Consider the following 120,107-nt stretch of genomic DNA (forward strand, 5'->3'; position numbering starts at 1 on the left):
AAAAAATTACGGCAGAATATATAAAGAATAATATAAGGGCAAAAGAAAATGAAAGGTATGTTGGTAATTTTGTAACTCTTTTTTTCTACACGATGCCATTTTCATTATAAGGGAGTAGAGATTGCCTTCTTTTTTAATGTACAACTTTATAAACGTAATGTACAAGTAACAATACTAATAAAAGAAAACATAAATAAAGTTATTGATACACACAAATGTAAACTACTAAATCTTAACTAACCACCGTAGAAACTATAGGCGAAGACAATCACTCGGAACAACCACCGTTGACAATGTCAAAGGGTTAGAACAAAAAATGATGTGGGATGTATAGTGTGTACATATATCCAAACAAATTTTAGTCATTTTACATAAAATTCTATGACCGTAAACATGAATGAGACTGTTGATACCAAACATAAACTCACAGATTTGTTCATTCCATAACATTTAATTAACAAATCCAAACAAATTTGAGTGAATTTACAGAATATTCTATGACTGTAAAGTTGATACCAAACATAAACTCACAGATCCGTTCATTCCAAAGCATTCAATCAACAAATCTTTGATTCCAAAGCATTCAATTAACAAATCCAAACATAAACTCACAGATCTGTTAATTCCAGAGCATTCAATCAATAAATCCAAACATAAACTCACAGAACTGTTCATTCCAAAACATTCAATTAACAAATCCAAACAAATTTGAGTGAATTTACAAAATATTCTATGACCGTAAATTTTATACCAAACATAAACTCACAGGTCTGTTAATTCCAAAACATTCAATCAACAAATCCAAACATAAACTCACAGATCTGTTCATTCCAAAGCATTCAATCGACAATTCCAAACATAAACTCACAGATCTGTTCATTCCAAAGTTTTCAATTAACAAACCCAAACAAATTTGAGTGAATTTACAGAATATTTTATGATCGTAAAGTTGATACCAAACATAAACTCAAAGGTCTGTGCATTCCAAAGCATACAATCAACAAATCCAAACATAAACTCACATATCTGTTCATTCCAAAGCATTCAATCAACAAATCCAAACATAAACTCACATATATGTTCATTCCAAAGCATTCAATTAACAAATCCAAACAAATTTGAGTGAATTTACACAATACTCTATGACCGTAAAGTTGATACCAAACATAAACTCGCAGATCTGTTCATTCAAAAACATTCAATCAACAAATCCAAACAAATTTGAGTGAATTTACATAATATTCTATGACCGTAAAGTTGATACCAAACATAAACTCACATATCTTTATAATTCAAAGTATTCAATCAGCAAACCCAAACAAATTTAAGTGAGTTTACAAAATATTCTATGGCCGTAAACATGAATAAGACTTTTGATACCAAACATAAACTCACAGATCTGTTCATTCTAAAACTTTAATTAACAAACCCAAATAAATTTGAGTGAATTTACAGAATATTCTATGACCGTAAACTTGATACCAGACATAAACTCACGGGTCTGTTCATTACAAAGCATTCAATCAACAAATCCAAACATAAACTCACATATTTGTTCATTCCAAAGCATTCACTCAACAAATCTAAACATAAACTCACATATCTATTCATTCCAAAGCATTCAATTAACAAATCCAAACAAATTTGAGTGAATTTACAGAATATTCTATGACCGTAAAGTTGATACCAAACATAAACTCAAAGGTCTGTGCATTCCAAAGCATTCAATCAACAAATCCAAACATAAACTCACATATATGTTCATTTCAAAACATTCAATCAACAAATCCAAACAAATTTGAGTGAATTTACAGAATATTCTATGACCGTAAAGTTGATACCAAACATAAACTCACAGATCTGTTCATTCCAAAGCATTCAATCATCAAATCCAAACATAAACTCATAGATCTGTTCATTCCAAAGCATTCAATCAACAAATCTTTCATTCCGAAGCATTCAATCAACAAATCCAAACATAAACTCACAAATTTGTTCATTCCAAAGCATTCAATTAACAAATCCAAACAAACTTGAGTGAATTTACACAATACTCTATGACCGTAAAGTTGATACCAAACATAAACTCACATGTTTGTTCAGTCCAAAGCATTCAATCAACAAATCCAAACATAAACTCGTAGATCTGTTCATTCCAAAGCATTCAATCAACAAATCCAAACATAAACTCACATATCTGTTCATTCCAAAACATTCAATTAACAAATCCAAACAAATTTGAGTGAACTTACAGAGTATTTTATGATCGTAAAATTGATACCAAACATAAACTCACAGATCTGTTTATTCCAAAGCATTCAATCAACAAATCCAAACAAATTTTAGTGATTTTATAGAATATTCTATGACCGTAAACATAAATGAGACTGTTGATACCAAACATAAACTCACAGATCTGTTCATTCCAAGCATTCAATAAAGACAATCATCAAACTTCATATGTAAACTGTTGACACCAAATATAAATACACAGATATGTTCATTCCCAAATTAATTTAGTGAAATAATTTCATTTAGTTAAATAAACTGTTGACACCAAACACATATACACAGATCTGTTCATTCAAAAGCATTTTATAACAATCATCATCATTTATTCATAAAAAAAACGAAAAAAATGAAGAGTAACAATTTGAGAACTTGTGGTCTTATACCTATAAAATAGTGATGAGCGAATAAACCGAAAAAACGAAACCGAACCGGTACCTATAGGTACCGATAGAGATTCGGTATCAGTATCGGTTTTGATTTTGGAATGAAATCGGTTTCGGTACTAATCGGTTCGGTATGGGGAAATCGATTTAGATACCGAATATATATCAATGAATACAATTAACGAATAATATGGAATACAGATGATCATGATTCCATTTATTTTGATACTATGTTTTGAAATTAGAGATATAGACTTTGTAGTATAGAGTCAGAGGCAATATACTCTGAAAAAAATCTGTACATCTATTTACTATATACATCTAAATTCATATCATATATATACGCACACACTCTGATTCAACATCTTTTATATGTTTACGTAGGTAAGATTTATTATATGTAACTTATTACTCCATTCAAAAATTGATCTTAGTTGTCTTTTTTTTTTATATATAAATATTTATATATACTCGACTGAATAATGATGATTATATGATATTATGAAGTGATTATGATATGTATATGTTCCTCAGGTGATACATGAATGACTCATGTTCTATGTTGCATGGGAACTGGTACGGGAAAGGGAACGGGAACGGGAAACGGGTACGGGAACGGAAAACAACAAAACTCAAAAAATCAAGAAACGGGTACGGCACGGGTATGAAAATAAATACATATAAAAAAATAATTATATATTATAGATAATGTACCACAAACCCCAAAATATATTCATACGTTGATGTAAACTTCAAAATTCATACATCTTCCAAAGATAAACTTGATGTTTAGCGATAAGGTAAAAACAATTATTTTTTTACGATCTGAGTGTATTTATGTCATATTCTTTAACTTTGTAGGCTTAAAATATACATATTAGAATAGTTTGGTTAGATAAGATAAAAACTTCAAGTTTTAAGGGTGTTATTGTAAAGTGAATGACAAGGGCAGTCATTTTTTGTAACCCATCATCTTCTTCATTCATATACGAGTATTTAATTTCCTGGTCAAAAAATCAACTTCTCCATCCCCATCAACTTCTTTCCTCTTCCTTCATCTTCTCCGCTCTATGTTTGACTCAGTTTTTATCTGTATCTCTCTCATCGCTACAGCCAGGTACGTCTCCATCCCTATTCGATCTTAATTTTTCGCAAAGGCACATCACCTGCCGTCGCTATCTCTTTCATTTCCGACAGAAACTACTTATCGGCGCCGGAAATTGATGCTGGAATCGCTATACTCCGGCAAAAACGCCCTTTGACTTATCGAAACAGTCAAGGAACGTCCCCAAATTTTTGGAATCGGCCTGGGGACGTTTCGCAGCCGTACCGTAGGCGTTTCCGTCCCTGGCGAGTTTCCGGTACGGGGTACGGTGCCTCCATGGCGTTTCCGTGCATCATAGCTCATGTTACTCTTACATCAAGTAATAAACAAAACCAAATTGCCCCCAATTTGCAAAATACTAAATCGGTACTTATCGGTATAAAACCAAAAATCCCGTACCAATACTGATTTTGAAATTCGGTTTGGTATTCGGTTTTTGAATTTATGTATATTCAGTATCGATACGGTTCCGTACCTAATATCATCCCTATTATACCACCAACCTCTAAAATAAAATCCACAAGTAGTGGTCCATATTTCTTATGGGACCATACTACTTTATAAACCATAAGGCATAAGGGTGTATAAAGAGTACATGTTTTTTTAAAATCTTTTCATTTGACTACTTACTATACATACATTAAAAAAATCTACAATCTTTAATAAATGGAAAGTGTACATTACAAATTTTTGATAATAAATTATTAACAAAGTTTTATATGATTGTAGTGTACAACATAATAATGTAAAGATCAAACACATAGTTTTTCATTGGGTCAAGTATATGGAAGTGTAAGTAACTTTTACATTTTTTCTATTGTGTGAATGTAACTTTCATTTGGTTCATTGTATGTAACTAACCTGTTAAATTTGAACGATTAATGTAAAACTTGTACGTTGACTAATCAAAATCTTCAACGTGGCAACTCATATGGTGTGCCATGTATACACTTTTACATTAATCGTTCAATTTAGCGGGTTGGTTACATACCATAAACTAATTAAAAGTTACATTCACACAATAAGAAAAGTGTAAAAGTTACTTACACCCCGTATACTAAACACGATTTTCATTTACTTTTCCTTTTCCATATAGTTTTTATTTCTACCTTTTTCTTTAAAAAAACGAAAATTATTCCTCAAAAACCTTTACAGAATTACAGTACTAGTCAATGAATATTCTATCAAGGGCCAAATTTTCCCTCTAAAATAAAAACCCCAAAAATACATTTCAATTTGTCCCCAAAATTTCACTACTTTCCTCATATTTCCCTCCATTTCCCCCAAAAAGAAAAAAAAAAAACCCTAACACACACTCTCTCACACACACACACCATAGAAAAAAGCAAGTATTGTTCTAGCGGTTTCTCTAATTTCCATATTCTTACTCTCAATTTATTATTTGATAGTGAAATTAATTTGTAATTTTCTTCCTTTTTTTTAATTAATTGCAATTGAGATATAATAATAAATAAAATTAAAAAAATGGGGGATGACGATGACGATAATAATAATACTAATAATAGTAAAAAATCATATGAATCAGATAGTAGTAGTACTTGGGATTTCGCTGGTGACGAGACTCAAGTTTTTGATAGTCAGATCGTTGATTCTCCTATTTCTATATCTGGCAAGTTTCTTCCTTTTTTTCCAATTTATTTCTCCTTAAATTGAATAAAATATAAATTTATTTGTTTATATCATTTGCCTTTTGTGATCTAGTATATTTGTAGTTTTAGGAAAAGTATGTAAGATTCTGGCGTTGTTACGCCGATACGCGTAAAAACATATATGCAGCCCACTAGAACTTTTTCGACGCTTTTTCTCCGTAATGAGATTTAGGGATTTCTTAGGAAACCTCACCACAGTGTGATTCTAGTGGAGTATTGCGGTTAATGGTTTACTTTTAGTATATTGTAACTGCAAGTGTTAAAGAAAGTTAGTAACTTTTACTTGATTATGTTGAGTCCATTCTACGTAAGTTCGTTTTTCTTGACGAAAGAAGAAAAGCATGTGTGGCCTATAGAGTGGACGTGAGAAATGTGATCTAGATTCTTATGTCAAGATAGGGTACTATTGCTCGTTGATGGTTTGCAAGGATACTATTTACAAGCTAAACTACTTTAACGAGTCATCTACGTATATATTAATATATTATTCTAATTTTAGAGGCATGGCTATCAATTGCAATGGAAGCAGACAAAGAAATTGAAATGTAGAGTTTTGTATCATATCTCAATTTTTTTGACTAATATATTAATATATTATTCTAATTTTAGAGGCATGGCTATGAATTGCAATGGAAGCAGACAAAGAAATTGAAATGTAGAGTTTTTTATCAATTAAAATTTATTGACTAATAATTAAGTGATATATTCTAGCTTTTAGTAATAAAAATTTCATTGATTTTCTTTTCTTTACGAAATAGGTAATAAAGTCGATGATGATGAGACTGAGCAATTACATAATGTACCAAGTACCATTCCTTTTGATGACACTGTCATGTTCGAAGAAGATGACTTAGTGACCCAATTGATGGATCCTGATGGTGAAACCCAACTTTTTAGCCTTGGAGGTGAAACCCAAGTGGTGAACTTTGATGCTGAAGTTGAAGAGATGGACATTCCTGATTCTGCTGATAATAATAATGAGACTCAGTTATTCAATGATTGTGATACTGAAGAAGTCATACTTACTGATGATGAAGTAACTGAGAAGACTGAAGTGGTGGATGACTCTGATGATCTTTCTGATGAAGATTCTGGAAGGAAAGAATGTGATAATATAGCAGACATGGAGCATGCACTGAATATGCATCAATGCAAGGAAGAAATGAAGGATTCTAAGTCGAAATCAGATTGTGGAAGAAGCGGGCTACATACTTCAGGTAATCGCCAATCGGTGAGGTGGCAATATGGGTGGGCCGGGTAAAAAGGTACAACATGCATGGCTAAAACAATTTAGCTTTTAGTAGGTTGATGCGATTCGGGCAGTGGTGCTTGACTGGTCTGAAAGGGAACACTGGTTGTCTAGATCTCGTAAACTTCATTCGAACAGTTAGTTAAATAGTTTGTTAAAATATGATTACAGTAGTTATGTTATTACAATGTTAAATATAATTTATTGAATACATTGTCTTAGGAGATTTTATGTATTAAAAGACAGTTTGGGTGTCTTAAGGCATGTTTGACCCATTCAACATGTTTTACTCATCGCAGTTTACCCCTTTCTTCCTTTAGAAATAAAAAACATGGTTAAAATTGTCATGCTAGTTACAATATAACTAATCTTGCACTTATCATATAAATGTTTTTTTTAACATGATTTGTATGTCGTTTATATAGCAGGAGTTGGTTTCAAGACATTTACCTCGATTCGTACAGCGTCTATGAGGGCTTTTGGTCTGGCGGCACTCAGTAAAGCTTCTCGAAGAAGTAAGAGTCCAGCTTGTCCTTTAACTTCAGAACCTGATATAGAACATACAAGAATACTATCAGCAAAGAGTCAATCTCAAACACCTGAGAATCAAGACAAGCCAGTTGATGGATTGGAATTGGGAAATATATGTAGATTTGGTAGGTCAACTGCAAGGAAACTTTTTGCCGAGGATGCAATTGATGAAATCAAAGGGGTGAATGGCAGTATTGACCCTTGTGAAACAGCTGACTTGGCTGGGCTAAGCTATATTGATTCTCAAGAACCTGGAGATGCTTCACAAGCAAACGCCCTTAACTTTGTGGACAACTTTTTGAAAATTAATATCGAGTGTGATAATAGTTGTGGCATTAACAAGGCAACAGGTGGCAAATCAAAGCCGGTTTTAAGTGCTAAAGGAGCTCAAAGTTTTGCCAAAAGTGCTAGTCTTATCAATGCAGTTGATGAAAGAAGGGTATTTGAATGGGAATTTAATCATGAAGATGAAGAAGGTGAGTTTTTTATAAAAAATAAGGAAGTTTTCTTTGCTAGCGCAGGTCGGCAGATGAAATCTGCCATCTCTTCTGGAAAGGGCAGGAAATTGACAGAGTCTGACTCGAAATTGGTGTTGGCTAAAAATAAAGGAAATAGTAAATCAAAGAAAAGCTTAGGAACACACATTAAAGATGTGATGTCTAGAGAAAATCTTAATAATAAGTTGGATAGACAGTCAACATATCCGCCAAGTCGCGTAGATATTCAAGAAACCGTTCAAGAAACAACAGAGGTTCGCTTTGACACTCAAATGGCTGCTGATGCGATGGAAGACCTATGCCTGGGGTTGCAAGGGACTGCTCATGAATCTACTAAAGCTGACTCAGGTTGCAGCCGTGTGCAAATGGTTTCCCATAAAAGTCAAATCCCATCTGGGTGTAATGGAGTCATAACAACACGGTACAAGTCAATGAGCAGAGGTGATCAGTCAATGGAAGTGAAGCGAGCCAGTTCAGTTTCCAAAAAGAATGTTGTGGGAAATGATAGAGAAAAACATGACAAAGTATTGTCTAATGTGGCGAAAAGAAGAGGAAAGGTGTCCCTTAAAAGAAGAGAAGTCAACACAGTTGACCAAATGCCGATCAAGAAACAGCGTCTGCAAAATGTTTCATCTGCTGACCAAATGTTAGTCAAGAAACAATGTATGCAAAATGTTACACCTGTAGCTCGGCGAACTAGACAGTACATGAAAGATAACAAGGTCGGCAAGGTTCACGATGCTCCAAGTAATTCTCCTCTTACTGGATTCCCTAAAGGCAAAAGAACTAGCCATAAGTTGCCATCTGCAAGACAAGTTAGTACCCGATCTGTCTCCAGATTAAAATTAAAACCTGCTGTTTTGACGGAACAAGCAAAAGGATGTAATGATACCAATCATCAGTCTAGTCATGGAAATGGAATTAGACCACTCCCGGAAAGGAGTGAATCAAATCTTTCAGCATGTACAACTCCTTCAAGTCGTGGGACCCCTATAAAGGAATCATCTCCAATATGCAAGGGTGACGAGTATCTTAAGCAGTCATGCAGAAGGCTGTCTCTTATTCAAGAAGTTATGAGCTTATCTCCCACAGGAGCACCAATTACATCTCCAAATAAAGAGACAAGAAAGAGGAAAGATGTGTCTATGATCCGTGTTCTGTTCAGTCGCCACTTAGATGGAGATATCATTAAACAGCAAAAAAAGGTTCTTTGTTTTTGTTGTCTCTTATATTTGACATTAATCTTGAGGTGGCATTTTGATGCACTCCTTGGTCAATCCGGGTATCTTCAACCATTCAAACGCTACCATAAAAAAGATAGGTTAAAAAGGAAACCGGTCAAACAAACGGTTGAAGTTGCCAAAAGTGTGTATTTTTAAGGCTTAAAATCTAAAATCAGATTGTAATTGAGATAATTCAACTTTGGCAAGCATGTATAAGAACACCAATTATTAACAAAATGTGTGAAGATTTTTAGATTTAAATTGTTTTGATCAGTATTTCAGTCTGGTTGTTTATAACTGAACCATTACCCAACTCTCTTTTATGTCCACCCTTGGTAAATTGTATTCATGGTTGCTAAGCATTATAGGTAATAACTATGGCAGATTCTTACTCGATTGGGGGCATCGGAGTCATTATCAATGTCAGATGCAACACATTTCATAGCAGATGATTTTGTACGCACGAGAAATATGTTGGAGGCAATTGCTTTTGGCAAGCCAGTTGTTACTCATCTCTGGCTTGAGAGCTGTGGACAAGCTTGCTGTCACATTGATGAGAAAAACTTTATACTGAAAGATGCTAAGAAGGAGAAAGAATTTGGTTTTAGTCTTCCAGCTTCATTGGCACGTGCACGGCAAAATCCACTTTTGAAGGTAATACACTATTGTTATTCGATCTATTTCATATAGTTTTTTATGCTTCTTTACTAAATTTCAAATATTATGCAGGGGCACAAAGTCTTGATTACACCAAATACAAAGCCTGGTAAAGAGATATTATCAAGCTTGGTTAAAGCAGTTCATGGTGTGGTGCGTAATATCCACTTTCAGATTTGTTCTTATTCTTTTCTGGTCCAATCTCTGTCCTAATGTTTAACAAATGGTGTGACTTTATGCTCAGGCTGTTGAGCGAATGGGCAGAAGTGGACTGAAGGATAGTAAAATTCCTGTGGGATTACTGATTCTATCGTGTGAAGAAGACTATGCAGCCTGTGTTCCTTTCCTTGAGAAAGGTTCGTATTACTATTGTGGAACACTATTAGTTTGGTATATAAGTTCCATATTCATCAAACATTTGTTGAACCGTTGAATATCATACATCTATGCAGGAGCAGCAATATATAGTTCAGAGCTTCTACTCAATGGCATTGTTACCCAGAGATTGGAATATGAAAGGTTGGCTCTCTAGTCTCTAGTATACAAAAGTAAATAACAGTATCTCTTAGAGTCATATTTATATGGAAACCGGTTACTTGGGCTGTATTTAGTTAATAATGGATTAATTGTGTCAATTATAGAAAACTGGGGAAAAAATAAATGAAATGTGCCAAGCGGTTTAAATGGGTCAAAAGTTGCCTAATGTGTAATTGTGTATACAAACGCTTATAATCCCCAAAATTGTTTTATTTAAAAGAAATTATATGATTGTTTGTGTTATAACTTGAAGTTTATGATCTTTGAAAATTGTGCTTGCCAGTTTGTGAAAGTGTCAGCTTAACCCTGTCTGTGTTGACCCTCGCATGAGATGTACCCAGTTTGATCTGTTTCCCAACTTACTAAATACTAAACAATATGTTTTACCACCTCTATTGTCCATACATGAACACATACATATGGTGTGTAGTTGATATGTCGGCTGAGAGCAGATTCTTAGTGGCATGATTGATTTAATTAATACTGTCCTAACCGATCTGATTGCATCTCTGTTGACAGGCATCGCCTCTTTGTGGATCATGTGAAGAGAACCCGTTCTACAATTTGGCTGAAGAAAGATGACAACCAGTATAAGCCAGTTGGTAAAGTGAAATAAATGGCCACCCGCGTAATATTTCACTGACATGCTTCTGCACATACTTGCCAATCTGTATTTGATCTTGTTTTTTTAGCTTTACCATGTAAATATGAGAAAATAGTGTAGTTTTAGAAATGCAAGAGGTTATTTATTTCTTTCAACATTTTGATTGTATGATTTCTTGAACTCTTAAAGAGATTAGTAGATGTTTCTCAACCAAGTGGTCGTGGATTCTAGTCTCAACTATGCAGGCTAAATTAAATGTGGTTTCGCTCATATATCCATATAGACCGGTGGATTTTGTGAGTTACACTTGCATCCTCCGAAGTGTTTGTTTTTATGAGTTACTGTACATTACATCCTCCAAACTAAATCAGATTAGCTATTATAAATTGAAGTACTTCCTAATATAGCTCACTGGTTCAGCTTTACATGCTCGAAGTCTGGAGTTTGGGACATTGAAAGGACATTTGAGGGAGTTTCACAATAAAGTCCTCCAGTGAAGCAGGTTTGAGTCCTGCAGAGGGGATATAGTTTTATCCCAATTAAATGTCATGCCTTCAGGCAGTTTAGTTGGGAGTTTCTCTTCCTATTAGGTATTGAGGGGGCTCTTTAGCGTGGATCCAGTTAAGACAACGTAAACTAGATCTCAAATTGCGAGTAAATGATATAGACCTTTAAAAAAAAAAAAACTATTATAAATTTGCAAAATGCTCATTCAAAGAAAATGATGTCATGCTTCTGTATATATACCAACGAGTTAGTAATGTTTACTTAACAATACAATTATTATTGAGAATGTATATATACCGACGAGTGGATAGATGAATAAGAAAAAAACATGTCTAAAACTACGTTATTATTATTAGTTTATTACCATATATATTGGGAATTTTCTATATTAATCAAAAAAGGAGTTATATAAGAATATTGATATGTTAATACGCAGGAAACATGTATAATTAATTATATGTTAAATTTTGAATATATTATAAGTTGACAAATATTTAACCAAGTAAAATTAAATCACCAAAAAACATGAAGTTACATTAGTGGTCATTTAAACTCAGGTTAATAATGACCACAAAGTTGAAAAATGGATACATTATAAATTAAAGGTCTCGCTAAGTAAGATTTTCGTTTCTTTGGATGTCTTTCATTCATTCGGATATGTCTGCATTGTCATTATACTTGTACTTTAACGTTTTGCTCAAATAGTTAAGTTATACAGTAAAATTACTAAGCAAGTTAATTATCAATCTATATATCGCATGTTGTGTTAATCTAAGTTAAAATTATTAAAAATATCATTGCAGTTTTTATAAAATTATTTTTCTGAAATATATTATTGTGATAGCTTATTATAGATTTCATCATTGTTTATTTAATTCTTTATTACGAAGGCCGATTTGACATCCGGTCCCGTTTTTAAAACATTGATTTAGTAAAAACGTTATACGATAAAAATCTTATACAAAAATCCTTATAACCAAATTTTATTCATTATATGATAAAAATCCTGTACAAAAATATAATTTAATAAAAGCGTATTACATTAAAAGAAAATTTTGTTGTAAAAAAATTTAAAATTGTTTTAAAGATAAAAAATGATGTAAAATATGAAAATATATGTTTCCAAAGTTATACCATTAAAAACATTAATTATTATTGTCTACAAACTTAAATAAGGAAATAATAATAACTTAAATTTATTAAAATAAAATTAAATCTAAAAAAGTTAAATAAGATATATGACATCATTATGTGATCTAATGACTCTAATTAAAAGTTAAAATTAATATATAGATCCATACTTTTCTAATTATAAATTAAGGTTTCTCTTTTATATATATTTAGAGATATTGACTTTGTGAGAGAATCTACCTCTCTCAAAAGCAGGTAATATTGTACCAACATTACTTTTTCTTTTCATCTTAATTCAAAACAATAACTTTCTTTTTGAAATCACAATGAGCTTTTTCATCTTACTAAGACAAACTCATTTTATATACATGTCACTTACTGGTTTAATATTATTTTGGGGTCGTTATAACTTCAAGCTCTTAAAACCATTTGTAAGGCCTAGGTGAAACCTTTAAGTGAAATGACTAAGCATGAAGGTGAATGGTTGTGGAGGGTAGGTGAAAGCTTAAGGTGAAAAGGGAAGGATAAACTCTTCACCCTGTGAAAAGGAGAGTGTGGGTCCATTTTATTTGTTTGTATATTAGACATTTTATTTTGATTGGATATTGGAGTATTAATTGTAAAGGTGAATGGTTTATAGGGAAAAAAAGAAAGGGAAGGTGATAAGAAGTTGATACTGATGTAATGAAAAAAAGTGTAGGTGAATGGTTGAGAATGGTCTAATAGTCACTTTCCAAACATACTCCCAAGTCCAAAAGTCCCATGGTATGTTGTCTCAAACAAGTGTCTAGACAAGATTTTCAATGCTAACAATCCTAGTGTTTATTTATATAGTTTATTAAGAAAAATGGCTGATTTAACTTAGAATATAGACCAACATTTGAGCCAACCTATAAAATCAAGACAAAATACATTCACCTAGTAAACCACTAATCGGAGGAGAAACTGAAATAAAAGTGACAATCATACTGTAAAACAAACATTGCTATTCCCGGGTCGAACTTGAAATTGATCAATGTAACAAGATTGAATGGAATGTTATCTCTTTAACCATTGGCAACACAAAATGGGAACATGGTTGAATCTTTTTCACGATGAAAAAGTTTTACAACAAATACAAACACACCCTCCAAAAATAAAGAAATAAGCACATTTTCCGATTCAGGGTAGGTTTTTTCCTCTAGTTAACGAGCTAATTGTTGGAAATGGAGAGGGGGTTTTCCTAAATGTTTCAAGGGTTCGATTATGGCTTTATTCAAATATTCAAATGAATGCCATATAGATATATGAACACGGTGAACAGATGTTAGACCTTGTCATCGAACCATCAAGTGACTAAAAAGGAACTTGGGTCCTAATCAAAGGGCTCACATTCTCACAACAACAAAAGGGAAAGAAGATCAAATGGTTTTGCTCAGTTTGAGTAATGAGCATCACCACCATGGGTGCTACTACTGCTACCACTTGATTGAGATATGTGCATGTTCTTTGAAAAACTTGATCCAATGGAGCCACTTGGCATGGTGATCGGGAGATGGTCACTCGTGGAAGCAGAAGTGAACTCGGGCCTTAGTTCTGATGAAGAGGATGACGGGGCTAAAGTGCCTATGTATGATCCAACAGGGTAAGGTGCAACCGGCATATCAGCTAACGAAGATGCAGACGGGCTATAACTTAGGGTTCCCATTGGGTGATTGAATTTGCATGCTGGCCCAAATTTACAAACCCCGTTTTGAGCATAATGTGTACATAGAGCAGCACCCTGAAAGATGAGGAACGGGATTAAAAAGATTAAATAATAACAAAGTTTTGTTATGGAAAGTGCAAGTTACTTCCTCTTTTTCACAATGTAGATGGTATACGCATGAATTTGAAATCAAACTTTCAGATAATCACATATGTGGGTACATACCAAAAAAATGACTCTCTAAACCTTAATGCTAAACCTATGCAAGTAATACATGTGGTACATACAATTTCATACTGGCTTCTTTTCTGTAAAAACCATAGTAATTTGTGAGGGTTCCAACATGTCATAGTTAAAATGGCCGTTTTTATTTTTTGCCTTTAACATATTCGATACACGTGACACCATACAATAAAGCATTTGTTAGGATAAAATAGTGGCTCATATCTACTTGCACATCAACTTGTCATTGGAATATCTCATAAGATTTTCCCATGTGCATTATCTCATCCAAGTTGGAAACAAAGGGCTGCATATTCGTTAGTTTCATTCACTTGATGATGTAGGCATGGCAATTAGCAATACAAGGGGGATGGATATTTGCTCTATAAATAGAGCTCCTTTCTTTGAAGAAAAACACACCATCACAACACCATCTTTCACCAACAATCTCCTCTCTTCTATATTTCTTCTTTGTACTACTTTCAAGTTTCTTTTCATCTTTTAGTTTTTGGCTTAAGAGTTACTACATCTAGTTTGTATGTTCAACTTTACATGTAATCTTTTAGCCATTTTACATTTCATGTACTAGTCTCCATCTATCAATAAAATTTAGTTCAACCTTTTTAGACGTATATTTGTTCGTCATATCATCTCATTATTTCTAGTTTCTTTATGTTACCACTTTCCGCTTTGTGACTAGTAGTACTACTGGGGCTCCTTATTTCCTAACAGCATTTAAGATTATGGAATACTTACTGGACGAAGAGGAAGTCCCATGGGGCTAAGGCCAAAGTTTGTGTTAGGTACAGTCCATTCTGGTGGATGATGGTATCTACACGAGGAACCAAATTTACAATCCCCAGTCTTAATGTAAAATTGGCATTCAGCTTCACCGGGCCTTTGCGGATAGGCATGCTCCTTTTGAGTTTTAGTTAAAGGGTAAGAAGGAATCGAAGAAGATAATTGAGTCATTGCATAAGCAGGACCTCCAAGAATAGGCTGTGTATTAGGAGAGGCTGCAGGGTGTACTGATGCCTGCACAAAACGAGATGACAATGTAATGTTTGTTGGGATCCGTTATTTAGAAATAGAATATATTCTTCCAAACTCTGAAAACTGAACAGGTCATATTTATCAGGCTATTTGTTCCCAAAATGGTGACTGGAAAAATAAACTATTTTAAAATAACATACCTGGTAAGGATTCCAACCTGGAAAAGGAACCATTGCAGGAGGAACCAACATTGGACTGTAAGTCCCTGGAAGATACGATCCAGGTAGAAGAGGGGGCCTTACAACAGGCCAGTTGCTGGCTAACACCCCATATGATTGATTAGAGACATTAGAGGCAACAGGAGACTGTGCATTTGGGTAAATAGGAATGGGAGATAATGATCCAGCTGGCAATCCTGGTGGTGGTGAAGGTACCATGCCAGTAGGCTGAGCATGGTGAAATTTACAGGTGACGCCAAACTTACATTGCCCTGTTTTGAGATAGTACGAACACTCTTTTTCACCCTGTGTGAAAAACAAAATTTAATATCTTCAGGTTGCAAGTGAGGCTCTGGGTGTTTAGAAAGTAATAAAAGAACTGGAATCAAATATTCAGATGTAACTAGATAAGTTGCAGAAGATAGTGTATGCTCGGACATGCTTGTGCTATTTGAAGTTGCAATAACAAGAAAATCAGATGTTTTATTGTCTTACAAATCTGGTTATTCAAAAATCTTGCCGATATAACAACCCAAAAATGACAGATTTTTGTAAAAATTGGTAAAGGTTACACGAAATAGGGTTAATTGTCTAACAAAAGGGATCTACGTAACATCACTTCATTATAATAAAATCCGTTTGTTGTAACTGGTATATGTTTGATTACCCAAAATTGATTATCTGGCCCCTTATATAAATAAATAATCAAAAGCAGAAACCTTTAATCAAACACTAAAAGTCTATAAACGATAAAAACTAATTATCAAGATAACTCATTCAAATGAATCCGAAGAAGGAACTGACCGGACGAAGTGGATATCCAGATACATTTAGTGCGACTGTACTTGACAATCCAATTCCCTGCCTAGGATGATGATACTTGCAGGAAGTACCAAATTTGCACATTCCCGTTCGCATATAGTACTGTATGCATGTAGCACAGTTACCAATATACCATTTGCAAAAGAAGATAGCAGTTCATATTATTCACATAATATATAGAAAGCACAAGCAAAATGCAACATTTCAACAAATATGCATTTCCTGAAAGTTGCTTATTGGCCGGGCTAAGAGAAAGCTGGATGTCAACAAAAGTGTACAAATGCATTGTTCAAGACCCTTCAGCAATGTTGGAATCTAAGAAATTAGTACACAATAGATTTAAAATCCAAATTACCAAATTCATAGGTGACACATATTATGAGCAACGGAATTCAATCTAGATTTCTAGATCTCAATCTCTATAGCCTACAGCCCTACATGCCAACTTCCATAATAGTTAAACACATGTGAACAATAAACATGGTAATAAATGAAACAAAGATCAAGAGCTAAAATATAAGGATTTCACTCCTAGTCAAACTATAGTTTAGATAACATTAAATATTCTACATGAATCAATAGATAAAAAGTAACTATTTCCCAAAAGGTAAGCAAGCAGATAGAGTACGATTTCCAATTTGAAAATACAGAAAAAGACGAACTTGCTAGCAGCAGCAAACTTAAATCTTAAAGATCTTTACAATAAGAAGATAAAAACACACAACAATAAGATAGCTAATCATAGTGACATTCTTTGTTCTCCAACATATTAGGAATCGATAAAGCATGCATTTTTAACAATACCAGACTTCAAGATCGGTAGTATTGAAAAAGACGAACTTGTAAGCAGTATAAACTATATTATGATTTACATCCTATTTACTACTGTACATAAAACAAGAATCGTCTTAATTCTAAACTTAAGAACAAGTGTTTTAGATATTATACCTGACACACAGGCTGACCAATTCGCTCGGGATACTCCCCTCCACTACCCCGCAGTTCTCCAACAACCTGAAAGAATTTATTAAAAATTTGTAAAATGATCAATGTGCCTAAGACATGGACTTAAAAATCGACCTAGCAATATGATTCCGACACATGGCAAAATCAAAGGTCAATATCACGAAAGAGAAAATGTGTATGCTATGCGTTAAGCATAAAATGGATTACATCTATTTTACAGTCCACTTTTAGGTCTACGCATCATTACCGGAACACATTCTAAGCCTGCTCATTTCAACACAACAACTGATCAAGAACAAAATTTCCTGAACCCGAATCCACCAAATACCCAAATCATCAAATATTACACTACAACACAACATATAACCAAAATGCACATTCAAAACTTTACCGAGCCACGATCACGAGGATGGTTAAACCGACACCTCGAACCATAGCCACAAAACCCTGTCCTCAGATAATAAATACAGTCAGCCTCATCCGGTCTTTCAGGGTACGAATCAGGCTCATCTCCTAACCCTAATTGCCACATGGGTTCTGCATTTTCAATCAAAACAAACAATACCCACATTCCAAAATCACATTATGACCCACAAATCATATCAAAAACACAAACTAAAAATCATAAAAATATCGACTTTATTGTACCTTCTAACCCTGTTTTGTCACCAGATGAGTTCCATTCTGTAACCGGATCCGATTGCTGCATCTCCATTGTAAACACAAACACAATTTATATGTAAAAATAGCTATACAAATATATATATGTATGTATATATATATAATCTATCTACACTATACACACAAATTCAAGAAACCCTTGCCGACTTGGTTTACCCGATCGGGTTTTCTAGTGTGAAAAGATGAGATTTTTAACTACTTATATGTGCATATATATATATATATATGTATATATTTTGTTTCTTGTAATAGATCTTTATTTATATATATATTTGTTAAATAAATTAAATTGTTAGTATAACTTTCACACGCAGTCAGTCTGCATCTGGTTTTGGGTTTCTATTCTCTCTCTCTTGTTTTCTTTTTTGGATTTCTGATTTTTGGTTTTAGTAGTTGATATACGCGCCAAATACTAGAGAGTGGCTGCATTTCTATAAAAATAAAATTAATGTTTTTAAATATTTCTATATATGCCCTCGTAAAAGTGTAAAGTTTACATAGTTTTCTTTTTATTTAAGCATAAGTGATACTAATAGCATTGAGCAAAATGTTAGTACATTACATACACGGTTTTACATTGAAAATGCTCTGTATTGATGATTTGTTAACATGTCGATATGAAGCATTTATTCTAAGGTATACTTATTTTACGCTCAAAGACTAAAGGAGACCAAAATCAAACAAATTGATTGATGTCTAATTCTGTATAACCTTGAATATAAAATTGGTCTTTTAAATTAATATTTGAGCCAATCATCCACATACACATAGTTTAACCTTCATGTTAATTACTCGTAATATATGAAGCACAAATTCATGCTTAATTTTATCAAAAACACATAATGTTGTATCTATATTAAATTAGTGTAATTAATATATGGTGTTCTTATTCAATATTTTCAAGTAGACTATCATCTAAGTACAAGCTAAACTAATAATTGGGGTTTCTTGTGATGCTCTAGTGTTGTTGCATCTTTTCTTTTTCTATACTTTGGAAAAATATCATAATATTATTGTCTTCGATATAATCTGGAGGGTAATATGTTAACATTGATTGTTTTAGAAGGGTATCTACAAAATTGCATTTTCTTACTTTCTCTTTTCTTTTCTTGTCTTGAGCATAGGTATATGACAATTGTGCCCTTTGGATTTCTACACGTGCACTAACGCCACTTCACCATGTATCTCTTTTCACAAAAATTCTTATACCCTTTTATTAGTCAAAAATATATTGGTGAAGACCGAAGAAGTCATTGGCATCTTTTAATTGCTTTCTAGTTCACCCCAACCGTCACTTGTATTTTTATATTGCATACTTAAAAAAATTAATTTATGTTATTTTTGAATGAATGGTAATCTCATTCTCTTTTTTTAATCGACCTTTCACCACAAACTTTGACCTCTTCTTTCACTACTTTTAGATAATGTTTTTCCATCGTTTCTAGTCTATTACATCCGTCTATTTTAATACGAGTAGTAAGTCCACATAACTACGACAAGTGTTAAATACTTTTTTGATGATATCACTTTATTACTATTGCTTTTATATCTTTATATTATATATATATATATATATTAATATAGAATCGTAACATGGTTCTTGAACATCACTGAATTCATGAGATTGAATCTTTTATTACACATGTGTAACACTCAAAACAATCCCACATGGCTAGGTTCATTAACTCAAATGTTTTAAAATATGATTGTTGTTATATTGCAGCAAATATTACAACAAGACAGACTTTTCTGACTACAATTTGTTCAAGTTATAATTCTACTTGCTTCAATTTTATATATTTTGATTATCTTTGTCTTGAAACAATTTATATAACTTACCTTTATGCTAGCACTTTGAAAACGATTTTTGAAGTCTAATATCATCCTTGTATATGAAGAAATGCCTATTTTGTTACCACCACTCTAGCTTCAAATTCTTACCTCCGGCTAAGTTGTTTGGGGGAATAGAGATATGTTAGATCTCAATATACGCATCCTGTGGTAGCTTGACATTGTTCGACTGGAGTGTGGCATGGCAGGGTGCCAGGGTTGCGGTGTCGACACCTAGTAATTTCATGGAGAATGAATTTCAGATCTTCGGGTTTGAGACAACTATTTTGCTTTAGATCGAACTAATAAAAAAAAAGTATATCCAGATCATAAGATAAAAGGAAGTGATGTTAGTACCAAAAGTTTTAATGTATTTATTTACACACAAAATACAACAGTTTATGTCTACTAGACAACTGTCTAATGCACAACGATGGTAGACATTATACGAATATCATTACCGTAAGATAAATATTCTGTTTATGATGAGAGATCGATGGATTTTATTACTTTTACAATATTTCGCTAAATAGCTCTAAAAAATGTGACTATAAAAGTATACAAGCCTACTGGAAGGATTTTTGGAAGATAAAAAGGTCTTTGTTTCAATTGTATTAGAGCATTCACAGTGGGTTCGTCATCGCTCGTTCGTGGCTCGTTCTCAGTTGAGGGACGAGCGCACACGGTTAGGTGGGCTCGTCCCTGGGCTCGTTTTCGCTGGCTCGTTCCCACACAAACGAGTGAGGAGCGTATGTTTTTTTATTTATTTAAAGCAACGGTCCAAGTTTTTCAAAGTTTTCAAAAAATTGACACAATCAGTCCTTAAAACTGCTATTTCCGAATTTTATACACATTTTCACTTTTGGTCCCTTTTTATCACTTATATATATAACATCTTTACATTTATAGTTTTTATACACAAAAACACGCTTTTATAAACATAAAACACACATTCATATATCTAAAATTATCATGTCTTTTTCACTTCCGTCGAGTGCTAACACATACGCACGACCGGAGTTATTTGGGAACGACTCCGACGATGAAGAACTTATAGTAAAGTGATTTTATCGATTTGGTCAAAAATGAGGAATCTTCAACCCGTCTCACGCGTGTTTATATTCCAAGAGATCGACTTGGTGCAGGGAATCAGTTGTTGAATGATTACTTTTTTGAAAACGCAAAGTACCCGCCACACTTCTTTAGGCGGCGTTTTCGAATGCGAAATCCTAGCTGAGCCACCCCGTGTACCTGTTCGTACCTTCCGAGAGAGGATGGCGGTCCACGCACGGACCAATAAGGAGCTTCGAGACCGAGGGTTCACCATGGTCTTCGTCATGATCTTGTCGAGCATATTTGGAGTCTCCCGTGATCCATTGTTGTTTGTCTTAGTAATAATAAATTATGAAACTATGTTGTTGTTTTCAATTAATAATGTGTTGTTTTTTTTAGTATTGTATTGTATGCTTATTTAATTAATGAAATTTTAAGTGTGTTTTTTTTTTTAAATTTGAAGTTGTATAAGTTAGAGGGTTAAAAGTGTATAATTAAATAGATGGTAGAATATTGGGTTGAAAAGGTAAATTTAAATAAATAGTGGGTCCTAGACTAGTTCTCCCATTGTGTGCGTTTTAGTGAATTAGTCCTTAGGCTGATGTGGTGCTGACAGGGACCTAGTCCTTGGAGGATGAGTGCCCCCACTGTGAATGCTCTTAAGAAAGTTGGTCGAGCTATTCTTTAAGGGGGTGTTTGGTATGATGGAATGGAAAGAGGAGAAAGAGAATGAGAAAGATTTTCCTTATTTGTTAACATTGAAGAAAAAGAATGAGAAAGGAAAAGTGAGAATCAATTTCATTTTTCCCATTATCTATAAATTGTAGAGAATGAGTGAGAATGGAGAAAAAAAAATTTTTTTTTTCTTTTTAAGATGTTATATGTAATAAATGCATTATTATTTAAAATTTTATTTTTTTTATATATTCATTCTCTGTGGGTACCAAACAACGGAATCCATTTTCTTTCCAAAAACTCATTCTCTTTTTCACTATTTCCATTCTCTATTACATTTCTATTTTTTATGATTTCTTCCTACAAAATCCCAGTATTAGATAATAATCGATGCTCGGTATAGAAAAATGTCCTCTGGCCCTACACTTTTTGAGATTTTGAGTATATGTTTAATATGGATTTGATTCTCTTGGTGGTAGATGACCATTATCAAAAAAATTATTTTACTAGTCCAAATAAATGAATAATAACTCAAATGTCACAGGCTAGCGTTTCTTATGTATTTTTTAGGGTGTATATCCTCTCAAGTTACAAATAACTTGAGGGGTCAAGTTAGAGTATTACTGACCATTAATTTAAAATTGACGGTTAAGATTAAAACATCATCTTTTAATCTAGACTCTTTATTTTAAATCAATGGTCAAGATTTGCTCTACCTGACTAGTCAAGTTGAATAACTTGAGGGAATCCTCTCCCCATTTTTTACTTACAAATAGCGAATCTTATCAAATTTTATATAGAACATGAGGATATTCTATACCCACATTTTTTTACAATATAATTCTCATGTTTTCTTAAACAATCAAGTGGTTTTATACGACAATAGTGCCTTTCGAATTTTTATATTTTTTATAGTAAATGTTAAACTCGAGACTAAGCTCATTAACATCTTTTAAAATATTTTACACGTGCACAAACACTACATCACCATGCATCTCTTTTCACAAAATTCTTTAGGCCTGAGCCAACGGCTCGTCGATGGCCGGTTCATCACTTGTGTCGACGAGGACACCAATGGCAGCAGGCTGTTCGTGGGTCTCGTCGATGGAGGTTTTTCATTGGATGGAAGGGGGACGACGGAAGAAAGGCGTGAGTGTGGGTCCGAGGCCGAGAGAAAAACAAAAAAGAATGTTTTTGTTTTAAAAATAAAAATATTCAGGTTATCTATATATAGGGAAAAGTGGAACCTCTCATATACTAATTTTTTAATATTTGTTGAATTTTAATTAAATTACATGGCTCCTGATTTTTATGGATTAAAAAAACAATATGTGAGTGTTCCACACTTAAGCTTAGCTACCTAACAGTCTTATATTTCCATCCATATCTATACTCCATTAATAAGCAAACTACCACAACCCCTTTTAACACCTCTACCTTTAAAATGTCTTTTATGCCCTCCTAATTTACACTACCCTATTTTTTCTCCATCATGCTCATTACACACACATACGTTCATCCGATTTCCGATTTTCTCTCCCTCCCCCTTCTCTGATTTTCTCCCCCCATAAACACCATCCACCACCGCCCCAAATACCACCATCCACCGCCGCAATCCACCTTCTATGTACGCTATCCCCCATAAACACCATCCACCACCGCCCCAAAAACCACCATCAAACCACCGACGTTTTTTTCTTATTTTCCGCTGCATCGCGCGGGTACAACGCTAGTATATATATATATATATATATTTGGAGAGAAGAAGTCAAGTGGCCCACTTTTATAACTTTTTTTCTTCTATTATTATAAATGTAAGAATTGCATATTTTACCCTTTAGATACCAAATGTTTCTTTTGAATTTTTTTATTTTTTTTACACTTTTTACTTTAATATGTGAAAGTATATATATGGATAAAAATTAGATAAAACTGTATATATAGTTTTAGATTTTATTTATTTTAAGATAAATATAAAATATAAATAAAAGTTGAGAAAGAGTTGGGGTTGGTAGTGAGTGAGGAAAAAGTGATTTAGGAGAAAGAACAACTAATGTGGCAATAAGAAAGAAAAAGAATGATGTCGTGGGTTGGCTAGTGACCTTATACCCCTTTATCAGTCAATTGGCATCTTGCTTTTTTGCCGCAACCGTCATTGTAATTTTAGATCGTACTTAAAATCTCTAACCTCATTTTCTCTTTTTAAATTAACCATATCCTTTGAACCTTTCATTCACATATTCTACTTTTATATTTTCCTTTTTTATTACCATCATAGGATATTAGTAGTTTCAAAGTCTTCAAAACTATGACAAGTGTTGAGTATATGTTAATAACTAAACTTTATCACGAGTTTTTAATTAAATAATAACATGGTTCTTTAAACATCACCGATTCACCGAATATATAAGCTTCATTACTCACTGTCTTTAAACAATGCCACTTGTGACTATTTTGTTTGATATTGTATTCATCATATATTCTTACTTTTGTTTGCTCTGTTGCTCCAAAATATGATTGTTTCAAACAAAATTTTCTAAGAAGACTGACTTTCCAGTTATTCTGACTAGCTACAGTCTATTGCTTAAATTAACATTTAAATTATGGAGTGATCGACACAAATCATCCTTGTGGTTTGTCCAAACAGTCAGGTTTCATCCTTTAACTTTCGAAACCTCAGAGACAATCCTTTATAGGCGGATAATATTCACGTTTCATCCTTTTCGATAACATACATTATCTCGAGTCCGTTAAGCCCCTCACGTGTAAATCACGTGAGGGTATTAAGGTCATTTTCATTGTTAAAGGACCAAAGTTGATTGTTTTCTTTTTCCACCCCACCTACAAAACTAAATATATTTAAATAAGTATAGATACATAAATATCATCGATTTATATCACTTTCTTCATTTTTTGGTAAGAAGAAATCAAACACAAAATTTGTATTTACAAGTTTCTTAAAAAAACTATGACCAATCTATCAATTTGTATCTATATTCATAACCTGCCCTCCGTTTCTTACATCCCATTTTCTTTATAAAAATAACCAATTTAATAAAAGTATGGAGCTAATTTGTCCAACCCCTTGTATACTTATCTCAGACCTAAACCCTCTTGTATCTCCAACTCCCTTTCATACCTTTAATCATTTTGACATATATCAATATATATTCATATTTATAAAGCAAAGCATATATAGATCTGAATATATTTATACTAAAAAAATCGGAAGTTGACCACCAAGACCCGAAAACCCACCTCCGTCACTTTTCATCGCCGGAAAAAGCCGTCGCCACCACCGCAGTTTGTTGCATGACAGAAAAAGCCATCAGGCCGGAAAAAAACCACCACCACCACAACGATCTGTTACACCACCGAGATTCGTTGCCCCTCTTCAGAGATGATATTGTTTATCAAAAAAGCTAAAATAGCAACCATGGTTGATGTAAATGTTCTTATCTTTTTTTTTCTTCTCTTGCTTAGATTCGCCCACCACCGAAATCCGACTTTATATATAGATTAATATAAATCAAATCTTGGTTGAGTCTCTCTTCAAACCATTAATATAAATATATTATTGCCCAGGTGAAGAATGACTACATATGTATGGTTGTATAATTATTGGGTTTTGGTTAAAGATTTGTATTAAGTGTGAATGTGTGATGTATGTATGACTAGGTACATCTAGGTTTGCAGGTAACTAAAGAAGAAGCAGAAAACGTATCACGTTTGGTCCTTTTAAGGCTGACAAAATACAAGAATACCCTCACGTGATTTACACATGAGGGGCTTAACGGACTCGAGATAACGTCTGTTATCGAAAAGGATGAAACGTGAATGTTATCCACCTATAAAGGATTGTCTCTGAGGTTTCAAAAGTTAAAGGATAAAACCTGACTGTTTGGACAAACCACAAGGACGATTTGTGTCAATCACTCTAAATTATGACTTGTTCAAGTTTTTGAATTACGTACGATTATATGTATCTTGATGCAAAGTTTACAAGTAGAGATTTTGTGTTAATAAACATGAACAATTTTGACTTTTTAATGATTATTTTCTTTTTTAAAAAATAAATTAATTAACCACATAAATTTTATATTGTCCACATCTTAACAATGTTGACTTTAATTGCATCCAGTCAACTAATTATGTGATAACATATTGCATTATAGGGTGATATATCTACAATAAATTTTGTTAATCTAAAAAATGGGTAATGGGGAGAACCCTAGCCCTGTTACCATAATTGGATACCTATCGACCCACCTCGTATGAGTCATATGTCGCCGGTAAAATACCTCCATCCTAATCCCCACATGATCTGGACACCCCGAATGATCGAACTCGCGTATTTAAACTTCACATATGGGTCTAAGCTTCATTGGTAACGGACTAACGGGTACCTTAAAGGAATTATTTTTTTGTCTACAACGAGGATCGAACCTGAGACCTTAAAGTCACCAAGTGCTTGCCTTACCACTAGGCTAATTCCTTGTTGGTATAACAATGCATGTTTTACACAGTTGTACACGGTGTAATAAAATATGTATTTTTGTTATAGATGGCTAAAATAAGTAGTTTATATATCACTCCCCCAATTTTATAGGCTACATATACAAAAGTAATTAATTCTGTTAAAGTACTTCCCCTTATAGCTTAGTGGCTGAGTACCAGATTTACATACTGGAGGTCTCGAGTTCGAGACATATGAAAGACATTTGAAGAAATTTAACATTAAAGAGCAGGTTTGAGTCTTGCAGAGGAAACAAAGTTTTATCCCAATTAAATGTCGTAACACCTTTCAAAAGAAAAAAATTAATTCAGTTAAATGTATTTTTGAGGTATATACGGGTCACTGTATGGTTATGTTTGACAAGAGCTTTAATTTTTTATTTTAAACTAAAACTACTGAAAATTCTAAAAGCTTTGTTTGGTAAGAAAAACTAAAAGTTTTAAGCTTAATGAAAAGCTCTATTAGGGAAAGTTACTATTAGGCCTCTCCTTATAGGAGTCCCTTCTTCCTGCTTTCTCTCTCCTAGAATACCTTCCTCCTTATAGTCTTATACTACCCAATTCTTCACCACTTCTTCTACTATTCATCCATTATTTTATTTTTTCTTTTTTAAAAAATTGAACAAATACATAACATTACTTAAAAATAAAACATTACATATTATTTTTCTTATACAAAATTAAACTAACTTAAAAACAAATTAATTAACAAATATTTTATAATTTACTAAAAATCTATATATAAATTTGGGGGTTAGAAGTAAACTTTTAAAACTGAAACAGTTAGTTTACAAAATATAATAAAGTCCAGGGGTTAAAATGAAAATAAATATTAATTTAGTATTATATGTACATCATCTTCTTCAATGTGTATATCTATATGTATATATCGATCTTCTATTCTCCTGAACACATCTTCAATGGTTTGTTTATGTTTTTTTTTAACCGTTCATCGTCGACTTGGGCCCCACAAACCAACCAAAACGCGCGTTCAAAGTTAGAACAAATGACAAGGACACAGGGGTCGACGTCGGCCGTGCTAATACCATCGCGGCGTCGGTATGCGTCGGACGCCCCAAAACGTGCAAGGCCTTAGTAGCGTTTGAACAAAACCGCTTTTCATATAATAATTACTTAAATAACTTTACTATGACATGATAACAACTACATATATGGCAGAATGACAGGATAGCAAATTGTATATGCTCTCACTCATGTTTGTGTAGATTGTACGTAAAAGTAGATGTGATTATGCAATGTCGTTGTCATTCATATATATATATATATATATATATTAAAGTTTAGGCATGAAGATTTCTTTTTTTAATGTAGTTTAAGTTGAGTATTTTATTTTATTTATTTTATATATATACATATACTAATTTTTTTTTTCCATGCTTATCTTATATTTTTAAGCTACAGTTATAACTACCATGTCAAACACCATTAAAAATAAAAGATCCTGCTAACAGCTTTGATGAAAAGCTATAACTTACGGTTCTAACTAAAAGCTATAACTATTTTTATCAAACATACCCTATATGAGAGAGATTAGATAATAGATATGGCTTTCTGATTTGGTTTTAAATAAAAAAAGTTCGGACCTCTCAGGGTCACAATAATACAGTTGAAGAACAACTTAACGATTGATGATATATGTCGGTATGATTTAGATTAACTAGCATCCTAAAGTTTCGATAAAGCATTAATTATGACCATAAGATTTTTGGTTTGTATTAGGGATGGCAACAGGCGAGAAAAAAACCGTAAACCATAGATACCCATCCGTCATGGACGGATAATTTTAAAAAAATTTACCCATGGATACGTGACGGGTATTAATATGTACTCGTTTGCGAATCGCGAATGGGTAATGGGTATACCATATTCATCATGGATATATCCGTATGAGCCTGTGATATCCATATGAGAGATTTGTGGATATATCCATTAGATGATCCTTCAATTCCGCATTATAGTTTTTATTTTCCCCTAAGGACTGTCACTAACAACTTATTACATATTTAAAAACTTGTACATTATATATTAAAAACTGCCCCATGATTTTCCTAACAGCAAAGTATAAATTTTTATGTACCCAATTAATTGTTAATGACAACCTTAAGGGTTGTCATTAACAAAATCCTTTAAACTAATAGAAAGAGTTTAAAAGTTTGTTGTTATAATGCCATTCAGTTTTCAAATTTTAACATTCTGCCATTTGACTATTAATTTCACTTTGGAAATGATTATTCGGTTATTTAATTTTGATAGTTAACAAAAGTCTACTCATACACCATGACCATGTAAAGGTAATTATAAAAGAAAAAAAGAAACAGAATATTTATAAGGGAAGTGATAAATTTACAACAATTATTGATTATCTACAGCAAATGTACAAGTTTTATTGCATAGTGTACAACTGTATAAAACAGACATTGTTATAAATGGCTAAAACTTGTTGTAGTTTTATCACTTCCCCATTTCTAAGACAAAAACCATGATGATAATTACTAAATAATTTATTATGATAACCACGGATCTACCCGTAAGCTCGTATGCCCGCGGATGACGGACATGGAACAAATATTTAACGCGTTCGTGGATACCCGCGAACTGACGGATCAGGAAAAACCCGCGGGCATGGTAACGGGAAAGGGTTATTCGCACCTATTACCCGCGGGTGTCATCCCTAGTTAATTTGTATCTTATGAAGGAGTTTTCTTGAAAATTTAAGTTTATTTCTGAATTTAGTATTAAAATATGATTGGGTGAAAAGTGTGATGTTAAAGTACACGTAATTATTCTTGATTCAAAATGTAACAGATCGAAGATAAGATCAAAATACGTCAATGTTATATGTGGCATTACAAAGAAGATAAGATGGAACTTTTAGAACGTTAAAACTCAATTTCATAGGTAAAGTTGGCATCTGAATGATTAAAATTAAAAGTTAAAATTCAAAAACCATATTTGAATCTTTACCTTTGATTTTAATCCAAAGATTAAGATATTCTCAACTTCACCTCTGAAGTTGAAAAAAAACTATAGAGAAACTCTATCTTTTTGAATCAGTTGATTATAGTGAACTTGAGCTACAATTATACACCCAATAAACCCATATATATCAGTAGTAAAAGCTTAATTTCAGCTAAATTATAAAAGTTTCGAATACTTAAATTAACAAGATATAACAAAGGCAAAATTGCGGTTAACAAGCAATGCAAGATGAAGAGATATACCTAATATATATACACATGGATTGATATGATTAATTAAAAACACACATTAGACATACACAAAAAACATAGGATAAAACATAATTAGTAAGACGGAACAACGCCATATGACGAATCCATGGAGATTAAGGCCTCGTCGGCTTCTACGCCAACTTCACTTCGCTTGGCAAATCTTCCTTTGATTCTTGGTCTTGTTTCTGCATAAGCTTTCCTTGAAGCATACCGAATCGTCTTCTCAAACTTCCTGTTCTTTCTCTTTTCTTTGTATCTTAAGACCCTTGCTTCTCGATCGAACCCGACTAAAGGGGTTGGATAAACCTCCGTTGACGACGGTTGGTGGTGGTGGTTGTTTGATACGTCCATCATTGTTGCGTTGTGGTCCGGCACGACGCCTACTTCTAGTGAAGATGATGATACCTGATGCGTTGAATATCATTAGTTTTTAATTCAAACTTATGAGATTATTTTAATTAGATTATATAGCAAATACATATTAAACATTACTCATTCACATATATTTGTAAAACGGATTCACAACTTATGTGATGATCATGTTTTACAGAAATAGTGTTGTCAAATTTATATTTTTGTAAAGCCGGTTCATTAATAAACCAGATTTACAAATTATGTGAATCCGGTTTAGACGAATATATATATATTTTTTTCTTAGATATATTAGACTTACGCTTTGGCTCATGGATTGAGAGTTAAAATTGTACAGAAAGGGCTTAGATCCAGCATAATCAACATCATATGCAGGTAATCCTTCGACCACATCAGGTGACGCGTATTCAGCAACGCGTGCATGTGAGGGCATTTGATAGTGATGGTTACTCTTGATCTGCACCGGAACAACACCGTCGGTAGGCGAATCATATCCTTCACGAAGGATAACATTCGCCTTTTGTTCCGGTGTTTTCAGATCCATATCAGCAAATGGATCCATTTCATTGAACAAGTAATCTTGTTCAGGTTCCGCAACCTTAAGGTTGCGTTTGTCATCTTCAAATCCATTAGCCATCTTGTTTAGATTTGGATGCGGAAGCAGCCACGAGGCTACTTCCGCTTCCGCTTCTTCAGCTTCCGTTCCAGCGACATTAACATCAAAATCTAGTAAATAATGGTGATCATTATTTTGATCACCTCCACCAGACCCCCTTGCTGACGCCACAGCGGCGGTTTCATAAAACGGGGTTACTGGAAACCGCTCGTGGCGTCTGGCAAGGGGGTTGACCGAGTGAATATCGTGATCACATGTGACGCAAAGCATCGCAGCGTCAGCTTTACAGGTGACGCTGGCTGGTGCTTGCTCACAAACTTCACACAGCCACACACGCGCGTGGCGTGACGCAAGTTTGTTAGCCGCGTGGACCTTGCCGTCACACGTGATACATAGGAAAGCCGAGTCGGCTCGACAAAACAAGCTAGCTGAAGTGGTTTTACATGAATCACAAAGGGTGGCAGCCATTGTGAGTTATGTTTGGTTTTTGAGGTTGTGTTATTGATTTTGTGGTTTGGTTTGTTGCAAAGTGGGATTGCTTTGCACTCTCTTTCGAGAATCTAGTAATGCTATCCAAAGAGAGGAGACTGCCAATAAAAACATGACATGTGTTAGAGGCTTAGCCAGAATGGGTGAATGGTCCACTTGTTGTATAATTGAGGGATGGCCCAAAGTCTGGATTTGGACAAAAGTTGCGTTCCGATTTTAGAGATGTCACGTTCATATACTATAGATATAGATATATACATAGTTATAATAATTTTAATTATGTATACGAGTACTATGTGAGTTAGGTGAATAATTGGTTGACAGATTGAAATTAAAACAAGTAATTTCATTTTCACGTGTAGGTTCAGGTAAAAAAAATAAATTGCATTTATTTCCCTTTTATTTATAATTTTATATTCATTTGTAAATCGTTTATAATTTTGTATACTTGTTATATTGCTACCAAAAGAAAGTTATGTCATGATATTAATTAAGAATTTTCAAACGTATAATTAAGGGACGGCAACGTGCGGGTATCATCAGGGATCTCAATCTCCATCCACATACCCGATTCTCATTTGTAATTCTCATCCCCGTTCGGGAATTTGATTACATCCCCATACCCGTCGGGTATCGAGAATCCCTGTCGGGTAATTGGGAATTTCTTTTCTGCATAAACATAAATCATAAAAGTAGAAAATGGCTAAGGGAATGTGTAATTCGACCTTTTCTTTTATAAAATATGAATATAATTTTATGGGGAAAACTTAGGTAAAGCATGCAGTACCTATCTTAGGTAAAACAAGTGTATTTCAAAGGGGGGTTATGTATGTTTATCAAATTTAAAGATTTAATTTGTAACTTTTTTAACATGACAACACTTAAGATAGGTAAAGTCATACAGTATGAATCATTTTCCCTAATTTTATATATAAACTAAATATTTATGTTAAGTAATTGATAAATAAAATGTGATATATAAAAAGCTTTAAACTTAGAGTGATTCTAACACATAAAAAAAACTTAATAAATATATATAATTTTCTTAGGTTCGGATACAAGGATAAGAGATTTATGGTTTTCTATCCCCATCAAGGAATGAAATTATACCCTCATCCCTAGTCAACTTTAGGATTCGACGGTCAAACCGGGTTCGGGTATCAGATTCTCCCTCGGGTGATGGTATATTTGACATCCCTACGTATAATAGATGTTTAAGTATTCATTATTCAAACATTTTTGAAAATGCTTCTAAAACAAAATGAAAATGAAAAGGGTGTAAAAATTATTTACACCTTTTTTCTCCATTCTTTAAGAAGACGGATGGTGTCTTAATATGTGCATGAAGGGAACTAGATATGTTTCTGTGTGATACGGTGTGACGGCGAAGACGGGTGTTGATGGTGATGGTGAGGGTGTGATTATTAATGTAAAATTAACAGATGTAAAAGGGTTAGTACATTTATTTTTTTAAGACTATTATTGATATATTAGGTTAAAATACAAATTAATAAATAAAAGAAATAGGTAATTTGGATTTATCAAGTGTATTTATTTCATTAATGTATTACAGATATATTAAGTCAAAATAATTAAATTAATAAATAAAAAATACATAATTTGATTTATCAGGTTTTATTTTGAAAAACATGAAAGAAATAAATAATTTATTAATAATATGAGTATTCGAGTAGTATGTTATTTTACAAAAGAAAAATGTGAATAATGTATTCACCAAAATGTACACGGAATGATTTTATATGACCAGTTTCACTTGATTTAAACTTATATTGTACATTAATTAATGAATTGGAGATATAAAAGTTTAACGAATTGAAAATATATGATAAGAATTTTGTTAACGTGCTACCTATAGTATTTAATAAAACAAATTAGCCCTTTTTTTCTTTAAACTTTCTATCTTTGAAAAAACAAAATACCCTTCTTCTTTATTCACTAATGTAAACATCTTCATTTAATAAACCAATAATACCTTTAATGAAATAATTTACAGTATAGATACCCCAACATTTAAAATAACTACAATACCACCTTTAACATCAATTACTTTTAAATTCATCATCATCGACGCCCCATTACCGTCTTCATTGTCGTCACCACTACCATCGTCACCACTGCCGCCATCACCATCACTACCCCATCAGTGTCACATTACGCCGACTTAAATCTATTATAATATCAATTGAATTGGCTGATTCAATTCCAATGAAAATACACGTGACAAAATGAATTGACAATATGAATTGCGTTAGAAACTAGTGCATGTAAAATTCTTTGAAGAGTTGGGTCATGTTGGGTGTACACACCAACCTCCTTTATTGCGTACGTTTTGTTTCACGAGTAATATTTTGAAACACAAAATATTTACATACACTTATGTACATCTATATGAAAATAAATATATCTTAATATATATTATAAAACAGTTCAAACTAATAATTTATTGGTTAATTATATCATTCAATTTAATCAAATTGACTCTCGCTGATGTCATCAAATTAGTAAAAAAAAGATTTCATGGTTGTTATTGATATATGGATAAATACAATAACAAACCCATTATCCAGTCGATAAATCCATATAGCAACAAACCTTTTATTCAAAACGAAGCTCTAAAATTATCCAAGTTATTTGACATTGCCGTCAATGAGCTATAATTTACTTGCCGTTTCCATCGATTAAGGTATAACTCTTAAATCTCCCATTACATACACCAAATACTAAAAGTGTATACATGTGGTTAATAATATGTTTCTTTTCGATCAATTGTGACTTTTAAAGTAGTTTATTGATATTTACACACGTATATTTAAGTTTGGATCAATACAACATACTTTAATTAGGGTTGTCAATGGGTTCAGGTACGGGTTGGTGGCTGGTTTTTTTCGGGTTGGGTCGAAATTGACAGCCCTAACTTTAATTGCTATTTGGATAAATACCAACTCAAATGCATTTACTATTTCTTTATCACATTAGTTTTAATTCTATTAGCTTAATATTTTTGGTCTTTGAACTAAACATTTAAGTTTGTACTTATATCTTCAACTTTGAACTTACAATATCTAATATTGATAATGTCGTAAGCCTCGTGTCTAGTGTCGGACACGGGGCTAAAATCTATTATATTACTAAGATTTATAAGCCTAAGTGTGCATAAGAAAAAATTCGAGAAATAGTAATCTATATCTATACTATATTATAATAAATAATCATCATGTTAAAAATTACATGGGAGATTGTTTAAAATACTCTTAATGCTTAAATTACACTATCAACCTTTTATCTTTTAAAATATATTCATTAATATTTTACATCAATTATCTACACCACTCTACGCCGTCTCCACCACCAACAGTCGCCCCCCACTACACCATCACTATCATGACCACCACCAAGTTACGTGAGTATCGTACTAGCACTATAAATGAAGGAATAAATGGATTATATTATATATATATACACTAGGTCTTTTACCCACGCGTTACGTGGCGGTTGTAAAATTGATGTATTTTATTATTATTTTGTTAAAAGAATAAAGAATGAAACACTCTAAGTAATATGAAATTGTATATGTGTATGAAGATTGGTAGAATAAATTATCTATAATAAGAACGTTTAACTGATCTAATAATATTTATTAAATATCAACTCCAACGATATGAGTGTTTATGAACATTTTGGTAGATGAGTATAAAGAGAGTCTAGGCAGTTCGAACAATGTTTCAAGTAGCATTAAAACGTATTTATATAACGATTAACACGTATGAAACCACTGTTATAAGAATTGCACACACTATTACCTATTCTTATCTATGATATATAACTATCTAATTAGTACTCTAACTTGTGGCTGATTCCAAGAGATGAAGTAATCACGCACAAGCCACACATGCATCATCCAAAACCACTATTCTATAAATATGCATGGGTGATTTAAACCATTAAAAACAAACAGTTAAAGGAAACAACCAATATTAAATCTATCTATGATAAATAAAAAACATAAAATCGATTAATGAGATAAGGAGAAAACCTTGGGTCAATGAAGTGAAACAAATATTCATAATGGAATTAATGTGTCTAGCAACAATGAGCTTAAGAGGGCCACATATTTTAAACAAATTAGCGATCTAAAAACTTACAGATCTATGGGGAAGAAGAAATATGTAAAAAGAAGATAACCTAAAAAATGTCGAACTTGTATATCTATATATAAGATAAATGAACATTCGTATATTTTTTGGACAAGTGATATCATGATTCTAATTTAAATTCCGAAAATATAAATGTTTATGGGATTTGAAAGATTGGATTTGATGAATAAAAGAGATAAATCTAATGAATATATATAGGATATATGAATATATATATAAATTAGAATTATATTATTAAATATTAAATAAAATTGTTTCATTATTATTGTTAGAGAGCAACCAAAAATACTTGACATAAAGATAATTAAATGGTCGTATATTTGTTCTCTACATTTTATATTTAATTTAATTTTTGTTTTTTTTAATTTATTGAAATATGAGATAAAATATTGTAAAAAACATATGGGGATGACACATAGGATAAAATCCCACGTGGCAATGTTATAAGGTAATTTCAAGTAGAGGAGTCTCTGGGATCATCAGGATAACTAATGTTTTAATATAGAAATAGATATATATTTAATTTAACCGAGAGTGACCCCATTACCTAAAATATGTGTAATAATAAGAAGTTTAGACGTATTTATCATTATTCTTATATACTTTACTCTTATATATACGAAAACTACCATTTTTTCTTTAGGTAATTCAGACTTTAAAATGATCATATTATCCTTTTTATTTATTCACTAATTTAAAAATTTTCACATAATACATGTAATACTTTCATGAAATAATCCACAACATAAATCCTCCAACCCTTAAATAACTATATGAACCCATTTACATCAATTAACTTTACATTCACTATCACACCTCCGTCGCCGCCCATCCCACCACCATTGCCACCGTCGCTACGACCATTACCTCCGCATCGCGAGGGCATACGTCTAGTAATATATAATATAATATAATACAATATATAGTGTAATGTATTTTTCATCATAATGTAATTCACAAACTCTCTAATGATTATTTACTATAATAATAATTAAAACTAATATGTTTTGATTTAGAGTGTTTCTAGTTTATGGTTATGAAAATGAGGGAATGATTTTCATTTACTTCAGTTATGTTTGATACTTTGATTCGTGACCTGACAATTCGCGTTATACAATAAACTTATACATCAATAATCTAAATCTCAGCTCATAGGATCCAGCCAAGTTTTATACCTTGGTTAGTAGATAAATACATTGCTAATTGATGTAGACCTTTTAAACTATCAATATTTATAAATAATTTTGCCTAGTTTTGACTTGCATAATGATATAATGAAGTTTAAAAATTTTACCTAGTCGATAATACACTTCAAGTCAGTAATATGTCATGAACATCCTAGAAACATATCTACAAGTCTCTTAATCCACATATCGTTGCGACAACTAGATTAAAAATATATATATTTTTTCCAACATTGATCCGGTAGTATACGATATTAGGAAAACCCTCATTGTATAATGGTAAAGTTTTACACGTACCTTAAATAAAAGGCTGTCATCACTAAAGATTGAACTCAATATCTTGAATAAACCGGAAATATCACTCACCAATTAGGCTCTCTTCATTTTATTACCATGTACTAGTATTCCTTACGAAAGAGAAAAAGAATAATAGACTCATAAATGAAATGTGAAACATGAATAATTGATACGGATATTTATAGAAGTTATCTAAATTAGATTTTCCATCTAGTAAACTTATCAATCAACCTTGATTTATTTAGGTGTTTCAAATTTTACATAAGTTTGGTTAGTTGTAACTGTCTACAACTTATAAAATATAAATGCACGAAAAAAATATATAAAAAATGAAAGTAGTAGATAGTGTGATAGACACTGCCTTCGTGATTTACAGTTTAGTAGATGAAAGACTTAAATTTCTATATTCTTACGAGCATGGTACCTGCACAATGCGGCGGCGAGCTGACGATGACGGTGGTGGCGACATCTATTGGTGTAGGTAAAGGTATTTGATTTAAAGGGGTTAGTACATATATTTTATAATATAATGGACTAATAGTGGAATTTAATATTAAAGGTTGATAGTGATTCAATTCATTAAGGGTATTTTGGTTAATTCGCATGTCTCATTTTTGTAAACTTTCAACATGGGGTTATAATTTTTATATAGTAGTATAGTATTATTAACTTTCAACGAGCATGGTACCCGTGCGTTGGGACGGATATCATGGACGACGGTCGCCGGGTGTTGGTGATGATGGACGACAGCGGTGGTTATTCACGGAAATAAAGGGGGTGTGTATTGTTTTGGTATACCATAAGAAAGAATATTTTGTGTGTGTTGTTTTGGAAAGTGAAAGATAGAATGAGGATATTTATGTTTTGTTTTAAGAGAAAGGGTAAAAAAGTAAAATCGCATGTCCCAAACTTGTAAACTTTTCAACACCTCCATATAATTTTTAATAGGGAATATAGATAGATAACAAACGTGTAAAATATTTATAAAATTATGGCGTCGTAGAATGTCTTATTTGCAGATATATAGAATGACTGTATGTAATGCTGATGCAGTATAAAAAATTGCATTTTAGATGCGTACATAAGTAAACTGAAGTTGTGCAAAGAAGACGTAAAAACATGAAAGCATTTGCACGAAGGTCGTGTTAATTAACTTGACACTCAGTCAAACAAGTGATACTCACGAACTTGGATAACTAGATCTATACCCGGTTGTTGACCGAGTTATAAATAATAGGTATATTTTTACTTTTGCTTTTTACTACTATATAAAACAAATTATTTATCTTATTTTTTAACTTCCAGTCTTTAAAATACCTAATTATTTTACTTTTTATTCATTTACCTAAATTTTTCAACCTAATATACCTATAATACCTAAATTACCCTTCTTCTTTATTCATTAACTTAAAATTTTCACATAATATACCTATAATACCATTAATAAATACATACATCCCTTAACCCATAAAATAATTACGGTGCTACCATCATGTATACCAATTACGTTTACACTAAAAACCATATGGCTACCACCATCGTCGTTGCTATCGGTCGCTTGCATCACCGCCGTTGCATTGTGCGACTATAAGGATATAATGTTCATCATATAAATATATAATGAATTAACAAAAGCAATAGCTTTAATCGGTTTTGGTCGGATATGACCTGATTAGTTAGAAACTAACAGCACTAATTAACCTTTACATTTGCTACCCTTCGAACATAAAAGTAACAAAAATGCTTTCAAGTTTCAACTGCTTGTTTTAGTCGAATGGGAAAGAATCCAGCCAGGTTTTGTGATCTGTATCTCCATGTTGTCAAATAGGTGAAGTAAATTACCTTTTAGTACCAAATCTTATAAGTTAGTAACTCTTGTTTACGTAATTTGACTTTTTTTGCATTCAATATTGTAAATTTGACAATTTTTCAATGCAAATGCTAATTTGTTAATAAATCTAGCATGAATTTTGTAATTTTGTTTGTCTAAATTTTGTGGTATTATATATTTTTTTTTAACATTCAGTCGGAATGTGACATCAGATAAACCCCACCTTATGATAATGAATTTTTGCACGTATTTGTGGTATAATTAAGTATTTGTGTTGTAAATGTCGATTTTATTTTATTTTAAATGACAATGGATATCTTAGGTATGATACAATTAGTCATGTATACAAATTCAAAATTAATTAAGTAGTAATATAGAGTAATGTAACATATAAAGAGAAAATGCATACACATATTTTGCATTGAATGAAATAATATGAATATGGAAAAGACATGGGAAGACATTAATATATATTACTTCTTCATCTTGTTTAAAAATTATGGTATATTGAAAATTATGATATATTGAAATGAGTTTGTGATATTTATAATGGTATAGTAAAAACTTCTTAATATTTGTAAGAATTTTTATTAATTAAATAATTTGACTTTTTTATATGTATTAAGTACAGTTTATCACTTTAAGGAATATGGTGTGATATTTTTGAATGTATAATTCAAAATAGCTGTATATTTTATTTATGGTATATTGGATTGTAAAAGTATATATTTGTTTTAGGTACACAATAGCTGTCAAATTACATACCACAGTTAGTATGATTAAAAGTTTGACATGCTTAGTTTGAACTTGAATAAATACCATACGAAATTACAAACATTTGATGGATCACTAACATGGAATATAGAGTTTGACTTGTTTAAGTAAAATAGTTTGACTTTGAGTTTAAAGGGTCAAGATTAAATTTGATTGTGAATTTAGATGGTTAAGATCTACTCTTCAAATGATTTTTTTCTCTTGGCTATGATAGCCATATATATATATAATATAATAAGGCGGTATGAAAAACAATTAGGTATCAATTAAGTTATTGTACAAGAAGCTGAAGATATATACACTAAACTCAACTGGTCGACTAGTCTTAATAAAATTGTAAACAGGCTCACATGGAATTACAACTACTATACGTGTGTACATACTATACATGAGCATGTACCAAGTTTGAGTCCAAAAGCCTACGAGTATGCATAGGTACGTTGTTTTATGATTTACATATGAATATGTGACAATATCATATTCACTAGCTTCTTCTTAATATCTATTTCTTGATGAACTTTAAAGTTTAAACCCGTCATCTTTAAAACATTTCATTAATTTTATTTTCACTAGACTATCCAATCTAACTATATATAAATACTTTCATATAATAATTCTTTCAAAATTAGTTAATATAATTTTAACAATATAAATTAATAGTCATGAAACCAAAAATAGACGTTTCTCGACTACCACCATTTATTGCTAATTATAGAATATTCATTCTCATTCCATTGCCCATTTGCCCGACATATATAATTTCCAACGGTAAAGGCGTATTTAGTCATCCATAGATGTCACGGAATATGCCATATTATATCTATAAACCCTTATAAAGGGTATTGAAATTAAGATTAAGCATTTTTTCCATTCCCATAATACCCTTCACATTTAATTTATATTTTACTCATTCTAATCCTAACTACCGAAATTACCCTTACAAATAAATTAAATCCACAAAAATAAACTGATCTTTGATTCTAATTTTTTTAACGTTGATCTTTTTATATGGTTTTAAACCAATCGACAGAATCTCATAATCTATATTTTTGACACATTATGTAACCAATATGTTCATCCACAAAATTAGGTATAAAATTACGCCGCAACGCGCGGGTACTATGCTCATTTTTATAAATTGTTATAACTTTGACAATTTTTTAAGATCCTTAATTTCATTTTCAACAATACGACGATCCATACATTTTCCATATCATTGTACATATTTTCATATAAATAAATAAAAAACAATAGGGATATCCTAATATACCTACCAAAATAGTATAAAACTGGATTCATAAAGATTTACATATATAAAACCGAAGCCATAAAACTTTTTAAGTTCCAATAAAACCGAGACTCGAGCTATATAGAAATTTTAAATCGGCCATTAGCCCATAATGCTTTGGTTGGAGATGGGGTTTAAGTTATTTTAGGAAAGAAAAAAAAATACAAATATAAAGTTAACAAGACGCGTTAAAAAAGGTGTAAAATGTAAACACCCAAATAACAGTAACGGATAATTTGAATTTGCGAAACCTGGACGCGTTTAAGGTCAGATCCATCCGTCCGTCCGTCCGTGATCATCGTCTTCCGTCTGACTCGTTGCGTTGACTTTATATAATATTATATTCAATTCAAAGATATAAGTTAACAAAAATAACTAAAATGCGAGAAATTCTATTGGCAGGCTGGCCGGCACACATTTTGGCCTTCTATTTTGTCTTGTTTCATTTCATTTCATTTCATCATCAACCTTATAATCATAATTTTGAAACATATAGTATATAAATATTCTTATTTCTGATGACCATCATCAATCATTAATTAAAATACTTAACAAAATTAATTAATTAATTAAATGAATGAATATTATATAGTGGATGGATTAGTTACACATCATCATCATCTTTCTGATTCTTATAATAATTAAATTATTATCATCGTATCATAAAAATATTCCTTGTTCCACAATCCCTCCATTTCCTCTCCTCCCCCTTTTCTCTCTTCCGCAACAAACATACATTTTTAAGGTATTATCAACATAATCTGACTTATTATTTTTGTTTTCATTTCTATCATCATCAACGTTTTAATTAGGTATTATTGATTAATAATTCTATTCACATGTTCTGTCTTATATCACATATATATATGCTGTATGTATATCTATATTTATATACGGATGATGTATGTATGTATCTATTTGAGTATATGTGTGTGTATATATATATATGTATTTTTATGTATATAATTGAACAAGGTATTCATTTTGTTTGATATTTTTTTGTTTATGTCGAATTACGGAAGGAACTTAGGAGTTTTGAATGATTATATTGTTTTACGACGAAATTGCTTGTTACGATATCTGGTTTTAGGGGTTTTGGATTTTTGAGATTACAAAATTTTGAACGATATAGAAATAAACCGTTATGTCTAATGTTAGAAAGTTTTGTGATAGATAAGAGAGAAACCAGTTATATGGATGTGAATTCTGGTAAACGAGCTGTTGGAGGGATTGCTGCACCCAAAAGGAGGCCAGTCATTTCGAAAGATACTGCTGGCTCTCAAAGTGGAACTGCCGCTCAATTATGCAATCGAATTGGCTGCTGTGGCAGGCTTAACAATTCTAAAGGTAATAACAAAAATAAATGTTTAGAGAAACCAAAACCGTTGAAGGCTTCCTTGCGTTTATCTGCTAGCAAGGAAGTGATACAGAGTTCTTCCAAAGTTGTGAAAAAGCCTCTAGTTGAATCAGAGAAAAAAGTGTTGCCAAAGATAGAAAAAATCCCGGCTGAATCAAGCAGTGTTTCAAGTGCCTCGACAATTGAAGCGGCTAGTACCTTGACAAGTCGTGCCCAGCTAAAGTTGAAATCTAAAAGTTCGGTATCTGATCAAAACAGTGAGTCAAATAATGGCAGGAAAAAGAGGTTTACTCAAGGAGAAAGCAGTTCATCTGGTAAAGGGAAAAGGGTTATTGGGGTATCACCAAATGAAGGGCGTGTTTCTGAACCTAAAAGTTCAAGGAATTTGATATCTTGTAGAACAAATGGAGTTTCATCAGTTAGGACTCCTCGAAAGTCATTGAATCAGCTAAATGGAGACGATTTCTCATTGGTCAAGTCTAGTAATGCATCTCCTGAGAGGCCACAGGCTAAAGCGTTGAGTGTTAATGGTGGCAGTAGTACCAGCGATACTTCATCAATTATTAGCTCTGCTAGTTCCACTGATCGTACTGCTCTCCGGTTTGTGGATGAAAATGGAACACGGCATTACAACATTGATGGGATTGCAGATGTAACTTCTCTTGGTTTACCACTATACATCCTCTTTAATTGGGTCTACGGGGAACCATAGGAGCTGTTTAATTAAGGTTTTTGATGTATAATAATGATTGTCTTTTGATTTTGCAGGTACTATTGGCACTTGACAGGATCGAACAAGATCAGGAGTTAACATATGAGGTACTTAGGTTTTGGTCATTATAAACCAGAAAAAAAACCCCAAATTGGGTTAAGGGGGTGTTTGGTTTTGTCATTTTGAAATTGATTATCTGAATTTGCTAAACACTTAAAACAAGTGATCATATGATCATTACAACCTCAAACTGCATAAGTGTACCCATTGTTTATTTTGTAATAGTTATTATCTGGAATTGTTATTTAATGTCTCATAATCATTTCAAGTTGTGTATACAAGCACCTCCTAAATTTGCACATAGCTCTTAACTATACTTTTTCATCTGCAGCAATTACTATCGCTTGAGGCAAATTTATTCTTGGGTGGCCTTAACCTTTATGATCAACATAGGGACATGAGACTGGATATTGATAACATGTCATACGAGGTTTCTCTTCTTGTATTTTGTCATTCTATCTATTCTGTAAATCAGTTTCTTTCGAGGTATTGCTGGAAGCTTTTATTTCACAGCTTTTAACATCGATTTGAGTATTAGTCACAGTAGTTCTACAATTTGCAATATGGCATAATTACTCTCTGTTTTTTTCTTTTTCCAGGAATTACTTGTGCTTGAAGAGAAAATGGGTACGGTGAGCACAGCATTATCTGAAGAGCAATTATCAAAATGCATCAAAACAAGCATATATGAATCTTTGCCATTAGAGGATGAAAAAACGTGGTGCAGTTTGGGTGCAGATGACAACAAATGCAGTATTTGTCAGGTGATTATTATTCTATATATGTAATTTGGCTACTTCTGCTGATAGTTATATTTTTTTTATTATGATTGAAAAGTCCCCCAAAGTATATTCAAATGTTAAAACCTTGTACTCTTTAACTCATTATATTATAAAAAAGTTAGATGAGTGTTGTAGTGATATTGTTCTTATTAATTTTCTTTAAAACATTAAAGAAAGAGAGACAACGTTGTGTGTTGTTGACCCAACCGACCTGGCCCGTTTCAACATTAATATATGTATCCCTCTAAATGGTGGTATTAGTAATATAAGATACAAAAGACTTTCAAAATTATTTTCCAAAGTCACAAATCACGAATGGATAGGTCTTTGTTCGAAAATTGTGGTTTCCGTACTCTGAACTTGGCTAATATCTTAAATCTGCATGCAGGAGGAATTTGTGAGAGGAGATCAGATAGGAAAGATAGGATGTGGACATGGGTACCATGCTCCATGTATAAACCAGTGGCTGAGCCTCAAGAATTGGTGTCCCATTTGCAAGGCTTCACCAGAACCTTAAGATGGTACAAATCTCATGTGATTCAGTCTTTCCTTTTCCTGTCTGGTGTACATACATACACGAATACATAGACTTGTTTGGCAAATCATTTAACCCAGGCTTCTTAGCCTTGTGGACCCGATTCAATGGAAGTTACTTTTCTTTATTTGGTTTTGTTTATTTTCATGTTGGGTCATGTCTATTCTCAATATATAAAAGGGAGTCTCAAATCTCTTTTATTAGACAATCCTATGACAACAATAGGTTTTACACTGGGTTTTAAGAAAGAACAAAAGCCATATGTTGAGATTAAAAAGATATATATATTTTTGTCGTGGACTGAAGGGAAAGAGAATACTGGAGGGCTGATATGTTTCTGCGTTGACAGCTCAAAGAACTTGTGTTAATATGTGTCGGACAAAGGGAGGGAGTATTTCGGTTGGTTCTGATTCTGTACTGGCTTTAAGATGACCCATTAAAGGGAATCAAATAATTACTGACCAATGATTAGTGATTGTGGTATATGTTAAAAATTTACATTATGACATAGCCGGTGATTGTAGATGTGTGGTATGTATTAAACCATTCACATCTTAATGATCATGATATGATTATGGATTGTAATATCAGAACTCTCAAAACGCAAAAGTTACGCATACACTGTAACACCGATATGTCATAATTTTGACGGGTGTATATTTGTTTACCGTTTTAGTATTACATGTTGTGAGTGATATCAAAGTTTAGAAAACGTTCATGTGAATATCAGAGCTAGACCGTAGATATCAGTGCCAAATGCTCGACTTTCTTCAGGTAGTCTAATCAAATAACCCTCTCTATCTGCTTGTTTATGTTGTGTTGTATCAGTAAATGTCAGAGACCACATGTAATCATAAGTTGTTGATGTGTTTTAAGATGATTATGGTGTGTTTTGTCAAATTAATGTCAATATTAATACAACATAGTAGTTTGTGTAGTATTAACGCACCAGGCTCTCGGCATATTCATATGTGGTCGTGTGCAACTGTGCATCCTTATAAATAGTTAGCTTGTACAGGAAAACTCTTTAGGAACTCTAGGTGAATACTGGAAGCAATTCATAGAAATAGGGTCATATTTTATGATTTTTTGAAAGTATCTGTACAGTCCGAGTTGTAAGTATAGTGTGGTGCATAAAGTATGAATCACCTCCTATAGTTTATACTTGAGGTGTGAATGTGGAAATAAAGCTCTTGGCTACAAGAGTTGCAGACACAAACATGTCTGCTAAACGGAGATGGAGCGAGGACCAGCAAGAATAAACATCTACTGGCGAATGTGTGAGTAAGTGGATCGGCAAACAGGGTAGAGGTTGATAGCGAAAGCATGGAGTTATGACCCAATTGAGGATCCATTTTGACTCGTGAGATTAGATAACATTGAAATTATTGAGAAAAATCTAACATTGTGAGGATTGAAGTCTATGGAAGTTCCATACTTGAACTGACCTTATCGAGAACCTAGAGACTTAACAAAAATTCGAATGAGTAACAAACAATGTGTTGAATATATTTTATCTCAAATTCAGGACGGTTCCTCAATTTATTTTCAACGTCAAGTTGGAAACATCTAAAACATTTGATTAAAATCAAAGATCGGGATTTAAAAATGATTTTGAGTCTTGACCAATAATTTTAATCCAATGATGTATATTTCACGGGAATTTTCTCCTAAAAATGTCAATGCCATCAATCATATCTAGTGAATAATACTATACAAAGTACCAATTGAAATTAAATATACAACATATATTTGTCTTACATTCTTTATGTATTGCTTAGTAACTTAATAAATTCACTCACAACATTATCATGTATCTATCATAGCTAATTTTAAGATAACCTAAGTAGTAAAATGTCATTAAAATCCTTTAAAGTAACAAAAATTTGAATCTTCATCTAATAATAAATCTCAACCATCAATTAATAGATTAATATTTAAGTGACTTTAGATTTTAAAATTTATATTTAAATCGAGATATGTACCACAGAGGCTTTTTGAAATATTTAACATGAGGTATATAAATAACAATGTTGTAAATATCGGTTATCTCGGCCGATATATAGGTGGTATATCGGATGTTGGACCCCTATTGATACAATAACTTGATTATCGGTCAAATATATCGGGTTGGTCAAATACTGGTCAATATCGGCGTTTATCGGGTATTTTCGGTCAACAAGAAAGTTTGACTTTTTGGGTTTTAAACTTTTAGGAATTAGGATTTTGTCACAATAGACCCCTCTTTTGTCCATATGATGATGGCGTTATTATAAAAAGAAAAAATAAAAATGGGAATATTAAAAAGATTGTGAGTAGTATAAACCTTTGATCTTGTATTCAATATTGTTGCAAAATATGAATTAGGTGATGATGGAGAAGTGTTAGATGAAAAAGCACAACTGACTAATCTAGTAGTCACAATCACTGTGTGATATATGACAATATTGATGATTTGATGGTGACTGAATACGGAGAGTGGAGAAAATGTGAGTGAGAATGAGACTTTTTCATACTTTACATCTTTACATATGTATCATACATTGTATAAAATAGTACGAGTATATTATATCAAAGATAAAACGCTTATTTCCAAGAAATTAATCTCGATTCATATACACCACACGTTTTATTTATTAATTTTCATCTTTGTTTCTTTAACTTTTAACTTTGAGAATAATATACTTTTTAAATTGTATGACTACAACTTGTTTTATTTAATACTGTATATTTCTAAATTTTTTAAATTTTGATATTTTTCAATGGTTTTTGTTGTTAAGAACGTTATCTTGTCCGTTTGTTTCACTTATAGAACCATAAATATATTTAAAAGATACAAAACATGAATATATTGTTAATATATACTCGTATAATTTTTTAAATAAATTCATATACAATTTAAAGTACCCGATATATCCTGATATATCGCGTATTGGTGGTAGACACACGTTAACTTATATCCAAATTACGGTAAAAGAATAAAATAAACGTCAAACAAAGTCAAACATTGGACTTTTCCCGAACATAAATCTTATGTCTTTACCTTCTTCATTTACACACACACACACTCACACAGAGCCAAAAATGGCTTCTTTATCTCTTCATTCTTTTCTTACCATTCATGCCCAATCTCGCTCTAATAATAATAACAGTAAAACCACACGTAAGCAACAACTTTCCATTAAACATCCTAAAAAACCCACTTTCCGGCCACCACCGCTTTCTTCCGTCTCCGGCGGCGAAGCCACCACCTACACTCGCCTTCCTCCTTTAGAAGACGTCATCGTTTCAAAACCCTTTAAAGAAGTCAAATTATCTGACTTGCCCATCCCAAAACACAAACAAAAAGATATAGTAACTAAAAATTCTGTCACTAAAACTAAAGATAAGATTTTTGATGAAAATGTAGAGATTTTGGATTCTGAAAATGAAAATGAAGATGGATTTGATTATGGGAAATTTGAGTTATTTGAGGTTAATTCTGATGATGAATTTGATAGTGATGGTGAAGAGTATTTTGTAAATGAATTAGGATTTGAGAATGAAAATCAAGAAAATGTGTTGGATTTTCAAGAAAGTTTGGAACTTGATGATGAATTGAGGGAGAAAGAAAAAGGGGTGCCTGCAGTGATGAGATGTTTCGACAGGGCGAAAATATACGTAAGATCGGGTGACGGTGGGAACGGGGTAGTGGCGTTTCGGCGTGAAAAGTTTGTACCTTTAGGGGGGCCATCTGGGGGAGATGGTGGAAGAGGGGGGAATGTTTATTTAGAAGTTGATAGTGCTATGAATTCTTTGTTGCCATTTAGGAATAGTATACATTTTAGGGCAGGAAGAGGGAGTCATGGACAAGGGAGTAAGATGAACGGGGCGAAAGGTGAAGATGTCGTTGTGAAAGTGCCACCGGGGACGGTTGTTAGAGGTGTTGGGAAAGATGGAGTTGTTGGTGATGTGTTGTTGGAGTTGTTGTATGTTGGAGATAGGGCTTTGTTGTTGCCTGGTGGTAGAGGTGGTAGAGGGAATGCTTCGTTTAAGTCCGGGGCTAATAAGGTGCCTAGGATTGCTGAGAATGGTGAAGAAGGTCCTGAAATGTGAGTTTTTGTTTTATAGATTTTGTGAAGTTTAGTTAATTTTGTTTTGAGGTTGTAAGTTTGTATATGTATTGATTGTTATGCTGTGTTTTGATGTGCTTTTCGTAAGTGATCATGTTGGTTTTAGATAATGAGAGATAAATAATAGTCATTAGTAGTAAGACACGTCCAGGAAGTAGATAATAGGAGTAGTATTTTGACAAGCTTTGGCCGTATTTGTAATGATATAATTGAGCAATTTTGATTAATGAAAATTTTATACATAAAATGGCCAAATAGACAAAGATAGAGACTTGTGAAATTGGAGTAGGGGTCTCTCAATGACTCGAGTTAGGATTGGAATACTGACAATGCTGTGTATCTTAGATGGTAATCATTAGTTTTAATGTTGCTTTTTACTAGGTGGTTGGAATTGGAGCTTAAATTGGTTGCGGATATTGGGATAGTGGGCGCTCCAAATGCAGGAAAAAGCACTTTTCTGAGTGTTATAAGTGCTGCTGAGCCAAACATTGCAAATTACCCCTTTACAACATTACTTCCCAATTTGGGTGTGGTTTCATTTGATTATGATGCTTCTATAGTTGTGGCGGATCTTCCTGGTTTACTTGAAGGAGCCCACCGAGGTTTTGGTTTGGGCCATGAGTTTCTTAGGCATACCGAAAGATGTTCTGCTCTGGTATACTTCTTTTTCTATTATTCCGATATCTCTATCTCAACTTTTAGATAGAGTATCACAAGCTCATTATACAATTTTATATCTCCCAATCATGAAGAAACAGATCCCATTGTTCTTATGTACAAAGTGATGAAAATTTATTATACATCATATAAATCTTAGATAGCTAAACATACATATGGGTTCATTATGAAATGGGATCATGGTTTAATATACAATAATATTAATTTATATCATAAAACATTGTAACATGACAAATTTCGAACTTGAAAGATATGAAAAATATAAAAAATGAAAGAAAGGGGTAACTCTAAGGCCTATCATTTCATGATTTGATGCTTGATCTTGACGTGCCCTGCAAAACAAGTTATAGAATAAGCACACTGTGCAGCGACACTAGTAGAAGAACAAACTTAGAGCACAAAATATGTGTTTCCCATAATGCTCATTGCTTATAGATGGCTAGTTGTGTGCCAAGTTATTTTTGCATTTTTGCCAAGTAGATTTGGAAACTAATGTGACATTTTTATGCATTCAAGTAGAAACAAATACAAACGATTATATAATTGTGAGTTAATAGTTCTATTATGAAAATGGAGGCTTAGGTACACATTGTCGATGGCTCGTCTCAACAACCAGATTATGAATATGACGCAGTTCGTCTAGAGCTGGAAATGTTCAGTCCTGAAATTGCTGAAAAGCCATTTATAGTTGCATATAACAAAATGGATCTTCCTGAAGCATATGAAAACTGGAAATCATTCCAAAAGAACTTACGTTCACGTGGGATTGAACCTTTTTGCATTAGTGCATTGAATAGAGACGGAACACGAGAACTGATAACCGCTGCTTATGAGCTTGTACGGCAAGGAATTGAAGACAAAAAGGATGAAAGTAAGGAATTCATTTATGATGACTTTTACGGCCATGTGTTGTGTTTTTATGTTTATTTTTTGTATATATATTATCTTTCCGTTTCATGTAGGTTGGAGAGATCCGGTACAGTTCAGTCATGTGGCTGAAATGGTGAAAAAGCAACGAACTGCTCCCATTAATGAATTTGAGATCTCACATGATAGTTCTTCCGACACATGGCATATTGAAGGAGCGGGATTGCAACGATTTGTCCAAATGACAAACTGGAAGTAAGTTTGTTCTCTCTCTCTCTCTCTCTCTCTCACTTTTTCTGTACATACCATTCTGCTTTTATCTAAGTGGGTCATTAGCAAATAATGCTAAAGCTCACTTTAATAGATGTTATGGGGTTAGAATGTCAAAATGGGTTATGGTTGAATGGGTCACTATTTAGTTGGGTCAAAATGGGCCAGGTCTTTTGTTTATTTTAGTAGTATATTCATAGATGTGGCAAAATGGATGGGTTGAGCAGCGGTTTGGGTAACTTCGTAACTGGCAATAATTATCTGATGTTTGAATATCATATTTTACAGTTTTTTATGTATTTAGAAAACATTTTGGGTTACATTCAACCTTTCCTTAAGTTGTTTTTTATTATTTTATTTTTAAATTCACATGTTTGGCCTGTTAGTTTCTCTATAACATAACATGAATATACTCATTCATAAATAAATGGTTGGAAAATTGGAATACGTACTGCTAAGTTGCTTGCTCGAGACATGCTAGTTTTCCTCTTTTATTTTTAAAGGCAAAGATTTACAACCACATCTATAACCACCTAATAATTACACCAATTGTCTCAAGTTGATAGGTCACCCCAAGGCTGCTAGTTTTCCTTTTGTGTCACAAGCAAAACCACCAACATGTAATCAGGATCATAACTGACTAAATATTAACTTCTTGCATAGGTATATGGATTCTGATAGAAGATTCCAGCACGTGCTAGAGGCATGTGGCGTTAACAAGTCTTTAATTAAGCGTGGTGTGAAGGAAGGTGATACAGTCATCATTGGCGAGGTATGTTATTATGTTGTTAAATTCATTTTATTGAAATATCCAACTCTTAAAAAGGGCACAAGAAGAGATTTTTGTAGCTTGTTCAGATACAAAGAAATTATTAAAGAACTTGTACATGCATTTTGTAAGTGAAATGTTAGCTTGCATCTGCAAAATGATGGTTACCAAAGTATTCTTGATCATTAGAATTTTCACATTGCAACCCATTTTGGTCAAACTGGCTCATAAAGGTTATACTTTTACTAATAATGGATAAAATAGGAATAAGTAAGAAAGTTAGATAAAAAGAAAACGTTTCATACGGTTTTAAAAGTTGCCCAATTATACTAAAGCAAGTACCCCCTAGTTACTTTTATTCCTAAAACTGGATAATTTTCGTTTCACAATTTTCGCATCATATAAATTGTATCAAGTATGTATAAAATCTTTAAACATCATTGGCTGGTTAACCCAACCCGTATTGACCTGCCTTTAAAATTGACCTCTTTTGACCCAAACCTGTTATCTAACCTGCCTAATGCACGTTTACTAGCTTTGTAAATATTCACATAAATGGACTAATTGACAAGGTTGTAAATAACGCTCGGCGGTCACTCGGCGGTCGACCACCTTTAAGGTTAAATCTCATTTCGCGGAGTTATAACGGCGTTATAACGGAGACTATAAAATATGAAGGAATTTATACAAAAAATATATATATTAGCAATATCCTAACAAAATTAGTCAAAAAAATGTCTTTTGACCGTTAAGCTCCGTTAAATCCGTTGTTTGACCGTTAAATTCCGTCATAAAGGCCGTTAAGACCGTTAAATCCTCAGACCTTTAAATTTACCCTCCAACCCCCTTAACGTAACGCTGGACCTCCGTTACCGTTATAACGGCCGTTAAGGCCGATATTTACAACACTGCTAATTGAAGTGTCCTTGTTTATGCTAGATGGAGATGGTGTGGCACGATTCTCCGAACAATTCTGGTCCGAACAGGAAACAGTCAACAGAATCAGTCAAATGGGCTAATTGGAAATGATCCATGTGAGCTTCAAGATTTTAAAATAGTCAAAGGTGCTGGTTATTTATATAGGTATGTATTATCAAACCAAATATCTAATGGCTTTTATGCTTAAGGTTTTGCATAAGCCCTAGAGAGTGGAAACTATAATATTGACTAATTGAGCATCAATTTTGTGCTGGATGTCCATTGGCACATGGCTTATGATTAGATTTGTAATTTGTAATGCAAAAGGAAATGATTTGAACCCTGCGCGTTTAGGTTATTCGAGCCGACAATTTTGGCCAATTCACTCATGGATTGGTCAGTTTGGGTTGTTTTTATCGTTGATGGGTAATTTTAAAAGTTAAGCTAGAAAGCAAACGGTTCAAATGGCTTATACAAAGTCACAAAGTAAATTTTTAATGCTTACAACTTTCTAAATCTTTGCATTTAGAAGATAAGTAGTTATTGTAATTCTAATCATATCTAATGCACTAACTATGTTTTTAAAATGGACAAAGTATTGCTGGTGGATCAACCAAAGTGACCCAGACTGTGTTAGCTTTAAATAATAGTTAGTTCGTGTTTTGATATTTTGTAATAGATTAGTCCTTTAATTTATTGTATTAAGTATGGAAGGGTTTGTGTTGTAATAAGTTAAGGACTTCAATGTAATTAGGGAAGGGGTTTAGTGCAAATGCTGTGCCTATATAAACCCCTCCACCTTGTAACAATTCCAACCTTTTTGCCATAATATAATTATTCCTTTTCCCATTTTCTCTCCTTTCTCTCTCACACACTTAAGACTCAATTCACAATTAGCATTGTTTTCAGACTGTACTAAAAATTGTTCAAGTCATTACCCGTTTCCACCCATTTTGTAGCCTCTAGGTTGTTCTGAATAGTTCTAAACCCACTTGACTGATCCCAATAAGGCACTCTAGCTTTCACTAGCTTCAGATGTGTTCTATATCAAGCACGAGTCTAGTATGCATTGCTAAACCTAATATGTAGCACTTGTGTCAATCTGTGCAGTGCCTCAATGATGCTGGTTGCAGATACAAGATGATCTATAGATGACGAGATCTGCAGTTCATGTAAAAGTTAATGGTGTCCTGTTTTTCCCTTGCACATACATGCATCTTTTGTTGTATTAGTTAGGTTAATGCTGTACTCTTATGAATATATATTTTTCATATAGAATACCAAAATACCCCTTTAGCCATCTATCAGATCTTTTTTGTCTCCAGGAGGTGCAGAGGGTAAAATATAACATCCACCGACACGCTAGCATTAGTTTGTAACGGGTTATGTCGTTTGGGTCTATTGGGTCATCGTACTATCTATTTATGTATCATATTCAAGAATTTATATTTACACAAAAATTGCGAAAATGCAATAATGACAAGAAGCTCAACGAATACCGTCATTTGACAAATTGTACTTATATTTGTTAAACATGTGATCTTTACTTCTTTGCAACTTAATTGTCTCGTTGTGAAATTGGTATTCTTCCATAATCTTAGTTTTACTTTCCAAACATGTTAGTTTAATGTCTAATTATGAACCCAACCCATGATCTCCTTTTCACTTTTTGACCAATTGGCAATTGCTACCAGTTGCGACCCGATTGAGGATCAATATGAGCCAATTGTGCATCAACGGCGGTAACCGGGTGATTAGCTATTAGCTTGGTGACCTGCTTTAGATATCATGTTTTTAGGTTCCACAAAAAAAAAAAAAAAAAAAAAAAAAAAAAAAAAAAAAAAAAAGCCGAGTTTGAGTATCTTTAATTATGGCGTGTTGGAATATGTGATGATACGCTGGTTTGCTGGGTGGGTTATATGTCACAATCGACGTATACTCATACTTGCATATATGTATCACTCAAGCAAAAAGGGATGTTATCGTTTTACTATAAAGGTTTCTATACACATCTTGTCATATAAATGGATTAAATATGTTTGGCTGGAAGGATAATCTGGTTAGAAGAATGGTAAATATTCAATCAATGGAGTGTGGAGCATGCGGTCTGGAAGATGAGTCTTTGGAACATGCGTTTGGCTCGTGTGAATTAGCTATGCAGGTTTGGGTCAAAGAACTACCGATTCTAGCGCAACAACTATGAGGTGATGTGGAGTGGAAGCAAGCTGTCCATTCGGTCATTGCAACATCGATTTGGTGTCTTTTGAGGAATAGAAACACTGCTGTTTTTAATTCAAAAAGGGGCTAGCCGAAGTTAATTATTGAAGAAATTCGAGCTTTATCTTCATTCGGGTAAAGAATAGATCAAGACATAAAAGCTTGTCTTGGAGAAATTGGTGTGAGTTTAATTTTCATTTATTTAACTAGTTTGATGTAATTGTTATGTGCTTTTTTTTTCTGGATGAACTGATGTTTGTATTTTGTGGCGTTTGATGGTGACCAATTCTTTTGTTGGTTCACCGAGTAAAATGATAATTGCTTTGTTGGTCGTATAAATTAATTTGTTAGGATATTTTAACAAAAGGGGGTAATTAGGATATTTTAAAGATAATGGCTTGGCCGTATAAATTAATTTGTTAAGAGTAAAAATTATCATTTTGCATTAAGAAGAATTATTTAGGTAGAATGTTATTCATAAAAGTACTCAAGGTAATTAAAAAAATAAATTGAAAAATAGGCCAAAGTATTATATCCTTATACTAACAAGGAAGGAATAATGAACAGTAAAGGGATGAACAGTGTTCGCCTGTGTGGCGAGAGTTACTATTCGTCTACGTAACAGCCTGTATAATTTTGCTAAATTGTATCCCGTCTGATCTTTTTATTACAGATTATTTATTGGTTTTTTTTTATACTTTTTTTCCTCTTGAGTTTTCAAACAATATATTGCAACTTTTTTATGCTATATCCCGTACCATTATCATTATTTGGATTTTGTCACATCGTATCCTATTTGAGCTTTCTATTACGAGTTACTTATTGGTTTTTTTCATATTTTTTTTCCCGTTTGAGTTTTCCAAACAGTATATCACATTTTGTTAATGGTCATATCTTGTAATGTTATGTACCTTATTTGGTTTTTACACACTTTCTTATATGTGGTTTCGACTGGTATATTATAAACTTTCATTCGACCTTTTTCTTTGTTCATATTAAATATTTGAAACTTCGTAATGCTAAGACGAAAGCTAATGTGGTTTTGACATTAAATAAATATACATTTCAAAAAAGTTTCAGTGACATAATAGTTTTTAAATAGGTGGTAGGAGGTTTAAAACAACAAAACCATTTCAAAGCAAAAATTAAGTGGGACTCGAAATTTACTAGTTAATAAAAAAGGAAATTCAAGATTTGAAATGGGTATGGGCCAAAATGTTAAAATCATGAAATGGGGTAATACATAGGCCCAATGAAGATGGTTGTAATGTTTCTACACCAAAATCTTGAAACTCTTTACAGGAAAACCTGGCGCTGCTAATCTAATAACCTTGATTCATCATTTCATTTTGAAGAAGAGAAAAAAAAAAAAAGGTTAAGAAGAAAAGAAAAAAAGGGTTTAATCAAGAAATAAAAAAGATGCAGCGACTGAAATCACTGTCACTAGTGACGCGTTCGTCGCAAAAACAGTGCCACAAGTTCTTTGCCACAGTTTCTGCTCAACGTGACAATTACCCTCAACACAATCATTCCCAAGATGAGGTCTTTCTTTCTTTCTTTCTTCTATATATATATATATTATATATATATATATAAGTTTTTAATGTTGGGGTTTTGTGTGTGTGTAAAAAGTTTGATATTGATATTGGATGTGGAATAGGTGTTGGTGGAAGGAAGAGCATTTTCAAGAGCTGCAATATTAAACAGACCATTTAAGCTCAATGCAATTACTACCTCTATGGTTATATTTCTTTCTTTTTAATTTTCCTTTCTTCTGATTTCTTAAATTTATTTAGCTTATAATGCATATGGGTAAATGGAGGAAGTTTTCGGGTTATTGGCCGGCCAGGAGGGAGTCTTTGACTTAGATGTAGGTGGTCAAACGAGGTTATCCGGTGAACATTTCCGTATACTTTCCCCTAGACACTCCCAAAATGTTTACCAACATGACTTTCCATGTGGGTAGCGGCCCAATGTGGTGGTTTAAAAATTAAAATGCATTCCATTTTTCGATTTATTTTATTTAGGAGAATACCATTTACTATTTTTGTAATTAATTGTATGTTAATGAGGTTATTTTGTTCCAAATTGTTGGTTATTAGAATCAAATGTGACTCATTGAAGTATCCTTGTTTAATCCTAATCAGAAGCAAGCAGTAACTTGATAAAATAGAATAATTCATTGTTAAGATTGGACTAGTCGGTTGGACCACCATGGTTGCTAGGTGACTGACAAGCTTGAGGCGGTCTGATGTGGGCGGGTTGGGTTATTGAGAAATCAACTTGTTGCGAAAGCAAGTGTCTTTTTCCCCGCGCAATTAACTAAACAAATATGAAATTTAAAGACTTTTTAATGGAACACAAATAACCCAAATAGAATATATTTAGTGACCAAGATGGAATGAAAACATACTTTCAATGACCAGGTTGGAGCAAAAGTAAGAAAATGAACTAGGTTGAACTTGAGTCTAAGTACTTTGCTATTGTATGCAATTTCACATTACAAAATTAAGTTGCATTGCCATTTGGAGAGAAAATAGTTCGTACATATTCTATAAAGCGAGGGCTTATTTGTACTTATTCGTGGTCTTGTTCGTAGACGATTTTTTTTACTAAAAGTAATGTGATGTGAATTTTTCATAACGTTATTGTATTATTATATGTAGGCTGGTAGGTTACAAAGACTTTATGAGTCATGGGAGGACAACTCACAAATTGGATTTGTCACAATGAAGGTAATACATGCTTTGAAAGGTTTTATTGTTTTTGTAAGGATTTGTATGTATATCTAACTGTCATTTGAATTTATTGAAGGGTAGTGGTAGGGCATTTTGTTCTGGTGCGGACATGGTAGCCATCTATCGTTTGCTTCAAGAAGGTGATCTAGTTTTGTCTGTTTTTTAAAAAAACTTCGTAAAATGTATATTTATGTTTATATAGAGGTTTCAATCTCCAATCTTCTATGGATACCCGAACCAGATAACATGTGTGTATACAAGTATGCACACATCGATAGTATATTTGTTTAAGTAGCTTGTGATTTATGTGCATCCTATTTGGGACTGATCAAGCTATGTCTTTCTTACCAAACGATTGCTTGACATGTGTACAGGCAAAGAGGCTGAATGCAAAGAATCTTTCAGGAAGTTGTATCATTTTATATACCTTTTAGGAACGTATTTAAAGCCAAATGTGAGTATCCAACTTCCTTCTATCTTAGACATAATACTTAGCGCATCTCCAATGGAAAGCTTTTTTTAAAACTTATTACTCTTCTATTAAGCTTTTCATTGAAACTAAAAGCTCTTTTCCTGTTGAAACTATAAGAGCTTTTTGGCAATAGCTAATGTTTCCATAAGCCATTGGTAAGAATACACATTCTCTCTCTTGCTTTTGTTAATTATCTATAAAAGAATTCTGAGCTTTTTAAAGACTAATTTCATTGGAGCAAAAGCTTTTTATAAGCAAGCCTTTTACAAAAAGCTTTTATAAAAACTCCCATTGGGGATGCTCTTAGAACAATGGACTCCATCACTGCAACTGAACAATGGCAATTGACCATCGGCTATTCACTATTTAACAGTTGGCTATATTGGACGGTATCACGATGGGTGGTGGTGCAGGCATTGCTTTTCCTGGAATGTTCCGCATTGCAACTGACAAGACTGTATGCATTGTCTTCTTTTCATCTGTCTTTAGTTAAATTCATTGACTTATATAACCTTGAATTATTGCTGCGGCGTTCATATTGAATTTTACTGTTAGCAACCTGACATCGATGGCTAAATTCGCTATGGGATTCTGTCTTGCAACATTACTTCTTCATAAACTCAAAGTGTGAAATTTAGTATTCTTGAGAGCGTTGTAGTCATATAACCATTAAGACTAATCATCTCCCCTCGATTAGACACTAAGCTGCAACTTCAGTGCCTTACAGTATTATTCTTATTATTAGTAGGGATAACGATCTATGCTGCTAACTGTATGCAAGATTGGGTGCAGTATGTGCTAAATAAGGGCATGAGTGGTAATCATGGTTATGTACAAAATTTGAAGGGTTTGAAATCTAAAAATGTTATGCTAAACTATTCTTTTTGGCATGCCTAACTTATGTGCACTGAGCTGTAAAAGTTTTAGCTCTTCTATTTTACAGATTTAATTTCTCTATTGACCATAAGTCAAACACAGTTGATACTTCACACAATTATATTTTATCAAGATTGTTAGATTTTTTTGTGTGTCTTTGTGTGGCAAATAGTTATTCCTTGATATATAAAGTTAACCGCCTGTAGGTTTTTGCAACTCCGGAAGTTCAAATGGGATTTCATCCAGATGCAGGGGCTTCCTTTTATCTTTCTCGACTGCCTGGTTATCTAGGTAAGTATTGGAAGTTCTATTACCTCTTTAGATTTCACAATGTAATTTTGAGGCAATAAATAACCTTAGTAATACACCTAATAAGTTGGTTAACAAACTTTTAATTATAAAATAAAAAATAATACGCCTCATATCTTTTGTCACTATTATTATAGGTGAATTTTTGGCTTTGACTGGAGAAAGGCTTAATGGTGCTGAACTCGTTGCCTGTGGCCTTGCTACACACTATTCATTGAATGCAGTATGTGCCTCAGACCTCCCTTTCAGCTATAATAGATGAGGCAACTTCGACCCATAATTATAAATGGGTTGACATGGGTTATAATCTATCCTTAACTTGTCAAATTTGGAAAACATATATCTAAATTTCTTACAGACTCCTACATACTTTTAATTCTATGAATTAGATTATCATTGTATTAAAATTCTTTTATAGTCATATTCAATGCATTACCTATATGTAAAAGCTGGACACAAACTATGTTTAGGTTACGCTCATTAATCATGATAATTTCTACAGAAACTTTCTTGGATTGAAGAACGCCTAGGACAATTGATGACAGATGACCCTTCTGTCATATCAGATTCCCTTGCTCAATATGGCGATCTTGTCTATGTAGATAAGAACAGTGTGCTTAACAAGTAATGTTCTACTCCCTCCATTTTTATTCAATATAGAAAAATGAAAAACATCGAACTTTTCTGTTATTCATAATAGGCTTACATGTAATGAACAGTATGCTTCAGAACCTTTAAATAAGCAGAAATGTTTTATTCGTTGTGTCAATGTTTTAGATACTTAAAATACTACTCCATAATAGGTTTTTTGTGTAAAGTGACCCTTCTATATATATGTTCCATAATTATGTAGTTTTTGTTCCTTTCTTTGTGTGTTCAGTTCAGTATTACTCATTGAAGTAAGAGCTTCTGACTGTCTTGTTATTACATTTGGTTTTTTATTTTCTTTTTTAATTGTGTTTCAGGATTGACAGAATAGACAGATATTTTTGCCACGACACAGTCGAGGAAATTGTGGATGCTTTAGTAAGTTCACACACTCATGCCTAGGTTACTCATGTTGCATGACTATGTATGGGGAATTTGAGCCAAAACACTTCTTTTCAAAAGCTTATATAGATTTTAGTGTTTCATATATATGATTAGAGAAGTTGGGGTGGGTTATCTTGAGAACTCACAAATAAAAAAGAACGCGTAAACAATTTTGGGACCACACATTTTCACATCTTTCCTCTCTCTTTAGTTAAAAATGAAAATCCATCCAAATCATTCAAAATGATTTATCTCACAAACCGTATATCGTTAGATGAAAAAAAAGTATGGGTAGTCCAAAAATTTCGTCTTCTTTCATTAGAGATGCGACTTGATATACTTTTGACGACTTTTTAAATTTCGTTTTCTTTTTGGTACTTACACATAACCTACACATGTGTAGGTTAAACGGAAATTATGATTCGGAACGGGCTTCTCCCTTAAGGAAATTCGTAAAGGGTAGCTGGTGAGGATGATAGGTCATTGAGGGTGATAGGTCATAGTGTGATAGGTCATATAGGGTGATAAGTCATAGGGGGTGATCCGTGATGGGTGATCTACCTAATGAGCTCCGCCCTTAACCACTATGGCTCTACCATGGACTGACGGGCTCCGCCCTTGGCCACCATGGCTCCGCCATGGATTGATGGGCTTCGCCCTTGACCTTCATTGTTGTGTACCGTTGGTCAATCACTAATTTACATGTGAAAACAAAGATTCTACAATGTGTAAGTACAGAAGTACAAGGGGAAAAAAACTAAAATTAAAATATCGTCAAAAGTATATCGAGTTGCATCTCTAATAAAAGATGATGTCATAAGACTACCCATACTTTTTTTTTCATCTAACGATTCAAGGTTTGTGAGATAAAACATTTTGAATAATATGGATGAATTTTCATTTTTAATTGAAGAGAGAGAAAAGGGAGAAGAATGTGTGGTCCATAATGTTTCTCGAGTTTTTTTTTTTTTAAAGGGTTCTTGAATAACCCTTTCTCTAGAAAAGTTATATTATTCCATAATTAATCTGCTTTTTGAATAAAAAATGAATTAGGAGGTTTTATGCATTAAAAACACAGGTTGGCTCATCTCAAACCAATTTTTTAAGTTATTTTTATTTTTTACTTGTTTGCACACTTATAATTTTATGGTAGATCAAGTGATCAACCCATTTAGTGAATATTAGAAACTGCCACCTTGATTTATGATTGGACAATATATCAGTTAAAAAGCTTCTAAATTAAATGGTGTACGATCATTATGTAGAGAGAAGGAGAGTCTCATGATGAATTATGTTCGACTGCCCTAAAGAAGCTGAAGGAAGCTTCCCCATTGAGCTTAAAGATCACTTTACAATCTGTGAGTCCACTTTTCATGGTGTTCAAAAAAATTTCTTATTAAATCAAACCATACAACTTATTGTGGTAAATTGCAGATAAGAGAAGGTAGATTCCAACCACTTGATCAATGTTTGGCTCGTGAATATCGTACATCGTTGCATTGCATCTCCAAACACGTTTCTGGAGACTTTTGTGAGGTAGGATTGGTCTCTCTGATCTTTCACTTCATAAAAGAAACCTATACATGCATGAGTGCATGCATCCATTCATAGTGTGATCAGCCTTTCATTTATCCACTCTTATAGGGTATTCGAGCAAGACTAGTTGACAAGGACTATGCTCCTAAGGTACACTTTTTTGTTCTCTACCACTCCCAGGACCTAGATAGTGATGGAAGTTTCAACCCATTTATCAATGAAATGGATTAGTTTTGTGTCATGTTTTATCTCTAATGAGTTAAATAAGTATCTTTAAAGTTAAGTATTAGCTAAAAAGGATATGGGTTGAAAGTTATTGCCAAGAGTTTATTTTTGATTCATAAAATGGATGTCTCCATTCTAAGTCAACAGTTTACAGTATTACCTCCCTATGGTGTTTTAATTTATAACTTGCAGATTATTGTTGTAGTGATGTTTATTCATCGTTCTTGGAACACAATGATTTACCAAAGTTTTTTAAATAAATGCACACAACATGCTTTGTGTCAACCCGACTTGTCCTGGCCCACACAATAATTACCTGCTTTGACATATGGCCCATCTTGCCCATCTGTCATCCCTACTATATATAATTTCAAAATTTGAGATATTTCAAGAAGGATTTGCAAATGTTTATGTTTTCTTGAATTTGGCAGTGGGATACTCCAAGTTTGGAAGCGGTGAGCAGAGACATGGTTGACTATTATTTTGCACCACTTCCTGATTCGGAGCCAGAACTGAACTTGCCCACATCCTTGAGAGAACCTTTCATGTGAAAATCGTGTTTCAAGTTCCAATTTCAAATTAACCGGAGGAATATATGAATTAGGTTCTGCTCTTTTTGTTTTTTCTGTGCAACTTCTTCCCATAAAAAAGTGCCACACTTTTCATGTTGGCAAAAATTGTACGGTTATTGTCACCACCACTACTATATATTAGTTATACTGATTTTTGCCTCTTAGATTCTTTAATATTATAGTAATGCCATTTAGTTATTGGACATCTGGTTACAATCCCATGGAGGAAAAAGTCGTTTTTTTTTTTGTTTTCTGTGCATTATTAAAGATTAGTGAATGCAAGTATTACTACAGGTTTAACCATGCTACTAAGGTTGGTAAACATAAATTCTTGGATTTGCAAAGAAAAGTTGACAAATAATATGTAAAATGGCGTGTGTTTCCTTTATAAAAAATTGGAATATTTCTTGCGTAGAAACTTGATTTTATCTTTTATCATTTTGAGTAATAAAGGTTTATTCTGACTGGAAATTTGGTTAAATCCGGTTAACATCAGATTAGTATTTGACCAACCTTCGTTCGAGTCTATCCTAATCGGTGAAATTTAGAGATTGTATTACACAAAGTGATACAATAAAAAGTAAGTTGCCATAAAATGTGAGTTTATCCTTTATGATCTATTTATGGTAGAAGTTATCATTTAGCATGTGTTTTTCGCTGGATACAGAATACTTTGATTGATGAACATCTCAAGTCAGACAGACTTTAAGCTTTTACAATAAAACGAATTTGGGACCGCATGTAGGAATGTCAGAAAAACTTACATTAATGTTTATTAGGAATGCGAAGGAATATCACCATCTAAAAGAGTTTCTAACAAAGTTTGCATCCCTTCCCCTCCATCAATTAGCTGACTTGTATTCTGCCTTAGTTGACCTGCTCGTCAAGTTCGAGCCAAAAATTTCGTTGCACGGGATCTTTGATGTGGACTTCGCTTTAAGTGAGTTTGAGTACATGCTCTAATAGCATGATATCATTATAAAAAACAATACAAGGAAAAGGACAATAAAAAAATGACATGAGTTGAACATATATTTTGATGGGAAGTGATATTAGTACCACATCTTTTAATGAATTTACCCAGTGTTGTAAATAACGACCTTAACGGCCGTTATAACGGTAACGGAGGTCCAGCGTTATGTTAAGAGGGTTGGAGGGTAAATTTAAAGGTCTGAGGATTTAATGGCCGTTATAACGGATTTAACGGTCTTAACGGCGTTTATAACGGAATTTAACGGTCAAATAACGGATTTAACGGAGCTTAACGGTCAAAAGACATTTTTTTGACTAATTTTGTTAGGATATTGCTAATATATATATTTTTTTATATAAATTCCTTTATATTTTATAGTCTCCGTTATAACGCCGTTATAACTCCGCGAAATGAGATTTAACCTTAAAGGTGGTCGACCGCCGAGTGACCGTCGAACGTTATTTACAACCTTGAATTTACCACACCTATATATCATTTACTTATATAGTCTATTATATTATTTGTATAGTGTGGTAAATTAATCAAAACAATTGGTACGAATATTGATCCTGATTCGATATATTGATCCTTTGCAGTAACCAGATACATTATTCATCTTTAAATACCACATTCTAAGCATATATCGATTGAGATTTTATAACGAAGTAAATTCGCCTATATCCATTGATAAATTGGTTTGTACTAATCTTCCTGTAAAAGTTCCAGTAATGGATATTTAGTTAAGAAAAGAATATACATTTCCGTATTTATCAGCAACTTTCATTAGAGTGAGCTTGACAGATGAGAGTACCCGACACGTATAACCTTATGGTAGGGATGATCCCGAATGTCTTGTGTATTTTTTTTGCACCAATAACATTTGATGCTTTAATACAAACATCACATTCAACACTTTCTCATGATCCCCACTCCTATAAGGCTATAATACACCACCTCTCTAGTAACCAAATTTACTAGTCAGGACTAGAATCTAATGCTCTCCCCTGCCTACTGAGGTTGGTGAAACTAACTTTCTCATGATTGCAGTAATAAACTGGATCGACACAAAGCAATCTTAGCATGGAAACAGTAATTGTGTGAGCGTGTGTGTAAAAACAGAATATTAAAAAAATTATTGGAAGTTGCAAATCTTGCGACTTTAATGATAGGACAAAACCACGCCAACCAACCAACCAACCAAATCAAAACAAATTGTAAGAGTAAAGTTCCATAAATATGAACAGGTGTACCTAAGATATTATACAATGTGAAAAGTCTAGATATGTGGACTATTTGTTCAAAAAGCAAATGTAGAAGCACCGAGCTTGCAACAAAACATAAATCAATGGCCGACCTAATAATAATAATAATAATAATAATAATAATAATATACTTGCTGTGGTCGTCATATTAACTTTAAGCAAAGAGAGCATTATGCAGCACTTAGGCAGTTCTCCCATGTACCATACTTTGAGCTGAAAGTGCCACCACCAGTTTGCTGAGCATACTCAGAAACAACAGCACGGGTACAAACATCCCAAGTTTTTGCAACATCTTTAAGGGACATAGGTTGTGAAAGGCTTCTGAGAGATATACTGAATCTTGACTTGGTCTTTACCGAAAGATCCTCGAACTCCTTGCTGAAAGGGCATATAGAGCAAGTCAAAAAGGTTCACTCGGATACTTGAATAAATTGGATGATTTAGGTTTTGTGTTATCCCTAATGGATCAAATGGGTAATATACCTAAGCTAACGCTTGCATGGTTGCCAGATGACTCAAATGCGTCACAGGTTGCCAAATATTTAATGTTAAACTTTAATAATAAAGTTTTTTAATCATAATTTTAAATATCTTTAAGTAGACAAAGAACCGTTTTGGTTCTGGGTCAGTCTAAACCGTACTTGAAAATCATCTGTTTTGACCCGTTACAGAACCTCCCCACGCTGCCCACTTTGCCATCTCTAAAAAGATGAGTCTTGGTGACGGATGAAGAGAGGTGTAGTCCCTCGGCACATGACAATGGACAAAAAAACTAACTCTAGCTTCAAAAGTTTCGCATCAAATATGGCATTTAATTTCATATTAATCCAAACCAACCATCAGGAAAATCAAAACTCAAACCATGGAAGATTTTCACGTAGCTTTTTAAACATTGCAGTTAGGTGGTGGATAAAGTGTGTTTTTTTTTAGGCATCCAAAGAACAACTGACATGCATTAGAAAGATAAAAATCTTAGTAATTCTTATATTTAAAAGAACTTCTAACCTGACTTCGGCTGGGAAGTTATCCAAAAGTATTGGTGAACAATTTGGATAGTTTGCAGGAATAAGCAATCGTAACGGTTGGATAGGTGACTGTACATCGATGAAGGAACATGTAAGTCTATAGTAAGCATGACAAAACAATATCATATAGCCAGTATAACATATAAGGTACACACCATTTGTGCTGAAGCATATTGTGACTTCAAGTTTGGACCAAGAGCCACAGCACTAAATGAGCATTTAACCACGATTCCATCACCACCCTCTGAAACCGCAGAGGCTGCAGCTGGATCAACATCTTCCTCACTGATATCCACCACAGTGTCAATGAGACCCCGATTTATTTCCTTTATTTCTTCCATAAGGGCATGATTAGTCTGTAACAGAAATGCAAGATCTTAATTCATTGCAACAAATGACAAATAGATTCAAACACTGTTACAAATGTAATACCTCGACACGGGGCCTTTTGATTGCAGATGATGCAGTTGAATCGAGCTCAGAAGTCTCACCAACATTCAACTGTTTGAAACTATCATTTACACTGCCAGCAGATGATACAACATTCAATGGCATTGCACTCGTGAAGCGTTTCATCTTCCTCACACCGTTGGTTCCATCTTGAGTGACAAAATTTCTTGCCTGGAGGCGACATTTTGTCATGGCAACCAAGTCCTCACCAACTGCAGCCCTAGATCCATTACCTGGTGCTGATCCTGCAATTCTATCAATCATACTAACTACTGAACCAATGTCCCTAACTGAGGCACTCAAAGCTTTTGGTGAAATCGATTTTACCTATGATGAAAAAAAAAAAAAAACAAGACGTTAATCATACTATAAATTATAAATTAAGAAAGGCGTCTATAACATACCCTGACGAATGTTAGATTTCAATTTCCACCTATATATTCACTAATGAGTCAAATACGGATGTCTTCTACTTAAACGAATTATATAAAAACTTTTGGCTAAAAAACAAATATATTTACTGGGTCAAACACCAAATGGGTCGGAAGTCGACCCTAGTCTCTTTTTGATGAATATCAACCCAACCCATCTGTAGAGTTTGAGCTGTACTGGTATGACCGTTTTAACCTGTCCTAAATATGACATGTTTCAACCCAAGTCTGTTTTGACCAATTTCCCAACCCACCCACCTTGTCACATTTAGTAACTGGGCTCTTATATCGTATTAATACATATAAGATTTACAAACTGACCACTCTGAGTAAGCGTTCTAGGGGCTGTTCTGTAACACTGGACTTTCCTGATCCAATTGATGGCACAACACCATGGTTTCCGTCTGGACCAGTGAACTCTGCAAGTAGAGGAGACGCGGATATTCCAGGTGTGCCTATAGCAAGAGATTGAGTAGGTAAAACTGCAGCAGATGTTTGTTGATGTCCCACGTTCCCAACATTTGATAGAGAAGAAACACCACCACTTAATCTCTCGAACTCCCCAGGGATAGGAGATGCGGAGGGAGTTGAAGGAGAAGGCACAGCAAATGGTGAATTTGCAGATTTGAACATGCTGGATTGGTCGATCTGCGGAGATGCATGCTGTGACAATTGTGGAGAAGCAGCTGATAGGAGTTGAGGTGAAAATGGAGCACCTGGTTTCAGTTGTTGGTGATAAGCTGAACGTTGTGCTGCTGCAACATGATGCTGCTGAAAAGCACCTGGTTTCACACCCATCTGCTGTCTAGGTTTTACGTCACCGCCATCGTTCATCTGTTGAAGCTGGGCTAGTTGGTTTCCTTGCAACTGCCCACTCGGTTGTTGCTTTGTTTGTTGGTGGAATTGTTGTTGCTGCTGCTGCTGCTGTTGCTGCAGGAGTTGTTGTTTGTGCATAAATTGTTGCTGCATTTGGCGATGTTGAAATTGCTTCAATTGCTGGCTTTGAAGCAATTGTTCCTGTTGTTTTATATGCTGATGTTGAAGCATATTGGAGTTCGGTTGTAATGACATTGGATTTATGCTTCCTTGTTGGGGCCCACTCACGGTATTTTGTTGTAGAGAACCACCAGAGACCTGCTGTAGAGAGTTCATACTGCTATTTTGGCCTGGGTCAAGATTAGAACTGGGCTGTAAAGAGTTCAACATGTTCTGTTGAGCATTTGAACCCCCTGACATTGACGGGACAGAATTTTGCTGCAAATTTCCCATATTATTCTGTTGCATTGATGCCATAGAACCCTGCAAATTCATCTGATTATCATGTGATGGCACTTGTGTCATCTGAGAAAGTGATTGTTGTGATTGTTGCATAGAATGCATATGTGGAGGCGGAAGCGCTTGTTGTTGCTGTGTGGGTGCAGGTTTCCGCCTATTTGAGTTGATGACATTAACAATCTGCTTCTCATAAGTACCCAACTTGTCTTTATAATTAGCCATTATACCATGCTTTGGGATTTGTAAAAATTGCATGAAACGCTCCAACATATTTTTAAATACTTTCAGTTTCTCTAGTTGCTCGTTCTTCGGTTGCTGGGGAAGAGAATCATGCTGGACAATGGAAGACTCTTATTAAACTAACAGAAAAGTACTAAAAACTTGATGCATAACATACAAACTATAAGTGGTTCTACATGCTTTATGACTGAAGAAATTTCCAACCTGGTGCAATTTGCCAAGAATTTTCTGGTGCATGTCATTCAAATCTAGTAGATACAGGTCCTTCATGGCTTTTATCTGTAATCAAAACAAAGAAGAATATTGGTCATATTGCCCATAAAGAGAAAAGACTTATGATCCCACAGACCCACTCACAAGCCACCGAAAGGAACTCTAGATTTATATGATCCCCGTGCAGTTGCTATCATCTTAAGAGAATGATGCATACAAAAATGACAGCACATTACAAGGAAAAATGTGCATACATGATCGACATCTGATTGACATTTTACTATCAGTAATGACATATGTGGTGTGCGCTCTGGGTACCAAGACGGTATATGGGACCACAGGGTTCCGACCCACATACCCTTTTTGAATATATATAAAGGAAGCATACAAGAATGACAGCACTAGCATAATTACAAGGAAAAATGTGCATACATGATGGATATCCGATTGACATTTTACTATCAGTAATATATTTTCTCACTCGAGAGGTTTTATGTATGGATATCACGGCAAAAAAAGGCATTACTAGGCTTTGCTTTATAATAATCATGATGATTTGTTGAACTCGAAGCGAACTGTGATGTTAGGTGCTTAAGTTACTTCAAAACATGTATGATTTCATATACAGCACCTTTTGATAAACTTCCTCTTGCCAATCTCCACCATTTGGATTGCCCGTCTGAGCTGTCGAATCTAATGATGCTACAGAAGTTAAAAATTGCATGTGTTAGCTAAGTGAAAATCTCCCTAAAAATCATATGAAGATAGCGTTAGCAGTATAATACACGCGTGAAAACTAAACACTTACCCCTATAACTACCCAACCGCCCACTCTAGTACAATTTACATTTTACTATAAGCATTTATACAAATATTTGAAGTTGAACATCCCATTGTATTAAAAACTCTCTTTGTTCGCTTAGCAATATACCAGGGTTGTAATAAATGAATTAAGTTGAGGTATATATTTTATAAAAACAACATGAAAGAGATGCATTACAGCAAGATAAGAATCTTACTCGATGAAGCCTCTGGCATTGGTCTTTGTTGTTGAAATAGCTTCTGCTGATCAATTACATTTTGCTGCTGAAAGCCACCGGATGTCGGAAGCCTTTGTTGCATATCTCGTTGCAGCAGATTTGGTGGTTGTTGCATACCCACCTGCTGCTGCAACTGGCCAGACTGTGATTGCATATGTGGCATTGCCTGCTGCTGTAACTGTGACTGTGATTGTTGAACTTGCGTTGGCAACAAATTTGTCGAGTTCTGCATATGCGGCATGTGCTGCACTGTATGTTGATTGGTTTGCATGCTTGAGTTACTAGATTGATTTCCAAGTATCGGCTGCTGCTGACCAGACGCATTACTTTGTGAGCCCATTTGTTGCGGTTGCATGCTAGTGAGACTGTTATGTTGCCCAACCATATGTTGTTGTGGCTGCTGTACACTTGAAAGCTTATTTTGTTGGCTCATCAACCTCTGCTGCTGCGATACATCAGAATAGCTATTTTGTTGTCCTATGAGTGGGGTTTGTTGCATGTTTGTAGCATTTGCCTGCTGCTGCCCCATTGCGTTCGGCTGTGTCTGTTGCTGCTGGTTTGGTTGTAATTGCTGTCTTTGCTGCCTCATTACCGGTTGATGGTTCATCAACCCTTGTGAAGACTGTGGTGCAACTGGCTGCTGAGTTTGAACGCTTGTAGAGAGAGAAGGTGTTTGCATCATTGTTGGTGGCATACCAGACTGTTGAGATGATTGTAGATGATTTGGTTGCAACAAATTCTGTTGTTGTTGCTGAATGTGTGATTGCATAGCAGGTGTGATATTTGTCTGCTGGAGCTTCTGCTTTGCAAGTTGATGTAACTGCTGCTGATAAAGATACTGTGAATTTTGAGATTGCTGTTGCTGCTGCTGTTGCTGCTGCTGCTGCTGCTGTTGAGGAGCAAGTTGCCTTCCAGGTATCTGTCTTTGATTTGCAAAACTATTGGGGCCCATTGCATTTCCCACAGAACCTTGTTGAACTCCAGGCATGTTTTGAATGCTCTGCAAGTTTGGATTCTGGCCAACAACATTTGCCATTGTGGATTGTGGTAAGCCATTGCCAGGTGGCAATGCAGATGATAAACCAGAAGAACCTTGGATTGACATCATCTGCTGTCCTGTTTGAGCATGATTGGAGGGCACTGGAATCGGAAGCTGCTGCCCTTGGTTATTCACTTGTGGCATGACTTGAGAACCTATCCAATTTAGGAAATTTAGTAAATACGAACACTGGAAAGGATCTTATCTGCTGCTATTATTAAAAGAACATTTTCGCAACTAATTTCTACTAAAAACACATTTTCAGCAAGAGATTTTGTGAAATACCGGGATCAGAGGGGTTTATACTATTAGCAGCAGAGTTCGCCTGCAAAGCATCTGGCATGGGATTTTGCGATCTAGTCTCCATTGTCAGCATCTTCAAAGATATCTTACGCAGATAATCCGACTGCATACCACAAAAGGATTAGGTCCCAAAGTAACTTACGGTATATGAAAGACAAGATATATCATATATGTTCCTAAGTCCACTTTTGTAGTATTTGGTTCATTTGTACATAGAGGCTCATCAATTCCACAAAACAAAAACTACAAAAAAAATAAAATAAAAAATGAATTAATAAAGAGGATACAACAAACCTGGCTTGTAGCGGCAGTATAAATCTTCTCTTCAAACCTCACAGCTATTTTCTTAAGTTCCTGTAGCCCCTCATGTCCAGAGAATGGAAGATGCCTCTTCAAGGTATCCATTCTAAGCAACAGCACCATGTTTCAGTCAATAATGCAATAATGCAGGTATTTAGCAGATATTTGTGGTAAAACCTATCACTTTACAAATTAAAAAGAGTGTAGCAAACCGTTCCCATAAAGCAATGTAAGCAAAATAGCATTTACGGGGGGGGGGGGGGGGGAGGAAATGAACCAGATAGAAACAAGCATGCACTTACAAAATTAAAAAGTTACGATATATACAAGTCATAGGCTCAGCCAAAATAGAAGCTATCCAATCAGAAAATAACAAGTAACTCTTTCAAACATTAAATAATTCCAAGTCCATCTATTTTAAGCAATCAATTTAGTGTTAACACTTTGCATTATCATACGTATTACTAAATACAAGAATTTGTTATACCTTTTTTGGTATTCCACTAAGATCAAGTATAATATGACATGTTTCTACACGTGAGTCTACTACAATAACCCAGACAGTTAACATAAGGTAACATACTAAGCAAGTAAGCATTACCGAGTTCTCAAAACAGTTGAAATTGACGTAGATAAAAGAATGGTAATATAGACATACATCTTGTTCACAATCCTCTGCCGTGAATCTGCTTGCAGCTGAGCCCTCCAATCACCAGATTCCATGGAGTCGCCAACAGCACCACTTGGACCTTGAGTAGGCCTCCAATTACTCGTATCCATCTCCTATTGAACAACTGATTTCAATCCTGTCGTAAGAGTCAATAAATAATTGTAAGCAGAAGCTCAATATAGATGAATGCGTGCTTCCGAACTACAATTTAGTAAGGCACCAAGTCTCAACACTAACTTAAAGATGCTAAGAAGTATTGGAATACATTAAAAAGATACACAAATAAGTAATTGACTATCTAATAAAGATTCACTCTAGGTGACTATTCCATTCAAATATGGGTATAAAGGTGCAATATCTGGAAAAATGATAAGAACTGCTCAAAACTTTAAACCAGTAAGTCAGTAACATATAATTCAAAAAAGTCACAAGTTTATATTTACACACTGACCTCCATTTCAAAGTGTTTGATAGATGTTCGAATCATTATCCATTTACGAAAGTAAAGAAATCAACGTATGCATAAAGAGTGACATCTACAATGGCACGTGTCTAACACACCGTTTTTGCAGTGAACAAAGTTGTAAAATTGGCGCATAAACATGTAAAGATGATGCATCAAACACATGTCAGCTCTAAAGACCTTCCTAAATTTTCAATCATAAGGAGACTTTTCTCTCTATCCTTCCCCTACGCATAAACGCATCCAAATATTGCAGACTTTTCAAAACTTCTTTACACCTTTACGCACCAATATGATGCATAAAGGTGTTAAATTTGTAAATAAGTGTGTAAAAAACATGCACCGGAAAAACGCATCGAAATTTTTTCAAGATTTTGACCTTAAAGCTTTAACCTTTTTCACAAAAACATCAATGGGGACATCAAATAAGTACAAAAATGACAATTTTTCCAACTTATACAACTCAAAATCATGTTTACAATGAAAAAGCATCAAACTTTATAACAAAAAGTGGACAAGAAACATAAACGGCATATATACCACACAATCACCCAATTCTCAAAACTAGGGTTTTGGAATTGGGCACTTTTAATTAACCTGAAAATGAAAACAAACACAAAACCACTAATAATTAATCAATCAATTATAATACACAGTCAATTATTTGTGTGTGTGTGTGTTAAGTAGAAAATAGACTAACCGATTGATAATCGGTGGTGACGTAAAAAAGGTCAAAAGTGATCAGAACACAGTCAACGTGAAACGATCGGGAAATCGGGAAAATATATATAAGAAATTGGGGTTGGAATTATAAACCGCTGAGTATTGTTGTTGAAAATGCAGATAGAAGGGAGTTATTTATATAGTGTTGATCACAAGCATCGTGTGTTTTCTCTTCTAATAAGTTTTCTATATAGTGTATGGTCATGGATGAATTTATATATAGCTTGTATCTATAGGTATAGTGTATTTTTAGCATTTTATTATTGTATTATGGTGTGGGGAATACGGTTGTGTGTGAAATTATTGTATCTATTTTTAGAAAGAAGTATTAAATAAGAAAGTCTATATTTTCTTTTATAGGTGCATATCAATCATAGTTTTAAGAGAAAATGTCACAAATGGTCTTTGTGGTTTGTTACTTTAGCGTTTTGTCCTTTATGTTTTTTTTTTGTCGCTACTGGTCCTTGATTTTTTCGTTTTTATTGCCAGAAGCCCCTGTCACTAACTTCTGCTAAAAATGGCCGTTAAAAAGCTTCACGTGCTAGCCACGCAAGGGTATAATCATCCGTTTTACAACCACATGGACTATACGTGATAAAATGAGTTATATATATTTATACACTTTATACGTTTTTATATACTATATAGAATATATAATATATATATATATTGAGAGAGATATATATATATACACTTTGATTTCTTCACCAAAACTTGTTTCAATCTTCAATCTTTAATTCTTTTATGCTTCTTTCTCAAATTCAGATCTAATCATGCCTAAAAACCATAAATAAATATAAAAAAATGAGAAAAGCACCCCAAAGATCCCACCAATTTAAGTCTTCCATTGTTGAACCAAATAACCTTTTGCTGTTCTTCGTTTGGTGTTCTTCACAATTTGGTCCATCCAACGTTGATTCTTTTCTACGCAACAGTTCATCCTTGTATGTCAGATCGAAACCATGTATAGTTTAAGGCTTCAAAAACTCAAAGAACAATGTAAATTACCAAAAACTTGAAATAAAAATGCAAATAAATCTCCTTCTACTTATTCTTTTGGTTGATTCTTGCATTTGAGCAAATCATTAGGTCTAGTTTCATAGAGAAATGAGTGGTGGAAAGTTGCACACTAGGTGTTCGATAAAATGCCTCCATGAAATCAGTTTGTTTTCAAGGCTAAATTCGGCGCTTTCAAAAGCAATATGTGACTATTATATGAGTGTATGTTTGTAGTTTTTGATTTCTTATACGACTTCTGCTTTGGTTTTTGATTTGTTTCAATAAAGAAAGATGGATTTATTGGACAAGTAAAAGAAAGATTGTACTTGTTGATGGGATTAGGTAATTCGTGTTGACAGCGTATATGATCGTTGTGGCATTTTTGTTAAAATCAATATATGTTTAATTTTAACATCCTTGGATTCTTCTTCTTTTAGTAGCATTATATGTTTAATTTTATATTTATCAGTATGTATTTATATGTGATATGAGTTGGGATTTTAATTACTTATTGATGTTATATATTTTTTGGATAAATAGAAATTATGGTTGTAGCTATAAAATTATTAAGTTGAATTATTAAAAGTTGTGGGTTATGTGATTTAAGATTTTGATGATGATCTGGGTTTTTGATTATGCTTATGAAGATGATGATGATTGAAGATTGAGGAAAAGGATGGAGTTAACAAGTATACCCTCATGTGCATCGTACATGACATAATTAACAGATAAAACTAACAGAAGTTAGTGACAGGGGCTTCTGATAACGAAAACGAAAAAGTCAGGGACCAATACCAACAAAAAAAAAAGCACATGGGACAAGACGCTAAAGTGACAAACCACAGGGACCATTTGTGACATTTTCTCTAGTTTTAAAGTATTTGTATCTATACACATTTGTAAAACAAATTTTCTCCTTCCTCAAATAAGGATTTAACTAGGGAATTCATACTGTCCGATGGTCGGTTTCGATCTCTGAAAGCTTATGCGTTGATGGGTCGGTGCTAAAGAAAACAACAAACTTTTTCAAAATAAAAATATTAAAAAATCAAGTTGTAAAGTGTTCATTTTTCCTGATAAGGACAATATTACGACATAATGATGTTTGTGTTTACTCTTAAAATGATCAAAAGAACAAATTTAAAAAAAAAATCCAAAAAACAAACGAAAAACAAAAATTATAACAAAATGTTAAAGGAAAAATTTTGCAAGAAAAATAATCTAATACTACAAAAGGAATTGTTGAAAAAATTGAAAAGTATAATGAAAACAAAAAAGTTTTAAAGAAAAAAATGAAAAGTATAATGAAAACAAAAAATTTAAAAAAAAAAATGTTAAACAAATAAAAAGTTAGAAAACGAATTTTTAAAATACAGAATGTTAAAAAAAAAAAAGCCCTCCAAAATAAAATCAAAAAAATGTTTAAGAAAACCCTCAAAATTCAAAATGAAACAAAAAATGCAACTAAGTGTGAAAAAAATTTATAAAAATAAGAATTTTAAATATATAAAAGAAAAGGCAAAAAAACAAAAAAACCTAAATGTTTTTTAAAATCAAAGAAAAAATGAAAAATAAATGTAAGGAGGTAAAATGTAATATACCAAACCTCCCTAATCATTAAAATAAAAAACAAAAAGAAAAAAAAACAACAACAACAAAAAAGAAAAGTGTGTTTTGAACTAGCAATCTTTACTATTGAAACAAACATCCAAACCATTTGAACCAAATCAACATTTTATGTTATGATTGCTAAAACAAATATTTATCTAATAGTTTTATGTAAAGATACGAGATTTCTATTAAAAAACAAAAGAAAAACATAAAAGAGAAGGGGGAGTGGGTTTCGAACAAACAACCCCTTCCATTGAAACCAACATCCCAACCATTCAAACCAAAAGAACTTTTGTTTCATAATGGTGAATCGAATATTTATATAAAAGTTTCATGTAAAGACAAAAAGTTACTATTCACATTCAGTTGTTTTATTATAGTAAGTAATATACTCAAAATGTATCAATCAGATTCTTAACCTTAAGTTACCTAGAAACTTCAAAGGCAAGGTTTAGGTGATCATTCCAAGCATTATCAGAGTCAGGTTTTTACATGTTGATACATCTTTACCTGTTGATACACCAGCTTCAGATACACACTCAAGTACATGTGCTCACCTACTTATACTTCGACACCAACTATTACAGTTAACCAGTTTGTTGCACTATGTGCATTGAACATTAATTAATGATGTCAGCATCCCACAGCCCCCACCACATCACACCAGGATCTAGTCCTAGACACGACGACAAAACCTACAGATCCCGGTGATATGAAAGAGGTTGAGTGAGATACAAGATAGATTACATAGTTCATGCGCACATATATGTTATTTAGACTAGTTTGTTTGCATATTATATTGTTTAAATTTAAATTGCTAGTTATGTTTCATTGTTTAGATTCGTAGTTTTGATATATTATGGGTAGGTTGGGTCTGTCCAGCTATCCTATTAGTACATTTCCTGCATCACGGGTCCTTTGTCATTTGTGGAGGGGCTCGTGGGGGCATTTTTTTGTACTTTTATATTGTTAGTATTAATATATTCTAAAGGATGCAAGTCCTTTTATCCAAAAATAAATAAATAAATATATATATATATATATCACATATACCTATAATACCTTTAATAAAATTATTTAAAAAATACACCCTCGACCGTTAAATAACTACACACTCCCTTTTACATCAATTACTTGTACATTAATAACCACACTCTAATCGCCACCCGTCATTAGTACTAGCACCACTAGTACCCTTCTGGTTCCTCATCATTCAAAAGTGAAAATCTTTTCAGCATTAAGTAGTCGGTGTTCTAAACTAAATTTCTGTTATAGCTAAACTGAGTTGATTGTCAAGGAAAAACCCACCTAAGCTTTCTTTAACTATTTGGAAAACTAATAAGGGTCAAATTTGCCTTTAGCAAAACTTGAGCCCCTGCCTAAAGAAAAAGTAGGATGACTTGGCAGTTATATTTAGTAGTGAGGTATTATGTTTTCGAAAGTATAGTTTCATTCTATTTGTTTGAAACTTATTCTATGTATAGTCCTTTTAGTTTACTTAGGCGTTAAGATTGAATAAAAAAATAATTTAAAAATGGATATTGAGAAAAATATAATTTATATGTTTTGATAATGAAAAGTGAAAACATAAATCTTGTTCACAACCAAAACACCAATGTAACATGTTTCAACCTTTGTAGAATCGGAACCAATACACTGCATTGCGCCCATTATAGCCCAATAAACAATAGTTAACACCATATGTAGCCCAAAAAGTAACATGTTTGAGTCACCCATTGTATGGTACCAGAATACCTATAGTAGGAAAGAAGATTTGACAAAACTAGTAACAACTATATGATCAAACCATGACATCTTAGATTTTACCTTTTCTAAGTTATTTTTACTTTAAAAGTAGAAGCAAATTCTATAAAATATACTTAAACCTTTTTTACCAACTAAGCTATAAGTGTTTCATTTGTATGAGTCATTATTATTTTTACAACAAATAAGTTGTTCCATCTTAAACTAAAATCCAGTTTTCAATTACTCGTTTTAGACATTTTGAAGTAATTTGCTTTTGAAAATATTTGTTAAAATAAAGGAAAAATAATGAAGAAATAAACAAGCTATGGAAATGGAGAAGTGATAGAATCACTGAATTAATCCAATGTATATCAACATGATTTGAAACATTAGTAACTAGCTCAACAATCCGACGGTCCCTCTCTTGCAAATATTCGAACATTCAATCAATAAAATATCGTCATTTTTCTATATGCGAGAGATTTTGGATTTATGTTGTCCAGGTTGAACATGATTGGAAGGCACTGGAATAGGAAGCTGTTGCCCTTGATTATTCACTTGTGGCATGACTTGAGGGCCTATACAATCAAATAAATCTAGTAAAAAGGGGACATCATAAAGGATCTTATATAGCTGCTTTTATTAAAAAAACATTTCGCAGCTAACTTCTACTAAAAACATATTTTCAAAATGAGACTTTGCAAAATACCGGGATCAGAGGGGTTTATACTGTTAGTAGCGGAGTTTGCCTGCATAGCATCTGGCATGGGATTTTGCGATCTAGTCTCCATAGTCAGCATCTTCAGGGATATCTTACGCAGATAATCAGACTGCACACCACATAAAAGTATTAGGTCCCAAAGTAACTCATGGTATATGAAATACATGATGTAAGTTCCTAATTCCAGTTTTCTAGTACTGTGGCTCATTTGTAATACTACAGAGAAAAAATATTTAAACAAGTGAACAAACCTGGCTGGTGGCGGTAGTATAAATCTTCTCTTCAAACCTCACAGCTATTTTCTTAAGTTCCTGTAGCCCCTCATGTCCAGAGAATGGAAGATGCCTCTTCAACGTATACATTCTAAGCAAGAGCACCATGTTTCAGTCAATAATACAATTACCCAGGTATTTAACAAATATTTGTGGTCTACCAATCACTTAACAATTTAAAAGTGTGGTGAATCGGTCACATCAAGCAATGTAAGCAAAATTGCAATTACGAAGTAAAGTAAATACAATGAACTAGATGGAGACTGGTATGCGCTCACTAAACAAAAAGTTTAGATATACAAGTTATAAGCTCAGCTAAAACAGACACTATACGTTCAGATGATAACAAGTACCTCTTCCACTCATTCCTACTCCATCTTTTTTTTGAAGCAATCCCATTTAGTGTTAACACTTTGCATTATCATATGTACAACTAAATACGAGAATTTCTTAAACTTTTTTGGTATTCCAGCTAAGATCAAGTGTAATATGACATGTTTTTACAAGCAAGTTTACTATATTAATCTAGAGTTAAGATTCTAAGCAAGTAAGGCTTACCAAGTTCTCAAAGCAGTTCACATTAAAAACATCAAAGAATGATAATGAAAACATACATCTTGTTCACAATACTCTGCCGTGAATCTGCTGTCAGCTGAGCCTTCCAATCACCAGATTCCACGGAGTCACCAATAGCACCATGTGGACCTTGAGTAGACCTCCCATTACTCGTATCCATATCCTATTCAATGACCGGTTTCAATCCTATGGTAAGAGTCAATAATTAAGCATAACAGAAGCTCATTATAGATAAATGCTTCCTTCCGAACTACAATTTAGTAAGGCACCAAGCTCCAACATTAACTTAAAGATACTAATAACAAGTATTGGAAGCCATTAATAACATGTACAATTGAGTGATCGACTAACTAAAGACTCACTCTAGATGACTAATCCATTCAAATAAGGGTATAAAGGTGCTGTAATTGGTCACTATAAGGCAGCAAAGTTTTGTTTTTTTGACCATACCAATTATCAAAATAGACAGGCAAGTACATAATTAAACATAGAAGTAAATATACATAAATTTTTTAATTCAACTAAATCATGGTTCTATGCCTTGTCTTAAAAAAACTTCACCCTGCTCAAAATTACGGGACACCAAAATGATTAAGGAGATAACCAACATCGTACTATCACAAAATATAACTTATTTGTGCATTGAATTAGTTGGTGCAAAGAAAGAGATGCAAATATGCAATTAGATTTGCGATATCGAAAAGGTTTGATTGCATCATATGAAGGACCCTTACTAGTTGTTGTTGCTGTTGCAGAGCAAGTTGTTGCCTTCCAGGTATCTGCCTTTGACTTGCAAAAGTATTGGGGCCCATTGCATTTCCCACAGATGCTTGTTGAACTCCAGACATGTTTTGAATATTCTGTAAATTTGGATTCTGGCCAACAACATTTGCCATTGTGGATTGTGGTAAGCCATTGCCAGGTGGCAATGCAGATGATAAACCAGAAAAACCTGGGACTGACATCATCTGCTGTCCTGTTTGAGCATCATTGGGGGGCATTGGAATAGGAAGCTGCTGCCCTTGGTTATTCGCTTGTGTCGTGACTTGAGAACCTATCCAATCAAAGAAATTCAGTAAAAAAAATAATAGAAAGGATCAAATATGCTGCTATTATTCAAAAAACATTTTCACAGCTAATTTCTACTAAAAACATATTTTCAAAAAGAGACTTTGCAAAATACCAGGATCTGAGGGATTTATACTATTAGCAGCGGAGTTTGCCTGCATAGCATCTGGCATGCGATTTTGCGATCTAGTCTCCATAGCAAACATCTTCAGGGATATCTTACGCAGATAATCATACTGCATATCACATAAAGGATTAGGTTCCAAAGTAACTTAAGGTATATAACAGACATGATGTAAGTTCCAAATTCCACTTTTGTAGTACTGGCTCATTTGCACATAGAGGTTCATGCAATTCTACAAAGTAAAAAACTACAAAACAAAAACGGATTTAATAGAGAGGACACAACAAACCTGGCTTGTGGCGGTAGTATAGATCTTCTCTTCAAACTTCACAGCTATTTTCTTAAGTTCCTGTAGCCCCTCATGTCCAGAGAATGGAAGATGCCTCTTCAACGTATACATTCTAAGCAAGAGCACCATGTTTCAGTCAATAATACAATTACCCAGGTATTAACAAATATTTGTAGTAGAACCTATAACTTTACAATTTAAAAGAGTGTAGCAAACTAGTCACATCAAGCAATGTAAGCAAAATTGCAATTACAAAGTAAAGTATATAAAAAGAACCAGATGAAGACATGAATGTGTTGGCAAGATAAAAAAATATTGATATACAAGTTATAAGCTCAGCCAAGACAGAAGCTATACATTAGAAAATAACAAGTACCTCTTTCAGTCATTAACAATTCCCACTTCATCTTTTTTTTTTTTTTTTTTGAAGCAATGCCATTTAGTGTCACTTATCATTCGTACTACTAAATATGAGAATTTCTTATACCTTTTCGGTATTCCAGCTAACATGAGTAACATCAAGTGAAATATGACATGTTTTTACACGTACGTCTACTACATTAATCCAGACAGTTGACATCATAGTTAGGGTAAGATTCTATGCAAGTAAGCATTACCAAGTTCTCAAAGCAGTTCAAATTGAAAACATAGAAGAATGATAGTTAAAACATACATCTTGTTCACAATCCTCCGCCGTGAATCTACCGTCAGCTGAGCCCTCCAATCATCAGATTCCAGAGAGTCACCAACAGCACCACTTGGACCTTGAATAGACCTCCCATTACTCGTATCCATCTGCTATTCAATGACCGGTTTCAATCCTGTGGTAAGAGGCAATAAGTGATCATAATAGAAGTTCATTATAGATAAATGCTTCCTTCCAAACTACAATTTAGTAAGGCACCAAGTCTTGACACAAATTTAAAGATTCTAACAAGTATTGGAAGTCATTAATAAGATGTTCAAATGAGTGATCGACTATCTAATTAAAGATTCAATGTAGATGACTAATCCATTTATATAGGGTATAACAATGCAATAATTGGTCACTATAGCAGTCAAGCTTCGAGTTTGAGTTAGCAAAGTTTTGTTTTTCTACATACCAGTTATCAAAATGGACAGGCGAGTACATGATTAAACATAGAAGTAAATATACATAGATTTTTCATTGCAAATATATAGTGCTTCTATGCCTTACCTTATAAAAACTTCACCTTGCTCAGAATTAGGGAACACCAAAATGATTAAGGAGATTACCAACATCGTACTATCACGACATATAACTTGTTGGTGCATTAGTGCAAAGAAAGAGAAGCAATCAGATTTGAGATATCAAAAAAAGTTGATTCCATCATATGAAGGATCCTTAGCAGTGTAGGGTAGAGTATTGTGTAAGTGACACCGAGCTTGTTTAGGTAATGCATATACATCGGAAATGCACCTATCGGGTAAAATTACATAGAGCTAGAGCTCGTATCATCGTATGCAAAATATAAGTGAGGCATTGAGTTCAGCCACGTATTTCACTCATTCGTGAGGTACGGTTCATGTTTCAAGTATTCAAATACTTCCGGTACCAACAAAACGATAAAAAAAATCATATTTTCCCCTCTATCTCCACGTTTTTATGGCATATTTTCTTTCCTATCGTCTGGTTCAACTATATACTCGTCAAAATTTCCCCTCTATTATGCGTTTTCACCTATACTCACCTCCCTATTATTGTCTTTACTAAGTTCAAGGCTTCTTATTACTCCAAAATGTCTTCACATTTATTGATTTTCAATATGACTCCCAAACTAAATAGTAAAAAGCAATCTACATCTACACATACTTGGTAATTAAATCGTTAACTTTTGACAATCGAAATTACCTACTGTTAATAATTATGGCGAAACTATAACAAAAACAGAATAAAAATAACGTCAGAAACATTATATACCACACACTTGCCAAATTCTCAAAGCTAGGGTTTTGGAATCCGGCGCTTTTAATTAATTAAAAATGAAAACGAACAGAAAACCATTATTAATTGATCAATCAATTATTATGCACAGTCAATTACTTGTGTGTGTGTGTTAAGTAGAAATTAGGCTTACCGATATTTGCTCGCCGGTGACGGAAAGAAAAATCAAAATTGATCGGAACACAGTCAACGTGGAAACGATCGGAAATTGGGAAGGTGATGATGCGTTCACACTTCACACTTATAACTCACGTGTTATTTTCCTAATCTCTGTGTATCTATACTCCGTTAATAAGCAAACTACCCCACCCCTCTTTTAACACATCTACCTTTAAAATATCTTTTCTGCCCTCCTAATTTACACTACCCTATTTTTTCTCCATCACGCTCATTACACACACATACGTTCATCCGATTTTCGATTTTCTCTCCCTCCCCCCTCTTCTGATTTCCTCCCCCGTAAACACCATTCACCACCGCCCCAAATACCACCATCCACCGCCGCAATCCACCTTCTATGTACGTTATCCCCCATAAACACCATCCATCACCGCCCCGAAAACCACCATCAAACCACCATCTACCGCCGCCGGCTTATTTTTTTTTCATCGTCGCCGACCCACAAACCACCATCAAACCACCGGCGTTTTTTTCTTATTCCCCGCTGCATCGCGCGGGTACAACACTAGTGATAAAAAAACAAGATCGTGGATATAAGTATTTTTAGAAAGTTTTTATGTGACAAATAAATATTTCATCTTAATTTTTTTTATTTAATTATGATCATATATAAATAAGATAGAAAAAGCTCTTTATATATTTAATAAAAATATTAATCATTTATTTAAAAAAAAAAAATTCTCTCTTATATAATATTATAAATAAAATGTTTTTTTCTATTTAGTTGATTTAGTAACTATATAATTATTTTGTTATTTGAATTATTATATTTATATCAAGTTATAATGTTTTAAGAATAAACATTACATAATTTTTTTTAAATATATTTTATAATTTTAAAACTTAATTAATATGTCCGGGTTGAATTAAAAAACAAAAGTCAAAATTAATTGGAACACAGTCAACGTGGAAACGATCCGAAATTGGGAAGGTAACATTGCGTTCACACTTCACACTTATAACCCAAGTGTATTTTTCTAATCAATTGTATAAGAAAAGGTTAAATGTAAAATTAGTCCCTATGGTCATTCGAAAAAACATTTTTCATCCATAGTCACGTAAATACTAATTGAAAACCATACATCAACCGGTATCATCTATGTCTATGTTTTAATGTATTGAAAATTAAAGTTAAAATTTTTTTTTTATATGAAGTTCATATTTCATTGGATATTAAATTAATCGTGTGAAATGAATATGTTCAACCCATATATTATACGAATATTAAAACTGGCGTGTATATATATATATATAAAGTTCTTTTCGATTAAATAAAATAAAAAAAACAATTTGTTTCTCATTCATATATAGAATAAAGAAAAGAAAAATCAACTTTAACATATATATAATAAATACATAAAATGGGGATATCATACGTACAACGGCTGTATGTATGATAGATACTGTAACACCCAACATTTAAGAATAAGGATTTCCAAAAACTTTTGCCTAACGGCGTTAAAAGAAGCGGAATTAACTTTAAAAGTCCAAACCAGTAAAATCTGTTTGGTTTATTCATTAAATGGTGTTACTAGCCATATCATCAAAATAAGTCTAAATGGAAATCCATCGGTTGCCTAACATTAAACAACCGAGCACATCATCAATACAAGTCATTATTATCTAAACAATAAGCAAATGTCTAAAGCGAGCAGCCACTATGGGTAAACTATAACCAGCTTCAAGATCATCTACGCATGCCTCACATCTTCTCACATCTACCTGCTCACTATTGTTGGACCTGAGGGCACAACACATTTTAAAAGAGCAAGTGTTAGCTAACGAATTAGCTAAGTAAGATAACACATAAGTTATGAAACGTTTGTCCATTTAAAACATTATATAAAAGTCATATTAATTCGTTAAGGCACATATCCCCAAACATATCATCACACTTACATATCATATCATCAACATCATTCATATTAGGATGGGTCATCCTAAATGTGCCTAGTCATCTTTTGTATCATCACATATCACATTTGAACATCTTTATAATTGTGACAAAAGTCACGCGTCTCATATAACATATGCATCTCGTTAAGTGTGACATAAGTCGCACCCGACTAGATGAACCACCATTCAGTAGTGCATCAATGTCGTTAAGGAATGGCAAGCCAATCCAGGAGTAATCCGTATGTTCAAAGACATTGGTGGTTAATCACGCCACCCAGAGGTACTCAAACCACGTAATTATGTTGCAAGGAGCCACCCAAGCAACCATATACGCACTCACCGGGCAAGGGCAAGTACGGGTTAAGCTTAACACTTTCACATCAAATTTACGAGCTCGATTTCACATCACATATAGTTTAGGTGTTTACACAACCTAAACAATCATCACATATACATAATTACGTTTGGGCCCTTAAACGTGCACGTGTCATGGCAACTTAACAAGTCTAGTGAACTAGATGAACAAGCCATGTAATCATGCAGATTTCACATATCATCATCATACATCACATTTCATAGCGTTTCATTTCATATCATCACATCGCATACATTGTTACATCACGTACATCGTCATATATCATTGCATATCGTATATCATTACAACATTGCATAACATTTATCATCTTAGATCGTACATCATTTCATATCATATCATCTATTAAGCATACATAACATCTCATAGCAATACGTATCATTGGGGTAGCATTTCAGGCTTTTATATGCATCTACATAGCCCATATCACCTCCCGTATAATCCCGAATACCCATAAGCAACCAAGATATCATTAGGGGAAGTTATTATATGAAAACTATGTTTTTGTTGAACCCTCAGCGTGTCAAAGTAGTGTATCTTACCTCAATGGAGTGCACAAGAAATGATAACGTAAGTTACCGAGCTTTGCAAGTATTTCGACTACCTATAATCATTAAACGACATAATGAGCTAATAAATACCCAATCACTTAAGGTCATGACTCACGTCTAAATACCTATAAACATGACTCATGACAATGCTTGATGCATCGGACATTCGATTAATACTTTAAAGCTTACATAACTCGACGAAACTCGGGATACACTCACTAAATTAACCTTTCTGGAAACTTGACATTACAATAATCTTTCAAAAACATTTCCATTAGAAAGTAGACTCTCTCACGATTCCGTGGATATCTTATTTGTCAAAAACGGAGTTACGGTTCAAAAGTTATGGCCATTTGAAAATTCCGTCGCTATTGCGTCGCAACTACCTAGTTGCGTCGCAGCTATGTGTCACTGGTTTCCAGTTGCGCCGCAGCTAGCCCCGTTTCTGCACAAACCTCATTGTTTAACCTCCAAAACTTAACCAAACACACCCCAAACGACCCCAAACCTTATGAACGACTTTTAACCCTCAAAATTCATCATTTTAAGACTCTAATGATGTCATGAAAACAACCCTTAACATCCAATTGATTTGCAACACAACAACAATCATTTTAGGTTACCGAATTGATTAAAACTCACGTTTTGACTCCAATCAACCCTCTAAAGACCTAGATCAGTTATGAATCGAATCAAGGGATTGAAAGGACATGAAATCAATGTTATTATACCTGGGATACCTGGAGATTATAAAGAGAATGTAAAAACTTGATCAAAACACTCTCGAATCAACCAAACGAAGATGAAATCGAACAAGGAATTGATTATGGCAATGGGGAATGGTTAGGGCTCAAAGAGAAAAGGATAATATGAGTAATTAGAAGCTAATGGCCTGCTCCAAGACCCTAATCCCGTTTTTTTAGTTTCCACCTATGTCAAAACTAGTCCTTAGGCTTCCTTATGGCTCATATTTAGCTCAAACACCTATTGGGAATACTTACAACACATTAAACACTTTAAGCACATCAAAAGGCATATAAAACATATCTTAAGCACTTTAGCACATTAATCATTAAGGCACTAAAGCTTGACACATATAACACATTAAACACATATAGTCATTAAATTATTTATAGGCTTAACGGACACGTAATGTTGACTTAACGACCCGAGTCAACCGTTAAATAAAAAGTTTGGGATGTTACAGATACAACCAAGTTGAAAATCAGGGGGTATTTTTGATACATATATAAATTGAAAGATAAAAGTGTAAAATCAGGAGACATATTTATGTGTGTAGTACCTAAGCTTGAGTACAATTTGCCGTACCCATCATTTTCCCATATAAAATACCATAAACAAAAATATGTCTTTCATCTCTACAAGTTAATCGCTTAGAATGTGATTTATAAGTGATATTGACATATGTTATATCCTAATTGTTACCTACACTGCTTCGTCATAATAAAATAAAGCTATTTACGTAAATTGTAAGACGCTAGGTCCATCAGCGTTTCATTAGGCTTAAAAAGTTTGAACCCTATTTACCAAACAAAACTTTTTGTTAAATTTAAGCTTTTCCTTAAAAGCTTGAAGCTCCTAAAAGTTTTCTCACTCACCAAACACACCCTTTGGCTATCACTTGGATTATTATAGAAGGCTTTGGTTTAACAAATTGCAAAATGTCAACCGACAACAAAAAGCAATATTATATGTAAGAATCGAATTTTAAATTATCAAGACAGAGAAACAAAGAACTCAATAGAAATACTAGCAGGCTAGCAGCCAGTAGGTATGGTAACAATGAATCAAATGTTTTGCAACTTGTAGCATACCCACATAAAATCAACGGAAAACATTAATGGGGTGGGTACTATAAAACATATGCACTTGAGAGCTTTTACGCTATAGCCTCTCATGTCCAGATAAAGAAGGATGCCTCTTCAAGGTATCCATTCTAAGCAAAAAAACCATGTTTCGGTCAATAATGCTATAATGCAGTTATGCGGGTATTTAGCAGATATTTGTGGTAGAACCTATCACTTTATAATTTTAAAGGGTGTAGTGAACTGGTCACGTCAAGCAATGTAAGCGGAAGCTGCAATTACGAAGTAAAACAAAAAAAAAAAAAACCAACAAGATCGAAACAAGTATGCGCTCAGCCGCTCACAAAATAAAAATGTTTAGATATACTAGTAAGTTCAGCCAAAACAGAAGCTACCTTCCGAACATAACAAGTACCTCTTTCACTCGTTAATAATTCCTACTCCATCTTTTTATTTTTTAAGCAATCCCAATTAATGTTAACACTTTGCATTACCGTATGTACAATTAAATATGAGAATCTCTTATACCTTTTCAGGATTCCAGCTAAGATCAAGTGTAATATGACATGTTTTTACACGTAAGTCAAATTGACATGTTTTTACACGTAAGTAAAATTAACATGTTTTTACATGTTTTCGGGATTACCGTATGTACAACTAAATATGAAAATCTCTTAATCCAGGCAATTAACATCATATTTAAGTTAAGATTCTAAGCAAGTAAGCCTTACCAAGTTCTCAACACAGTTCAAATTGACAAACATAAAAGAATGATAATAAAAGCATACATCTTGTTCACAATTCTCTGCCGCGAATCTGCTTGCAGCTGAGCCCTCCAATCACCAGATTCCATGGAGTCGCCAACAGCACCACTTAACCCTTGATCAGGCTTCCAATTACTCGTATCCATATCCTATTATTCAATGACCACTTTCAGTCCTACGGTAAGAGCCAATAATTAATCATAACAGAAGTTCATCATAGATAAATGCTTCCTTCCAAACTACAGAATGACAAGGAACCAAGTCTCAACACAAACTTAAAGATGCTAACAAGTATTGGAAGCCAATAATAAGATCTATAATTGAGTGATTGACTTATCTATTAAAGTTTTTTTCTAAAAGGCTAATCTATTCATATAAGGGTATAAAGGTGCAATAATTGGTCACCGTAGCAGTCAAGATTCGAGTTTGAGTTAGCGAAGTATCAAAATGGACAAGCGAGTACATAATTAAAGATAGCAGTAAAAATACATAAAATTTTTAATGCAACTAAATAGTGCTTCTGTGCCTTATCTTAACAAAACTTCACCCTGTTTAAAGTTAGGGAACACCAAAATGAATATGAAGACAACCAACAGCCTACTGTCACGACATATGACTTATTTGTGCATTGAATCATTTGATCCAAATAAAAAATGCAATCAACTTTGAGATATCGAAAAGGTTGATTCCAAATATGAAGGACCCTTACTAGTGTAGGGTAGAGTACTGTGTAAGTGCACACCGAGCTTGAATAGGTATGGATATACACCGCAAGTGCACCTATCTGGTAAAATCACATAGAGATGATAGAGCTCGTATGCAACTTAATGAAATATAAGTGAGGCACTGACGCTCCAGTTCAGCCAGAGTAGTTATGGCAAGATTCGGCTAGGATTGTTTTTCTAAGGTATTTCACTCATTTTTGAGCTTCGGCTCATGTTTCAGGTATTCAAATGCTTTCAATACTAACAAAATAATACGCACGTATCTACACAAAACATTATCACTCAACCCTATCGTCCGGTTCAATTATATACTCGTCGTCCTCTCTAATACATGTTTCATCTATACCATCCTTCCTATCGTCTTTACTATACCAATACCCGATGAAAGCGTGGTACCTCTAATATAAGTACGGATAACGGCGATTAACTTCACTTAAATTAATTTTCAATATGATTCCCAAACTAAATAGTCAGAGGCAATCTAGAGCAACATTTACTTGTAAACTTTTTATCCTTAGTAATTAATTGGTTAACTTTTCGACAATCGAAATTACCTAATGGTTAATGATTATGGTGAAACTTTATAACCAAAAATAAGGTCAGAAACATATATATACCACAGAAATCGCCCAATTCTCAAAGCTAGGGTTTTGGAATCCGGCGCTTTTGATTAACCAGAGAATGAATTCGAACAGAAAACCATTATTAATTAATCAATCAATTATTATAAACAGTCAGTTATCTGTGTGTATGTGTGTAAATGTTAGCTAGGTAAAAGTTAGGCTTACCGACTGATGATCGTCGGTGACGGAAAAAAAGTCAAAATTGATCGGAACACAGTCAACGTGAAAACGATCGGAAATTGGGAAGGTGAGTATGCGTTCACACTGCTAACTCACAGTGTTATTTTTTTAATCATTTCTATATCTATACTCCCTTATAAAGAGTATTGGAATTCTTAAAATTTAGCACTTTTTTTTGTCTTCCCAAAAAACCCCTACTTAAACATAAAACCTTTATATACCCATCTTTTCCTATTCTCTCTAATCATTACACACTCTCATCGACCTTCTATCACTCTCTGCCGCCGCCCTCCTTCTCCACTGCCTCCCCCGATCTCCACCACCGCCTCCCTTTTATATTGTCATCATTTTCTAGCCGCCGCAACGCGCGGACATTATGCTCGTAATAGAAAACATTAAATGCATATTTGGTCCACCTGGTTATTCGAAAACACACTTTTTATCCCTACCTTTAATTTTGAGTTTTTTCATCCGTCACGAAATTTGCATTTAACGCTTAAGGAAATAATAAAAAAACAGAAATAGTAAAAGTATTTAAAATTAAATCCGCTTGAAAATAGCTTCAACGGTAATCCAGCCTACATAAGATAAAAATATTTAGTCTGATTTTATTAGTAGCCATGATTGGGGCTATAGTACTGAGGAACTATAGTGTAAATATGAAAGATAATGGCTATCACTTGAATTATTGTAAAAGGTTTTTTCGGTAAAAGAATTATTGTAAAAGGTTTGGTTTAAGAAATTACAAAATGTAAAGAACCGAGAATTAATACAGTTTGTAAGAATCGATTTTAAACTATCAAACACTGAAAAACAAAGAACTAAATAGAAATCCTAGAAGGTATGCTAACAATGTACAAATTATATACACATAAAAACATTAATAGGGTGGGTACAAAAATACATTTACTCGAGTAATCAAGTTTCCAGAGAAAATATTTTCAAGGATATCTTATGTTCTAAATCTCTAATAAAAAGCCCAATTGTTTAGTTATGTGACCAAACACCGACTTTCAAATGGGGTAGTGGCGGTTGTTTTCTTTTGAGTAAGTCTGGAGTTCAAGCCCCGCTCTAAGGATTTTCTTCTTTGCAGTAACCATGGGGATATCCATTTAGGTGATAATGAGTCTAGTGTATGGAATGTGGGTAAAAGGTCCGCAATTACCCCTTTTTGGATGTTAATATGAATTCTCAAGTTATCTAATAACTAGATGTCGTTTTAAAAAAATCATATAGACATACTACTATTACTTCTAACAAATTTAACCTTATTGGACTCAAGCCGGTTAGACAATCCGGTTGAAGTATAATGATTCCTCTAATATGACCGCACAACTTTAGTGGAAAAAAGATCGAACTTAACGTTCAAGCTAGTCGTTTTTATACTTAGCAATATCGACTGTGTCGGCTCTTTGTCTTGAAAACTTCGACTCGTTTTTATACTTCAATAATTTGTGAAGTATTATGACTCGTTTGAGACTTTTTAAAGTAGGTTGTCAATAACTCTTTCGGTCTAAATGGTTGAGATAAAGTACCTAATGGTTTAGAAGTGAAAAAATTATGAGTTTAATTCACACATGAAATAAATTATACGAGTTTCTTATATTGTGCTATAAGTTTTTACTTTTACATAATGCTGATTTTTTTTGTGGTGAATGGTGGTGATGTGAAGATGATCATGTGGGAGCAAAAAAAAGTTAATCTAATGTATCCCGACATGTTTGGAATCCTTACCAACTAGTTGATCACCGTCCGATGGTCCATCTCTTTACAAATATTCAAACATTCAATTAATAATATTAGTCATAGTCTATATGCAAGAGTGTATATGGTACACTCATACCCAATCCTAAACACAACTAATAAGTATGGACTCTCACATTTTATATGGGACACTTTTTGATTGGCCACCATTCATCTTCACTTGTCATGTTCCTTGATAATGAAGGCTTAGCTAGCCTTCAAAACATTACCAATCTTTGAATATTGTTTTACAAAAGTATATTAGTCAATGTTACATATATTTCAATCCTTCATTTCCATATTTACCGCCCAAACCCATATGAAGAATTGATCCATTTCTTCATTCATCTTTTCATTGTATCAAGACTATATTCGTTACTCGGTCTCACAATCGATCTATCTCGTTCTCTCTATCCTTGTTGTGGTTGGTCTTGCAAATTTATCCGGTATATATATACTACAGTATGATATGTTTAAGTTGGCATATTTATTTGTTTAGTATCTAGACAAATTTGAATATGTACGAGTATATGTTTAATTATGTCGTCGTATATGTTTGAATTGTACATGTAGGGGAAAGAGAAAAAATGAGTTCGATATTTGTGAGAGGTATGGTACTAAAATCGGCTGATGAGGGTTACTCATCAGCCGGATTAAAACAAAAGTGGATTGGTGAAACGGATGATCTACATGGATTGAATCATAAGAAACAACATACTTTTATTCGTTGGATTCGTCGTGGGAGATTGAGTGCAGTTCGTAGAACAGAGTTGCGAGCGGTTCTTAATCCTGTGTCCGAGTCTCCGCCCATAGCTACAACTAAAAAGGTATCTATTCGATATTGCATTAGTTATTGGTTTTATATATATCTATAAATATTGAAAAATTAACATGCATATATAGCCTTGAGGACAAATTATGTTGGTTTTGGGATCACATACTCTGTCCTCGACCTCGAGTGCTCATCATTTGAGATCAAAATTCGCAACATGATCATATTTTCACTTAATTTGGTATGTGTAAGTTCAATTTAGCCTAATTATCTTGGTCCAATAAGAGATCAAACTAGATACAGAAAACTTAAAACACTCCTTTTAACTTTTAGACATTTGGCAGTTAAGGTGGTTTAGTAGTCAGAAGTAATTTTCTTACAAGAGGCCTCGAGTTCGATACACATTAATAGATATTTTAGAGTGTCTAGCGAAGTAATTGGAACCGCCCAAATGAAAAAACCCTATTAGGGTGCAACATATGAGGAAAAAGATGAGTACCTAGATGCAGTTCTCTTTGATTCTATAGTTGTTCATTCGTTTTTATGGTATTATAATAAGAGTAGGAAATATAAGATTTGTTGAGATGGGTGGCTTAAAAACCCTGTCCTCTATTTGTAATTTTTTGCGCCAGATTGAATCTTTTCACCAGGTTCGTGTTAATAATATTATTCACCTACTCGTAAAAAAAGTAAAAAATTCGTAGATAATCTAAATGAGAAAACTTTTTTATTTATCATTTTCTTTAATAGAAACCCATAACGCCAATCTTCATTTAAAATAGAAGAAGAAGACACATGTCAAATTGGGATATATGCTCTTTTGTGTATGTGTAATGTGTATCAATGTGAATACAAAGCTTTTAATAATTAATAGAACCGAGTGTGGGTTCAAATTGTGAAGTGGTCCTGTAACATAAGTTTGACAAATTATACTTTTCAACTGATTTTAAAATAAATCGTACTATATATTCAACAAAAATAGGTAGAATTAATTTTTTTAACCATCGTGTCACGGGACGACAGTCACTAGCGACCAATTTACGAAGTTATTGACCACTAGGAGGGAAAGCCTATTAATTTAACCGTTACATAAAGCACGATGTCAAATTGAAGGTAAAACCTCGAATGCTTAGACTCGAACCCTGATCTCCCAGGATCCAATTATTATTGCATGACTTCAGAATTCCACAAGGGTGTTAGATAGAATTTACGAGTAATTAAAGTTAATAGTAGAGTACACAACTTCTGACTAAAACGATATAGTTGTCATTTGTATAAATGCGCTTACATTTGATAAACGGTTTTAACTTTTTAAATTTTTATAAAACTGCATGTGATATCATTATACTATCCTTCTTGATAAACTAGCATTGTACCCGTGCGATGCGGCGGTGGTCGTGACGGCGACGGTGTGGTAGTGGAGGCGAGTGTTGGTGGTGGATGCGACGTCGAGTGTCGTAGATGATTCATATAAAAGTAATTGATTTAAAAGGTTAATGAAGATATTTTAGAAAAATAAAGGATTGATAGCGTAATTCAATTATTAATGTTAAGAGAATAGTGTATGTGAAAATATTTTAAAGGGTTGTAGCCTTGTAGGTGAAAATATTACATAGAAGGGCATTTTAGACATTTCCCCTCATGTAACTTTCAACATGAGAGGTATTTTCTTTAATATAGAGTATAGATAAACTGATAAAGTTATGGGTTATTTACTTATTATGGTCAATTATTTTAATCATTAAATATTTTATCTGGCGCACAAAATATACAACTGAAAAATGTTTACCTGTTAGATATAATAATAATTTGGGGTTTGCTAAATACAACCCTTAGGGCTGTATTTAAGGTGCATAAATTATTTGTATATTTATCATGAAAATCAGAGAATGAGCTTTTAATATAAAATATACAAGTTATTTAGGGTTGTATTTATCATTTCTCAAATAATTTATATATACAAAGTTATTTATGATTTTGTCAAACAGATCGAAACTATAAAAGAACACCGAATGAAGCTCTTTAAAGTTTTCAGCTAAGGTGGATAGACAGATACAAAATATAATATAATATTAGTTTAGCATTTCAAGATGCTGACATGTCATTGTATCTTGCCACGTAGACAGATGACTCCCAAAAGTCAGTCTGAAATTTAACATTGATTTTGTCCTAGACGACGACTACTACTACTACAGGATATACACGACAAAATAATATGAAAATAAAACCAAACAATATTGACAGATTTTTATTATTTATGACTTTGATAAAAGTGTATATAATATAAAAGTTCAAACAAGTTTTCTATAGTTTCTCATCTTTCTAATATGATAATTAAAAAAGTTTAGACTTTGTTTAGTATAAAGTTATAAACTCATAAAAATATAACATATTTATTAAAAATTTGTTTTTTATTTTTAACTACACTTGTTAAAATTGTTTATTTTTGAAATCATTAAAAGTTTTATATGAATTTTAAAAGCATAATTAAATAATAAACATCATAGGTTTTGTTAAAAAGAAGAGTATAATGACTCTAAGTCTCTAACAAACAAAAATGATGTACTTGATTGAAAATGGATATTTTAGAAAGATATATATATTTTCATGACTTTAACTCAATAATATAGTATGTATTTTTTTTTTTAAATTTCGATAAACAACCAAAGTAGCTTATAATCCTTATATGCATGATGTAAAATTTTAATAGATAAAACTTTTCAAAACATCTAATGTCATTCTACTTAACCTTTTACTGTATGTATAGACAAAATAAAGTATAATAATATATGATAAAAATAAAGATATATTAAGAGGCCACATATACATGAATGCATACAGCATACGTGCTATAAATAGTAACAATCAGTTGAGTATTACTAGTTATCAGTATATGTATAGTAGTAGTGTCTATCCATCAAAACAATCTATACTTACATTAGCTTAAACAGATCATCATATATCCATTGTTCATTATTACACCATGGCTAAGGTCTTAATTTATCCATCTTTCTCTTGTTTGATATATATACATACATACAAATATAAAAAATATAACTATTAGTTTGTTTATGATCACAAGATGAATTGACACTAACTTAACTACTTTTATGTTTGGTTTCCATGCATGCATGTAGAGAGTTTTCACTTTTGGTAAAGGAAGGAGTGAAGGCAACAAGAGTATGAAATCCTTGGTAAGCAAATTAATTATTTATTGAAGTTTTGTTCATTATCTATATCTAATTATCAGTTTAGATAATATATAAATATGTGTGTGTGCGCGCGCGCTGACAAACATCACGAAAAACCATATATTATATAGATGAAACTAAGGTTCTCAAAGATCTGATCATTTCGAGACGATGTTAAGATCAAATTATATGGTTTCCAAAACCGGACTGGACCGAGACAAAACTGAACAAAGAACCAAAATTTTTGAAGTATATACTCGTATATACTAGAGATTCTAAAAAGGGAAATGATCTTCATAATAAATCTATCGGTACAACTTTTTGAACATAATATACTACTTTTTAAACTGTACAGCACATGTGTCGTAGATTTATCAAAAGTTGTGGCCCTTCCTAAAAAAGCCCACATATTTACAAAAAGTCCACCATGGAATTAGAACCGACAACCTATAGGCTGATGGGCTATCACACATACAGCATGAGCCAAAGCTCATGGGCTAGAGTTGAGAATTGGTCAATATACTACTAGCTAGGCACCCATTTGGTAATGTTTTGGTCTCAAATTAACAAGAATAGGAAATTAGAACACAAACTTTTGGGCTAATGATTCAAACAAATCTGGTTTTAATCAGACGAAATCAGATTTTATTTTTTTTTCCAGTGTCATGGACCAAGAACCAGACCGTTATAACAGGTCCTAGTAAAATTCTGTTTTTGGTTCCATTTTTTGAATTCAATGATTTAGATTGAGTTCCACACACCCTTATTAGTTCATACCCAGTCTAATTTTTTAACTTAAGGAAGTTAGGCCATTTGCGGTTGTATACATGTCTACTCAAACCAACCAATATTTGATTGATTCAATATCTTATCATCCCGTGATCATGTTTAAGGTCCTCTGGATATTTGCAGGATCGATACATTTTTATTGGTCAAAAGTATATGACCTTAATATCAGTATCTAAATGTTAACAACTATGAGTATTTCAAAAAATATTTGACTATGATGTGCATCTAAAAGAACTACTAAAATCCAATAATCATATTACGTATTTTGTCACCAAGACAATCCGCCAAAGTAGCAGCAAACGCACAGATTCATCAGTCAGGTTTCATATCGAAATTTTAACACAAACATTGGTTTGATGATAACAGTTGGGAGGAAAAGGAGCAAATCTTGCAGAAATGGCAAGCATAGGTCTATCAGTTCCGCCAGGGCTCACTATTTCGACTGAAGCATGTAATGAATACCAGCAAAATGGCAAAAAACTTCCTCCGGGTTTATGGGATGAGATTTTGGAGGGCTTGCAGTATGTCCAGAAAGAAATGGGTGCATCTCTTGGTGACCCTGCCAAGCCTCTCCTCCTTTCTGTCCGCTCTGGTGCTGCAGTATGTTTTCGATCTCAAGTCCATTCATGTGCATACATAATTATATTTATCACTATATTTTTGAAGTAAAGAAAACCGTTACTTCACAAAGCCATTCTAACCATAAAAAAGATTAGAAAGTGGTAACAAAACGTATGGAAGCATAATGATTAGAAAAAAAAATAAAGGTAAAGCATATATTCAGACTCTGTCACCACACTTTTCTTATAAGTGGGAGCAGATCGAACGCATAAAATTTGGTTGGTGGTCATCTCGAATTCTCGATAACTGCTAGTCCATCGACCCTTGGGTTATAATGGTCAGGACTTGGGTACAAGCATATGAAACTATGTAGTTTAAAGATGGAGAATTTTCATACACTAATTTTAGCACGTATAATGGTTTAGAGAATTGTCTCCTATGCTTACCTCTTGTTGGTTAATAATCAGATATCCATGCCTGGTATGATGGACACGGTACTGAATCTTGGACTTAACGATGAGGTTGTAGCTGGTTTAGCTGGTAAAAGTGGAGCACGGTTTGCGTATGATTCGTATAGAAGGTTTCTAGACATGTTTGGCAATGTTGTAAGTGTTTCTTTCGTTTCTTGACTTATCATAAACTTGTTTATTTTCCATCTGGCATCCTAAGTTTTTTGTACATGATTAATCAAGGTGATGGATATTCCACATGCGTTATTTGAGGAAAAGTTAGGAGAGTTGAAAGCTGAAAGAGGAGTTCAGCTTGACACCGATCTCACTGCAGCTGATCTCAAAGATCTTGTTGAGCAATACAAGAATGTGTATGTTGAATATAAAGGTGAAAAGTTTCCTACAGGTATGAACAGAATATTGGCTTTCTTGCTCTTTTACGGAGTATTTAGCTTTACATTATAGAAATTGATTATTCAATATTTATAGTCAACTTATAAAACACATTTGGCTTCTGTGTTGTGCAGATCCAAAGAAACAGCTACAGCTAGCTGTGAATGCAGTTTTTGATTCTTGGGACAGCCCAAGGGCCAATAAGTACAGGACAATTAACCAGATAACCGGGCTGAAGGGCACTGCAGTTAACATTCAATGCATGGTGTTTGGCAACATGGGGGACACTTCAGGAACTGGGGTTCTCTTCACTAGGAACCCAAGCACCGGTGAGAAGAAGCTATATGGGGAGTTTTTAATCAATGCTCAGGTGAAGATTACTTTTATACGTAAAAGAGGTGACTAGATGGGCGGGTCTAGTACGTTTGGTAATGGGTCAAAATTGCTTTGGGTCTGATTGACCCACATACATTTTTTTGTCAATTTTTATTTATGGTCAGTGCATATAATCAAAATAGAAATATTTTGAATAAAAGATAAATCAAGTTGTATGCATTAAAATTAGACTTTTTAGTACCATTAACATGTTCAACCCATTTGATCAGTTGTCCTTTTAGTGCAGTGTTTTAGACCAGCACATTTGAGATAAAACGCTCGCCAAATCAACCCCATGGCTTAGTAACTGGGTCGAGTTTGCTATTTCTTATAAAGATTACTAAAAGTTGGCTTATAAAGCGAATTTAAACAGGGGGAGGATGTTGTTGCTGGTATCAGAACACCACAAGATATTCTCACCATGAAGAATTGCATGCCAGAAGCATACGCAGAGCTCGTTGAGAACTGTGAGATCTTAGAGCGACACTACAAAGATATGATGGTAGTCTTTAAAAAACACTTGCTTGTGTTGATAATCTGGTTATGAGATTGATAAGGTAACTATGTTTTTGGTACTATGAGCACAGGATATTGAGTTCACAGTTCAAGAAAACAGACTTTGGATGTTGCAATGTCGATCAGGAAAGCGTACTGGTAAAGGTGCAGTGAGAATGGCGGTAGAAATGGTGAACGAAAATCTAATTGATACTCGAACAGCAATTATGAGGGTCGAGCCTCAACATCTAGATCAGCTTCTTCATCCACAAGTAGGGTACAATACTCATGCTTAAAGAAACGATATGAGTGGACAGGGCATGCAGGGTCCTCAGGTCAAAACGAGTAACTTTCTGGTATGGTTTGGGTCGACCCAAAACATGTCTGTCACAAAAAAAAATCAAATTCTCATAAGTGATCCATGTGTCAGATGTGATAAAAAAAAAAACAAAAAAAGTTACAGTACATTATCTTAATAAAGATCTTGCCTCTCAATTAAAATGAATTAGAAGATTTTGACCTGCAAGACCCTTTCCCTTGTTAGCTAACTTTTATCTTATCAATGTGGTCCATTTGAGATTAAACATAAGCCGAATCCCATTTATAAGTAAAAGGCTTGAGCTTGCCACCTAATGACCTAAATGTTTTCTCAAAGGCCTTTTTGTCAAATTTAGCAACCTACACTCACTCATTGTCATGCAATGGCTCAGGGTTTCTACAATTAACGCAAAGTTAGTATCTTTATTTGTTACTTTTTTCTGCACATATAACTGACTATAATTCTGCTGCCTAGTTTGAGGATCCAGCTGCTTACAAAAAGCAAGTGGTAGCAACTGGTTTGCCAGCATCCCCTGGAGCAGCTGTGGGGCAAGTTGTGTTTAGTGCCGAGGATGCTGAAACATGGCATGCCCAAGGAAAGAGTGCCATCTTGGTATGTGTCATATGTTCTTCAATTGTTTTCTTTTGTCACTGTAGTTGAATGATAATTCTAAGTGTTAGAAAGTTGAGTTTACATGATAATTTTAAATCTCAACAGGCAAATTGCATGTAAACTTTCAGTCAGGTTCATTATCTGGAATGTACTTACATTATAAGTTTATTATATGGTAAAGAACCTACTTACCTGCTTAGTGATATAACTGGATCCGTTAGTTGATAATAAACTTACAAAATAGGCTTTCAAGCATTGATTTTGGAAGTATGTTTCTTAAGATATAAATTGATCGAAAATAAGTTTCCTTTTTTACATTCAGTTTGCCTAACCTTATCTCTATTTTAGAAAGTGAAACCTAACTAGTATGTTGATGGAAATGAAGGTAAGGACAGAAACGAGCCCTGAAGATGTTGGTGGTATGCATGCGGCGGCTGGAATTTTAACAGCTAGAGGAGGAATGACATCACACGCAGCTGTGGTGGCTCGTGGCTGGGGGAAATGTTGTGTTTCTGGTTGTGCGGATATCCGTGTGAATGATGATATGAAGGTATCTCTATGAAATAATACCCATTCATAAGTAAACAAGTTTAAAGTTCCACTTCTACAACATTTTATGAGTTAATACTTTTATGAGATTGTGGACACTCTTAAAGACAACCTTTTTCCATTTACAAACATTTTCTTGTACAGGTTCTTTTGATAGGTGATCAGGTAATTAGAGAAGGTGAATGGATTTCACTCAATGGCTCCACTGGTGAAGTTATATTGGGTAAACAGCCACTGGCTCCACCCGCTATGAGCAGTGATTTGGCAACATTCATGGCATGGGCTGATCAAGTGAGACGTCTCAAGGTATTGTCTATAACCAATATGTTTCGTGAATCATGATAGTATGATATTGAATGGGTATAAACTCTTAAAATGGTTAATGGTTGGTATTTGAATAGGTTATGGCGAATGCCGACACACCTAATGATGCCTTAACAGCCAGAAATAATGGTGCTCAAGGGATCGGACTTTGTAGAACCGAGCACATGGTAATCTTTATTTTTCTTACTTTGTATATTACATTGATGATTTGTTGCAAACATATATTAATTGGGTTATTCTCAGTTCTTTGCTTCTGATGAGAGGATAAAAGCTGTAAGGAAGATGATCATGGCCGTCACTCTCGAGCAGAGAAAAGCAGCTCTCGACCTCTTACTTCCTTACCAAAGATCCGATTTTGAAGGCATTTTCCGAGCAATGGATGGTACATTTCACCTTAAAACAACAGTTCATAGTTCATTTCAGATTTTCTTTGTTATTCACTTCAGTTTTATCAATATTGCAGGACTACCAGTGACTATCCGGCTTTTAGACCCTCCACTCCATGAATTTCTACCCGAAGGTGATCTAGAACATATCGTGAGTGAACTTACTTCAGATACAGGCATGACCGAGGATGAAATTTATTCTAGGATTGAAAAGTTATCCGAAGTGAATCCAATGCTTGGTTTTCGAGGCTGCAGGTGTGCTTTCTATCAATGATGTTTCTAACCGTATACATGATTTCTTGTACAATGTTCCCATTTAGAAAATAGTAAACTTAAAGTCTATAATCAATATAATGTCTGGTAGAGATGGCAAAATGGGTGAGTTGGGTAGTGGGTCAAAAAGGGTAGAGTGGAATAAGGTTTACAGCTGGCCAAGCCAGGTTGACCCAAAAACACTTTTTGTCCATTTTTCAAATCTTCTACTAATGGTTAATGTGATTAAAGAAAAATAAAGTTACGATAATCAAAAAAAACCTTGAATAAAACAATGAGAAAATAACTTAAGTGACCCAAAATTCCCAAAGATATGCCATCCTAACCAAGTTTTTCTGGGTTTTCACATAATGACCCACAAAATCGCAAACATACGGTTTGAGGCTTGAGACTTTGACTTTTTCAGTTGACCATGCAAAAATTGATTATGTACGAATTTCAATGAAGTTTGACCAATATGACCATAGGCCCGTAGCTTTTCAGCTGAATAAACTTAGTTAGCCCACTTGATACAACCCAAATCAACTCATGCATTAGTAAAAAGTAAAGTAACTTCCAATGCCGTCTTCCACGGGTTTTGGGTCCCAAATACCGTCTTCGACAGTGTATGCGGGTCCCAAATCAACTCATGCATTAGTAAATGGGTTAAATTTGACAATGTTCAGTTGCATGATTTCAGGCTTGGAATATCATATCCTGAGCTTACAGAGATGCAGGTTCGTGCAATCTTTCAAGCTGCAGTGTCTATGAGCAACCAGGGTGTAGCGGTTTTCCCAGAGATCATGGTTCCGTTAGTCGGAACACCTCAGGCATGACTTTCTTTACTATATATCTCTTAAATATAAAGATAGTCATTGCTGCATTAGTGTTTCAAAATGATGGTTTCATATGGCACTATGGCAGGAATTAGGCCATCAAATTGGTTTAATCCGTGGTGTAGCAACGAAGGTTTTTGCTGAAATGGGGTCATCATTAAAGTATAAAGTTGGCACCATGATTGAGATTCCTAGAGCTGCTCTAATCGCCGATGAGGTATTTATCTTTAAATCTGTCACCATTATACTTTGTGTAGAGACTCAATTTTTTGAACTTGCAGATTGCAAAAGAAGCTGAGTTCTTTTCCTTTGGAACCAATGATCTCACTCAAATGACATTCGGGTATAGTAGAGATGATGTTGGCAAGTTTCTTCCGGTTTATCTTTCACAAGGCATTCTACAACATGATCCCTTCGAGGTCAGTAACATCTTAGTACATTGACATAGATATGTTTGATAAAAGTTATTGACAAAATATTTATTTATGTTGTTCATAGGTTCTTGATCAAAAAGGCGTGGGTCAATTGATCAAAATGGCCACAGAAAAGGGTCGTGCTGCGAATCCTAGCTTAAAGGTGAACACTAACTCTACAAATGCAATGTTGTGGGTTAAGAGGTTGTAAAGTGGCAAGTTGGCTTAAGGGTCAAAAGGATGGGTTTAGCCAATCCCCCCAAAAATTGTTTCTCTTTTTTCTAGACTTTTACTAATCTTTTAGATATGATTACAAAATTATTATATTATAATCAAAATCTAATTTTTCAAATAAATTAAACTGAGAGGTCTTAACATTTTGAGTACAGTTTGTGTGACTTTTGACCGTTTGACTTGATCCCATTGTCCATATTAACAAATTTTCTAGAGGTTTCTTATACCAGTCTCTGTATTTGACTCATTAAAGGAAAAGTATAACCCAAATCAACCCATTTACCCATACTTTGGATGAAAATGGCATGCACATCTTATTGTGATTAAAAGCTAGCTGACCAAGTACTCGCATTGAAATGCACAGGTTGGGATATGTGGAGAGCACGGTGGAGAACCTTCTTCCGTTGCATTTTTTCACGGGGCTGGACTAGATTATGTCTCTTGCTCTCCATTTAGGTATGTATGCATGCACATTTGGGTGTTTGTTGCAACTTATCTTACATAGAACCAAAAGTTAGAGGTTTAAACACCTTATAACTTTTAAAGTTATGGTTAGTAATAACCTTCACTATAACTTTATGTTGATTTGTGCACAGCACATGATAAAAATTACGCAGTGTTGGTTTTTGCTAAATCATTTTTTGTTCTTATATCACTCTTGCAGGGTCCCTATAGCAAGGCTGGCAGCTGCGCAAGTCGCTGTTTAGGCTACTTAAACAAGAATGGTTTATATATCCCATTGATGTATATAAATAATCGTCAATTTCATCGTTCTTGTAATGGCAAGATGTACACAGTTTAGATGAAATAACCAAATATATTTTTGTTCCATATACATGAATTTACTCACAAAATGGTCAAAACTGGGTATAAGTATGTGAAGAAAGAAATTGCTTTAAATCTTTTGTACAAACATATTTTTATTATATATATTTAGTCTTCACATAGCATGGTCTCAACTCATCCTCTTTACTTGTTGCTTCAATGCAAGCACATATACGAATACTTTAAACCGAATGCAGACCCGGCCCGACCAAGAATTTGAATCTAATCTATGTAATTGTTGATCCCAGCATGAAGATAGTAAGGAAACTATCTATGTTGTACTCAAGTGATTAGCTGGTCCAGGATCTGCTCAAGAATATTTTTCTAAAAAATTGTGATTTGTTTTTTCTTTTTCCTGCATGATTTTTTTATGCATTAATGTTATTGTTTGGTGTGCTTTCATGTATCAAATTCCTGCATTCCTGCACTCTCATGTATATTATGTAACCTTGACCATGTCCAGTGTCATCAGTTTTTTATGTTTATCTAATGATGTTGAAGGTTAATTATAAGCATTTGAATACATTTTAGACGACTTATTTCGACACATTTTTTAATAATAGTATCATGATGGCGGGAGTTATAAGCATTTGAATACATTTTAGACGACTTCACCCATTATTGTTACTATAGTATCAAATACTGCTTATTCTACTTTACCTGTTTGACCCATCTCATGATAGAATAAGGGACAAATCTACCTTGAACCACCCGGCTTAAAATTTTAGCTTTTGAAATTAAGTACTGTATAATTTTAGTGTAAGTTTGTATTAATCAAAGCGTAATGTTGGTTATGAACCCACTACGAACGTTGTTAATGTTAGTCTTGAACTCGCTGAAACAAAATTCTGGCTTCATCCCTACATATTTTACTAACAGAAATTAAACATTCACACTTTAGCTTGCAAAATTAGTTGTTAAGCTTCAAGTATCAGAAGTCAAAGATCTAAAATTAGTTGTTAACATTCACACTGGGGTGGCAATCACATACCAATCATAAACCTATATCATGCATAGTTTGTTTTGATTGATGTCATTCTGTGTTTTGTAGTGAGACTAAAACTGTTTGACTTATTCAAATGTCAAATATCTATTGGTACAAGTTGTTTATTTATGTTGTCACCAAAACACAACTTCAACAATTTGTGTCACTTTGTCAAATAACACTTTTCAAATTCATGGAGTAGTTAGCAAAAATCATCCTTTTTTCCTACTAATTTCAACCACCTTTTGACTACTTCCCTACTTTATGAATACCATATATATCTTTGAATTTTGATTTTTTGATACATTCATACTCCCCATTTTTATAAACAAAATGTTGCGAAAATTTGGTGATAAAGTGAGTCGAGTTTGGTCAAAGATTAGACTCAAAGTACGTGCATGGAGGATTCGGACACGTAAAGTTATGATAAAAAGATTCAAGAAAAAGGGGCAAGTCACGATTCGTGGTCAAAATATCAGCCAAGCTGCGGCAGAACGCATTCGGGTTGCTTCTTTTAATGTTGCTATGTTCTCCCTTGCCCCTGCAGTTGGTAGATCAGATGGAAATTGGGTTGATGGTGTTCGTGGACATGAAAATGGTGGACCAAAGAGCATATTGAAGAATTCTCCACTGCATTCGAGCATGATTGTTAATGAAAATCTTGCTAAGAGAGTGTCGATAAATCTTCCAGAAAATGAAATATCTATGGCCCAGAATCATCGGATCCTGAGAAGCCCGATTTGCTTCCCGTTAATTGGGTGGATGGAGGAAGGGAGTAGAAGCATTCTTGATGTACTAAGAGAAGTTGATGCTGATGTATTGGCTTTGCAGGATGTGAAGGCTGAAGAAGAAAAAGAAATGAAACCGTTATCAGATCTGGCTTTCGCTCTGGGGATGAATTTCGCGTTTGCAGAAAGCTGGGCTCCCGAGTATGGGAACGCCATTCTGTCAAAATGGCCGATCAAGAGATCAAAGGTTCAAAAAATATATGACGAGCAAGATTTCAGGTACGTGTCAGAAGCAGTTCAGGCAAAAACCTATATACCTTAATATGGGCCAAATGGGGCAGGTTGAACACTTGACCCATTTGACTCATTGGCCACTGCATCCCCAATCGACCCATTTCCAGTATAATCACATACTACTGCAACCTCTAGTATTTCTCATTCCCGTGTCAAACATGTATCAGACAAATGAAGAAAGTTGATACTTGTTTAACATGGAAAGTAGTTAACTAGGATATCATCACTTTGGCAACCTAATCTAACTTTCCATGAATGTGTGCCGTTAATGATGTGTACAGGAACGTGCTTAAAGCCACAATTGAAGTCCCACGGATGGGTGAAATCAACTTTTACTGCACACAACTTGATCACCTCGACGAGAATTGGAGGATGAAACAGATCAATGCTATCATCAAATCAAGCGATCACCCCCATGTTTTGGCAGGTGGCATCAATTCACTTAGCGAGTCAGACTACTCATTTGATAGGTGGACAAACATCGTTAAGGTAACGAAATAATAACATTTCCTTCTCTGGAAATAATATGTACACCATGAACTTAATGTTTAACACCACTGTATACAATATGATAAAGGTGGTGTATGACTTTGGCGGTCTACATCTCGCCTTTTGAGGTATAATAACACTTGAAGCAGCTAAAACACGTCCAAACCCTATCTCTCACAACCCGTCTTATTACACCTATCTATGTGAATATGTGATTATTACGCAGTCCTGACACATATATACTAATTAACTGAATGTTGTTACAGTATTATGAAGAGTTGGGGAAACCGACACCAAGAACAGACGTCATGAGTTTTCTACACGAAAACAAGTACATCGATGCAAAACATTTTGCGGGCGACTGTGAACCAGCTGTGATCATCAGTAAAGGCCAAAGTATGCGTCACAGCCTTTATCTTTGTAGAGAGTATGTTACAATAGGTTTATTTATTTTGTTGTTCGTGTATCAGGTGTACAAGGCACATGCAAGTACGGTACACGAGTAGATTATATTTTGACATCTAAGGGGCTGCAATATCAATTTGTGCCTGGATCTTACTCGGTAGTATCCTCCAAAGGCACATCTGATCACCATATCGTTAAGGTCGATTTAGTAAAACTCGAGGATGGTCACCATGACACAAAGCGAAGAAAGAAGATGACACAAAACGTTATCAAATTAGCATATGACGGTGCGTGCTGCAGATATACATAAGTCATCTAATGTATGATATTCGATACAAAACTCGTAACAAATTGTCAGAAGAGATGTATGAACAACTAGCTAGCGATATTTTCGCGATGGGGTAAATCGCTGGAACAGGTTATGCAAGAACTAGTTATAGCTTTGTAACTGGTGGACTGGTGGTTTCTATATATATTTGTATCTGATTATTTTTTTGGTATATATAATGATTATTTTAGTGCTATCAACAAAAGTTAAAGGTTGTATATATGAACTACCAAAAATATGAATTTAAAAATTTGAGGAAAAAAACACAAACTTTTACCTATTCTTTTTGGGTAAACATAAAAAGCAACAAACATTACATGATCCTCAAAATTTCATGTAATCTAACTCCTCCATTAATACTATTTGTATTCCCAGTATCTCTACATGCATACAGATGTATATCTGTATATATGCATGCACCCCAGCTTCACAGGTCCATCCATTCTTCCATGGCAGAAACCAACAATCTGCAATCAGCATTTACCCAAGTCGAAGCAGGCTACACAGATGTTTGGTGGCGGAATCATCAAAACCGTCATGACATTCCCCTGTAGCCATGGATTCTTGTTTCTTGTTGAAGAATGAAGGGAGAGGTAAAGACCTGGGTGAGGGAGAATGAAAGAAGGCCGACCCTGCATACGAATCATCAACATTTTCACAATGCAGTTTCAGCTTTCCTTCTCTTCCGGATGTTGAACCCATCTTCTCCGGTAATAGTCTCTGGGGTTGTGGTTTTTGATAACCATTGTTGTTGCATACCGTTGTACGATATGAGTCCCCTTTCTTTAGAACAATCACCGGAGCAACATTACCGAAGCAATATTCTTGTGGGCGCAACACCTCCGTACCCATCAGCTTCCTTGAGAAAACGAGGTGGGTATGGAGAAAAGAAAAAGAAGAAAAATCTAAATTCTAAAGATAGACCAGAAGAGAAATAATTTATGAAAAATGTGTCTATTACTATGAAATATTAGAACCATGAGTTAATTAGTTATATATACCAAAACATTTGGCATAGGTGGTGAAGAAAAATAGGTGGGTTGGGTTCCAACAGCTGTAATTTTGAGTGGATGACATGGTTCTTAATTGGCTTTATATAGCATGTGAAATTTTGATCTAGTATATAGGATATATTTAGTTACATTTTCTCTCTAACGGGCATTATGGGTAAATTTAAAAAGGTAGCTATGACGGAAACAACATTATCGAGAAGTGGTTAAGAGACTATTAAAATATGTTATTTTACAACAAAGCAATCTTGTTACTAAAGGGAACATTAGGGAGGACAGCGAGTGAAACGAACAAGAAACCAAAACGGAACACCTAAACTACGACCCACTTAGAAGCACGGGGGGGGGGGGGTGGTTCTGAATCCAAACTAACCAGTTTACGACCACTTTACTTCGCTAACTGCAGCCAATTTCCAGATTAGCCAACAGATTACATACCACCATGGCCGTTGTCGTCATAAACTGACTAGTAACACCTCTAAAATGATTTGCACTATCTGAGCTAAGTACACTGAAGGCCATTCCATTCTTCTATTTCATGACCAACTCTAAACCTTCTTAAGCTTGTATTTTCTTTGTTTCTAATTTGTATGTAACATAATGCAAAGTTACGCTAAAAGGTAACTTATACAGTGTACAATAAAAATACCTAAAACCTAGTTCTTTGAACCATGATCAATTATATTTTAGGTTAATTGTTTCACATGATTCATGTAAGATTATATTCACGCTGGGCCAAACAAATTTAAGTCTTATAACCATTAGGTACGAAGTATAACTTTTATATAGTTGATAGCTATAAGAACTCGTATACATCTTTATAGTCATATAATCATCATAATAGCCGGTGTTAAAACATATCCAAGTTACGAAAGGTAGTCCATACAAATCAGCAAATTAAAAAATTAAAAAATTACAAGATGAGACTTACATGTAGTGGGAATAAACAAGGTTAACAAAGCTTGCAGCTCCTGCGACAGTAACCAGGAAGTTCAGAAGTTCCGACCATATACTCTTTGTTCTTATTGCACTCTCCCAATGCTGCCCATCTCTCACAATTTTCGTTCATGTCTTTGCAATCCCCACCTTTATCAATAATCTTGTCAAATGCGTCAACGTGGATCCATTTAGTTGCTGACCATTTTTCCCCTTGCAGTACAGGGCAACCACCGTGAAGACTCATTGCATCCGGGATTGCTGTCGGGTACAGGCTGAAGAAGAGCAGCGCATCTCCTTTTTTTGGTTTTACTGTTACGCATTTGCACAGACATATTAGATATAGCTGACAATTTTGATCCACTTACTTATGAATGGATCAATTCATTTTCCTTAAAAGTATAATATATGCTAAATAGAAAAGAGGTAAAAGAAGTCATCAGGGCCAAAAGTCACTTAAAGTGTATCTTTAATACATACAGCTCGTATCATTTTATTCAAGAAGCAAAATGACTATTAGTGAGCTTACATAAATAATTGAGTTTTGTCATCGTATGTTTCACACTAACTGTATATTCAAAATAAGGATCAAATAGGCCGAAAATCGTCTAAACTGTGATGCATGCAACTCCTAAAACATTATTAAAAATAGTGAAATACTAGACTATAATTGAAATAATTCCTTTTCGGTAATCATACATGACACTAATCATTTAGAAGAGTATTAATTTTTAGTATTTTTGGTTTACGTAACATGACATGCACAGGAAACCCAATTTTGACTTTACCCACCCCGACCATTTTTGCAACCTCTGATATTAAGTGGCTATGAACTAATTCTCAACAGACAGGTAAAAGAAGCAATGTTGCGATTTGTGCCTATGGCTCACCTGCAATTCCTTTCTTCGCACATTCAGATAAATCATCATCTGCTTTTGATGTCTTCTGATGACGCGAAGCCTTCTATCAACATTTTAAACATCTATCAATGAGATTCAAACAAGAAATATCCTTCACTTTCAAGTGACTAGAGAATTTTTAACTAACCTCTGCTGATGGGAAAACTGTCTCACCACCTTTTTCAACGTTGCTGAGATACATCAGCACAGTTGCTATTCGATGTCCACCACGTGCAACATTGACGGGGTCGGTGAAGTAATCGAAGTGAGGGTCATATTTTTGACCATGCTCATATCTCAGTACTTGAATGTCCTCTCCATTCTCTGGAAGAAAAAAAATGATCATTCACACATACAAATAAAGTCGACAAAATAAGAAAGAAAAGCGCTCTAGGATCAGACAAATCACAACGTTGATAAGTTCTTTAAGTACGTCCATGAATAACCAAAATTTATGAATATTTATGTATAATACACACAAATTCATGGGAACTTCTGATGCAAGTATCAATCACAAGACATAATTTACTTACAGTGTTGGCCATAGCACAACATACCTTTTGGTAAGAAGGTCCAAGTTGCAAGTTTATCTTCTATGCCAGCAACGATTGGATCCTAAAACAACGTAAATGAATATAAATGGGTCCTAAGACAATAGGGAAAGAAAGAAAACATTTAATCAACCAGAAGCAATTAACAAGACATCATCTTTGCAAGGTTGTAAGTGCAATAGCATAAAGAACAGTCGATTATCTTGAACAACCCATCAAAATAGATATAAAAGCCGCCTAACTAGTCAGAAATGATAAAATCGGAACATGTTCTCCATTTTGAATAGGTGATTAACTATTGTAATTGTAACACAGTTTAACACACCATGATAACCGGAATGGCATTACAGAAAGACCAACAAAGGTAGATGAATTAAACCGAGCACAGATCAGAAGAATCATAATTTTTATATTTACATATAAATTCCCCCATAAACTACTTGCTTACAAAAAGTAACACTGGATTTCAACTTAGTAGCATTCTATTAGTATGGGGAAGACGATTAGAGGAAATAATGAAATATAACATGTTATTGCAGGGTCACCAACAATTAATTTCAATTGTAAGATGGTATTTGATTTCGACTTTATAAAAAAAAGTCTAATGTATTAGTCATATTGATCTGTTTTTTTCCAATTAATCCAAAAAGGATGACTTAACTAAATTTGTCATAGATTATTTATCCATTAAGTCACTAATTGCTCATTCAACACATAAAACAAACAACAATAAACAAACACGCCCGACTTGATGATTACACGTGTAAAACGGTAACAAAAGTACCTTGTTCTTTGCAATAAACATCCCAGAACTCGTCCGAACCTCACTAAGCTTACTCTCACCAGAAAGATTATCCGCAACCGAAGATCTCTTCAGCTCAGCTTTAGCCTGGTATATAACAATACATATCAAATTATCAATCACTGATCCCATATCAGTCAAACAAATAACACATAACAATGAACAATCTATATCTATATATCTGTATATCTATATCTATATCTATGGATTAAACATATAAAGTAATTACTTACAAGGGAAATCAGGTGATCACATTCTTCATCAGTAAGAAATCCTTCATACACAAATGCTCTGCAAAACCAAATACTATATTAATACTAAGCTCATTATTGCAACCTAAATAACTTTATAAAAAATCCAAACTTTTTTATAAAGGTTACAACTTTTGACCTGGGTTTCCAAGAAACTTGTTTGACTTTAGATGGGTTGATGATGGATGAACTTAAAGATTGAGAAACAGATAATAAAAATGAAATGAGTAATAATAATAGATGAAAATTAGAAATATTAGTCATTGTTTGTTTGTGAGTATTCAGAAACAAGGAAAACAGATCTATATGTATGATTGAAGTTGTGTTTTTGTGAGGTCTACTGGGAAAAGGTTTTCATTTCTAACTACTTTGGTTCCATATTCGAGTCTGTATTGTTGACTTTCAAATTCTATAATAACCTTGCATTAACAACCGGTTAATTGGTCATAATTTTCTTTAACGTTAATTTGGGCTCCTGCTTCCCAACATTGCTTTTTCATATGTTCAAAGTTCAATTTTATAAAAAACTCAATTATTATTAAAATTTTAACATTTTGTTAAGGTTAAACTCAAAACCTTAAACTATTATATTTAAATTTAAATATCAATACATCTAAATATTTGATTTTATTTGTTTTGTTATAATTAATATGTTTCTTATATATATAATATATATCAATAAATTATCAAATGTTAAAAAAAAAAAAAATTAATATGTTTTCTTACCTCACAACCTTGTATAGTTGTATTAAACACTAGTTAATTGATCATAATATTTTTTTAATTGACCGATAATCGTCAATGATGGTCTGCTCAGCTAGTCATAGACATTCTCGCTTTTATTAAGATTTTGAGTTCGATCTTCAAAGGTGGCGAATCTTGGAGTTTTTTCTTTTGAATATTTGTAATGGCTCATGGACAACATCTCGTTATCTTGAGTATGTGCAAGGCTTCACCATTATACACTGAGGTTTCTCTAATATCTTATACCGACGGACTGTTTGGGGGGAAAAAATTGATCAACAATCTAAACTAAACTAAAATGATAAAAGTTTTCTTTTAAAAGACAAAAAAATATCTAACTCGAAAGGAAAATGCTTACTGCTCGTGTTATTTATTGCGGATTGAAAAGATTTCATATTTTTCACTAGATTTAAGGAAACTCCGATTCAATCCGCCTCCCGGTTCCATTTTATTTTCCTTTTGAAGCCGAACCTAAGATGCCCTTTTTTATGTAACCACAAGAATGTCCGTTTAACGTACCTGAGAAGTTTGAAATGTGTTAAACTTTGTATTTATATATATACCTCGTAATATTATTAATGAAACACTTGTTTTCTTTTTACCGGTCTTTATTGTTATCCTTTATTGTTTAGAATTTATACTTTTACAATAACTTAAAAGCATAATTCTCTATTTTCTTTTTTTTAGTTCTTAGTTTCAATCAATTGAGAGTTAGTTTTTTTATTTTTAAATGCACATATATGAGTAAAGGTTTTTTTCTGAAAATTAACGTCAACTAAGACAATATATTTTGAGATTTTGATTATCACGTAGTTTTTAGTCTATTTTATTACCTATTTAATTATCTATACAGCTATACAAAAATTGTAGCCCATGATATTGAATAGACCAATATATCTCTTTTATCAATTTACATTATTTAATTATCTTTTAACTTTTTAAATATATATATATATATATACTATATTAATAAACAAACTACCCTTTGTCAACTCTATGCCTTTAAAATACCCAAAATACTCTTAATTTTCAACACATTCCTAACTCACACATTAAATCTATCCAATATATCCCTAAAATATTTTACACTCATATTTATCCAAACTATCTATCTCCTTTGTTAATTAATTTAAATATTTTCACCTAATATCTCTATAATATGCTTAATAAAGTTATTTACAAAAGATACATCTCTTAACCATAAAATAACTACACTATCATTTACGTTTTATTACTTTTAGATTAATAACCACATCGTTACCACCACCAGCACCACCCGTTCCCGTCACCGCCGCCGCATTGCGCCGGTACCCATCTCGTATATATATGTATATACACTATTTTTTACATCAATTACTTCTGTTATCTATCACCATCATCACCAGTTGTCGTTGCTAACTCACCGATGGTTCATTGCGCGGGTAACCCTTTAGTAACTATAAATGTTTATGATCTCCTCAGTCTATATATAAAGGAAAAAATTAGTAGAAAATAAGGGATGTTGGCTTGTTAAACTTCAAGGGGTAGTAACATGTTTCTGATTACCGATTTAATAGTCATCTTTATATATATTAAAATACAACTTATCAAATCTTAATTGACCAATCAAAACTCTCAATTTATTTAAATTATCAAATTAAACATGTGACTTAATTCAATTAATTAAAATTACTTATGTTGTCGACAAAAACAAAAATGTCTCTAGATAAATACAATAAAGATAAAATACAGTTATTCAATAACTTATAATTCTACATAAATACTAGCTACTATTAAATTATTATATTTTTTGTTATCTTAAGAATGAATGTCGACCTAATGCTTTAGTTTAAAAACCCCCATCCAGATTAGTTATATATATTCTAGATCAAATATATATATATATATATATACTAGATTAAACCTGCACGTTGTGCGGTAAATACAATAATTTATAGTTACATTATTATTCATAATTTATATAATATAATATATATAAACATCTTTATATTAATATAGAAAATGAAAAAATAAATATTAATGATTAGTTTTATGATGGATAATTAGGATTAAAATATCATGATGTATTCAAAATAAAAAGAAAAATGTAGCAAATGAAAAACATATATAAATATAGCAAATTAAATAGAAAAATGTCAACTAATTAAAAATCTAATATTGTAAAGCTAAAAATGCGTCATATACCATCTCTTAATTATAGAGATATAACTTGAAATCTAAATTATTTTTTAATATAGTAAGAGAAATGTACATAAAAGAATACATATATGATGTATTCAAGCTCAACTTAGAACAAAATAATTTATCTTCTACATATACTCATAGGTTTTTTGTTATTATTAAAAATTAATTAAATTAAGTCATGCTAAGTAGTCTAATTAGATAAGTCATGCATTAAAAGGGTTTGATGTTATCCAAATGTAACAAAAAAAATTTATATACGTATATGTATAATATATTAAATATTAATTAAAAAATATATTGATTAATTAATTAATATTAAACTTAAAATAATCAAAATTTATAATAATTTGACAACTAAGCTAAAATCCTACATGTCATTTAAAAAAAATGTCACATATGATTTTTCATATCCTCTCTTAGTTATATAGAGAGATTTATTAATATTATTAAAAGGCAAATGATCTAATTTAAGTTGACCAATCATAGCCCTTAATTTCTCAAAATTAATTATATCATCAAATGTCTAAATTAATTTATACTTTTTGGTTTCCATCACCAATTTACACTTTAACTTTAGTTTAAAAATATTTAATACTTTATTGCATAATGTTTATCTAATAACAAAATATAGCTAAAAGTTAGAAAGTTTACTACATTAATATTTATATCAGTATTTTATTTTATATTATTAAATGTAATCAAACTAATTGTAATATTGTTGTTATTAGTAATTGTAATCAGACTATAATTAGGATATATTTAGGATACATATTATTCTTATATAAATTGAACCCTACAAACAAAATCAAAAGACGCAAAGTCTTTGAAAACCCCATGAACCAGCCGCTACTTTTATTGTTCTTAACAACTATGGCTAAGGAAAATAAAATAAAAAACTTTTTTATAATACATTAATGAAAACTATGTCAATTGTGTAATCAAAGTTAAAATATTGTTTTTGTATAATAGTTTGTATAAAATAAAGTCTACTACAACATCCAGTCTTGATATTATTTAGCATTTAATATTAACATTTGAATATCTTAGTTCTTTTTTAAGTATATTTTTATATATAACGTATAAGTCTTTTTTGTTTCATATAATAATTCTTATATTGAGAATATTATAAAAGCCGTGTATTTGACACGGGTCTAAAATCTAGTTGATCAATTACTTTACATTACACCAATAAACCACACTGCGGGAATCATCGAAAGGAGGCTTTTATTGACTTCATTATATCTTAGTTGCATATGTGGTATTCTGGTAGGTGCAAAAAGAATTGGATATCTTGGATGGAATGGCTTAATTGTCCACTTCTTGTTGTCTAAGTGTCTATGATTTGTCAAGTATTGTTGATCTAGATATTTTATGCTTTGATATTATTCTGGTATTTGTTATTTACTTGTACTCATTGGGTTCTCTAGTGTTTCGCTAGTGACCTTTTATTTTAATATAATATTCGTTCTAAAAAATAAAAAAACCACACTCCGAATTAATTCAATTTGGTCATAACTACTTAACTAGATTAGCTAGGCTACGCACATGAATGTGCCAACAAACTATTTTTATATCATTTGATACAACCATTTGGTACTAATAAGTTTGAATCAATGGTTTTTATATGTTTAATGGAACATAAGATTTATATGTTTTTGACAATAATCAATATAACTGAATACCTGTATAAAAGTATATAATTGTTTCCTTTATCCGATTATCCGATTATCCGATGTTAAATCACGACTTGCTATCATAAAGCTTGTTTGCCTTTGTATTGGATGTTTGTTTGTTTTTTTTTTAATTGCTGTGATTAAAAAGATAAGCTAATTTGGCCTCTTTGACATATTACTCAATTTTTAGATTGAAATACATAGAGATTATTATTAAAGTAAATTAACATTGTTCTATGGAAACGTTTTAACTTTATTCATTTGAATTTAGAAAAAATTGTGATGCATAACAATCTTTTCAACTTTTTTACACTATCCTCAACATCCACTACTAAAACCATTATAGGGTCGTAAAACATAAGAAAGATGTGTAAACTATTTGTCCTGTCACTTTGCGTATGTATTGTGCCAGTTATATAGTATAGAGTTGGATATGAATTATTAGATTCTAGATAGAAAGTTACAAACCAAAAACATGGGTGGTTTTGTCTTTTTTTTTGAAATGCAGAACATGGTATGTCTAACGATGTATAGTAGTTGGTTTTCATTTTTCTGAGTCTAGATTTAGATATATGCACAACATATGCAGTTGGTTTTAACAATAGATCAAAAAGGTCCAAGTAATGAATTTGTTGGTAACTAAAGAGGCTGACATTTCTCACATGAATCTTAAATGGGCTACTAGACTTTGGTGTGGGCCGCCCAACCTTTTTTTAGTATTTGGTTTTACAATTTGTCACTTCGTCGGTTAGTCCCATTCTTATTCAAACTATTCAAGGAAAAAGATATAAAAATCATATGATAATCAAGAATATCAAGAAGAGAGAAGTATATACATGCAAAATACGCCATGACAAAACCCTACAGAGTTCTATTGCCACATTGCGTATCATTAGTAGTTCTTAGAGTTTTGCTTGCTTTTTATCAATAAAAAAACTTACAAAAAAAACACATCTCACGAGACGAATTGCGCTAAGTTTTATCAACTACTTCCAATTCTAATGATGTAATCTTACACTCTTGTTGAACATTCCTTCATACTAGTCATGAACAAAATAAAATAATAGATAAAAAGAAGAGGAAACTCACATATTTGTATACTTTTTTTATTAACGAGTATAAAAGAATATCATTTCGATTCATGTAAACCGACCACTTATATTAAGTTGGCCCGACTTTTAATTTGGACTAGTAAGCCACCGCCCAACTTTGTTTAATCATATTATAACAAGTAATAACTATTGGATGGTCAGTGATGTCTAGCCTAGCCGGTCAGATACACTCTCATGATACAAGAAAATAGCAGATTTGCAACAACTTTAGCGGCACTCAGTTCTATGTTACTAATTTGCGACACACTTAGCGATATTTTAGCGACGTTTACTTCAAAATGTTACAAATCGTGTTGTAGATTGCATCGCAAATTTACATCCCCTTGTTAGCGCCAACAGAGTCATCCGAACCATATTTTCTCAAGTTATTAGTAACATAGAAATGTTATTGACAATTGTGTTGGTGCTAACAAGTTATTGACAATCGATAGAATAACTTGAGAATCCTTGTCAAACTGATCAGTTTTATCTAAAGTCTTGAGTTCGATCTTTAGAAATGATAAATCTTTGGGTTTTTCTCTTTGAGTACCTGTAACGGCCCATGAACAATATCTCGTTGTCTAGGATACGTACAAGATTTCACCATTATACAGTGAAGTTTCTCTAATGTCATATACGGACGGAACGTTAAAAAAAAAAGCTATTGTATTATTATCCATTATCTCCAAAAAAAAAAATTAAAACACCCGGTTAATGTAATGATTAATATAATAATTACAAAAAATATATAAATGGTCAATTTCAATTTCTAGTCCTACCAAACTATTCGATTCGTGTCAGGTTATACAAAGAGTTTTTGTTGTGTTGTTGAGAAAGAGTTGTCAAATTGGGCACCACCAACTTATAATCAAAAGGTGGCCTACAATGAAAACCGTGATAAGCGATCAATATCCATGAGGGCATTGGCAATTTGGCATATGCCACCACGCAATTTTCCCTGACCTGTGACTTCGTTTTCTTTTTAGATATTTTTATTATCTTTACTTCATTTTCATTTTCATTTTCCATTTTTAATAAATATATATCACTTTCATACGGTAAGTACTGAATATTTTATTTTATTTATATCTATTTGTAGATGTGAATCCTACAATAATCAATTGTACCAAACTGGTGATGATGTTAGAATTTTTGTACATTTTTTATTACATGAATTTATATGTCGCTATTTTATTACTATATTTATATCTATTTTGCAAATGTGAATCCTACAATAATCAATTGTATTAAACTTGTGATGATGTCTGAATTTTGTATATTTTATGAGAAGTGATCTGTGCACCACCAGATTTTGACCGTACACCACTAAATATGTTATATAACATTGTACTGTACAACACTCTAAAGCATATTTGGTAGTGTACGATCAAAAATAGGTGGTGTACAGATTAACTCTCCCATATTTTATTGGGGTTTGATAACAAATGCCCCGGCTATTAATTAGTGAGCATTAAATTTGTTTTTCTATTTATTTTTTTTCGAAATGTTAAATAAAGTCTTTAAGGCTTTATTTATTGTACATAACAAACCCTACATTTTATATCAAAAACTTACTTTTTGAATTTTATGATAAGTTTTTTTTTAAAAAAAAAATTAATTTCAATTCAGACGTGTTGAAGATAATTTTAACCAGTCATTTACTGGACCTCCAACCCCATCCTCATGAAAAATACATTGAAATGAGAAGCCCAAAACTCGAACCCAAGACCTTAGAAAAAACTCACCTTCGGAACCCAAGACCTTGGATTTAGAATATACTCCTGGCTAACTCACCTAAATGGAGTTAGCATTATTTAATGAACCTTAAAATGATTAAGATTCAACTTAATTTAATGACTATAAAATGCGTTAACTTAATAAGCATTAATTACATTTCCCTTCATTTTATGTTTGCTTATTAATGCAGGAGGCATTTGTTAGCAAATCAGTACATTTTTCCCCGAATATTTAATCAGTATACAACATCATAGATTATTCACTGTATGATGGTGAAGTTTTATACATATATATCCTAGATAATGATATGTTGACCATATGTCGTTACAGGTATTTAGAAAAGAAAAACTTTAAGATTTGTCATCCTTAAGAATCAAACTTAAACCTTATATGAAAATGAAAGTGTTTCTGACAAGTTGGTGTGAATAACAATTTCGTATATTTATTGCATGAATTTTATACTCCGTATGTATTTGAGAGCATTTAGTTCGCTTCTATCCATATATCTTGTCAACCTTGTACATGAGTTGGATGACTTGGATCCATTAACGGAAGTATGGAAGAAAATTACACCTTTATACGTGGCACATGGACCACATAGAAAAACAGTTGGCAGTTCTATCAACTAAAAAGTAGTAATTCATCCGTCCCAATTTAAATGTCTTATTTTGACTTTTGAAGTCTTTCTTTTGCAACTTTGACCGTAAATTATTTTGTATGTGTTATACAATAGTTGATGTAAAGTATATATATAGATTGAGCTTCACATGTATTTTTCATTGATATAACTTTCATTAGGTATTATATTATGAAAACAAATATATTTACGGTCAAAGTTAGAGAAAAAAGACTCAACAAGTCAAATTTGGACATTTAAATTGGGACGGAGGGAGTAATAATCAACGATGAATCGATTTAATTTCATGATGCAGTCACACTATTTATTGGTATGTAACGATAATAAAAAGCACAAATCACATATAGATCACGCATACACTCCCAAACATAATGCACATCAGGGTGGGGCTACCACATCGAACTATCGAATACCCTTTGTGGAACCAAAAACCATCATGAACCGCTACGACGCTATGACATGAAAGAGGTGTCACATTGTCGATGTATTTTTAACCATCGTTTTTTATATTTTAAGTGTGAAAAGTATAACTTTTTTATATTTGTTTGCACTTGTAAACTATAATATCTATGAAACGGAGGTTCAATAATCATTGGTTTAATTTACAAATGTTAATGGTAGTATTATTTAATTTGCACCAAGCACATGTACTAAAATAAGGTGAATAGTATGAGACGTGGGGCGGTAGCCGATAGCACATGGATAACTAGCTAGAGAGACAGATCCTTCAATAATAATGTTGTAAAATAAAATCCTTAAATGGATGATAGTTTTGGATTGTAGGGTGCATTACATTACATATATCCCTTGACCTTAATTAAGCTATCCACGATTTGAAATAATGTCACTCAAAAACGGATTTACTGTATATTATGAGAACTCAAGGTCAATGATAAGCGTGTATCAATCAATGCCCCCATATGGACCATATGGTCATTTAATACATCAAATTGGTTGAACTCATCACTAAGGTTTTAATCAAATGATAGATAGAAGCGATGGCGTAACATTTTTTGTTCGATTTGCTAAATGTTACATTCTTTTATCTTTTTTAATTTTTCAGGCTAGCAGATAAATGTAATCAATAATCATACATACATATTTACATGAAAAAGATGTGTATCTAATGTATTTTAGTATCACGAAATAGAACTTTTATCGTTAAAAAATAAATAGATTATGCTTAATTCTAAATCCTTTGCATGTGATGATATTTTAGCGTCGTTGCAACAGAGTAAGGTTTTCAATTAAATTTAAAAACAATAATTGTCCCATCAAAAATTAGTACCAGTATATTGCAACAACGTAAACTAAATCACATCACATGTATTATACGCACATGATACAAAACGCTTTTTGTTTTTCATAACTTACTAATTAGGAATGTATGGTCTTGACGAATTGATCGAAACATAGTTATGACAAGTGTTTGTGGTCCTATGAAGATCTATACCATATCATTTCATTTAGTCAATAATACATCCATATATATATATAGCAAAAGTAGCCCAAAAGTACATAATAAAAGATATGTGACCAATATTAGGCTAGTTTGGTATATGAATGTGTTATTTGAAAGGTATTTAACATGTTCAATACTTATGCGTATCATACCTAAAGAAAATATATATATCTATGAAAACAATCTTTAATGAATGTTGAGGAGTTGGTACATGTGCAATTGTATATACATGCGCATATACATAATGTAACATGTGAGAATGTGACTTGTGAGTAATATTTGTCTTTTTAATTTTTCTTTTGGCAATGGTTGTATAAGCAATGATAATGTCGACAATAGGCATGTTGTCCTATCATAAACTTTTTATTTAATAACCAAGCCTACTTATGATTTCTTGTTGTCTAGTGGGAAAAGTGAGAAACAATAAGTGTCTTTATGGCTTACGGTATGGTATCTTTAACTTTAAAAATGCCCATCCACCCCAATTAAGGTTTTATTTGATATAAATCTATAATTTTGAATGATAAGCTTTTAAGGTAAAAGGAAATATATATATGTATTATCATAAAACCATTAACAAGATGTTTATAGCAAAAACTACACTTACAATCTAGATGTCAATCACATAAAAAGTACATAATAATTTAGAGCTTGTCAGACCCTTTGGCTCGAAGATGGATCAAAAAGGTGTGTGGGTCCTAACGTGCATGATTTTTTATTTGTAGGCGTGTACATATATGTGATAAACGAATGGAGTTTTTCACATTAAGGTTACTCGAAGAAGATGAATGTTTTGGCCTGAAGTGTACGCGATTTTATCAGGTATTAGTAACCATTCAAATCTTTCTTGGCCATCTCACAAATTACATAGTAATATTCAAATCTCAAATCTCTTATCGATTTATCATGACAATCATGTTGTACTTAGTCCACAAAAACGATAAAAGGCAAAACAATTCATATACTAAAGTTCATAAATTTATCTATCTCCAAGAAAAAAAAAAGTAAAACATATAACATATAACAACTTTTGTTATTGTAAAATTCATGTATCAAAATTCAAATTATTTAGGTTTATAAATTTTATATCCTATATATATCATTATTATTAACAAATATTAATA

The 120,107-nt window shown here is 33.2% G+C and overlaps 12 protein-coding genes and 1 long non-coding RNA gene across 17 annotated transcripts; 6 read left to right on the forward strand and 7 right to left on the reverse strand.

The window, feature by feature from the left end:
- Window positions 1-5,226: 5,226 nt before the first annotated feature.
- LOC122602079 lies at window positions 5,227-10,958 on the forward strand. 4 transcript variants are annotated; one of them, XM_043774808.1, is made up of 8 exons: window positions 5,244-5,410; window positions 6,209-6,667; window positions 7,125-8,932; window positions 9,335-9,604; window positions 9,680-9,760; window positions 9,852-9,963; window positions 10,060-10,126; window positions 10,664-10,958. In XM_043774808.1, exons 1-8 carry the CDS (start codon window positions 5,266-5,268, stop codon window positions 10,758-10,760), a joined length of 3,039 nt encoding a protein of 1,012 aa, XP_043630743.1. In that variant the 5' UTR covers window positions 5,244-5,265; the 3' UTR covers window positions 10,761-10,958. The 4 variants fall into 4 exon arrangements, with proteins under 4 accessions (XP_043630747.1, XP_043630743.1, XP_043630744.1 ...); XM_043774809.1 differs by having other exon boundaries at window positions 7,128-8,932; XM_043774810.1 differs by lacking the exon at window positions 5,244-5,410 and adding an exon at window positions 6,072-6,105.
- A 2,481-nt stretch (window positions 10,959-13,439) lies between these two features.
- Window positions 13,440-18,328, reverse strand: LOC122599649 (zinc finger CCCH domain-containing protein 32-like). The gene is made up of 7 exons (XM_043772190.1): window positions 17,943-18,328; window positions 17,686-17,831; window positions 17,277-17,342; window positions 16,311-16,430; window positions 15,489-15,812; window positions 15,052-15,330; window positions 13,440-14,148 (listed from the first exon to the last, which is right to left on the reverse strand). Exons 1-7 carry the CDS (start codon window positions 18,007-18,009, stop codon window positions 13,801-13,803), a joined length of 1,350 nt encoding a protein of 449 aa, XP_043628125.1. The 5' UTR covers window positions 18,010-18,328; the 3' UTR covers window positions 13,440-13,800.
- Window positions 18,329-29,193: 10,865 nt separating this feature from the next.
- LOC122599336 (zinc finger protein CONSTANS-LIKE 4-like) lies at window positions 29,194-30,807 on the reverse strand. Its single transcript, XM_043771834.1, has 2 exons — window positions 29,973-30,807; window positions 29,194-29,704 (listed from the first exon to the last, which is right to left on the reverse strand). The coding sequence occupies exons 1-2, from the start codon at window positions 30,753-30,755 to the stop codon at window positions 29,372-29,374; spliced, it is 1,116 nt and encodes a 371-aa protein (XP_043627769.1). The 5' UTR covers window positions 30,756-30,807; the 3' UTR covers window positions 29,194-29,371.
- Window positions 30,808-40,911: 10,104 nt separating this feature from the next.
- Window positions 40,912-43,898, forward strand: LOC122599459 (E3 ubiquitin-protein ligase Praja-2-like). The gene is made up of 6 exons (XM_043771974.1): window positions 40,912-41,070; window positions 41,499-42,334; window positions 42,451-42,501; window positions 42,786-42,884; window positions 43,054-43,218; window positions 43,625-43,898. The coding sequence occupies exons 2-6, from the start codon at window positions 41,519-41,521 to the stop codon at window positions 43,751-43,753; spliced, it is 1,260 nt and encodes a 419-aa protein (XP_043627909.1). The 5' UTR covers window positions 40,912-41,070; window positions 41,499-41,518; the 3' UTR covers window positions 43,754-43,898.
- A 2,930-nt stretch (window positions 43,899-46,828) lies between these two features.
- LOC122599053 (GTP-binding protein OBGC, chloroplastic) lies at window positions 46,829-52,898 on the forward strand. The gene is made up of 7 exons (XM_043771502.1): window positions 46,829-47,862; window positions 48,265-48,538; window positions 49,144-49,432; window positions 49,524-49,683; window positions 50,362-50,470; window positions 51,407-51,550; window positions 52,496-52,898. Exons 1-6 carry the CDS (start codon window positions 46,856-46,858, stop codon window positions 51,494-51,496), a joined length of 1,929 nt encoding a protein of 642 aa, XP_043627437.1. The 5' UTR covers window positions 46,829-46,855; the 3' UTR covers window positions 51,497-51,550; window positions 52,496-52,898.
- Window positions 52,899-54,902: 2,004 nt separating this feature from the next.
- On the forward strand, window positions 54,903-61,567 carry LOC122599054 (3-hydroxyisobutyryl-CoA hydrolase-like protein 2, mitochondrial). The gene is made up of 14 exons (XM_043771503.1): window positions 54,903-55,144; window positions 55,263-55,343; window positions 56,269-56,337; window positions 56,417-56,480; window positions 56,715-56,794; window positions 57,186-57,269; window positions 57,895-57,979; window positions 58,135-58,220; window positions 58,500-58,621; window positions 58,963-59,023; window positions 60,295-60,387; window positions 60,464-60,565; window positions 60,674-60,715; window positions 61,222-61,567. The coding sequence occupies exons 1-14, from the start codon at window positions 55,022-55,024 to the stop codon at window positions 61,339-61,341; spliced, it is 1,212 nt and encodes a 403-aa protein (XP_043627438.1). The 5' UTR covers window positions 54,903-55,021; the 3' UTR covers window positions 61,342-61,567.
- Window positions 61,568-63,539: 1,972 nt separating this feature from the next.
- On the reverse strand, window positions 63,540-71,936 carry LOC122601975 (mediator of RNA polymerase II transcription subunit 15a). Its single transcript, XM_043774708.1, has 12 exons — window positions 71,747-71,936; window positions 70,572-70,719; window positions 69,908-70,019; window positions 69,596-69,716; window positions 68,251-69,465; window positions 67,863-67,933; window positions 67,223-67,297; window positions 65,825-67,111; window positions 65,055-65,399; window positions 64,778-64,978; window positions 64,603-64,691; window positions 63,540-63,975 (listed from the first exon to the last, which is right to left on the reverse strand). Exons 2-12 carry the CDS (start codon window positions 70,691-70,693, stop codon window positions 63,768-63,770), a joined length of 3,846 nt encoding a protein of 1,281 aa, XP_043630643.1. The 5' UTR covers window positions 70,694-70,719; window positions 71,747-71,936; the 3' UTR covers window positions 63,540-63,767.
- A 4,521-nt stretch (window positions 71,937-76,457) lies between these two features.
- Window positions 76,458-79,315, reverse strand: LOC122601976 (mediator of RNA polymerase II transcription subunit 15a). Its single transcript, XM_043774709.1, has 7 exons — window positions 79,176-79,315; window positions 78,878-78,998; window positions 78,429-78,748; window positions 77,733-77,857; window positions 77,098-77,209; window positions 76,835-76,955; window positions 76,458-76,703 (listed from the first exon to the last, which is right to left on the reverse strand). The coding sequence occupies exons 1-7, from the start codon at window positions 79,302-79,304 to the stop codon at window positions 76,594-76,596; spliced, it is 1,038 nt and encodes a 345-aa protein (XP_043630644.1). The 5' UTR covers window positions 79,305-79,315; the 3' UTR covers window positions 76,458-76,593.
- A 3,706-nt stretch (window positions 79,316-83,021) lies between these two features.
- Window positions 83,022-88,331, reverse strand: LOC122601977. Its single transcript, XR_006324132.1, has 3 exons — window positions 88,245-88,331; window positions 86,756-86,880; window positions 83,022-83,062 (listed from the first exon to the last, which is right to left on the reverse strand). It is a non-coding gene; the product is annotated as an uncharacterized LOC122601977 (long non-coding RNA).
- A 1,919-nt stretch (window positions 88,332-90,250) lies between these two features.
- LOC122599160 (pyruvate, phosphate dikinase, chloroplastic) lies at window positions 90,251-101,783 on the forward strand. Its single transcript, XM_043771616.1, has 21 exons — window positions 90,251-90,448; window positions 90,576-90,829; window positions 93,912-93,968; window positions 95,121-95,354; window positions 95,783-95,920; window positions 96,008-96,170; window positions 96,292-96,527; window positions 96,906-97,034; window positions 97,120-97,299; window positions 97,821-97,958; window positions 98,344-98,508; window positions 98,652-98,813; window positions 98,909-98,998; window positions 99,075-99,213; window positions 99,295-99,472; window positions 100,170-100,299; window positions 100,394-100,522; window positions 100,587-100,724; window positions 100,804-100,881; window positions 101,317-101,408; window positions 101,617-101,783. The coding sequence occupies exons 2-21, from the start codon at window positions 90,590-90,592 to the stop codon at window positions 101,657-101,659; spliced, it is 2,859 nt and encodes a 952-aa protein (XP_043627551.1). The 5' UTR covers window positions 90,251-90,448; window positions 90,576-90,589; the 3' UTR covers window positions 101,660-101,783.
- A 1,402-nt stretch (window positions 101,784-103,185) lies between these two features.
- On the forward strand, window positions 103,186-105,194 carry LOC122601675. Its single transcript, XM_043774416.1, has 4 exons — window positions 103,186-103,769; window positions 104,066-104,273; window positions 104,540-104,669; window positions 104,744-105,194. The coding sequence occupies exons 1-4, from the start codon at window positions 103,186-103,188 to the stop codon at window positions 104,986-104,988; spliced, it is 1,167 nt and encodes a 388-aa protein (XP_043630351.1). The 3' UTR covers window positions 104,989-105,194.
- Window positions 105,195-105,319: 125 nt separating this feature from the next.
- Window positions 105,320-105,858, reverse strand: LOC122601676. Its single transcript, XM_043774417.1, has 2 exons — window positions 105,491-105,858; window positions 105,320-105,386 (listed from the first exon to the last, which is right to left on the reverse strand). The coding sequence occupies exons 1-2, from the start codon at window positions 105,856-105,858 to the stop codon at window positions 105,320-105,322; spliced, it is 435 nt and encodes a 144-aa protein (XP_043630352.1).
- A 919-nt stretch (window positions 105,859-106,777) lies between these two features.
- LOC122599404 (probable prolyl 4-hydroxylase 4) lies at window positions 106,778-109,830 on the reverse strand. Of its 2 annotated transcripts, none has more exons than XM_043771910.1 (7): window positions 109,595-109,830; window positions 109,438-109,495; window positions 109,187-109,291; window positions 108,409-108,466; window positions 108,000-108,175; window positions 107,843-107,912; window positions 106,778-107,264 (listed from the first exon to the last, which is right to left on the reverse strand). In XM_043771910.1, the coding sequence occupies exons 1-7, from the start codon at window positions 109,717-109,719 to the stop codon at window positions 106,969-106,971; spliced, it is 888 nt and encodes a 295-aa protein (XP_043627845.1). In that variant the 5' UTR covers window positions 109,720-109,830; the 3' UTR covers window positions 106,778-106,968. The 2 variants fall into 2 exon arrangements, with proteins under 2 accessions (XP_043627845.1, XP_043627844.1); XM_043771909.1 differs by having other exon boundaries at window positions 107,843-107,915; window positions 109,595-109,828.
- Window positions 109,831-120,107: the final 10,277 nt, after the last annotated feature.

Source organism: Erigeron canadensis, chromosome 5, assembly GCF_010389155.1.
Source record: "Erigeron canadensis isolate Cc75 chromosome 5, C_canadensis_v1, whole genome shotgun sequence".
NCBI classification, from domain to species: domain Eukaryota; kingdom Viridiplantae; phylum Streptophyta; class Magnoliopsida; order Asterales; family Asteraceae; genus Erigeron; species Erigeron canadensis.

Bases quoted from the DNA above. Each gene is read 5' to 3' on its own strand.
- LOC122599336 (XM_043771834.1), bottom strand. From the start codon at position 30,755: ATGGCTGCCACCCTTTGTGATTCATGTAAAACCACTTCAGCTAGCTTG. The intron at 29,705-29,972 runs GTAAGTCTAATA...TCAACGCATCAG, and splicing joins CTCAATCCATGAGCCAAAGC to GTATCATCATCTTCACTAGA.
- LOC122601675 (XM_043774416.1), top strand. From the start codon at position 103,186: ATGATAAAAAGATTCAAGAAAAAGGGGCAAGTCACGATTCGTGGTCAA. The intron at 104,274-104,539 runs GTAACGAAATAA...ATGTTGTTACAG, and splicing joins GGTGGACAAACATCGTTAAG to TATTATGAAGAGTTGGGGAA. The intron at 104,670-104,743 runs GTATGCGTCACA...TTCGTGTATCAG, and splicing joins GATCATCAGTAAAGGCCAAA to GTGTACAAGGCACATGCAAG.
- LOC122599160 (XM_043771616.1), top strand. From the start codon at position 90,590: ATGAGTTCGATATTTGTGAGAGGTATGGTACTAAAATCGGCTGATGAG. The intron at 100,725-100,803 runs GTCAGTAACATC...TGTTGTTCATAG, and splicing joins TACAACATGATCCCTTCGAG to GTTCTTGATCAAAAAGGCGT. The intron at 100,882-101,316 runs GTGAACACTAAC...TGAAATGCACAG, and splicing joins CTGCGAATCCTAGCTTAAAG to GTTGGGATATGTGGAGAGCA.
- LOC122599404 (XM_043771909.1), bottom strand. From the start codon at position 109,719: ATGACTAATATTTCTAATTTTCATCTATTATTATTACTCATTTCATTT. The intron at 108,467-109,186 runs GTACTTTTGTTA...ACGTTGTTTTAG, and splicing joins TGTTTATTGCAAAGAACAAG to GATCCAATCGTTGCTGGCAT. The intron at 107,265-107,842 runs GTGAGCCATAGG...AATGCGTAACAG, and splicing joins TGCGAAGAAAGGAATTGCAG to TAAAACCAAAAAAAGGAGAT.
- LOC122599649 (XM_043772190.1), bottom strand. From the start codon at position 18,009: ATGGAGATGCAGCAATCGGATCCGGTTACAGAATGGAACTCATCTGGT. The intron at 17,832-17,942 runs GTACAATAAAGT...TTGAAAATGCAG, and splicing joins TGACAAAACAGGGTTAGAAG to AACCCATGTGGCAATTAGGG. The intron at 15,813-16,310 runs GTCAGTTCCTTC...TTTTTCACACAG, and splicing joins CTGGATATCCACTTCGTCCG to GGTGAAAAAGAGTGTTCGTA.
- LOC122599054 (XM_043771503.1), top strand. From the start codon at position 55,022: ATGCAGCGACTGAAATCACTGTCACTAGTGACGCGTTCGTCGCAAAAA. The intron at 55,344-56,268 runs GTTATATTTCTT...TATTATATGTAG, and splicing joins ATGCAATTACTACCTCTATG to GCTGGTAGGTTACAAAGACT. The intron at 57,270-57,894 runs GTATGCATTGTC...AACCGCCTGTAG, and splicing joins GCATTGCAACTGACAAGACT to GTTTTTGCAACTCCGGAAGT.
- LOC122601676 (XM_043774417.1), bottom strand. From the start codon at position 105,858: ATGGGTACGGAGGTGTTGCGCCCACAAGAATATTGCTTCGGTAATGTT. The intron at 105,387-105,490 runs GTAAATGCTGAT...GTATGCATGTAG, and splicing joins TGTAGCCTGCTTCGACTTGG to AGATACTGGGAATACAAATA.
- LOC122599459 (XM_043771974.1), top strand. From the start codon at position 41,519: ATGGATGTGAATTCTGGTAAACGAGCTGTTGGAGGGATTGCTGCACCC. The intron at 42,335-42,450 runs GTAACTTCTCTT...TTGATTTTGCAG, and splicing joins ACATTGATGGGATTGCAGAT to GTACTATTGGCACTTGACAG. The intron at 42,885-43,053 runs GTTTCTCTTCTT...TTCTTTTTCCAG, and splicing joins TTGATAACATGTCATACGAG to GAATTACTTGTGCTTGAAGA.
- LOC122601975 (XM_043774708.1), bottom strand. From the start codon at position 70,693: ATGGATACGAGTAATTGGAGGCCTACTCAAGGTCCAAGTGGTGCTGTT. The intron at 67,298-67,862 runs GTGCTGTATATG...TTTTGATTACAG, and splicing joins AAGAGGAAGTTTATCAAAAG to ATAAAAGCCATGAAGGACCT. The intron at 63,976-64,602 runs GTTAGAAGTTCT...ATGCCCTTTCAG, and splicing joins AACTTCCCAGCCGAAGTCAG to CAAGGAGTTCGAGGATCTTT.
- LOC122602079 (XM_043774808.1), top strand. From the start codon at position 5,266: ATGGGGGATGACGATGACGATAATAATAATACTAATAATAGTAAAAAA. The intron at 9,605-9,679 runs GTAATACACTAT...AATATTATGCAG, and splicing joins GGCAAAATCCACTTTTGAAG to GGGCACAAAGTCTTGATTAC. The intron at 10,127-10,663 runs GTTGGCTCTCTA...CTCTGTTGACAG, and splicing joins CAGAGATTGGAATATGAAAG to GCATCGCCTCTTTGTGGATC.
- LOC122599053 (XM_043771502.1), top strand. From the start codon at position 46,856: ATGGCTTCTTTATCTCTTCATTCTTTTCTTACCATTCATGCCCAATCT. The intron at 47,863-48,264 runs GTGAGTTTTTGT...GCTTTTTACTAG, and splicing joins GGTGAAGAAGGTCCTGAAAT to GTGGTTGGAATTGGAGCTTA. The intron at 48,539-49,143 runs GTATACTTCTTT...ATGGAGGCTTAG, and splicing joins CCGAAAGATGTTCTGCTCTG to GTACACATTGTCGATGGCTC.
- LOC122601976 (XM_043774709.1), bottom strand. From the start codon at position 79,304: ATGGTGCTCTTGCTTAGAATGTATACGTTGAAGAGGCATCTTCCATTC. The intron at 77,210-77,732 runs GTATGTTTTCAT...GCTCTTGCTTAG, and splicing joins CAGAGTATTGTGAACAAGAT to AATGTATACGTTGAAGAGGC. The intron at 76,956-77,097 runs GTTTGTTCACTT...TGTGGTGTGCAG, and splicing joins ATACTACCGCCACCAGCCAG to TCTGATTATCTGCGTAAGAT.